This window comes from Erpetoichthys calabaricus, chromosome 14 (genome assembly GCF_900747795.2).
Source record: "Erpetoichthys calabaricus chromosome 14, fErpCal1.3, whole genome shotgun sequence".
NCBI lineage: Eukaryota > Metazoa > Chordata > Cladistia > Polypteriformes > Polypteridae > Erpetoichthys > Erpetoichthys calabaricus.
Genome location: NC_041407.2, coordinates 60,626,646 through 60,770,824, shown reverse-complemented (window position 1 = coordinate 60,770,824; position 144,179 = coordinate 60,626,646). Strand labels below are relative to the sequence as shown.

At 38.7% G+C, this 144,179-nt stretch overlaps 1 protein-coding gene across 2 annotated transcripts; it reads left to right on the top strand.

The window, feature by feature from the left end:
• The first annotated feature begins 49,828 nt into the window (after positions 1-49,828).
• Positions 49,829-127,749, top strand: ldlrap1b (low density lipoprotein receptor adaptor protein 1b). Of its 2 annotated transcripts, XM_051918749.1 has the most exons (10): positions 49,829-50,077; positions 89,095-89,237; positions 89,526-89,638; positions 92,765-92,879; positions 99,757-99,829; positions 101,457-101,552; positions 115,982-116,115; positions 119,647-119,681; positions 124,136-124,167; positions 125,239-127,749. In XM_051918749.1, the coding sequence occupies exons 1-10, from the start codon at positions 49,993-49,995 to the stop codon at positions 125,283-125,285; spliced, it is 873 nt and encodes a 290-aa protein (XP_051774709.1). In that variant the 5' UTR covers positions 49,829-49,992; the 3' UTR covers positions 125,286-127,749. The 2 variants fall into 2 exon arrangements, with proteins under 2 accessions (XP_051774709.1, XP_051774708.1); XM_051918748.1 differs by lacking the exon at positions 124,136-124,167 and having other exon boundaries at positions 49,831-50,077.
• Positions 127,750-144,179: the final 16,430 nt, after the last annotated feature.

The window sequence follows — 144,179 nt, the reverse complement described above, 5'->3', positions numbered from 1 at the left end:
CCCACGCACCCTCCAGGACCCTGCTAAGGGTATAGAGCTGGTCCACTGTTCCACGACCAGGACGAAAACCACACTGTTCCTCCTGAATCCGAGGCTCGACTATCCGACGGACCCTCCTCTCCAGGACCCCTGAATAGACTTTTCCAGGGAGGCTGAGGAGTGTGATCCCTCTGTAGTTGGAACACACCCTCCGATCCCCCTTCTTAAAGAGGGGGACCACCACCCCGGTCTGCCAATCCAGAGGCACTGTCCCTGATGTCCATGCAATGTTGCAGAGGCGTGTCAACCAAGACAGTCCTACAACATCCAGAGCCTTGAGGATCTCCGGGCGTATCTCATCCACCCCCGGGGCCCTGTCACCAAGGAGTTTTTTGACCACCTCGGTGACCTCAGTCCCAGAGATGGGGGAGCCCACCTCCGAGTCCCCAGGCTCTGCTTCCTCATTGGAAGGCATGTTAATGGGATTGAGTAGGTCTTCGAAGTACTCCCCCCACCGACCCACAACGTCCCGAGTCGAGGTCAGCAGCGCACCATCCCCACCATATACAGTGTTGACACTGCACTGCTTCCACTTCCTGAAACGCCGGATGGTGGACCAGAATCTCCTCGGAGCCATCTGAAAGTCGTTCTCCATGGCCTCCCCGAACTCCTCCCACGCCTGAGTTTTTGCCTCAGCAATCACCAAAGCCGCATTCCGCTTGGCCTGCCGGTACCTATCAGCTGCCTCCAGGGTCCCACAGGACAAAAGGGACCGGTAGGACTCCTTCTTCAGCTTGACGGCATCCTTCACCGCCGGTGTCCACCAACGGGTTTGGGGATTGCCGCCACGACAGGCACCGACCACCTTACGGCCACAGCTCCGGTCAGCTGCCTCAACAATAGAGGCACGGAACATGGCCCATTCGGACTCAATGTCCCCCACCTCCCTCGGGATGTGGTCGAAGTTCTGCCGGAGGTGAGAGTTGAAGCTACTTCTGACAGGGGGCTCTGCCAGACGTTCCCAGCAGACCCTCACAACACGTTTGGGCCTACCACGCCTGACCGGCATCCTCCCCCACCATCGAAGCCAACTCACCACCAGGTAATATTACCATAGAATACCTAATTAAACAAATAATAAATTAACAGAAAATATCAAAAAACAATGGAAAATAATGAATGATAATGATAAAAGAACAAAAAAGATAAAAAGAAGCATTGTTAATCTGAGAAAGGGGAGGAACTCTGACTTGGCCTTGACCTCTGCCCTCTCCCATTTACTGCAGAAGAGCAGACAGGCACATCATTTCTAGGTCCATTTTCTCACATGTCTTCTACCAGAGAGTCTCTTGTGTTAGCAACAAATTTTCTGTCATTTTTATGTTTGATTTTTATTATGGCATTAGCTAATCTTACTGTATTTCATTAGGTAATATAAAAATAAAAAGAGCTGTTATCTTTATTCACACAATATGTGTTCACATTCTGCTTATCAGTACCTTCAGTTTTCTCTTTGGATTTTGTTTGCTAGGACACCGTGCCTTACTAAAGGGCGGGGCTACAAATACTGTATATGAACATGTGATGTCATGGAGTGTGGTCATGTGGTTTTGAAGGCCATCTAATCAATACACCAACTTTGTTCACAAAGAAAAGACATTTTGTTTCCTTGAGGAAACTAGATTTCTCTGGAAATGTCTTTTTGTGGCTTTAACAATGTCACACAAAAATAAAAAGAGCAGCTGTCTTTATTCACATAACATCTGTTTACTACCTGTTTCTGTTTCTTATTGTCGTTGCAGGATTTATTTACTTTATTAGTTTCTCTGCTAAATTTATGTTATGATTAGTTAGGTTTTATTATTTTTTGGGGTGATTCCTGCATGGATACATTTCATCTATACATTCATTTGGAATTTTTTTGACCCAAGGAAATTATTTCCATCCATCCATCCATTTTCCAACCCGCTGAATCCGAACACAGGGTCACGGGAGTCTGCTGGAGCCAATCCCAGCCAACACAGGGCACAAGGCAGGAACCAATCCTGGACAGAGTGCCAACCCACCGCAGAAGGAAATTATTTTCACAATTAATTTTTGAATTGAAAGTAAGCTGACAAAGTTATAATTTTTGAGTATGTCACCACATCTCCATCTTTGTTTTCATTTGGGCACCACCATTTTTGGACCTCTAACATTGTTTGTTCCCATGCAACCCACCCAGAATCCCTCAGAGGTGTTTTCTAGGTTATCTGATTTTGTGGATAAAACCAGAAAACCTTTGAGACTTACCAAAAGTTCTTTCGCTATTAACAAATTTTTGCTCCTGTCTCTGATTATTGATTTGGATTAGTGTTTCTCATACTAATGAAATATTGGATTGCTTTTTGGTTCTGGCCTCCTCTTCTTGTTTTTTTTTTTTTAAAAGTAGGGGGCTCTGCCCCCTGCTCGCTTCGCTCACCAACCCCTAGGCAGGCGCTACTCACTAGCCTCTTCAGTATTCTGCTGCTCACATATGGAGAAGCGGATGTACATTTTTAACAGATTGTTATTTTCATGGGAATTATTACATATGCATAACAGACCTATTTTACATTACAGTGAGTAATTAACCATAGTAAAAAAATAGTAAAACATAATAAATTGAAAGAAAATTATGTTTCATGTTGCGTTAGAGGTTTTTGTTGCGTTATACATTTTCGCTCTGTTTGGCTTAAAAATGAACACTCCAATACAATTTTAAACTTACTTTATTACTGTAAAACTTCAGTAAAAACAATATTTGGAATTAACTTTTCATCAATATCGCTATGAATTTTGATTCTGTGTTTGGAGTTACATCATGACAATGCAACATATAACTGCCCATGAGTGAATATCATTTCTTTCTCTCTAATAAATAAACCGACTTTTTTGAATGTTTGTCCCTGTGATTTGTTAATTGTCATAGCAAAAGCTAATCTAATGGGAAACTGTAAATGTTTTAATATGAATGGCATATCAAGATCTCATTTGGTGTTTAATGTTTTCCGTGGAAGATGTACTACATTACCTTTCTTGTTTCCTGTTAAAATTTTACATGTCAGAATTGTTCGACCAATTTTGAATACAACTAATCCTGTCCTATTGCATAGCCCATCAATCATACATAGTGCAATAATATTACAATACATCCTTCTTTCAACAGTAATTCGGCCGGTGGAAGACTGGACGGCGTTAACGGTTGTAGATATTCTATGGGATATTTTAAGTTGATGTTTTCATCTTCCACACAATCACCACCAATAGTCTTATCTCATCTCAAGATTTTCTTTTATAATAGATAGATGTGTATCTCCCAGTCATAATCATCCATTTTACTGTCTTCTTCAAGTCAGTATAGATTTCATCCCAAGGATCTGCAGTGATATTCAGCATTATATTAATCATTTTTCCTACATAAACCACTACTACCACTTCAACTGGTATGGCCAGGTGAAGAATCCACCTCTGATAACAAAGTAAGGAGAGGAGTGAAGAGGCTACACGTAGTCTTCAAGCTCATAAGGCCTATGCTGGCCAACTTTGTGGTGTCCTCTGTCACCTGTTCAGCTTGTCACTAAGGCTCCAGAAAGTGCCACTACTGTTTAGTCCAAAGAAGGGAAATCCCCTTCACATAATCACTACAGACCAGTGGTACCTACATCTTATATCATGTAGACCTATGAGTTCCTGGTTCTGGACTATATCAGTCTGCTTTTGAAAGACCACCTGGATCCACTGCAGTTTGCCTATCAGGCAATGATTAAAGTTGAAATTAAAATTATTTATCTGCCCTACAAGGCTCTTTCCCATTTGCATAAAGCTAGCTGCACTGCAAGAATGATGTTCTTTGATATCTCCAGCGCCTTATGTACCATCCAGCCATCCCTGTTAAGAGGTAAACTCAGAGATATGCAGGTGGATGAACCCATGATGTCCTAGAAAATGGAATATCTGTCAGGCAGACTGCAGTTTGTGAGGTATAAGGGTTGTGTTTCTGTTGTAGCTGTGGGTAACACTGGAACACCACGAAGAACAGTCTTGTCTCCTTTTCCTTTCACCATGTATACCTTGGACTATAAATATAACACTAGGTCATGTCACTTGCAGATGATTCTGCACTTATGGGGTGTATTGATAAGAGGGATGAGACAGAGTATAGCAGTCAGGTGGATAACTTTGTTTCTTTGGTGTAGAAAGAATTGTCTACACCTTAACATCAGGAAAACCAAAGAACTGGTTAATGACCTTCGCCGCACCAAAGAGCCTTTATATCTAGTGGTCCCCAATTCGGTGATTGGATGTAGAGGTAGTGCATTCCTGCAAGTACTTGGGGGTCCATATCAATAACATGTTGGACTTGTTTTCATAACACAAACTATATAAGAGAGGGCAGAGAAGACTTATAATTCTTAGAAGACTGTGTTCCTTTAATGTGTGCAGTGTAATGACATCCTTCACATCTTCTACAACTCTGTGATGGCCAGTGCGATCTTCTGTGCTATGATGTGCTGGGCTGGTAACATCACTTCAATAGAGGCCCACCGAATCAACAAGCTAATTAAAAGGGCAGACTTAGTTATGGGATGCACTCTGAGTGCCATTACGAGCAATGCAAACACTGAGGACTTTCAGCTAGCAAATCATTCAGCAAAAGTTTGTCAAAAAACGCGACTGGGGAATCATACCTTTATACCAACAGTGTTAACTCAATTCAGGCCATATCTTCAGCTAAAATTTGAACCCAGGATTCTGGAGCTGTGAAGTAGGAGTGCTAACCATCAAGCCTCTGTGCTGCTCATAATAAAAAACATTTTTTAGTTTACTTCTGCTTTAATACATCCTGTTGTGGTTGGAATAAATGCCCAATAGTAAGGGTATAGAGAGTCCCTTGGTTTGAATCCCCAAAAGAGTATTATGGAGTTCTGTATATTGTTTATCATAGCATCAGCCTTTTAGAGAACATCCTTACTGGTTTTCTTTTTCTTCCTGAACTTATTTATTGATTTATTTAATGGCCTCCTGTAAAAGGCAAAATTTCCCACTTAAACTGCTCTCCATGCGCGTGTGCGTGACATGACCCCCCCTTCAGCCCAGACCCATCGGGTCGGGCGGCCCGAACCAAGAGGTTGTGAACCTGGGAGAGTGCATCAGCGTTGGCCTGAAGGTTACCTCGACGATAAGTGATGGTGAACTTATACGGCTGCAGGTCCAAAAACCACCTGGTAACCTGAGTGTTCGAGTCCTTGTGAAGGGCCATTCACTGGAGGGTGGCATGGTCCGTCACCAGGGTGAACTCTCACCCAGCAGGTAGTACCGCAGGTGAGTTACCGCCCACTTGATGGCCAAGGCTTCCCATTCCACCGCTGCATACCTTGTCTCCCGGTCCAACAGCTTCCAGCTCAGGTAAATGATGGGGTGTTCGACACCATCGACGCTTTGGCTCAGCACGGCACCAAGACCTGTGTCCGAAGAGTCAGTCTGGAGGAGAAAAGGAAGTGAAAAATGAGGTGTTCTCAAAACTGGTGCTGTTGTGAGGGCCATTTTTAAGTCACTGAATGCCCGGTCCGCTACGTCGTTCTATACCACATATAAAGGGGCCCTTTTCTTTGTCAAATCTGTCAAAGGGGCAGCCCTCTCAGAAAACCGAGGTACAAGTAACTTGCTAATCCTAAGAAGGCTTGCACCTGTTTTTTGACTATCGGACGGGGCCATTCTAAGATGTTTTTTACTTTGGAGCACTGTGGTTTCACCAACCCACCAACTACCAGGTAGCATAATTTATTTGGCTTCGTTCAACCCGAAGAAACACATCTGGGGGTTGATGTGCAACCTGGCTTTCACTAGCATCAGGAGGACCGCGTAAACCTGCAATACATGCTCCTCCCAGGTGCCAGAAAAGATGACCATGTCATCAAGGTAGGCGGCACAATAGGACTGGTAGGGCCGTAGCACTCTATCTACAAGACGTTGGAATGTTGCTGGTGCCCCGTGCAACCCAAATGGAAGTACCTTGTACTGCCAGTGTCCACTAGGGGTGCTGAATGCAATTTTCTCACTGGCGGATGCTGTTAAGGGAATTTGCCAGTAATCCTTCGTCATGTCAAGGGTAGTCAAGTAACGAGCTGTCTCCAGCCTCTCGAGGAGTTCGTCTACTCGAGGCATGGAACAAGCATCAAACTTGGAGACCTGATTAAGACATCTGAAGTCATTACAGAATCTCCATGAGTCATCTGGCTTGGACACGAGGATGATAGGACTGGACCAGGGGCTATGACTCTCTTCAATAATGCCCATGTCGAACATCCGTTGCACCTCTAGCTCCACCTCAGCACATTTCGCCTCCAGGAGGCGATAGGGTTGTTCCCTGATGACCACCCCCGGGTCTGTCACGATCTCGTGCTGAATCAGTGAGGTCCGGCCTGGTGCTTCACTGACCACCTCCAGGACAGACAGGATCGCACTTTCGAGCTCCCTTCGCTGGTGTGAAGTTAAAATTGTGGCCGAAGTTAAGTGTGTACTTTTCGGAGAAAAGGGAGAGGGCGGGGCCGGAAAGCGGGTGCTCTTCCCTAGCTTTCCGCGGCTTTAATAAGCTAATGTGATACACCCTCTCGCTTGGTCAATGGTTTGGCTGACTTACAAAATAATCGACCTGGTCTCCCCATGCACACAAGTTACGCTCATTCATTGAGCGAGCCACTGTCATGGTAGTACATAACGGCGAGCAACAATGGTGATGTTACTCCCGGAGTCAAACAATGCCTCAACTGAGTGCCCATTTAACAACACCACTCCCGTATTTGTGACCACCAGAGGGTTCGACAGTGCACAGTACCTCTCTCCCCTTGCGTAGCTGCAGTCCATCGCCTCCACGTTGAGGGGACAGGTGGGAAGGATATGCCCCACCTTGCTGCACTTGAAACAGCGCGGCAGGGCGGGCACACGGTCTCTTGTTTTCACCTGAGCCTCCGGAATGCGACACGTGGGTGCAGGGGTGGCAACACGTTCCTGTTGGATCCCACGGGCTGGTTTCTCAGACCCCCCCGAGTTGGTTCACCTCCAGTTGTTGCTACAAGACCTCCAGAAGACCATTCATATCTTTGAATGGGTGTCTCCGGACCTGCTGGGCGAGATAGTCCGGAATTGCATGGACCATTCCCTCGCAGGGCACCTGGTGGGCCTGGTGGATATTTGGCCGTAGCCAGCCCCTGAGTTTTCCCCAGTACTAGAATGCCTGGGCTCGAGCGGGGAGAGCAGGGTCAAATCTCCACTGCTGCCATACCCTCGCCTGCTGGCCGAAGGTTACGCCGTAGTGCTTGTAAAGCTCAGTCCTCAGGAGGTCGTATTGGGCGGTTTCCTCCTCAGGGAGGTCATGATGGGCCTTTGAGGTATAGAGCCAAGATGGACGCCCACTCCGCCAGTGGCCATTGATTGCAAGTTGCCGTCCTCTCGAAGATGGAGAGGTACGACTCGAGATCGTCTGCCTCCGTGAGAGGGAGGATCAGAGGTGGTGGAGGCCGTGTGGGCTCCAGCTTTACCGCTTCCGCTGCCGCCAGCCGTCTCTTTGTTTCGGCGAGCTCTATTTTGGTGGCTGCCTGGTCGATCTTGACCGCCTGGAGCTCATTTGAGTATTGAGGACTGTGTTTAGGTCCTGCCCTTCAGACATTTTCAGGCAGTATCCTGCCGGCTATGCCAACTGTAATAAAACAAATACAATTGCATAAAGGTTTGGGGTTGTTATCCCCGTATACTGTAACAAAATCACAGGTCAGTAGTTTCAAATAACTCAAAGACATAGAAGGAGGGGTAGACGGACAATTTATGTGGAAGGACCGGAAATTAAATGGTGGGATGCTGGGAAAATCGTGGTGCTGGATGGGTAACTGACGTCATCACAGGGGGACCAGAGGGAAGAAGGGAACCTGGAAGTGCTGCGGGTCTTTGATTCGTCCGAGCAGTAATAATAATAATAATAATAAATTTTATTTATATTGCACTTTATATTTTAGCAATCCCAAAGTATTACGGCAACGGAGCCTCGTTCTTTCTGGGGAAATAAGAAGAGAGAGGTTAGTACGCTGCCGTTGTCCCCTGGCACGACTTGTCGTGGTGCGTGTTGGGTATTTAAACTACTCCCCATGCTCCCCAGATATCTACAGTATATGTCTGTCTGTATGTCTGTCTGTCAGAGATTTAAACTGAGATACTTAGGGTAGAACAGAAAGTGTGTTGTACTTGTTAAACAAGTCATCTGTATCTATTTATGTTTAACTTGTAGTTTTTAAAATAAATTACAATCATTTATTTGCAAAAACATCTTATAAATTCAATTTAATTGTGTTGTGTTTATGCATATCTCAAAATTGTCTTTAGTATTTATGCAAATGTATGGTGGGATACATTTTTTAATTAAATAATTAAGCAGGAATCACCAATCAACTTAACACACACATCTTTGGAGATATAGGAGAAAAGCTTAACAGAAACAGGGAAATGTTCAGACTCCACATAGATGGTGACCAGGTGTGGGATTTGAACCAAGGATGTTGGATTTGTGAGACAGCATTGCTAGACACCTATTTTAAAAGTCCATTAAGTTAGGGAGTCACTAAACCTTTTAGTGCCATAAAAGAGGACTTTATCATTACATCAGGAAGGGCATCCGGTTTAAAAGTTTGCCAGGTCAATATACGGACAACAATACAAACTTCCATACCCGATCAGTTGAGGCCCGGGTTAACAACGGCCGCCACCAGTGCTGTTAGCCAACAGGGTGCTGGTGGAAATTGGGCTACTGTTTTCCGAAGAAGGAGAAGAAGGGGGGGGAGACGTGTCCGGAGGCAGAGGGACAGGATGAAGGTAAAGAGAGTGGAACTGGGCATGTGCAGAGGAGAGATTCTAGGTATATTGCGAGAAGGATACTAAGGATAGAGCTGCCAGGCAAGAGGAAAAGAGGAAGGCCTAAGAGAAGGTTTATGGATGTGGTGAGAGAGGGCATGCAGGTGATGGGTATAACAGAACAAGATGCAGAGGACAGAAAGATATGGAAGAAGATGATCCGCTGTGGCAACCTCTAACTGGAGCAGCCAAAGGAGAAGAAGAAGATAAGAGGACTTTGTCATCAGATCTTTGACTGCATGAAAGTCAGCAAAGAAATCACCATTTTAGTTTTGGTAATAAACTCAGCTACAGTAGCTTTCATTGCTAAAGAAGAGAAACTCTGCAGCTTGGCCTCCCAGAGATAAGAACTTTGCAGCAGCTGTGCCTGCTGGAGACTCATATATGTGTGAATTTCTTTGAACTACTGGTTTCAGCTGTGACATTTTTCTAAGAAGGAGAGCACACAATCTTGAAATGCTTGCTGTAAGCTGTAAATGACAGTTCTGCAACAGAGACTGCTGCTGATGTGTGGTGAGAAAGTCCAGAGCCTGTGGCTGTCAGTAGTGTGGCTTCTTCAACCCGCTAGACTTTCCAGGGTGGTTGTTCATGTTGCATTTGCATCAGATGCCAGGAGCATCTCCACTGAGGAGGTGATGTGTGAATGGTGTTGCTTAGGAGTTACCCTGGGGTCAAACTGCTCCTCCCTGCCACTCTACAATCACACACTTCTGGATTGAATTATACAGTATAAGATAAACCTCAGTCATTTTGCCTTTTTCATTGCATAGACACTTATTGCATAAATAGGAACAGGACATGTATGGCTTTAAAAGAACAGCATCACAAAGAACAATTCAATGTAGTAGATCCCTTTAGGACACAAGGACCCAAAGCCTGCTACTTGATGGCTTTTCCTGCTTGGCGTCACTTTAAATGAAGAGATGTTAAAAGTGAGTGTTTTCAGAAGCGGCACATGTCATATGTTTTTTTCTTGAGCTGAAATAAACCTGCTCTTCCAGACTAGTGCTGCTTGATTGCACTGGTTCAGTGTTTATTTTTAATAATTCACACCTCACTGAGGCAGTGATGTGAAACTCGTGGGACCTTTGCGCCTTTTTTCTTTTTGAAGGTTAAAGCAGTCAACTGCTGGAAACATGTTATCCTTTGCTGTTTCTGTGAATGGTTAACTCCAAATGGCCCACTGAAATCTCCTGTACCTGGGGGCACATTTTAAAGCAAAAGGAAAGTTGTGTTTTGGATACAAATTACTATATGCAGATCTGAAATATCTCTGTTGTTTTTCTCGCTTTTTCCACAATTTTCTTTTTAAAGGTGTAAAAACATGCACCTAGTGATCCCATTTGAATTCTAACACTTGCCATTTGCTTGTACCATTTGGTGGGAATTGTTCAGCACCGTAACAGGGCAGGATTCTTCCAACATTACGTGCATCATTGCATTTTTAACAGTTTAGTGCCTGAATGATCACCTTCACATCTCCTCATGTCTTTAGCAGTCTTTTAAATTCAAAATCACTCTTTATTAAAAGCATGTTGTATACTATCAGATCTTCTCTGATTACAATTTCACTAATATTTAATGAGTTTGGATTGCGGTCTAAATGAATTCTTATAATTAATTTGATTAATTTTTTGCAACAACTTTTTCAACTAGAGAGGCTTCAAGTATTGGCTGCTTATGCTGGATGGGGTGCCATTCTATCAGAGGGCCCACTCGGGCACAGCCATTCAGATCAGGCAAACCTGGAAACCATTGTGGAAACACATGAGAAAGTAGAACAAACAAAAAAATCTACAAGAACACAAGAAGACACTGCATCGGCCAAGCCTAGGGACTTCACATAGACGAGAACAGGCCATTCAGCCCAACAAAGCTTGCCAGCCCTATCCACTTATTTCTCCCAAAAAAACATCAAGTCAAGTTTTGAAAGTCCCCAACATCTTACTGTCTACCAAACTATTTGGTAGCGTATTCCAAGTGTCTATCGTTCTTTGTGTAAAGAAAAACTTCCTAATGTTTGTGCGAAATTTACCCTTAACAAGTTTCCAACTGTGTCCCTGTGTTCTTGATGAACTCATTTTAAAATAACAGTCTCGATCCACTGTACTGATTCCCTTCATAATTTTAAACACTTCAATCATGTCACCTCTTAATCTTCTTTTGCTTAAACTGTATAGGCTCAGCTCTTTTAACCTTTCCTCATAATTCATCTCCTGTAGCCCTGGAATCAGCCTAGTCGCTCTTCTCTGGACCTTTTCTAGCGCTGCTATGTCCTTTTTGTATCCTGGAGACCAAAACTGCACACAATACTCAAGATGAGGCCTCACCAGTGCATTATAAAGGTTGAGCAGGATCTCCTTGGACTTGTACTCCACACATCGTGCTATATAACCTAACATTCTGTTAGCCTTCTTAATGGCTTCTGAACACTGTCGGGAAGTCGATAGCTTAGAGTCCACTATGACTCCTAAATCCTTCTCATAAGGTGTACTCTCGATTTTCCGACCGCCCATTGTGGGTTTACTGACTGATGAATGCCTAAACAATCAATTATTTGGTGTTTTATATTTATTAATTTGGACCACATTAAAGTGACCTATTTACTTTTTACATTAAACAATTTTTTTCTGTTGATTAAATTAAACTCAACATGATTCAATGTTATGTAACAATAAAATGTGAAAACATCCAAGAGGGTGAATACTTTTTTTAGGCACTTTACTCTGGTTGTTTCCCACATCTAAGATGCACGTAGCTGCACTGTTCAGTTACTCAGTACTGGCTGGTGGAGATGAGTGGCCCGAGAAGGCGACTGAGAGCTTGCTGAGGGTTGGTTCTTATCCTGTTCTAAAAACTACTGTGATAAGTTCAGGACCCCCCATAGTCATCTTTTATTAGAATAAACCAATTTAAAAAGTTACAAGAACAAAAAACGTTTGAGAGCTGTTGCTTTCTCCTTATCTTTTTATCTTTCTGACAACTACTGTACAACGTTGCTTCCTGTGTCTCTGCAGAGAGCGAGCTCAACAGTGCATGACATGGTCATGAACTCCATACACGTCTGTCTTGGGTGTCTGTTTGTTTTATCTGTATTGATTTTTCTTTGTTTGTCTGGGGAGTCAAAGTACACCTTAGTTTCCAGTCTGTAAGCTGTTTATAAGAACCAAATTTTTCACTTTCTCTTGTGGTAGGTTGTCCAGCAGACCTACGCATATCAGGGTTAGTATGGACACTAAAGGGTCAGTAAACAAGGGAAGCTTCACTGCTGGAACAATAATCAACCAGATGCTTGGAGGGGAGAGTAGCAGTTCAAAATCGTGGGGACATGTGACAATTTATATTATGTGTTTGCTTGGCTTTCAAAGAGAAAGCCTGAATAAGAGAAAGCATGTTGGATTGACATTACTGTGGGAAAAGCAAAATTCATCTCAGTTTGGAACTAACGTATGTTTAGGAGGGCCAATTCCTGTACATTTAATTATGTTGCACTCTTTATTTTACTGCCACTCTGAATTTTTAAATAATGTAATTTTTTTATGGAACAAAGCTCTGAGCCCTTTCTTATATGCAATGGTGATGGACAGTTTGACAGATGAGATTAGACAGGAGTCCCCATGGACTATGATGTTTGCTGATGACATTGTGATCTGAAGCGATAGTAGGGAGCAGGTTGAAGAGATCCTGAAGAGGTGGAGCTATGCTCTAGAAAGGAGAGGAATGAAGGTCAGTAGAAACAAGACAGAATACATGTGTGTAAATGAGAGGGAGGTCATTGGAATGGTGAGAATGCAGGGAGTAGAGTTGGCGAAGGTGGATGAGTTTAAGTACTTGGGATAAATGATACAGTAATGGGGACTGTGGAAGAGAGGTGAGAAAGTGAGTGCAGGCAGGGTGGAATGGGTGGAGAAGAGTGTCAGGAGTTGTGACAGACGGGTATCAGCAAGAGTGAAAGGGAAGGTCTACAGGACGGTAGTGAGACCAGCTATGTTTTATAGGTTGGAGACGGTGGCACTGACCAGAAAGCAGGAGACAGAGCTGGAGGTGGCAGAGTTAAAGATGCTAAGATTTGCACTGGGTGTGACGAGGATGGACAGGATTAGAAATGAGTACATTAAAGGGTCAGCTCAAGTTGGACGGTTGGGAGACAAAGTCAGAGAGGCGAGATTGCATTGGTTTGGACATGTGCAGAAGAGAGATGCTGGGTATATTGGGAGATGGATGCTAAGGATAGAGCTGCCAGGCAAGAGGAAAAAGGAAGGCCTAAGATGAGATTTATGGATATGGTGAGAGAGGACATGCAGGTGATGGATGTAGCAGAACAAGATACAGAGGACAGAAAGATATGGAAGAAGATGATCCACTGTGGCAAACCCTAACGGGAGCAGCTGAAAGAAGAAGAAGAAGAAAGAACATGTTTAAAATATGAATTGTTATAATAAGATGAAATTGTCAATCATTGTAATAGTTCTGTGAAAAGTGGTTGTCCTGTTCCCATTTTCCTCTGTTTTGTATATTGTACATGAATGACCTTTCATCGAAATGCAGTATTAGAGAGGGGGAACCTTAGTGAACACACAAGGCCAGGTCAGGTCAGGTTAGGGAGAATGCACTGACACAGCGTGTTACTGCACCCACCACATTTTGAAACAGCTCAGGATCCTGGTTGGCAACCCCTCTGGCAGACATGCAGTCCAGTCCCACCCTCTATCTGCCACACACAGGTGTTATGTGGGTGTCCACTTGGCCTGGTCCAGCCACTCGGGTCCTCAACAATGAGGAAGTTTAGTCCAGCACTGCTTTAAGTCAGATGTATTGGTACAGTGATTTTCAAGTATGAGCGACTCTTTACAGGTCCTGCCAAAGCTTCTCTATGGGGTTCAAGTCAGAACTTTGATTAGAACACTCCAAAACATTAATTTTGTTTCTTGTCAGCTATTCAGGTGTAGACTTGCTGTTGTGCTTTGCCTCATTGCACTGCTCCATGATCCAAATACACTTCAGCTTCAGGTCACACGCAGATGACTGGATACTATCCATTAAGAAACTTCTGGTAAAGTGCAGAATTCTTTGTTTCTTTAATAATGGAAGTCACAGCATCACACTGCCACCCCAATATTTTATTTTAAGTATGATGTTGGTACTGTTTGAACACTGTATTAGCCTTACTCCGTGCATTCTTGGACCTGTATCATCCAAAGAGCACTATTTTGGACTCATCTGTTCATATAACATTATTCCAAAAGGCTTGGCAATGATCCAGATGTTTTGCTGCAAATACAAGATGAGTACTGACGTTACTCTTGGATAGCAGAGTTTTTAGCCTTGCTAGATAGAACTTTATTTGTCCCTAGGGGGAAATTTGGCTTTTTACAGAAGCTTGTTAAATAAATAAAGACATGCAATATGGTCCCAGCACACACCAGAATGACTAAAAAGAAAGAAAATTTAAAAAGAAAGAAAAACCTTGAATAGCAGTCACAGATTAAGTGAGACATTATGCAGGCGTGTTGCTGTTGGTATAAAGGAGGCTGAAGTCATGTTTCTTGACACACTTTTACTGAATGATTTGTTGGCTCTAAGTGCTCAGTGTTAGTGAGTCAGAGAGGATGTGCAGCATTGTTCATAATGACACTCAGTTTTGTTTTAATTCTCTTGTTTGCTATGACCTCAGGGGGATCAGAGTGTGTCCCATAACTGAGCTTGCCCTTTTAATTAGACTGCTGATTCAGTAGGCCTCTCTTGAACTGATGTTACCAGCCCAGCACACCACTGTGTAAAAAATCTCACTGGTGCCATCACAGAGTTGTAGAGAATGTGAAGGATGTCACTACCCACGTTAAAGGAACGCAGTCTCCTAAGAAAAAAGAGACTGCTGTGCCCTGCTTTGCTCTTATCCATGAATCCCATTTTTACTCTTTCTTATCATGCAGTCATGAGTTTTGTAGAGAGGCCTCTAGTTATTTGGATGTTCTTCTGGGATCCTGCATAACTTTTAAAATTAGCTGTTGCTGTAATTTGTGTCACGCCAGTCTTTCCTGTGAAGATTCACCACCATCCTGCATTTGAAGATGATGGCTTTTACTCTGGTGTGGTGGAGTCCCAGAGCCTTAGAACTGTCTTTGAAATGGTTTCTTCATTGGTAAGTTTCAAAAGCTTTTTTCCTTATGTCTATTCTGGGATTATTTTTAATTGAGGCATAGTGTTCTTCAAGAAACCTATTGTTGACTGCTTCACACTATATGGGAAGGGTTATGATATAATCCAACAGGGATGGCTATAATCTAGTCTGGCTGTGTTCAGTGAGCTAAGTTTAATGCATTATTCATCTGCTTGAGTGAGTAACTAAGAGATACATTAAATTTTCAGTTGTGATAATTTTATTACTTAAATATATTATGTAGCAATTTAGAAATGGTGGTATAGGTTTTCTCTGGTTGCCTTTACTTAATATAATATTTCTTCTAAAGATCTGAAGCCATTTATTGTGACAAATATACAAAAACAGAAGATATCAAGTAGGGGACAAAAAACCCTGTTGATTGATATAGTTTGGGAATACCCAATCATCATATGCATTTTTCTGATGGGCCTAAAAGTAAATAAATAATTTTCATAGAGCCATTGGTCCGACTGAAGCTCAAATGACCATGATTATCAATCATCCCTTCCATGGGTCTTTGTGTTTTTATTTTGATAGATTACAGATCTTCTGGTTTCTGTCGAAACCCACGTCTAACCTGAAGATATTTCTTAAACTGTCTGCTTCACAGATGGTGTAATGTCAGTTTTCTGGCTCTGCCTTTGGTTTCACTCAATGCCATCCTACCTTTCCAAAGAATCCCTATGAATAGTTCTGCCTCTTTGACTCTCATTTTCTTTTTACTGCATTGTTCATAACTTTCCAAAAAATTCTAGCACATGGGTCAATAAAATCAAATCAGATCAGTAGCTTATGTTCTAAATGTGACTGCATTGACTTTAAAACTACATACATTCTTTTATTATTTGGCAATTTCTCAATCCAGAGACCTCAGCCTATGGGTGTCAATATTTTAAATTCTTCATATTGCTACATTGATAAATCCTGCAAACCACAAATGTTTGTGCTTTCTGTATGAGGAGGTCCACTGATGTTTGTGCTGAGCTGCAGGGGGATAGGAGCTTTAAAGTAGGCCAGAGGCTACTGTAGTACATGCTGTACTTTATACTGTTTTTGTAACTGTGCTTATTGCTGTGGAAAGCGACTGGGGAAGAGTTTCCCACGATAGGACGCAATAAAAGCCTGTGTTGTGCTGGACTTGTGTCTGTGTCTGTCTTCTGTATGGGATGTTGGGGAGCTGGAGTGCCCCCTACATGCCACACTCTATAAAGGTCCATCCATGGATGGGCACTGTATGAGGTATATAGTTTTTCCTATTTTCAGCTAACCCTTTTTATGTGTGCGTTGAATTCCTCGAATCAATAAAAAATTTATCAGAAACAAATTAGTTTTTTGGACATTTTTTTTTTTCTGTCACAGAGTTATGTGAGGCTGCATAATGCAGGCAAGCAGTACACTGTGGAGGTGACCCAAAAAAGTATCTGGCATCCTAAGAAAAGTCAATGAAATGCAGGAAGAAAACACACACATTTCTCAGAGATGAGCTCCAGAGCCATGCAAGTTCAAAACTTACTTTCCTTGCTACATAAAATCATGAAACTTTATCTGATTGACTGAATGTTTCACAAAACATGCCAACCAGCCACAGTGATCGAAGCAACACCCAGTACCATAAGGAACATTGCACAGTTTAGGAAGACAAGGCTGTGGAGTTCAGGTAAGCTTGACATTCTCTCAGAAGCTTTACACTGGAAGCCATGGTAAGCAGATTATTTATCTCAAAAGTTGGCATCTGTTCATTTCAGTTTCTCTCAAATGAGGTATTTTTTCAGATTATGTCATATATTTTTCTGTTTTTTTTTCTGTAGGAACACAAATATTTTTATCTTTTAATCAGTAGGCTGGGCTCAAATCAGTAGCTAGAATTTCTCAGGATGAGTCACAGACTTCATTCAAGACAGGATGCATTATCTGCGTTCACACCATGATTCATATCATTTTGATTTCAAGGGTGGTGGGTGTTTGTGAGTTGGGGGGGGGGGGGGGGGGGGGTAGTACTGTAAGCCACTCCCGATTCTGAGCTTTGTGCGGTGAGGATAAGTGAGCTATTTCCTTCATAACTCATTGCTTACATACAACATTTCAGAAATTCACTATGCTGGATTGTATCTCTTAAGCAATATTTAATAAATCACCCTAACAAACAGACCTACTGCATTTCTCTTGGGGCATTTGAACTTTTCGAGGAATTCCCAGGATAGGACAGTTATGCAAACATATATTTGATAAGAAAAGTGGATTGTACCTGCTGACTTTTTATTAAGGGGTGTGGAACATGACCTGAACACAGATAGGCAGACACGTTCAAATCACCCCACACACGTTTATTATACACAGCCATATTTACAATTAAGTGCTCACAGCCCCCAAGTCCCCAAAGTCCTGGCCACAACACAAAATGCTTTCTCTTCTTCAGGCCGCCTCTTTCCTCTCCCAGACCTCATCCGTCTTCCACCCGACTCAAGTCCATCTTTGAAGGAAGGCGGCCCCTTTAAATAAGCACCCGGATGTACTCCAGATGTGTTCCCGGCAATTTCCCACCGGCACTCCCCAGTGTGGCGGAAGTGCCAGCTGCATACCCGGAAGCACTCGTGTGTCCCCAATCCTCTTCCCCCCAGCACTTCCGGGTGTGGCGGAAGTGCTGAAGTCCAGGGCTCCCAAGGCATTCGGGCGCCCCCTGGCAGTGACCACGGGCTCCTACAGGGTTAGGATTAGGGTTGGTCCCCATAGCCGCCAGGGCGGTCACTACACATGGTCTGGGGAAGGCGTAAGCTCTCTTACTTTTATTGTTATTTTTCTTTTCTTCATTATGTAAAGCACTTTGAGCTACTTTTTGTATGAAAATGTACTATATAAATAAATGTTGTTGTTGTTACAGTCCTCCGGGGCGTTCTGGTCGGGTCACCACCCCCAGCCACCTGCGACAGGGGATAGTTACGCTACATTGAAATCATGCTATTATATCTATCACTTAGCTTTCTCTGGGCAGCATGGTGGCGCAGTTGTAGCGCTGCTACCTCGCAGTAAAGAGACCCGGGTTTGCTTCCCAGGTCTTCCCTGTGTGGAGTTGGCATGTTCTCCCCGTGTCTGTGTGGGTATCCTCCGGGTGCTCCGGTTTCCTCCCACAGTTCAAAGACATGCAGGTTAGGTGCATTGGTGTTCCTAAATTGTCCCTAGTGTGACCTTGGTGTGTGGGTGTGCATGTGTGTGTGTGTGCCCTGTGGTGGGCCGGCGCCCTGCCCAGGGTTTGCTCCTGCCTTCCGCCCTGTGCTGGCTGGGATTGGCTTCAGCAGACCCCGTGATCCTGTGTTAGGATATAGCGGGTTGGAGAATGACTGACTTAGCTCTCTCACCTCCCCTACTCCTCTTTGTCCACTTGTCTATAAATCCTGTTATATCTGCTGATCCTGCTGTTAAACAGTGGAAAAGAACTCAGTAGCTCAGGGATTAAATCAGAACAAGTACACTTTTAAAAGGCACACTAGAAAATAAGTGCTGGCCTATTTGTTACGTTTAATACGTTTTGGTTAATTGGGATTTGTTCTGCCTTGAGTGTGTCAATAACCAATATTAAATGGGGTGCCATTTTCTTGCAAGGCACAGCTACTCAGAGGGCAATTTGGAAATACCAAATACAATTACAAAACCTAGAGAAAAGCCACAGAGACACAGGAAGGCCATACGTACGTGACACAGGCAGTAATCAAGCTGGGCTTTGAACTATGTTTTCTAAAGCCGGTTGCACATTACAAAACTTCTAATTGGGGCGGATATAATACTTGATGAGCACTTGCTGATCTTGTCACTTGAGGATGTCAGATTATTTGTGTGACCAGTACAGGGCATTGCAGCAGCCCAAATCCCAAGCTCAACCCCACTACACAAGTCCTGGGTTCAAATAAAACAGGTTTACCTTCACAACAAGGTTCTTATCATTGATTATTCACAAATATTCTGTTCTCCTCACTCTTTCTCTCTATCTTATGTATCCACTCCTTCCAGGTGAGTGTTGTCCAGCTCCTCTCCCAACTCCGACTCACCTGGATGGGGCTGAGTGGCTTCCTTTATCTAAGACTCAGGAGTACTTCCAGTACTAGGAAAGAACCTGGTGGGATTGCTTCCAGGACGAGCACAAGTCCCCAAAAGTAGAGATCATAAACTCTCATACCATCCTCTGACAGCACCTCTGAAACCCAAAAAGGCTGTCCGATGGGACTACAGTTCCCAGCATGCCTTGTAGTTGTCCATTTAAGGCCCAGGGATGCTGCCACCTAATGCACTAGGGGAGCATGTAGCCCTGACCAATTGCTTCACCAGGTTCATCTATCAAACTGGCCTCTCAGCTTGGTATTGTTCCTTGATCTGACCCTGCCAGGACACCACCAAACCCAGTTCAAAACTGGCATCTTCTGCCATCTTCCTGTCTAGGGCAGGGGACGCCCTGTCTTTCCTCTTGAGCTCCCTCCAGTTAAGGAACCTTGTCCCATCCCAACCTAGATACATCATCCTTTACACTAGTTTAGATATTGCAGAGTATTACAGATTACACAACTCCATCATGACTTTCCAACATAGTTTTACATTTTCAATGTATCACATGCTCACCCCAGCCAAAACTCGTGCTGCCTGACAGAGCCGGTGCTGTACAAATGCTTTACAGGTACGACAAGTTCAGCTGCAATATCAACCCTTTGTTTTTCTTTTTTTCCATAGTGTCTTGGAACATTGAACACGAGATATTAGACAGACAAGCCTCTCCTTTTTTCGATATTCAACCAATAAAATGTAAAACACTGCTCGCTGTTTTTCTTTACTTTACTGAGTAGTGAGAAAAGCGCCATATAAATGTAAATTATTATTATTATTATTATTTACTGCAAATAGAGAATGAAGCTGCCATGTTTACTCTTAGAAAACAACAAGAGAATCTGAATGATCAAGGTTAAAAGTTTACCACTTTGACTGCTGCACAACTAAATCAAACAAAATGATCCCAAAACTGCAGATAAATATTGACTCGCCCTTGTACATGTGCAAGTGTTCCACGGTGTTATATTTTCTGTTTCTCTTTTAATAGTTCCTGCTGGAATAGGTTTTACTCGTCCGAAAAATGGAGTGATGGGTTGGATGTAAGTGTGCTCTGTAGAGGTGGTTCTTGTCTTACAACCAGTCCTGCAAGAATAATAATTCATTACATTTATATAGCGCTTTTCTCAGTACTCAAAGCGCTATCCACACAGGGAGGAACCGGGAAGCGAACCCACAACCTTCCACAGTCTTCTTACTACAAAGCAGAAGCACTACCACTGCGCCACCTGTGAGGATGGGCTCAGGCAAGTAATTTAGATTTGGATTAAGCGAATTTCAGAGTTAAAACTGGTTGAATACCTGATGAGAACTCTCAGATGTAAAATAGAGAAACTGGAATGATGTCAGTACCTCTTGAAAGAGAATGGAGTGTTTATTCCTGTTAACTGACGATCATTTCCATAAAATAATTGTTATTTTTGGTGGTGTCTGCTGGCTAAAGTAGTGGACTTTAATTCATAAATCATTTTGTGATGGAGGGCGGCACGGTGGCACAGTGGTAGCGCTGCTGCCTTGCAGTAAGGAGACATGGGTTCGCTTCCCGGGTTCTCCCTGCGTGGAGTTGCATGTTCTCCCCGTGTCTGCGTGGGTTTCCTCTAGGTGCTCCTGTTTCCTCCCACAGTCCAAAGACATGCAGGTTAGGTGCATTGGCGATCCTAAATTGTCCTTGGTTGTGTTTGTCTGTGCCCTGCGGTGGGCTGCACCCTGCCCTGGATTTGTTCCTGCCTTGCGCCCTGTGCTGGCTGGGATTGGCTTCAACAGACCCCCGTGACCCTGTAGTTAGGATATAGCGGGTTGGATATTGAATGACTGACTGACTGACTTTGTGAAGGAGTCATGTGTTCAATTTGTAACAAATATATGCAATAAATTGCACTTATACTGCAGGTTTGTGAATGGCCGCTTGAGAGGCGCTGTATACAATGAACGTTACTAAAGGTTCAGCTTTAAGAAGCCCATGTGGTTTAGCGGCTAAGACTGTTAACCCGGCTCTTTCTCTGTTTTATTGAGTGAGCTGGATTGAGGCACCTGACTTGTCTGGGTTTCAGTTATAACATTTCACTTACTCCAACTTCCATTTTTGAACCTGCTTAATCCAGGGCTACAGAAGCCTGGACTGACCCTGGTCAGGAGCCCAGCCCATCACACTGGGGTATCTATGCTTGTTAACAATTGTACTTGTAAAGCTCCTTAGTATATCAGTTATTCAAGAAAGGCGCTATATAAAATTAAAGTTTTTCATGTGCATTGTGTGTGAGTTGTTGCAGTGTTTGTGGCTGGAAGTTTGTTCACCGCTCAGAACCTTACAGCATTATAAAGAGTGTGATATTAGAATAAATTGTTGTTGATGGTATATACTAAATTGTAATGTTTAAGAATGAACGCTTAATGATATTGTATACTCTAGTTTTTCTGTTTTGAGCTAATTAGATAACCTAAAACACAGAAAAGCCTTTAGGGTAGCTAAATGTTATTATTGCTCTTATGATTTTAGCCTAAGTTTGTATTTTTAGTTAAAAAAATGAAAGTTCTCTGCTACCTCCCTTGTGTCCACATTTCTGTATGTTCTTGTAATGTCTGGCCCTCCTTCCTGGATTAGGCTTTGGAGAGCTGAAAGAAGTTTACCAGATGTTACACGGAGAAAAACACAAACCAGGGAAAGATTTTAGTTTTATACACAAGGTGATGATCTGCCATTTGACTTCCCACTGCTTCGGTTTTCCTTGCTATTGCCATACCCTCGGGCCTTTTAAAGAGCTTACTCGTTTTTGTTCCAGCAATTAAACACCCTGCAGTGTCGGCCTTCTAATCTGTTATCTGAAATGTTGATTGAGTTGCATTTGTGTTAATCAAGTGTATCCATCCATCGCAAAAGCAGCTTTGTAAGTCTGGTACAAAAGCTGCTTTGAATCGCCTCCAATCTACCTCGGGTCACTGAGGCTACTACTGTTGATGCTTTACTACAATGGGGCACACCCTTGATCGTCTATTTCCCGTTGTATTTTCCTTCTGGAATTGGGGCAGTTCAGCAGGAAAAAACAAAGCATCTGGCATTAATGAGTCTAAATGCTCACTCTGGGGCGGAAATCTTCATTACTGAATATTCTTGAAGTCTTTTGGGAGTAAAATTCCAAAGTGAAAAGACAGTGGTTGTGCAATTTCTCATTAATTTGTGAATACAGTGGGAGTACAGCTAAACAGTGTGGGCAGCGCACATTTTCAAAAAGTCAACATGTACAGTAAGTTTATGGTGAACATTTATGCAAAAAATATGGGCTCTGTTATTACATGTGGCAAGATGTGACTTGTACAGTAGAGTCAAGTGTGTTTGCAGTGCAGTAATCCTGCTGCCATGGCCGGTGGTACCAGAAAGCAGTGTTCACTTACTCAGAGCCAGGACACCTCCTTGTTTTATTACCATTTCATTCTGACAAAGAAGGAGCCAGTTAAATGTCTTCACGTGTTATCACTGTTTTATTTTCACTTTATAATGTTGGATTGACACCGCAGCCAGGACTGGTCCTTCCATTGCACCTGATGCTGCTAGAACATAACTCAGTCCTCCCATGAGCCTGAATTGAATAAGCAGGTTGAGAAAATGGATTAATGCATGAATATTATTGTTAAAAATTAATTATTATAACTCCACCTTCTCCCGATTCTGACTATAGATGAGGTGGAGCAGCTGCTTTTCAACATGAATCCTGGAGTGCTGTATTTCTGATGCCACAAAATTGCCACCTGGAAGCATTATTGGGTCTGGTAGAACCTCCCTGTAATAGGGAAGCCTCCTCCCAGAAGCTCCCCCTAGAAGCATCCAAGAACCCCAACAGGGCAGCCCAACAAAACTATAGCTCCCATAGGTGTCCAAACGGGAGCCATACCGGAGGGACAGTGCCAAACAGTGTACTGGGGGAACATGAAAGCCTTGAGAGGCAGTTGCCCTCTGTCATGAATACCCGTCCATTCATGTCCTTACTTTTTCATGACTTCCTGGCCTGGTAAGGAACTGTCCACCATGGCCAGGGTGTCTTCTATGTCAGCAATTCCTTCTCTCTCTCTCTCTCTCTCTCTCTCTCTCTATCTCTGTGTCTCTTTCATTCCGACTCCACCCCTCCTCCAGCTCCTCCAGCAAGCTTTGTCCCTCTTCCTCCCAACTCTGGCTCCTGGAGCAGTGACAGCGAGCTCCTTTTATTTATTCCTTGGAATATTTCCGATGGCCCATCAGTGTGATCTGGAAGCACTTCCGGGTGAGGTGGAAGCCCAACAAAGTAGGGTTCTGCAGTCCCTGCAGTAACCCCTGGCACCACCCATGGAACCCAACAGGGCTGTGCTGAAATCCAACTCCCATGGAACCCTGTGGGAATTTGAGGCTCTGTTGCAACGTAGGGGGGCTGCCATTTAGTGCAACTGAAGTTTTTATACTAACATACTAGCTTTGTTTTTTTTTCAATTAGTTTATTATGTAATATGTAATGTCCTTTTACACAAACAAAAATGTCATGTGATTTAGCATTTGCAGTAAAACAGTAAAAACTGTCAAGTTATTATATTTCTTTTCACCTTACCTTAGTTTTGGAGAAAAGGTGAATTAGCAATAGATAACTTAAAATTTGGAAATAATATGTTTTGGCTTTCAAGGGGAGACATAAAAAAAAAAAAAAACAAAGCAACTTGATAGTTTGTTTTTCTGAGGACATGAGAAAGTTGAGCTGAATACTGCAGGCTTTGTGTGAGTCTAGCTCATGGATGCATACTGACTTGAAGTGTAATGGTGGAGCTCTGTAGTGACTCAACTACAAACTACTATTCTAAAAATGTAACAAAATGTTCATGATAGATGACATACAGTAATAGAATATCTTTATTTTTAACTAGCTTCTCCGATTCAGTTTTTTCTTTTCTTTTGAAACTGGCAGTGGAAGGCTTTGTCCCTTTCATGATGAACAGTTCTTCATTTCTGCAATGCCTTATATGTGACTTAGTGATTGATTTGAGCTCATCCTGCCACCCTGATCAGAACAGTGCAGAAAGAAGACACACACACACTTCAGAGAAAGAGCAGAACAACTTGTACTGATTTTTTCTCGTTTTGTCATCATAACCAAACAACAAAAATAATGTACTTGTGTTCTGTAGTTTTTGTTTAACAGCATGTGTTTGCACTGGCCACAAAATATACACATTGTATTGTAATCAGTTCTTACTGTCCAACAGGCGAATGCCCTATCCAGGTGGAAGATGGGGTGGAGGGAGATTGTGTACCACCAGGAACATGCTACCCTAGGCCTATATCACCTATACCAGAAACTGCCTCAAATTCTTACTATTGTGAAGGGCTACCCAGTGGGAAAGAGGATGTCATGAATGAGGGAACCGTTAAGATGGCACAGGACAGACCTAATCCCAAACAAGACCTCAAAGAAAATGAGAGAAAGCCACACAGGGAAACAAAAAAGGCCTTGCAGTTGCTTTTGTGGGGGTGCAGGGGCAATGCAAGAACAAGATAGAACAATGTGCCATGTTTCCATAGAACTATGTAGAACAATTCTGAGAAAAATAGACCATTCAGCCTAACAACCTCATCATCCTATGCACCTAGAATGTGAAAAATAACATCAAGTAAAGATGTGAAGTTCCTTCAAGTCCTACTCTCCACCAGGCTAGTTGGTAATAGTTTTCATATGTGTCTGTGGTCCTTTGTGTGAAGAAAAACTTTATACCATTTGTGTGAAAGGTACCTTTAACAGGTTTAACAGGTTTTTAAACTATTTAAAAAAATACTGGGACCCACTGTATTAGTACCTTTCATAATTTTAAACATCATTAATATCACTTTTTAATCTCTGTTTGCATAAACTAAAAAATGTTTAACTCCTTCAATTTCTCCTCGTAGCTCATACATCCTAGTCCTTCTCTGAACCTTAACTAACACTGCTGTGCATTGCAATATGGAGACCAAAACTACACACAGTACTCCAGATGACACACAATAGTGTGTTATACTGTAAAACTTAAGTATAACCTCTCTTCACATGTCCTTCTATCTTCCTAGCATTCTTGATCACTTCCGTACACTGACTGGATGTACAGTACATAACAATCAGTTCGCTTTGACTCAGAGGTCCTTCTCATAAGGGGTAGTTTCAAACTTCCCATTGTGCATTCAAATCTAAAATGAACAATAACCGAAAAAGGTCCTTGGCTGAAGCAATATTCAAAAAGCAACTGATAGAGATTAGTTTTAGAATTCATTCAAAACTACCAGTTCTGTTTGTTTGGGAATAGGACCTTCTCCCAATGTCTCAGCTTTCTTCTTTGGAAATCTATTTTTACTAGTATTTTATACTCATCTAAGAAACCTAATCTTCAAAACATTCAATTTAGGATTGTTAACTGTAGTTATTTTAAACCACTACAACATTTTTTCTCTGACTCTGTCCAGTCATCCATTGTGTTACTTCTGCCATGTGAGAATCCCAGGTACGTTTTTGCATGTTTTAGAAGTGACCCCTAGGCTCGGCTTTCTGGATTGCTAAATTTCTGTCAACTGTCTTTCACATTAAGATACATTTCCTTTCTCAAATTGTTCTCTTACTGGATCTCTTCTCTCTGTCACTCATTTCTAACCAATTAAAACTGATTTGTCTAGGTACAATAACTGTAAAAACATCCTTAGCTTCCTGCTGGAAATCTGATGCCCCTATCTTTTTTGCATCTTCTTAACTTTCGTTTTGGTACCACTTTAGATTAGGTACCCCTAATTACGTTGTACTTACCATATAATTACTGGTATAATTACAGAGTAACTAAGTGTTTATTACCTTTTACTTACTGTGCAATACAGTGTAGCACTATAATTAAGTATTCAATTGTAATTGTTATTCCACAATATATACTCATGTATAAGTTGGGTCTTGAAACCCAAAAAAATCGATCAAAAAAATCAGACCCCGACTTATACATCTGTTCAAAAATGCGACCCTTACATTTTTTTTCTTTACATCTTCTTGCTTCCTCCAATCTCGTACCAGTTTCTCGGATACTTCGAATTTTGTTGCAGAAGTGCATTTACCAATTTCTTTCGCCACTACAATGACTTTTAATTTAAAACCAGCTTCATATTTTCTTCTGATCGAACACTCCATCGTAGATAAGGGAAGCTCTTGCGATAAAGGTGTGAGATACAAAAAACACAAAACAGTGCAAACATCGCTTCAGAATAGTTCAGGTATTATAGTGTGGTCACGTAGGCACAATATATAGAAAAAAAGGCAGTGCGCTCCGTGGTTACTCTCTCAGGTGGGCGTTAGCATATCATAATCTCTTGGACCAATAGCATGAGCTTTCCACATTCGACTTATATGACCGACATTATAAAAATATCAGAAATCAAAAATCAAGCCTCCTCACGGGAGAACTTAAATATATACTGAGTATATACAGTATATATAAACTGTGGAATAACAATTACAATTGAGTGCTTAATTATAGCATTACACTGTATTACACAGTAAGTAATAGGTAATAACACCTAGTTACTCTCTATTTATACAAGTAATTACATGGTAAGTATAGCGTATTTGGGACACCAAATCTAAAGTGATACCATATTACTCTCAGCAGCAGTGATCAATGGATCATCTGCTTCATATATTAGAAAATGGCATGCTCTGGTGCAAATTCTGTGGAGCCAGATGGCCTGTGGTTGCTGTCATTCTCTTCTTCTTTTCTACCTAAATTCAATGTCAGTGAGGCCTGACATCCGGGCTGCACTTCCCTCCTGGGTTTTGGTCATGTGGTGCTCTTTTTTACCTTTTTAAACTGGTTACATCTTGTGGGCTGATGGGGTGGTATGGTGTTTCCTACAGTTAAAACTCTCATTATGATTGTATTCTTTTCACTATTTACAGTATTTTATGAGCTACTTATAGATTAAGTTTTCAACTGTTTATTCATGTTTATTCATGTTATTTAAACACCAATATATATTTGATCACAAAAATAAATAGAATTCATCCACAAGCTTGGAAAACACCACAATAAAGAGTGATCATGTGATGATGTCACTCATTATGACACAGACAAACATGCTTCATAAGTGGAGCCTTTGTTAAATACAACTTGGCTATGGAAATTAAAAACAAGTGGAAAAAGGTGGTACCTTTGATGAAAACAACAAAAATAGTGAAACAACGTCACTGTCTTTATGAGAAGAATAACAGAAAATGAAATATTTGGGTTCAATATTGGTGAAAAATAATAGACAAATGGAAGAAATTAGAAATCGTAACGCTTGTCATAAGTACGGGCGGCATGGTGATGCACTGGTAGCGCTGCTGCCTCGCAGTTAGGAGACCCGGGTTCGCTTCCCGGGTCCTCCCTCCGTGGAGTTTGCATGTTCTCCCCGTGTCTGCGTGGGTTTCCTCCGGGTGCTTCGGTTTCCTCCCACAGTCCAAAGATATGCAGGTTAGGTGCATTGGCGATTCTAAATTGTCCCTAGTGTGTGCTTGGTGTGTGTGTGTGTGTGTGTGTATGTGCCCTGTGGTGGGCTGGCACCCTGCCCAGGGTTTGTTTCCTGCCTTGCACCTTGTGTTGGCTGGGATTGGCTCCAGCAGACCCCCGTGACCCTGTAGTTAGGATATAGCGGGTTGGATAATGGATGGATGGATGACACAAGAACGACACAAAGACATTGCGAAGGTTTGGGGCAGCCACCTGTATAATATTTTCTGGCTGCAAAAATGCTTATCACGAACAGACATGTTCACACAACTCAGTCCAAAACAGAACTGATATACTGAAGGCAAGATGGCGGTTTTATAGGCCAGTAAGGGAAGTGATGTCATCAGGTCTGGAACCGGAAGGGACGTTGCTGGCTGCCCCAGAAACAGGCGGGATTTCCCGAGAATGGTCTGCAAGGGATTAAGAGAGAGAATTAGTACACTTCGCCACCCCCTGGCCCGGCGTGGAATTACATTCATTCCAACCCTTTAGTTGTCTCCTAAACATGCGTGTGTGACACACTGAAGAGTTAAAATACTGCAAAGGAGGTTGAGCCAGGAATGAGACTACCCAAAAATTGAATGGAATACTCGGAAAATGAAGTGTAATTCTCTTTGTACTTCTGCTCCCTCTATAATTGTTCAATGAGACCAACCTCAGTTTTATTCTGTGGACTTGTAAATTCCTGTGCCATGTTTTCAAAAGAGGTCTTGCTGAATGTTTAATTTAAACGAATTTTGATGCTATAAGGATTTAAGGCATCAATCACTTGAAATCATTGGTTTCTCTCAAACTACGTCATGGACTGACCATTTCACAGGTTTCCCTTTGCCAAACAGTTGAGCCAAGTAGGTGGTGAGATATAAGACAGTTCTTTTGCTGGTGCATTTACAGAGAAACTGAGGGTATTTTTGCCTCTTTCATTCTTGAAAACCAAGCAGAAGCTAAAGATTCTAAAATAAAAGTTAAGATTTCATTAACACTTTGTGCCATGAAGGAATGTAATACATGAGTGGGCACATCTTCACCCACTTTCACAAAGAGCAGGAGAACACAATGTTTTCTTTTATTAAGTCTTCTACTTGAACTGACAGAGCTTTGTGAATTCAGTGCATAAAGGAGGAACAAAGAAATAATGAAGAGTTTTAAGATCTGACGTTTTACAGAAGCCATAGAGTTAAGCTAGGCTTGCTTTTGATAATATTGAAACAAATAGCCCATCTGTCCAAAATTTTTGTTTTGTGATCACACTTGTATTAAACTTAAAATGAAATTACAAAGCACATTGGAATACATCAAATAAATCAAAGGAATATTTATATTTAAAAAAGTATTATATGAAAACCCCAGCACTGTGCCCACACCCCATAGCTTTGCCCAGCTTGGGCAAAAAGAAAGGGAATGGAAAGAAAGGTTCAAGGGAAACTCCAAGGGGTGCTGTCTTACAAATATTCCCCTGCAGAGACAAGAGGAAGGGAAAGAAAATAGGGCTACTGAATGGTGGCTGACCACCGGTTAATAATGGTACCAGACATATTGTTAGTCAGGGATACATGCAATTCAAGAAGAATTAAATTGTGAAACAAGGATTTTTAGAGATTAAAGGAAAGTGAATCAGATGCCTTCTGTCAGTCTGAGATTATTAAAAGGCCAAAAGTAGAATGTGGGTAGCAAATGACATTGACAAGGTTACACATACTTAGTGCAAGGACACTACACACTCATGAAAACAATATAACAAAATGAGAACTAGTGGGCAAAAACCATCCATTAGTCTGCAACCACACTCATCAGGACAATTCTCCCACACAGATGAAAAGCTGCAAAAAATGAAATAAGCTTGTTTTTTTCTAGCTTTTTGAAAGGCTAAGAATATTAAGGAGGTAGTGGCAAGTGGTAAAGAACAAAATGGCAAAAAATTGTTACTTGAATGTACAGAATTAGACAAGAGGTGGCACATAGAAATACCAGGGTATGGAAAAAAAGGACAAGTGTAAAATGAATGCAAGCATCAACAATACATTCATGTCCCATGGGTTGTATGCGAACCTATCTACAAGTGGCAACCATGGAAAATAAATATTAATGCAAGAAAACCAGACAGAAATATTCAGAACTTAGAAAATAAGTAAAAAGCACTGAGGGAAAATTCCAGTTCTGGATTTTTGTTGTACAAGGTTCATATAATAAGAATTTGATTAGTTTTAGCACTGTATGCAGAATTCTGGGAGTTAGAGAATTTGTGATGAATTTGTAGACATTGGTTTACAATATTGTGACCCAGTCAGTATCAAACTGCAGACAAATATCATACCTACACCATTATGAATTACGCCTTAAAATACAAGAAGAGCCTAAACTCTAAAGGCATTTAGCTAAAGGACTGGTGTGCTCAAATGGATCTAATAATCATAACAAATGGCAATATTTTCATTTTAATGAATCTTAAAGGTATCAACCAAGTGCTAAGTAGAAAAGGTTTGTAATGCCTACATCGTTGGCCAATGTTCTAAGTGCTAAGGAGCCTGTCTTATTTTTAACCTTTTTATATTTTGATACATCATTAACTTGTCTCAAGATCATAAAGCACTGCAGAAGATAGTAAATGTGGCATAGAATATTACCAGCAACAGCTGTAATGTGTTTAGCACGTGTACAACACTTTCTGCCTTAGAAAAGCAAGGATTATTATAAAATGCATCAGCCATCCTGCACAGCCGCTTTTCTCACTTTTTCTTTCTGGCAAATCATGCAGGATCATTGGATCTTGAACCAGTAGATCCAGAGACATGCAGGTCATAAGGGTATTGAACGGATATCAAATTAACAAATATTGCAGCATTTCAAATGCTCTATTTATATTTATCTATATACTGTACATATATACCTGTTACATGCATTGTATACTTTTATTAGTGTGTCTGTGTCTTTGTTGGTATTGTGTCATTATCACTTTTCTGAGGAGATATGCAGTAAGAATTGCAATGTACTGCAATAGTGTAGTGCAGTGTGTACTATGCACACATAACAGTAAATTAGACCTAATTTGTTTGTTTGTGGTTAACTAACCACATAACTCTAGTTGCCTCTTTTTCATTTTAATAAATTATGTTTTGGTTCAAATAAGCACCAGGTATGTTTCAAAGACACATAAGTTTAATTCTCCACTAACTTCAGGGTGCAGTATTGGTCACTGCTGATAAATTAGCATGTACTGTATAGACCAGCTCCATCATAACAGACATCTCCAGGTCTTTCTGAAGTTTAACAGGGAGCCTGAGCTAAAACTGAATATGGGCTAATGCTACTATCACGGTTATTATTTAATGCATATCCTAGATCACAGGTGTCAAACTCCAGGCCTGGAGGGCCGCAGTGGCTGCAGGTTTTCATTCTAACCTTTTTCATAATAAGTGACCAGTTTTCACTGCTAATTAACTTCTTTCCTTTAGCCCTGTTTTAAGGATTCAGTCCCCTGAATTGATTCTTTACTTCATTAAATGACAGCCAAACAGAAATTAGACGTGAAATGAGCCAACAGATTATCAATTAAACTGGGGATTCAAACTCCAACCAGTTTCTTAATGAGATGCTGATTCTTGTTAATTGAACCCGTCATTTAATTCCATGGCTTGTTGCTGCTCTCGTTCTGCCACAGCAGACATTTCCAAAACTGTTGATTGTCTGTTTTACTAAGACCTTCACCCTTCTTTATTTTCAGCTATTGTGTGATGGGCACATGGGAGCTGGTCATGTGGCTGCTTGTTTTGTGTCTCATTATGGTTTGGCTGCTAATTAAGGACAAAGAAACAAGGGGTCCGAGTCACGTCCATTAAACCAAAGGCAAAAGAAGTTAATTAGCAGCAAAAAATGATCATTAATTAAGGAGATGGTTAGAATGAAAGCCTGCACCCACTGCGACCCTCCAGGACCGGAGTTCAACACCCCTGTCCTAGATCATGAGAACCTTAATTGATGAAATAGCTGCTTAATTTGTTTATTGACTCTGTACATAAGCAAAATCATTTAAAATAAGTTAAAAAGAAAAATCATAATTCAGAAAAAGTGCAAGCAATACAAAAATCCATGAAACAAAATAAATATACAAAGAAAAAAAGGTTAAAAAACAGAAAAGGCTCATTTACAAAAAACAAAAGGCCAAGATACAAAAATATTCTAATAAGGAAATTGCCAAACTATACAAAAGGGCCATGAAATTTTTAAACACCACATAATAGGAAAAAGCCAAGAAATACTGAAGGTTTGTACCCAGCAGCAGGCGTTAGCTCCCTTGTTGGAATGAGTTCTTTTGTCATTGCGGCATGTTACATAACCTGAATTTATATAGATATAATATTAAAAGGTGATACCCTTCCCTTAGTGATACAGCGGTAAGAAATCACGTAGGAGAAATAACTTAGTTTTCTTTAATGATGGCTTACGCTGCATAACAGATGAAGGAAGCCAATAGCAAGACCTTCGGAAGTGGGGGCCCGATGTGTGGAGTCTGCCATTTTCACCGTTGCAGTGGATGGATTTTCAGGATCGGATGACGTTATCTCCCATCTATCCGTCTGCTTCATTGGTGTGCCAGGCAATGTTTCAAGGCTTTATACTCTTTCTTCATGTGCAGGCCCCCACTTAGGTGAATCATGCTGAATTTGACACACAGAAATAGTATACTATGGTCATCAGTCTGACTTCCCATTTCGCGGTTGTCCCTAACTTGTTTTGCCTTAAAATGTCTTGCCTAGCAGTTCTAAATGATGAGCCCCTGTGCTAAATCTGTGTCCACTGTGCATATGAGTAGAAAGAAAAGTAGATTTATAAAATATTTTTGCAGAGGACAGTGACATATTAAACTTATGTTACAAGGCCATAATACAATATCATACTAAATCAAGCTATCCTTCAACTGATAGCATCCAAACTGTGAAAAGAGAGAAAAAATGAGCTACAGATGAAGAGTAATGACTTAATAGCCCAGCTTGGAGTCTAAAAATAACTTCAAATAAGTGATCAGGTGGAAGCCCCATTATCTGCATACCTGCTTAATTGGGAGGTCCTGCCCCTTGGGCTCAAGATTAAGAGGCAAGCGAACAGAATTAAACAACAGAATGAGGACACAAAAGGAAAATTACAGAATAAATTATAACAAGAGGTATAAGACATTAAACAAATGATAAAAGACAATAATAACATTAACTGAAAGAACAAACATATTTATAACAAAGAAAACAAAAAAAAAAAAATAAAACCAGGGATGGAGCCCCAGCAAAAAGAGGATGCCCACAAAGACTTATTTAGTACTTTGAAATAAAATTTGACACTGGAAAAATATTATGATGACATGACAAAAAGGATGGGAGGCTTCAAAAAAGAATCAAGACTGGGCCCTTTCCTAGCCTACCAAGAACAGACCTCACCCCTGGCAACATGACCCCAAAATCTATTGGCTGACTTTGGCCAGCAGTGACCTAAAAGGGGCTTTAGCTTTAAAATTTCAAAAATATCTTTAATTTGATCCTACTCCATTGGGCTCTTGAGAAAGACCCTTAACCTGAAAGGTGCTCCAGTGACATTGTACAATAGCCTCCAAAGGTCATGCAAAAAGACAATTTCCCACCAGGGATTAATACAATGTGCCAAATACCTGATTTAATTACATTAGAATGTTTAATACAAAAAATCAAAAAGAGTGAAAAAAGAACTCCCTAAAAGGTCATCCAATTTAACAAGTCCCAAACTAAGACACGGCTCAAAGCCAAACTCTAATAATCAGAGCAAAAAAAGACAAACTACCAGTAAAACAATACACTATTGCTCAGATCTTCAGGCTCTTAAATAGCCAGGAGGAGTTCTCAGAAGTGATGACATTAGGGTGGCCCCACATCATTGGGTACACAGAACACAAGGAATAGACTCATGTTTAAAGACATAGTAAACACTTAATGAAGCAAAACCAGCAATTATACCATGAATACATGAAAAATAAAAATTCATACTGAACAAATTCCTCAAATATAAAATTAACATAAGACAGGGAATGAACCCTGGCTGAAACATAACAGAAACTGCTATAGATTACAGTTATCAGAAGTAAGATCCAAAATTAGCAGTAGGTACTTTTCAATAGACTTCATTCTACCAGAGCTGTTTCCAGGAGAAAATATTTAAAATACACTGTATATGGAAAAGATTTTGAAAGCTCTAGCAGTTGGAGAGAGTAATGGTCAAGAACCAAGCTGGTATACGGAATACGGAAAATAGATGGAATCACAGAGACAGGCAGCTCTTTACAGAAAAGTCACCATAACAGATCAGACAGACAGGTGTGAGCCAACAGCCTTATGGACGGTTCAACGGTGGTTATCTGCAACACTCCAAATAACTCATATTCAAGAAAGAATTAGTAAACCAACAGAATTCACATTCCTTGTTTTTCCTGCATCCAATAGGTATTAATGGAGACCTGCTATATGATCAAAATGTAATCGAGTGAAGGAACTACATGTAGCCATGAGAAACTGTTGGGGCACCAAACTGGTTGTCCCCGTTTATTCTTTCAAAAAATATTTTCTTTACAAGAAACAAATACAGTATTATGGCCTCTATGCATGCCAAGAGAAAAAACTCCACAAAATATTACCATCAGGCTAGATAAAGATACAGTTCTCAGCAGGTACCTCTGTCCTGTCACTGGTTCGGTGCAAGACTGAATGCCTTCTCCTGTCAGCAGAGGAATTAATAGCTGGTAGACCCAAAAGGGCGGAGTCAATTTCCCTTATCAGGCATCTTCTCTGTGTTGTGGTTGGAATAAGATAGGAAAATGTTAGAGCCAGCGCCCCCCTCAACCCAAAGTGGTATTAAATACCTGTGATGGTCCACAGACGTGTATGCGTTTCAAGAGGCAATTAGCTACTGACAATTAAGAAATTCAAGGCACTGCCACAGCAACTGCGAGATTGGAAATGACAGACACCATTTTACTATGAGGATAATGGCAGTTTTACAAGGTTTTTTGCGTTATTCCTTTGAAAAAGAAAAACTGAAAAAAGGAACAATCATTTACTTAATGTTTCATTGAAATTGTTGAGATAATGTGAAAAGTGTAATTGTGCCAAATCACTCCACATTCAATAAAAGATAACAGAGTTATGAGCGCAGTATATTGCTGGGACATGTATAGATGCTGGAAATTGAAGACCTGTTTCTGTTCATTTGTGTGCTTCTGAGGAATTCTTTGAAAATAATAAACCTCCTATTTCTTTATTCAGTTCCCATCACCAAGGAGGAGTAATTCTGATTTTTACTAGCTCCTAGACAGTGTCTTAGCTCTTATTTCTCACAATATCATACAGAGTTTTTGGGAAGTATACTACTACAGCCTGCATGTTGTTTGTTGACTTACATCAGGCAATGATTATGTTGTTCGTTGTGTCCCATGGGAGTTTATGTGGCAGCTCTGGGTCAGCTACTGTGTGCTATTTGGTCTACTTATGCAGTAAGAGTTGAATCTAACGTCTTGGCACTCAGTCAGGTTTGTTTAAGACGGATGTTGGACTTAATCAGCAGAATGTCTTGTTTTAACTCTTGCTTGTAATTTTCAGAGACTGGATAGCAAGCTGTAGCAATCAGCACTTCTAAATCTGAGGCCATTTTCCTCTTTCACAAGAAAGTGAACTGCTCCCTTCAGGTAAAGGAGGAATAGCACATTTGTATCTTTTTCATAATTGAGGATAGTGTGGAATTTGGCATTAACAATGGGTAGATGAAAGGTTAGATGCTTAACAGGTGCTGTATAAATCAGTAGTGATAAAGCTGAATTTTGAGGCCTGGTTCTCAGTTTGCAGGACAGTGTTTGCTCCATACAAATTGTAGTTTCAAGTTAGTAAAATAAGATAATACTTACAAGTTAAATAAATATGGCCTTTACAAACTATCTGTTTATAACAGGGTCAAGAGCAAGGTGTCAACTGACTGCATGCCTATGCCATTAATTGGCACCTTGTTTTCACCTTTTTCCCTGTAGTACCCTTTTTTTCCCTTAGGTTTTTCCTTTGGATGTTAATGGGCATGGACAAATTTAGCTAGCTAGAATAGATGTGAATAAGTTTAGAGGTGAATTTGACAAGACAAGTCAGACAGCAAGGAAAATGATAACATAGTGAGACTAAACAGTGGATTACTGAGACGCATGAAACAAAGAGTACAGGTGGAAAGGATGTCAAAGAATGGAGAAAAGATTAAAGGAAATGCCTGGCAAAGTACGGTAGGAGCAGAAAAGCAGGGAAATTCACAAAGTCTAGGTCTTATAGCAAAGGCAGTAATTAGCTGTCATCTATTTCTTAAAAGACTGCTTAAATAGAACCACAATTAGTGCTGAACAATTCTAAAGTGACTGCCAAGTAGTTGGAGCTGCTATGTTACAGTAATGAAAATGCATGATGGCTAAGTGCTTGTAAGCAGTTGTGGCCCTGGGTAGTGTTCAGTGCAAGAGAATTTTGAAGTAAGACTGGCAACAGGACAGTCTACACTGTGGGCATTCCTACCAATGTTGCAATGTATTTAAAAGCTCCTTCTATTATGCCGATGAAAAGACCAGCCAAAGGCTTTAAATCTACATAAAGAATGAACCAGGAAGTGAAGGCATTAACCAAAGGCTTGGCAAAAAGTAGTCAGGTAAAAAGTACAAGAATACAGATACCAAAATGGTGAGAAAAACTGATCGCCAAACCCAAAAAGCAAGAGGTCAAAAAGCAATAACGAGTCCCCGGATTTCACCCGTCCAAATTAACTGACATTGTGAGAAGGAGATTGTTAAGGTTTCATCCAAAGTTTGGACAGTGAGCGCTGCACATTGCCATCTTATATAAACATATATTATGTTGTGGTGTTGTGGCTATAACTGTCATGACCTAGAGCTTCTTTTTAATTTTTTCCAGTTTCTTCTTGGCCTCTTAAAATAATTCCCACTTTGTTTCTTTTGTTTTATAGGTCAAGGAATCTGATCATCTCATTGGTTTTTGAATCAGCTGCATTTTTAATAGTAAATAAATGTAAAGGTGTAAATGTTTCACCTGCAGGCCATGTTAAGATTTTCCAGGAGTGGAATTGTGGAGGTCCAGTCTATTTTGGTTAGTTGATCTCATTGGAACCTTGGTGAGGCAAAACAAAATAAAAACTGATGATTGACAGAAGCCTAGTTAATAAACAACCACTTCAACCCCACAATGTAAAAAGCTCTGGGCTCCTGGTCTTTTTGTTTCAATGACTACCACATTATATTCTTATTTTGATGTTAAGAAAATTTAAAAATTCCAAAAACAGCTATTATTCTTCCATTTGTGGTCATCCAAGTGAAGAAGGTTAGACAATTCTGGTATATTTTGGGATACCAACATGGCCCTCCCCATTTACTAGGAGTGTTCAACCAAAAACAACAGTTGATAGTGTAAGAAAACAACCGATAAGACAATCACTATGTAGTGACTTCTGATTAATTTGGCTCTGCCAGTGGGTTGTCAAACTTGGAGCTTCTTTGGTCAAGTCATCTCCGCAATAAGTGATGTTTCCTTCTGGGCGATCGTATTTTGAAGCTCCAGGATTGGAAGGGGCGTAGTCAGTTGCCCTCACTGGGTGATTTCTTGAGTCTGTGGAGGATTAAAATGACAAGACAGTTAGCGGCATTGCCCCCTCTTGATCTGGGGTGGTATCACATAATTGGGAACAGCCTGGATAGTGATCTTCAGATGCACATGTTTTACACATCCTACTGTGCAAGGGTAAGCATAACTTATATTTATGAGAGGCTTAGAAAGCTGCACACATTTTCATTATTTTTAGGAAACAGGAGACTGTTTATACGGCATAGCAGTTCTATCTCACACCTTTAGAACCCAAGTGTGGCTATTGGCTGAGTGCCATCTCTATGATGTTTTTATGTTTTTGCTGTATTCATCGATTTTCCTCCTACCACCTTTGACTGTCAGCTATACAATGGGCATCAAAATTGTGCTCTTTAATAGGCTGACACACTCTTCAAGGCAAGGTCATTTGGTGGTAGCACAGACTCTGTCTTCTGTAGCCACATTCCTAATAACCTGGGTTCAGAAAGTAGATGTTGTCTCTTTACTAATATTATTTATTTGAAGATTCAAATTAATAATAATTTTTTTCTGAACAGTTAGCTCAGTTGGGGTTTCCTTTAAAAATTGAAAATAACAAAAAGCACACACTGGTGCAAATGACAAGACCTCAGTTCAGAAGATAAGCAGGTCTGTGTTGTCATCTGCACCTGTTTGCTCTCCATCAGCACACTCATTTTCATACTTAATAATAAATAAAATCTTTACCAACAATTCAGAAAAAATAATGCTTAAAGAGTAATTATATTGCTATTCAAACACACTAAAAATAAAATTTAATATGGATAACTAGATTTATATAGATAAAAAGGAAAAAAAAGAATATTTAATTTAGGTTTGAAGTTAAGTTAAATGCAAGAATTCTGTAAATCTGACAAAAATAAAATACAGGAAAGTAATTACAGGTCCAAGAAAGACCCTTTCCCTTTACATGGTGGTCATATTTTTAAAAGCATCTAAGAGTTAGGGAGCCACTTCAAAGGGATCAAAACTTTGTTAGAAGATTAATTCCTTCTTGCAGTTTATGCATTTAATCAAAACAGAAGCAGCTCTTTTAGATTTATTTATAGAGCATGGGCCAGCATTTTACATAACTTAGTGTTAAAATGAAGAGGTCCACTAAATAGCGACGGTTTGCCTCCCTCTCCGTGTTCTGTGATAGATATTCTTGGCTTTTTGCACGTATTCTACAGTACACTGCCCTGAACTGCTGAAGCTGATAATGGAATATTCATGTTATCTGCTCAGAACTGTAAGACGTGCATGACAGAAAATCATCCGTATTTTAAATCAGTTCACTCAAAGACCTTTCCAAGATCACAAAAAGGAAGAAACCATTCTTCTGCCAAACTTTGTTCCCTGGCAGTGTTACAAATTTTATAAGTTTTGCAAGGAGCGGCTTGTTCAAGCAAGATTCAGAAATGTTTTTTGTCTCACTTTAGGCTCTGAGTTGCACTTTCGATAACGTGTACATTTTCCAGACAGAGCTGTCAATGAACCACTGCATTGCAGTTTTTAACTACTCAAAGTACATTACTGCTTAATCAACCAGTCTTCCACAGAGACATTTAAAAGGGGTTGAGGGAGTGTGATTTGGCAGTGTTTTGCACAATAAAACTTCATTGTGCAATGCAATCTTTAAAATGAACAGTGAATTCCACATGCTTAACTAATAAAAAGTATCCATTCATTTTCTGTAATAAACAGAACAGGGCAAGAGCCACCTCTGGATAGCAAGCCAATCCATTGCAGCGAATATTTACAGACATACGCACACTTCCATAGGGCTAATTTACAGTTGCTACTCAGGCTGCAGTAACAAGATATTTTTGGATTATGGAAGAAAGCCAGAGTCAGTGAAGGAGGAGGAGAATTACTTGAACACATGTAGAAAACACAGACTCCACAGAGAAACTCCCCCATCAGCAACCTAGTTATTGGCAAAGAAATATGACTAGGCTACCAACTAAAATATTCTAATGTCTTCTTCTTAAGAGAACTCATAGTCAAACACCAAATACATGAAATTGAAAGGCTATTGGATTACAACTGTTTTTATTTTTTAAATGATTTTGTGATGCTTTTATTGTGCCGTATAAACTGACAAATTAAAAATTATCTGGTGCAAGCATAATGATATACTTTATTAGTCCCCATGGATAGATATCCAAATTAAAAATTGCTTGTTTAGTTTCAGTTACACACTTCTGCTGTTTTACGTGTGAGGAAGATTCTCAAGCACTTGTGCTCCTCCTTCACTGACAGCAGCTTCTCCCCAGCTCATTTGTATGTCTTTCCCAGTTGATGACTAAGGAGATAGATATGAAAGCTTGGACTATCATTCCACCTGCATTACACACTACCATGAATTGTAAAAAGGTTACAGAAGAAAAATATCACTTTCAGACTCCCAATGCACACACTATCCTATCCATTGCTGTGAAAGTATTGTAAAAGATTGATCTCAAGATACCCACAGGGAACCACTATGATTTTGGTCCCAAAAAACAAGCATAACTCTCCCTAAATGAGTACTTTGTCAAAGTAACATGCCACAGCAGCTTAAGCACTACAAGCTTCAGGGGCATTGTAACAAGAGACATGATGTGACATGTGGCTGCACTCAGTCCAAGTCAACAAAATGGATTTGGGTTGGCTGAATGAATTTCCATAAATTCTTACATAACTGAACAAGAGCAATATGGCTCGTCCTAAATCTTAACCTACAGTTCTCTCCCAGAGACCTTTCTGTAAACTTTTCCAGGGCTGTAGAGTATGTAACCCTTTTAACTGAAGCGTTTTATTGATGTATGGACCTACAATATCTAAAATTGTTAAGCAATCTCATTAAAGTCAATTATATTGAATAATTCGAGTTGTTTTTTATCCCTTATGTAATATCTCTCTATTATATAAAAAAAATCCTGGGACAAGACGTGACTTCTTCAGAGAGATACTTTCAAATCCTGCAAGACGAGACTTTGTGCCAAGAGATTTAGCCACGCCCGGGGCCGGAAATAAAAGACAAAGAGTAGAAGACAAAGTAGAACGTCGTTAAGAGGTTCAAAAATGTTGGCGTGATACACATGCAGAGCAGGATAGAGATAATGAAGGTGCTAAAATTTGAAAGTCATAAAAAATGATAGTAAAGATCGCATTAGCACAAACAAATGGAAAGTATTACTCAGTGAAATAATGGAACAGCGAAAAGAGATTGAATATATTGTTCGGATTTAAACTTTAAGTCAGAGACTTGTAGATCGTCTAATTCGTGTTGCCATCAGGAAAAAGGAGTGTTTCTTTCCAATGAAGAAGTTTATCCGTAAGAATTAAAAGATTTGTTGTTTGTGAAAGTGAAATCCACATTCGCGAGCGGCAGGACGGGGAGTTGGCAAGCGAAGCAAGCAGGGGGCAAAGCCCCCTAGTATTTAAATAATTAGAAACCACTAGAGTCACCTCATTCACAATGGCAGACTGAGCCCATCTGAAGGTTTCAAGAAGGACATGTGCACAAAACTAAGGAACTAATTCTACTGTTTGTGGTGATGCTTTCTTTACTGGTAGCCATTCTAGAGAAAATCTGGCCTTCCCCTCCTAAGGCAAGGAATGGTTTTCAGGCACATCTTTAAGGTCATGCATTTAAGTCACTTGAACGTTTGATCCATGTAACCTTTGCATGAAGAATTTTTGAACACACTTCTCCTTAATTTTTTATTATGTAATTCACAATTTACAAGAAAGAATTCTACTGTTGATGCATTTGACAATTCCATTGTGTAAAAAAACTTTTCAAGACCCAAGGCTTTTAGTAAGTGCCTTCTTAGCAACCAACAGGCATAGACAAGGCCTTATGCTTCAATTTAAATGTTTCTCAGCAGATTCTTTGACTACCAAGCAGTATCTGTGTAATCAGAATATAAGTTTAATATGTCACTGTGCTCTGTGCAAATATTTGAAATCTGGTTTTCTTTTCTTCTCACATGTACAACTAACACAAAGCAGGTTTAGCACTCAGGGGCTCATCATTTAGAACTGCTAGGCAAGCATTAGAAGACAATATAAGGACAAGTGCAAAATGGACATTGTACTATTTCTGTGTGTCAGAGTCAGCATGACATTGGATCTTCTTTTCCTTGTTTGGAATGGCATGATTTACCTAAGTGGGGGCCTGCACATGGAGAAAGAGTATAAAGCCTTGGAACATTGTCCGGCACACCTTTGAAGCCGACAAACGATTGGGAGATAACGTCATCCGATCCTGAAAATCCTTCCAACGCAGCGATGAAAGTGGCAGATTCTACACCTCGGGCCCCCACTACCCGAAAGGTCTTGTCATGGCTTCCTTGTCTGTTATGCCACGTAAACCGTCATTAAAGAAAGCTAAGTTATTTCTCCTATGTGATATTTTTACCACCATATCACTAAGGGAGGGGTATTGCCTTTTTTTATTATATCTATATAGTTTTGGGTTATGTAACATGCCGCAATTACAAAAGAACTTATTCCAACCAGGGAGCTAGCACCCCCTGCTGTATACAACCTGCCCTCTAATGAACTCTTGGTGAGACTTGGGGTCTCCAAAAGCTTTTTGAATATAGGTAAAGTGCTTTTGGATGCAGTTAACTATCACAGTCGAGCTTCCTCTAGACATTTCCAAGAAACCTTTGTAAATGGTGTGTGTTACAATGTCTGCATGGCATGATGAATCCTATTTCAAGAGTAGTAGATGAATTATGAAATGAAATATACCATGTTAAAGTATGTGCACGGTGGCGCAGTGGGTAGGGCTGCTGCCTCGCAGTTGGGAGATCTGGGGACCTGGGTTCGCTTCCCGGGTCCTCCCTGCGTGGAGTTTGCATGTTCTCCCCGTGTCTGCGTGGGTTTCCTCCGGGCACTCCGGTTTCCTCCCACAGTCCAAAGACATGCAGGTTAGGTGGATTGGCGATTCTAAATTGGCCCTAGTGTGTGCTTGGTGTGTGGGTGTGTTTGTGTGTGTCCTGCGGTGGGTTGGCACCCTGCCCGGGATTGGTTCCCTGCCTTGTGCCCTGTGTTGGCTGGGATTGGCTCCAGCAGACCCCCGAGACCCTGTGTTCGGATTCAGCGGGTTGGAAAATGGATGGATGGATGGATGGATGTTAAAGTATGCTGATTATTAGAACATAAGACATTTTACAAATGATAACAGATCATTCAGTCCTTAAAGCTTGATTGTTTAAGTCACTTGGAAGGTTGATCCTGGCAACCTTTGCATTAGGAAGTTTTGAATGCACTTCTTAATTTCACCAGTGTTCTTAAGTATCTTTTTCTTATTATTATTTTGGCTGCTCCCGTTAGGGTTTGCCACAGTGGATCATCTTTTTCCATATCTTGCTGTCTTCTGTATCTTGCTCTGTTACACCCTTCACCTGCATGTCCTCTCTCACCACATACAGTATGTGATTAATTATTTAAATGAAACAATTCTACTGTTGATCCCTTCAAGAATTTTGAAGACTTGAATTAGATCAGGTGGTGTGGTCCCACGACACCAATATCTTGGGTTCAGACCCCAGTCCAGATACTACCTCTATGGAGTTAGTACATTCCTCCTGTATCTTCATTGTTTTTAATTCCTCATCCCTAAGAGATGGGAGTTAGATTAGTTAGTGCCTCTACACCAGTCCCATATAACTGAGTATGGGTATGTGCAAGTGTCATATGTGCCATAATGGACTAGCTCCTTCTCCAGAGTTCACACTCATCTTGTGCTTAGTACTGCCAGGATAGGTTATGCCTCCATGCGACTCTGAAATTGATGAGCAGATTGAGAAAGAGATGAATGGACGGATGGATAACAAATCCACGTAACCTTCTCTGTTCCGAACTAAAGAGTTTTAATTCATTTAGCCTGTCAGAATTTAACATGCCCCTGAGTTCAAGGTTTAGTCATCTGTGATTAGCGTCTATGACTTCTATCAATTTTGAGTCAACACCACACTCAATACTCTGGATGTGGTCTATCAAATGTATTAAAGTGTGTAAGGAAAATGCTGGTTGTTTTATTTAACATTTTGTACACTACACCCTAGCATTGCTTTTGCTTTTGTAACTGCTCCTAGGCATTGCACACGCTCATTATTTTATTAACTTGTGTATTTAATTTCTTTGGAAGCAGACTAAATAAATATGTTTTTAATAATAGGGAAATAACTATTGACCTTTAGGTAATCATTTTAAATAAAGAACTTCCAAAAGTATTTTCTTCCTAAAGATTAAAAATAGAACTAAAATAATCACTTGTAAAAAGTCCAACTTGACATCGTAAGACCGCATGGGCTGGCAGTATTCCCATCTCCACATTGCTGCTGTAGCATTTTATACATGTTTCATTTATGGCAGAGGTCACTTTGAAGGCCACTTGATTTAAGACTCCCAAGCCCAGCACCACTGAGCACTAACCCTGTTAACAAATCTGCAATTGTATGTTTGACTAAAATATAAATGTAACAAGTCTGAGAGCTTTTTAGATCTGAAAATTGCATCATTTCACAAAATTAAAAGGGCATCAAATTTTCAAAGAAGCATCATTGGTGTTTACATACAAGCTTCAGTCCCTAACTAACTAGCTTCTTAACTAAAATAACATTAAATTTGCTGTTTTGTTTTTTTGAGATTTCCTGTTCCTGTTTTTTTTTTCTAATATACAAATGATTATAATGAATTCATTTCCTTAAAGAAATAACAATTTTAAGAACTTGATATCAGTATTACTGAGAACAAGAGCCACTCAAAAGTTACATTTACCAAAAATGTTTTGTTATGGGATTCACACATTTTTGGCTGTGGTTCAACATCTCTTCTATCTGGCTGCACATGTACAGGGTGTATCAAGAAGACGTGGCTGGTCATTATGTAAGTCTGGAGATAGTTAAAGGAGATAAAACTGCAAAGGCACTCAGAAGCATTCCATTGCTGGCAAACTCTCAGCAAAGGATCTTCAGCTTCGAATCCCCACAGAAAGATGTCAGCAGAATTTTTACTGCTTCACCTTAGAACAAAATTATGTTCTTGCAAATACACTGTTTTTGAGTCTATGATTTTCCCCAAATATGCAATTAAATGTAATTTCATATCCTCTTAATTATAATTATTACACACATATTTTAGTTTTGATTATGATTATTTGCTTGTGGCTCATTTTCTCTGAATGTTCAATCTGAAATTCACACTGTCCTGAAAAATATATACTGTACATTTAATACTGTACATACAGGTATACAGTATATATACTATTTATATACACTATACATTGAGAGAGAGAGAGAGAGAGAGAGAGAGAGAAAGAGAATGTGGATGAATATGGTGTATGGATTATGCACATATTTATACGGTTCTGCCTGGAAATGTTCCAGCCAATATGAGAAGCGGGTTTGAAAATGTTATTTTATGTTGTCTATCTATCTATCTATCTATCTATCTATCTATCTATCTATCTATCTATCTATCTATCTATCTATCTATCTATCTATCTATCTAGTAACATACAGAAAGGGTGACATAACAAGAGATATGGTCCCAACTGGCAAAATAAAATCAAGTTCAAAAGAAAAAAGGAGAACAAAGGCTAACTGCCCCAATGATTAAGCTGTGCTAATTATGGCTTGCCAATGAGGGTGCAAATCGGTGCAGCAGCTGATTCAAAATGAACACTGACTTATGGTGGTGATGTTTCTTCAAAGATGTGAGACTGGATGAGGCAGGGCTTTGTGTGTATAGCAGTAGTAATATTGTTCTTCAGAGGTGTCTTCCTCCATTTTAAGGATAGAAACGGACAGAAGGCAAGTTAGAGATTGTGACTCACTCTTATTAATCTATTTGGCAATATATGTCATCCCGATACCTAATGGCAGTCAAGGTGCCGTTGTCTAGCCTGTAGAGGTCTGTGTGTCCCTCCATGGATATGCCTCCCCAGACCATCACTGACCCACCACCAAACTGGTCATGCTGAACGATGTTACAGACAGCATTATGTTCTCCATGGCTTCTCGAGACCCTTTCACGTCTGTCACATGTGCTCAGGGTGAACCTTCTCTCATCTGTGAACAGCACAGGGCACCAGTGGTGGAACTGCCAATTCTGGTATTCTATGGCAAATGCTAATTGATCTCCATGGTGCCGGGCAGTGAGCACAGGGCCCACTAGAGGACGTCGGGTCCTCAGGCCACCCTCATGAAGTCTGTTTCTGATTGTTTGGTCAGAGACATTCACACCAGTGGCCTGCTGGAGGTCATTTTGTAGAGCTCTGGCAGTGCTCATCCTGTTACTCTATACGTATATAATATTTTATTGTTATACAACCTTGAATCACAGTGGACATAATTTAGCTTTTTTGACACTGATAAACAGAAAATGACTCTGCACAGTGTCACCATCACTGCACTGGGGCATTTCGGATCCACATTTAGACCACAGGGTAAGCATGCCTTGCTGTACTCACCAATACCTCTTTCAGCAGCAACCCATGCTTTTTCCTTGATGCTCTCCCATCCAAGTACATTTTAGTGCTCCCTATGCAGAAGAGTTGATCTTGGTAGCTGTTTCACCCATACTCTCTTTTCTCTGTTTCTGGCCTTACTTTCATCACACCGGGTGAACTCTTTCCTTCACCCCACCCACCCCCAACTCCAAGTTGATCTCAATTCTATCTTTAAGAAATGCCCTCTTCTGTTCAGACCAGAGGTTTCCAATCTTTTTTAAAATCTAGAGAATGAGATGCAACTTACTGAGTGTGCCATCGTCCAACCATTTATCTTTTTTTGTTGATTTTAAAATGTGCTGTCAATACCATACTGGAAAGTTTAGTTGTGACAAAATTAAAGCAAGTTGTTTTTTGTTTTTGTAAGAATATCTTCATAGTTAGTATAATTAATCTTACTGAAGATATCATAAAGGACTCAGGACCAGTTACAGCAAATCACTTTTGGTACATTAATGAAACTCCACCATGTAGTTTTATGGGTACATTTGTAGTAATGATTTGAGTGGCCATAGATTTTGATTTTCATCCTGCGAGACTATGGACCCAAGCTGAAAAAGAATGGATGGATGTTGAACTATAGCTACTTCAATTACCTTCTTATTGCCAGTAAATGCTTTCCTTTGGAAATCCTTCCACCCAACCTATTGGTGACATCTGTTTTTATTTATGTATTTATTTATTTGTGTAGATTTGGTGACCCTGAGATAAAACTAGACATTGCAGTGGTCTAATTGCGATCCCTGGATTTATTTTTACTTCAACCATCATCTTCCTAACTGTGTGTGGGGACAAAATGCACTTATATCCTCTTCCTGTTACAGTTAACCATCGCTTAACTGGTGTTCAGCCATTTGAGTATAGGCCCTAATGGTTCTTTGTGGCATATGAAACTTTTTAAGCTACTGTATAATTTTGCATCCATTATTAATATTTGTGATAATAATCAAGCTCATTACTAGTGATGTTTATTAGTTTTATTAAATTCATTAGCACACCTTATTACTGTACAGTTTATTTGCCTGATTATTATTTTTGGGTGGCAGAATGGCGCTCTCAGTGCTGTTGCCTTACAGTTCCAACAGATGGTGTTAAAATTTTAGGTCATTCATTGTCTAGGTGGCGTTTGCACATTCCTCTAATTCTAATTAAATTTTCTCCAGTTTTCTTCTCATATCCTAAAGATGTGAAAATTATTTTGATTAACAATTCTGAATTAGCCCTGTACAAGTAATATTGGTGTGTCCATGGGTGTGTGATGGACTGGTTTCCCACAAAATATGGGTTCTTACTTTGCTGCAGGCACAATGTCTGTTATATTAATTAAGAAGGTAGGGTGCATGAACTGTTGGATGGATAAAAAACTTTTTGCATAAGCTATCCTGTTAAAGAAACAATAACGAAAATATAAATAGTGGGTTCTTTCTAGTCAGGAACAGGTAAAAATCCACAAGAGACAGATAAGTTTGGTTCCAGTAATCTCTTTCATAGCAGAGCTGTATCCCGGTATAAAGAATCATTGTGTACTTTGTAATTCACAGCATGAAACTCTGTAGCATCAGTTTTTCCAATATCCTGTCTATTCAACCTTTTATAGTGAAATGAGAAACAGAACTGCATAGAGATCTAGAGATGGAATTTGTCACTCATCATAAGGCTCATCATTATAAGAATCTGGATATTGATAGTACTATTCTTTTAACTGTTTGGGATTTTTAAAGATGTTTGGCTGCATCCAAGAACATTGACACAGCTAACAAGAAATAATTTGTTTACATAATATCATATATTTTATCAATAAGAAATATTTCCTTTAATTATTATATGTATTTGTCAAAATATGATTAATTTAAGATAGCATGGCAGTGTAATAGTTAATGCTACTGCTTCACAACTTCTGAATTTGACTCTTAATGAAGACAGTGCCTATGGGGAGTATACATGTTCTCCATGTGTCTTAGTGGGTTTTCTCTGGGTGCTCTGGCTTCCTTAAATATCTCAGACAAATGTGTAAACTTTAGCCTGAAAGGCAGGTTTAAATTATCCCAGTGTGAGTGTGTCCTTCGATAAATGGGCATCCCTTCAAGCAATGGCCCTTACATTTCATCATCAAAGAAGCTCATCTTTACTGTTCCTTCATCTTGTAAAATCAGGTAGCTCAGTAAAGAGTGATGCTGTCTCAAAGATCAAGATGATGGTTGTTTTTCACATTTTCTCTCTGTTACTGAATGTCTTTCCTCGAGTCCTACTTCTTGGGCAAATCCTATCATGTCTCTTCTCTGGTGTGAAGAGATGTCAAGGGTGCACCAGGCAAGCAAAGGGGAGCCCCAAAGTTCAGTTGTAGGCCCTCTCTACTTCTCTTTGTAAACACCTCCCTACTTGGCCCTATCATCCTGTCTCAAGGTTTCTTTTGTCAGTTCTATGTTGATGATAGACAGCTACACTTGTTATTCCCTCCAAAAGTCCACACGCTACCAGCCACAATCTCTACATATCTCACTTATATTGCAACCTGAATACAGGAACACCATTTTCAGCTCAACCCGGCAAAGAAGGTCCAACTTGTTATCCCAGCTCTTCCGTCTGTTCAGCACCCCATCTCTGTTCAGTTCAGCTCCTTTTTTTTGCTAACACCTGCCAATATGAAGTCTTGGGGTGGTGATCAATGACCAGCTGTCCATCACTGACCATATTGCAATGGTCTCTCGATCTTGCAGATTCACTCTATACAATACCTGCAAGATCAGATTGTATATGACAGAGTAGATAGATAGATAGATAGATAGATAGATAGATAGATAGATAGATAGATAGATAGATAGATAGATAGATAGATAGATAGATAGATAGATAGATAGATAGATAGATAGATAGATAGATAGATACTTTATTAATCCCAATGGGAAATTCAGGCAGCATAATTGCTGGCGCAGGTCTTGGTTGTGTCACTCCTCTTTTCAGATCATTATGTTGGCTCCCAATAACGGCACATATTAAGTTCAGATCCTTGATACTTGCCTACAGAGTATTGAAAGGGTCAGCACTTATGGATATGAAGACACTTGCAAGGTCTTGTGCTCTTTCTTGACCACTCAGGTCTGCTGATGAATGGCGTCTGGTGATGCTATCTCTGCATGGCATCAGATCTCATTCCAGACTCTTTTCATGTGTAGCTCCTAGATGGTTGCATGAGCTGCCCATCTCAATTCTGTCTCCCTCAATGTATTTAACAAGCGTTCAAAGACTCTCTTGTTTGGTGATTTTTTTATCTGGCTGATATTAGTTGTTAGGTTTTTGCAACCTAAGAATTGTAACTAGCTTTTACTTTGTTCTGAACTCTTCACTTGTGGTAATCAATTTTTAAATTGGTCCTGTAACCCTTTTTGGCCTCTTTTGTAAGTCACTTTGGATAAAAGCGTCTGGTAAGCAAGTACATGTAAATGTAAATGTCTTTTAAGAGTCAATTTATCTCTCACTTTCCAAAGATGTTCAGGTTACTTATTATTAGCTCATCATGAACGTTTGCTTACAAATAACATGGAATAGGTCGACGGGGATTCGGGATCAATGACTCTTAACATACTGTAGGTGCAGCAACTCCGGTTTTCGCGATCTTGAACTGGATTAAGCGGATTGGAAAATGGAAGATGAATCAAAGAAAAATTATACACATCTCAATCATTTGTGTAATTCGTAAATGTGCGCTGTTGTATTTACTGAGAAGCAAAAAAAGAGATGTGTTCTTTACTGCTGTTTGGGCAGTGAGAACAGAGTCAGAATTTGGGGATTATTTAAACGAAGAGTTCGGATTTAGATGCTTTTCGGAAAACGCTTTACGGATTATTTAAAATACATTTGTTCTTTTTAATTCCAAATCGATTTTTGTTTCCTATTTATATGCAAGCTTTCGCAGGCACATCGCCTAGTCTGATTTACAAAGCGACTGCTGCTTTAAAAGGAAGAGACTACGCCGGGCACGTTCCCCGTATATTTACATATATAACACCACCCCGCGGCGCCGGACGTGATAATCCGCCGACTCCGGGGCGGGAGGGAGTGTGGACGACGGACAAGAAAAGTTTGTGGGAGAGTAGTGGGAGCGCGGTGACTGGAGATTTCGCTGCTCTTGATTACTTTGCCTTTTAATCTCCCACTCTCTTTTTGGATCTGTTAGCATGGACGCGCTAAAATCTGCAGGGAGGGCTATCATTCGGAGTCCCAGCCTCGCCAAACAGTCATGGGGAGGAAGCAAGCACAGGAGTAAGTTAACAACCGCTGTGTATACACGAACTTCAGTAGCTTTAACCGTCTGATGTTTAGGGAGAAAGCCGACGCGAGCTACGGGGTGGGTGAAACGGAGCCAAAGCACAAGCTGTCTATTAGCGTCTGGGTGTCCGACGCCGTTGTCTCAGCGGGTTTTCCGGACGGGAAACGCGGTACACTTCGACGTGGTTGGGCCGAGGACCAGTGTAAGGTTTTCTTGAGACCCCGAAGTTCGCTTGCTTAGTGTATGAGCCGCCGTTTGGCTATTCTGCTTTACAGCTGGACATGGGGGCCAGTCTACTTGTTGCTGTTCACTGACGGGACTGCATGTGGTCTTCAGTCCCTTGACTAAACCCCAGACGCGTCACCCTCTTTATTTATTTATTTTTTGGGGTGATGTTGATCCGCCTTCATTAATGAAACGAATTGGTGAGATGTCGCCGCCGCCGCCGCCGCTGCTACAGCAGCAAACGTACGTTTAGGGGGTTGTTTCTCATCTCGGGCAGCATTCGTGTTAAGTACCGATTATGTGTTGTATACCCTGTCAGGACGCTGGCACATGCCAGTCTTTACTTTGTGACGGCCACTTCATATCGAATCCCTGTTCAGTCATGTTAACAACGTTTAGGCGGTTTTACCCAAGGTACAGTAAGTAAGTTTTTAAAGCGACAATGCCATTTCGGTGAAATACTTGATACCTTTTCCAAGTTGAGTATGCCCACTCATTTTATTGATTAAGTTGCCATTTCTTGCTTTACTTGTCTTCCATGTATTACTGTTTAGAGTTACACGTGGGCATCCCGTTAGTCCATGCTTGTCTCGTAATAAATAAACCTTTCAGATCTCATTTCAACAGGTTCTGTGCATACATCAGCCGCAAGTTTCAAATGTTAATGTAAACTGCTGCACGAGTTACAGCACATTTTGTGTGTTACCATGCTATACAAATCTCTTGCAGCACCTGCTTGCTGACAAATGCTTTTCATGATGAACATCCACTTATACGTTATGTTCTTGAAACACAAAGTGGTGTTTATATACTAAAGGTAATATAGTATCACTAATACTTCCCCTCTCCATTCAATGCTGAATGTGCCTCTACTTGAATATGCAATGTTCTGGTGACCTTTCCCTTTTCTAAGGACTGTTGACTACAAAGGTTAACATTTCCCAGGATTTGTTTAGTTATTTTATTCATATACTCCTGACTTTTACTTTATACCTCTTTTAGAGGGAGTGTGCTGAAGAGCTCTTTGAAAACTCTAAAGAAAATCTCCTACTGCCCCTCTACATTTCTAGTTTTCTGGGTTTGAATTCCTGCTTGTGGTGCTGTCTGTGTGTAGTTTTCATGTGTTATCCAGTTTTTGCTTTACTTGGGTTCTCCTTTCATATTCCATAGTCGTGAGTGTTGGGTTAACCAGCGACCCCAGCTTGTCCTCCTATCAATGGAGGTGCATGTGTGTCCTGTCCAGGTTGATTTTTGTCTTGGGTGTAGTGCCACAGGGTTACTGTCTGTATGTTCTTTCCATGTTCATTTGAGCTTTGTCTGGTTTCATTCTATGTCTGCATTCCTTTATATAAATTTTTTTTTTAAGGTAGACTACTGATTGTTTATATTGCAATAGAACAATTCAGGGCAACTTCAATAAATCCCTCGGCTTTTGTCTGGATATCCACAGTTCTGATATTTTCAGTTCTCGAGTAACTTCATTCTCTTCTAACTCTGTCTAGCTAGTCCTTACTTTGTGTGTAGTACTGGTCTTTTTGTGTTTTGCATTCATTGTCATTAATTATTGTATTTTGTTGCAAGTCATTGAAATGTTTTTTTGTGTTGGCTTTTTTGTTATTTTTGTAATGCCTTCTCTGAGGAACTGGAGTTCCTATAATTAGGTTTAGTCCCATTCTTGGTCCAGTGTTTCCAAAGTAAGTTACTTTCTGCATGACCGGTTCCGAATACAAACACATGAAGCAATTGATTACTCAATTGTTGTTTGATATGGTTTGAACCAGTAGGTCCAAATCTGTGTCATTTTATGGAGCATTTTATACTTTTGAGTTGCATATTCCTCTCAGCCCATTTATTGTGTAAATACTTGTCCTCTGAGCCTTCTAAGCATTCAGGCTGAGACTGTTAGGAAAAATTTTGAAGTAAGGAGTTTTGTGGAAAGTGTTGTTACCCAAGCCTCTTCCACCTTTAATGGTCAGGAACAAGTAAATAGGGCGAGCCTAGAGCCGCCCCTGCGAAGTCTACACTACTGTCTGGGTTGCTGAGACTGGCCACTGGGAAGAACTGACCATCACGAGTAGTAATAGCCCGCATATTTTCACGTTTTTTTTTTTTGCTCTAGTTTCATGTAATTTTATGCTAGTATTGTAACGAACAGTTAGTGCAGACTACAGCAGAAGATCTGAAGTGGATGCGAGAAGTTGGTGAGTTGTTAACATATTTTTGTGATTTTGAGTTTGTAAAATTATTGTAGGTCAGGTGGCTTTTTGCATATCGGCTTATTTTACAATGTAAACTTTGAAGTAAACTTATTAAAGTAAAATTTGAATTTTGGAGGATTTGTTTTCCAACTTGAATTACTGAGCAATGAATTCAGTGAGCATTTTTGTGATTTCAGTTCACACAAACAGGGCATTGCGCTGTTCTCTTACAACGTTGAGAATGCACCTGAGAATATCCAAATGGAATTGATTGAAGTGCAGTCAGATTCTATTCTGAAGGCAAAATACAACAAAGTTGGAGTGCCAGGCTTGTATGCTTACCTGCCACCCTCGTATGTGCAGATCCGTAAGTTGGCATCGAGAGTACTGTCAACGTTCGGAAGCACTTACCTTTGTGAGCAATTGTTTTCGTTAATGAAAGCTACCAAAACCCCACATTGCTCAAGACTTACCGTCAAGCACCTTTCATCCCTCATTAAAGTTGCAGCTGCACAAGAATTCAAGCCTGATATTGACGAACTGGTTACTAGCAAGAGATGCCAAGTGTCGGGACAAAAGAAATAAATCTCTCACTGTAAGGCTCCTATATAAGCAATGAATATAATTAATATAATAAGGACCTAGCTAAGACTCTAATTCTACACTGTTGTATGGAGACCGTATGGAAATAAAGTTGAAAGAAAAGCAATTTAAGTGTTTAAAGTTTTCAGTATTGGAAAGAAAGCTACAGTAACTTTGTACAATCATCAAGACACTATATAAAAGCGGTCGGGATTGTCCTTCCGTCCCGTGAGCGCAAAGCGTAGCGGTATTCCGCTTATCACAGACTTACTACTTGCGGCTTGCGGTACGAAGCGACGCGATGTGAGCAGAGTTCTGGTGCTCCCATTGTTCCCTTGCTTTTGTGCACGATGCGCTGGAAAAATAGACAAAATTATGTGTCTGGAAATAATTAATGTTGGAGTACAAATGCCTTACCACGTAGTAAATATCAGGGGAGATGGTGCTTGCTTATTCTCATCAATAGCTTATTTAGTGCATGAAACTCATCTTTAGCGGTACAGATTCAGGCTGACATTGTACAACATGTTTTAAGTAATTGGTCAAGGTTTCAGCCATTTACAATGAATCCGTCAGGAATCTCTTATACAAGTGAGCTTCAGTATCTCACTGAAATGTCAAAGTCTCAAACTTATGGTACCATTTCTGAGCTAATGGCAGCGGGAGAGTTGTTCCCCTATGAATTTCAAGTATATTATTATGGAGTCCTACACTCCCAAGTTTGGACAGGCACTCGAGGGGTTAAAAACTTAGGTTTTCGGGAGATGTTATGAATGGGCACTTTGATGTTCTCATTCCCTACACTTACATGCCTGATGTACACATGGAGCGCACACAAATTGGGGATAAGTCGGTCGCCTTAAAAGGCGGGTGAGCCTAGTAGTATAATAGTATTTGTTACAGTGTGGCCCGCTGACGCATGTATGGCAGTCGAAGTGGCCCACCAATGGTAGTGAGTTTGACATGCCTGTTCTACATGTTTTAGATTGAATAGTAATTCCACATTGATCTAGTATGAATTAGTGGGTATGTATCCTGCAGTGGTCTTGGTTCCTCTCTAGGAGTTGTTCCTGCTTTGTCCTGACCACATCCTTGTTATGGTGGGATAAATAAGTTTAGGAAATAGATTGTTAGATGAAATAGAAGTATGTGTTTCTTATTTTTGGGGTTTTGTTATAGGGTGAATTTTTTTTATATATATATAAATAGCAGCTTAAAGGTGCTTGTTTAACATCAGAGTGTATTTTTTGTTTTCTTTGTTGTTGCTTTTTAGGTTCTCCACTGTCAAGATGTGGTTATACATTTATTTCCTGTGGAACAAATTGAGTTACATCCCTCTCTGAATATCAAACTGCTAGTACTTTTTACACACTTACATTTTGTGTGCTGTTTTTTTTTTTTTTTCTTCTTTTAAACCGGATGATTAAGATTGACTTCTGTTTTACTAGTTGACGGCTACCTTTCTTGTTAAGTATGGTTGGGTATTTACTTCACACTTCCTGCTACTTATATACATGGCTTTAACATTGCAGCCTGTGTAGGGGAATGTTTTTGTTGGTTAAATTCTTTTTCCTATGTTACTCTCATTTGGTTTGATGCATGCTGTAGGTGACTTGGCAGTCACCTTGTGCTTCCCTGTACTATGTAGCACTATGGAGTACTATGGAGTGATTTCACATATTCGTTTTTTTTCTCACCAACTGGAAGATGGTATTGGAAATATTGATTACACAATTGAAGAATTAAAGCTGAGGATTAAAGGCAGGATTCTTAAGATATGGGGAAGACCAGCAAATATGGAGCGGAGACATGTGGGCAGCAAAGGGACCACAGGAGAAATTGGATGTGGCAGAAGTGAGAATGTTAATGGATGTGTGGAGTTACAAAAATGTGCAGAATAAGAAATGAAGAAAATGAGGTATAACAAAAGTGTGCAGGAAAGTAGGCTGAAATGTTATGGACCTGAGGAGAGAGAATGCATATGTGGAAGAAAGAGTGATGAAAATGGAAGTACAGGGAAGAGAAAGGGAGGGAGGCCAAAGCAAGGATGGATGTATCGAGTAAAATTGATTTGAAGGAAAAGTGTGAGTAGGGAGGAGCTGCATGACTGAGCTATATGGAGTGTCTAGCCAGGCACATAACATAGAAGTAGGAAGAGATAAAGAATATTAATCTATTAGGACATGCCCATCACATGCTTAGTCTTTTAAATATGCTCACATTTTCTTGTTTCTGGTTAATGACAATGTGTTAGAATAGTTTGGCCTCAGAACCCTTCCTAATCTAGAAAACCTAGTCTCTTATTTGAGACAGATCTGCTGCTGAGCCGAGTTAAAATTAGACTTTAGCTCAATATAGCCATCCACAAAGTAGAGTATAATTTGTGTAATGTTTTCTTCAATATCTGCTTTTGAAAAGATCTTGAAATATTAAATGCACAATGCATTTTATATTAATCAGCCAGCCTCCGATAGTGGTGATTAATGTGAATATCTAATTACAAGGAACAAGTGGTATCTACTTCACATTCTGGATGCAGTGTTAAGTTGGTAGCATGTAAAATCATTTTAAAGAGTTGCCTTTGTGCAGTTACTAAAGTATTTACTGTTCTTTGAAAGGTGCTTGAAACATTTCTTTTATGTAAAATTAAAGTTAATATTCAGTTTTGCCTGCCTATATAGAACAGATCCTCTGCCTGTGGAGTAGTGTATTCAAAGCAGCTTTTTTTTTTTTTTTTCTCTCAAGATTTTGAAAGGGTGTAAAAACCCTGGCCTAGTAATGATTGGCACTGTATGTGCCCACACCAGAGAGGGAAACCAAGCAAAAGACCTTACAGCCTTGTAGCATATAGGAAAAGACTGCTCTGCTTACTGTTGCCAAACATCCATTCTTTTAAATGTCTGTACATTGACAAATAAAATTGATTTGCGATGGCTGCACCATTCTAATCAAAGGAGGACTGGATTCCCTTACGCATATTTCCATGTTTTACAGAAATGTTACCGAGGTTAGATGGAACAGAGATTTACATTGCTACAACACGTTTTCCTCTGTGGCTTCAGTCCATCTACTTTCAGATTAAAAAGTAAATCTTTGAAGATCTTGTCTGACCTGTTGCACCATATCCACCCTTTTTATCTGGTTTGTTTAGGGAACAGTCAACATATATTTAGACCAAGACTGTTCGGTTTTAACAGTACTTTCGTGTAGGCTATGCATTGTCATAACCTTAGTCCTGTTCAGTAATTAGTTCATAAAGCTGTTTTTGATGTTATTGGTTTGAGGGCTATTGGTTATACTTTAGTTCATTTGGTAGCAAGCATATTGCTAGTGTGTGGGAAGAAAAGATTGATTGTCCTCATTAAATTCCAGTGTTTATCTGAAATGTCCCCCCCCCCCCCCCCCTTTTTGTTGAAGGCATAGTGTCGGCTAAACTCTTGGATTTCTTTGCATCAAAGTGTTTGTCTAATGATGGACACCATTCCAAAGACCTCCAGTCTGAATGAGCATAGTCTGTGGAGGGTTTCTGTTTACATCAAAGATAAGTCAGATGGTGACTTTGTTGTAGTGCTACTTTATGCAAGGTCCCAGAGCAACGGCTACTTGAGCAGTCTTTTTTGCAGCACTCTTCCTGCAGTGTAAACAGAAAGTTGTTTTATCGAAGAACGATAGATGATTGGAATATTAGCATTTTGTTTTTTTTTTGTTTTTTTTTTAAATGGAGTAATAATAAGTTAAGAAAAAGGAATTGGAGGTGATCCGAGTTTAAGGTAGCTTTTCTTGCCTTTTTATTTTGTCCTTTTAAATGAAAACGACATGGGGTTTGGACAGCAAGATGTTTAAGTGTAGCAGCCTTCACTTTTAATTGGAACAAGAAAAGATGAATTTGAAATTGCTGCCTAGTAAATAGGGTTGTCTTAATATAAAAGATGTTATTTTTGTTGCTGTGTCATACAGTGCAAATTTTGGTAAGAAACAAGTACTACATAATTAGAATGGTAATCCTTATTAAACGATTTTATTTAACTTGACTCCTCTGTCTGTTTGTCTGGGTCAAATCTTGCAACTGATTTTAAACCTATTTTTGGCAAAGCAAATTTCTTTAAATTTTGCATAAGTGTTCAGTATTGATGACAATACAATAATCTATCAAAACCGATGCAATTGCATAACAAATTTTGCCGTAATCAATGGTTATGCACACACAATAATGGAGAGGGAATATAGTGAAATATAGGAGCATACAAGTGACAGACTCATCTGATTGGCTCCACTTACCTCATCCGTTGATTGGAGTGGGTAAATATGCATGCCAACTTGTTTACTCTTGCGAAGGAGTAGCCTTGATCACAGTGAGGAAGTATTGATGTAGGCTTGACATTCTGTCAGCAATGGTTTTTTTTTTTTTTTTTTTTTTTTTTTTTTTGCAGCAACCAATTGCTAATCCCATAACAGCCTGAACAGACAAATAGAGACCAAAATATTATTTTTTAGTATTAAATAGTTCTGAAAGATATATTATGTAATACTTTTAAAGAAGCTTTATTGTTCATGAAAAATGATTAAAGAAAAATCACTTGCTAAATACACAAACTAGAAAGTAATTTATTTATTTTTTTAAGTAAAACTATTTACTTATAAATGCACTAAAAAGCAAAATATTTTTCTTTAACCACAATTTTTGTGGTTATGTGACCTAAATAAAATTGGGTGCACAGAAATTAATTCAGCCAATTAATGGAATAGCTGCTTTCATCATAAAATTAAAAAAAAAAAAAAAAAAAAAATTGTAATTCCCCACCATGCTATTCAGGTTTCAAAAATTTGAATTAATCAATTAATGTGCACCCCACAATTTTATTTAGTCACATATATAACCACGAAAATTGTGGTTATTTATTTTTTTTTGCTTTTAGTATGTTTATAACTAAAGTAAATAGTTTTTACTCCAATCATTTTATATATATTTATAATTACACCAAGAATTATGAATGTCTTTGAAGATACACTGAAGGAAAAAAACCTGTATAAATGTAGTAAATATTTTAACGGCAAACAGCTTTAGTGAAATTTAATAATTTTAAAATATGTATATTTACATTTAAGCAGTGTTTAATTGCCAGTATCAAGTGATTGTGTGAGGGGTTAGGAGCACGCACTGATACAACACATTGCCGCACCCACCACATGACAAACCATGACACCTCCGCACCACACTAGTTCAGATGGAGTGGAACAGTATGAACTTTATTTTTGGTGGCTAGAGTGCCAATTCTGCCACCAACCCCCAGGTTTTTCCCTGCAGGTTGGATGCAGATTAATGTACTACCCAGGACAGAGCAATTGAAGTTTAAGGGCCTTGCTGAAGAGCATTTTATTTTTTATGCTGTATGTTAGTCCTGGGCGGTATACTGGTTCATACCAAAAAACGTTTATTTTTGTTATGATATGGATTTTTCTTATACCGCAACACCGGTTTAAATAGCCTAAACAATGTTCGGAAAGTGGCGCAGCGGGAATCTGTTTGGTGGGGGGACCTTTTTCACTGCTGCACCACTAATCATGCATGTGTTAGTGGAGGTATTGAACGGTGAAAATGGACAGAGGACATTCTGAAACTGAAGCTGTAACATAAGGGAATCCATTCCCGGGAATTCGGGAATCCCGGGCGCCCGGGGATGACACAGTGAACGGTTTTAGAACAAGCGACACTTATTTTTAATAAAACTACTGCAATATGTTGACACAAATAAAACATTAACCTTATCTACAAGCAGTTCATGCTGTCATACAAGTACGTTTATCTTTAGTTGCGGTAATAAGAGCGTAGAAAGCACAATGTCCTCACAGGTGGCGCAGCAGTAGTGCTGCTGCTCTGCAGTAAGGAGACTGTGGCAGATTGTGGGTTCGCTTCCCGGTTCCTCACTGTGTGGATAGTGCTTAGAGTACTGAGAAAAGTGCTATATAAATGAATTATTATTAACGTACCCAGCGTGTGGTCGTCCATGCAAGAGCGCATCTTTGTGCAGAAGTACGCCAACCACTTAGAAAACACGCTCTGCCTCCACTGAAGTAGGCGGCACAATCATCAGATACTGATACACTTGTTCTAAACAACGCCCGCGCTTGCCGTTGCTCTGAAACCCGGCCATTTCAGCTTTTACTGATGCATCCAGTTTCTTGTCATCTATTCTGTGATGGCAAGTTTCTTGGCACAGATAATGCGGATGCAACAGACTAATGCATTGCTATTTCAAGTTGCTGTTCAAAGCTGTTTGAAGTGCAAGCTGCAGCAATGGCGCCACCTTAATTATTTTCAACTATAACTGTTATTTCTTGATCGATTTTTACACGCTATATATGCAAGCTTAGCCGTTCCCTTTTTCCCGGGAATTATAGCAGTTTAATTCCCGGGAATGAAAAATGTCCACGAATGGATTCCCTAAACATGACACAGAAGAACTTTTGCCGAAAAATGGAGCCGTGTCTGTTGTCTGGAGATACTTTGGTTTTAAAAGGTCAGATGTGGAACATTATGTTCAAATGTGTGAATACTGTTTCTATACTACTGGGTAATACTGCAAGCCAAGTTGTACTTGTTTTATTTTTTTCAATACTGTGTAATGTACCTGGGTACTGTGTAATAGTTTGACATGTTGAATTTATTCTCGTAATTTGTCATTAAAGTAGAACATCATAAATTAAACTTCATCTTAAAATATTTAATTTACTAGATTTTTTTCAAACTCTGTCATAAGTTATGTAGTACATTAAATGCTTTGTGTTTTAGTGTTCCCCGAGCCATTTTAAATGTATGCACTTCTTAAACGGACTTCCTCTTGCACTGAGCAGGCACAGACAGCAATGACCACACAGAATGCATTAATTTCATGATATTCCTGCTCCCTGAACATTTAGGATGCTAAGATAAATACTTGCTTTAATGCATTTCATCATGAAAATGAGATCATGTATTAATCATGTGGGGGCACGGTGGCGTGGAGGGTGCACTGCTACGTCGCAGCAGGCGGGTCCTGGGTGTTCCCTGCCTTGAATTTGCATGTTTTTCTGGTGGGTTTACTTGGCATGCTTGTTTCACCCCCCCAAAGTCTTGTAGGATGTGGGGTTTTGTTATGCTATATTGACCCTGCTAGTGTATATATTGCTTGTATTCACCTTCCAATGTGCTGTTCAGGATTTGTTCCTGCCTCGCACACAATGCTTGCTGGAATGGGCGCAACCCTGAATGGATGGCATAAACATGTATAACGAAGATTTTTTTTTTTTTTTAAAGTTCTGAACATTCCGTGGTCTAAGTTTATAACTGGTTTTAATTTCACAAATATGTTTATCGTGTGGTGATTGGTTATGTGGAGAAAGAAAAAGGAAGGATAGGAACTGGGGTTTGGTACGTCAGACCGACAGCACGCATGCAATAAAGAGAGCCCGTTCAGAAGAACATCCATTGAATTCTATGTTCGTGTCTCCGACCACCAGGTCACGAACCCAATATTTACAAATTTTTAAGTTAAACCTGTTTTTTGGAGCCTCGTCACACCTGCCATAAAGTTCTCTACACTGAACGTACACCTGGGGACCCCTTACTGTGAGGAAGCAGCACTACCGCCACACTGCCGTGCATGTTTAATACCTGCTTTAATGCATTTCATCATGAAAATGATATTAAGTATTTATCTTACCATTCTAAATTTTCGGAGAGCAGGAATATCATGAAGTGAACGTATTCTGTGCTACGATCGCTGCTTGCGCCTCCTCTTAGTGCAGAGAAGTCTGTGTTAGAAGTGCGTAGCGATTAACAACTGGGTCGGGGAACACAACACAAAGCATTTAATGTGCTGCATTAACTTATTACAGGGTTTGAGAAAATCTAGTAAATTAAACATTGATTTTTAGGATGAAGTTTAGTTTACGACATTCTACTTTAATGACAAAGTAAACTATGAGAATAAAGTGGAAATGTTGACTTTATTCTCGACTTTTTTTTTTTTTTCCCCTCTCTTCACCTTGGCCCTAATACGCTTCTGTAGGGCTATACCACAAATAACATTATAAATGCAAGTTACAGTTTTGTTATTTATGTATATAGCTTAGCTTGGAGCAAGGTCCATATTAATGCAGTTTGCCATAATGATGGTTCAGTTGAAGATGTCATCACCACCAAGTTGCACTTGTTTTATTTTAATTTGGTGAATACTGTGTAATGCACCTGGGCTTGAAGTCTTAGAAGTAAGTGTTATTACCGGAAGTTGCACTATTTTTGTTATTTATTAGTTTTAATGATAGTAAAGGTGTTTTAAAAAGTCACGTTAACGTGTCGGTGGACAGATTAACATTAACAAAGTGTAGTTGATTTACAAAAAATATTTACTATTCCTTTTCTAAGACATGTTCAGTGCAATACAACTTTTGACAAGCACCTCTGGGTATTTTACTAAGTCTAAATGCCTTGTTGGATGGTTGAAAATATGTTGTCAAAATTTTAAGTTGTTTGCAAACTTTGTTCAATTTAAAACTGTATATTTTGACTGCATGTGTCATGCAGTGTGATTCCTTCTCTTCATTAGTGCCACCCCCTTGAAAACTATCACTTGGGGAGGGGGGAGGGGGAAATACCATCTGATACTGTGAAACCAGTATAATTTTGAAAAATACAGTGATCTAGAATTTTGGTCATACCACCCAGCACTATATGTATAATGGGTAAATATTTTTGTTTGCATTTTATTAAGTATGCATTTTATCTAGATTTTTATGGTCACTGAACAATAAGACCTACAGAATGTTAATAAAAAAAAAACAAAAAAAAACAAAAAAAAACATTCACTCCTGTGGTCTGTAGTTTAATTATTAAACTACCAAAGTTAACAGTTCAATATAAGAAATAACCGTTCCATGTGTCTGGTTATACAGGAGCTTAATGTAAAGACAAAAAAATTTTAAAATGGGTCAATCAAGTAACTTGAAATCTATGATTTAATGTCTGCCTTAACACAACCTAATTGAAGTATCCTTACCTTCAGATTTAAGTTTGGTATTCTTCAAGACTTTTAATGCATCCATATAGTCCTAAATGGGAGACACGAGATTTAAGCTACACCCTTGTTTTTTGGAAACCCACAAGTCCTTGCAGCAGAGTTGTCTTAATTCCTTATGGAATTTGTCAGCACGCCAGAACTCCATACTCCTGTGGCATCTCCTGAAAGATACTATGGATTCCATTGTCCTAAGCCTTTGCTATGTTTTCAAAACGTGTAGATATGATTGGCGTTGTATTTGACTGAAACGTTACAATTTATTGAAGTGTATAAGCCCAATAAAACTTTTATTAAAGAAAAGAGAATGTGCATGTCCGTGTATGACACTGGCTAGAGGAAACAAAGACTAACCGTTTACAAAAGGATATCTAGGTTTGCGGAACCCAATCCTATTCCTTGTACTCATCCATATAAAAAGTTAATAGTTGGTTACACCTAACTATTAATAATAAAGCATGTAATTATTGCAGAAAAGTTCAAAGGCAGTTTTTTTTTTTTTTTTTTTTTTTTTTACTTCAGTTAGTTTATGATGCACACTATGTACAATATGTGCACATTTGACTGAAATGCAAAGTAGTAATTAGGCTGGCTTTGTGGCTTTTGAGTGCATAGGTTATACGAATCTTAGAGCCTCTTAAAATAGCTCAGCTTCAGAGGATTACAAGACAGTTCTACAGCAAAATGCAACCTCTATCTAAAATGTTAATCAGCATTTAATCTCTGGTCAACAGTGTCTAATAGTTTGTGTTTTACATTTGTACAGATTTAGCTGTAATAGTTTGGTATGTAGTAGTCATTGTTTTCATTTCAAAAAGGCCTTTGTTTGTGAAATGGGCTTACTTGTTGCCTTTGTTTGGCTTGTTGCTTACTGATGGTTTTTGAATTGCTTGGCACGTTTTGGATGCTAGCAAAGTGAGCAGCTGATGCTGAGTTGCAATTATCAGAGTGATTAATAGGAGGCGGCACTCCTGTCTGTTTGCTGAAACTGATATGCCTAGTTCAATTTTATAACGACCCGGCTTTCTTCTCAATACCACCTTTTTAACCAAAAAAAAAATTAATTCATTCTGAAACCAGAGAAAACTGTGCTTTAAATTTTTAGATCATAAGAAATATGGAATATTTATTTAAAGTGGCAAGAGTGTTCAGTGTTAATTTTGTACTTGGTTTGCGAGTTAGAAGTTGAGGATAAATTGTAAACATTTTGCCAGATGTGAAAAATGTATTTTAGTTGTAACCTGGTAGTGCTGGAAACAAACTACTCCAGGAAGGCAAAAAGGGGGAAATGTAAATCATTGTAGATTAACTGTAGAATTTTAAGACTAACATCTGGTCGGCCTAGGGTAATTGGGGCCAATCTACATTAACTTTATCCAGGTTGCAGCATAGCTTGTTTGGAGTAATAAATACTATGCCAAAATTGGAACTTAATCTTATGTTTTTATTCTAGCCAGGTTGAGAAGATTGGTGTGAGTGATGTGGATAATACTGTATAAAGGCAGGCATTGTGAAATACATGAAGGCATGAGATTTTTCTGTAATTGAAACCTAGTTAAAATACGTTTAAGCATCAGTTTGGAATGAATAAGTGCTGGATAAAATTGATGTGATACAGTGCAACCTTGGATTGCGATCATAATTCATTCTGGAAACGTGCTTGTAATCCAAAGCACTCGTATATCAAACGAATTTCCTCACAAATAATGACAACCCAAAACTATTCATATACTATTTGTGGTCACAATGCTATAGTAAACAGCATATGCTTGTATGGATGTTGATTTATATAAGTGAGGCACACCGACTGAGACAGAGAATGGGAGACGATTACCCACAATCCCGCAGAGAGAGAACCATCAGTTCAGTTGTGATCATGTGATGCCCAGCAGGCAAAGCCTATACATACTACTCGTATTGCAAGACCTCCCTCGTTTATCAAGTTAAAATTAACAATTTTAGCTCGTCTTGCAAAACACTTGCATTCCAAGTTACTCGCAATCCAAGGTTTTACTGTACTTGCTTTTTGGTTAGAACTGTTCCTGCTGTATTTTGAGCAAAGCTGTAGGTGCTTTGACAATCCTGTTAAAGAACATTAAAGTAGTCATGTTGGGTGAAAACACAAGCACAAGTCTACTTCTCAGCATCCTGCGGTGACAGAAAAATGTGTGTTTCTTAAATATCACCTTTGTAAACTGGGTAATGTAGGATTTGATATTTAGTCCGCTACGCCTGAATCCTTTCCCTGGCTTTGCCTGCAATGTGAAAGTATAGATGACAAAAATAACTTGATCTGTTTATTGCTTTTACCATTGATAATTATAGTAATTTTGAACAATTTAGTTCAAATGTGGAAAATCCAATCTTTTGGGACTGTGCTACATAACAATAATGTGCTACTATAAAATGTGCTAAAGTAGTTGTTTTATAGAATGCCCAGTTGGGGCGGAGTGAGCTTATGGCCTTGGAACCCCTGCAGATTTATTTGCTCTATCATGTCACCACTTGTTTGTTTTCCTGTTTTCCCTGGTCATGTTTAATTAGCCTTAAACAAGTAGTACAGGTGGCAGAACTCTCAAATAAGGATAAATTGCTGAAAAGATGTCTGCATTTTTTTTTTTAATCTATATAATGTAATTTTGCATTATTTTTTTTTTTTTTTTTTTTTTTTTTTTTCCCTCTGAATATGTTAAAGCCGTTTCAGTCACATGCTTTTGAAATAAATGTTATACTGCTGCTTCTTAATCTTCCCATTCAGGGCACAGTAACAAAAACTGACACAGGACAAGACTGGAAGAATGGGTTTTGGGTCTTGCAGAGTAGCTTCCAGACCCACAGAGAGCTTCTTTCTTTCATTGAAGAGATGAATTCCCTAGCTTTAATTGATGGTATAGCCTTTGGTGATTGAATGAAGGGCTCTTCCAATTACACACGTAGTTACCACGTACAGTGGACCCTTGACTTGCGAACTCAATTTGTTCATGAGGGCTGGTTGTAACTCAAGTTGGTTTTAAGTAAAGACTATTTTTCCCATAAGAAATAATGGAAATGCCCATAATGTGTTCCGAACCTCCCACAGCAACACTTAACTTTTTTTAATAAAAAAGGGTTGTATAAAGTGCATAATTTACCAAGAACACCAAAAAATTTTCTAATGTACTAACCTAAAAGTTATATTAAAAAAAAAAAAAAAAAAAGTGCCTAGCCTACCAGAAACAATTTCATACTGTACTCACCATTTAAGTTGACATCTTTGGCTTGCAGGAAGGGAGGAGGAGAATGAAATGGAAGGTGGTTATTGTTTGGAAGGAGCTATACAATTCCTTTCTTTGTAAAATTGTCGAGATGGTGGATTTCAAAATGCTGTACATATTAGCGAGATTGGTCACACGAACGCCACTCTCATATTTCCACACTTCTTCGTTTCGATTGTGATTGCTTTCTTTACCTTTGTTACCTTCTCTTCCTTCCTTAGCAGTTATTGAAATAAATTGTATAAATCACTGCACTGACCAAAATTACATCCACAAACACATGTATCTGGGCTCCGACTGACACTTACGAACTCTCTCGGCTGTTTGTTTACAATTGCACAAGTGGATACATGTGACCGTGTTCGGGTTGTAATGCAAGACGTTGGTCATAATTCAAAACAAAAATTTGGGTCGTAAACCAAGTTGTTCGCGTGTCAGGCCTGTCGTATATCAAGGGTCAACTGTATAGGCTTTTTTAAATATTGAAGTAGTCCATGATGGCAGTGAGTTAAAATGAACTGGAGTGTGATATGTCTTTAATGGGTCTTGAGTGTCACTAGATGCGTGGCAAAACAGGGTAATGGCAATTTTTTCCTACATGTCTTTTCTGCAGATTACTGTACTTTCCACTAGAGCCATTTAGAATTTCTGGCTTTCTTTAAGTTTAAATTACTGCTCATCCACCCCCTCATGCTAGGCAGATGTGTTTAGTCATGAAGTTAGGAGCATCTGGGTCATTTGGTATCATTCATTGGATCACTGTTTGACTTCTTGTTAAAAGTAAAAAAAAATTTGAATCTTAAAAAGAAAGCCCTGTTATATTTTAAGGCAAAGTATATTATGTAAGCAGCAGTTCCAATTGGTTACTAAAATGAGGAATAATTCCCAGACACCTCTGCTTCCTGCAGGGACCAGAGTTTTACACCCCTGCTCTATTGTATCTTTTAATGTATTTAATTTTCATCAGCCTAAAGCCTTAAGTGATTTAACAATAACTAAATCAATTTCAGTGCTATAATTGGTTCTAAAACTTGACCGATACATTTTCTAGACTAAATCTTTCATTCATATTTAACTATTTAAAGGGGCTTGTCTAGAATTCTTTTTCATGGTAGAGTTAATATTTTGCCTCCTAAATTCTATTTATATAATTTAGACATATTACTTATTCAGGAGTTTAAAAAGTATAAGTTTTTAAAAAAAAGTTTGCAGAGCATTTGGGGACAAATATCCAGTTCTTTTGAGTAGCTTATGTTTAGTGACTTTAAAAGTACCTTTTTTGGGATTTATGTTCAATGATCAGTGGTTTAATCTTATTTTTGTTCTGATGCTTTCTTTTCATAATTTTAGAAATTTTTTGTAAGCTCTTACTACGGTTACATTTTAACAACCTGAGACCTATGAAATTGACTCTTTTAGCCTAGCATTAAAATAGTTATCCATATGATTCATGAAAGCATACACTCAGAAGCAACATCAAAACATTTAATTTATCCCGTCATTTATAGTCTTGGACTATGTTGAATTAAAGAAGGCCCAATGATCCGAGATACTTATTGACAAGCTGTCACATCCAGAACAAGTCTGCTCGATACGACTAGATCTAACAGATGATTTCTGATGTGTGTAGGCTCCACAGCATGAAGGGTAAAATTGAAAGCAAAATGTTATTTGGTTTTGGATCGCAATTTTTTTTTTAATATGTAAAAAAAAATATATATATCTTCATCTATTCCATCATAGTTGCTAAAAAGGACGGGGGGGTGGTAAAACCCTGAAGATTCATAAATAAACCAGGCAATGTTTTTTGGCAAACAATAAAAGGCTAATAAAGAACAGGAGGGTTAACTGAATAGTGATGGCAAGATATTCAAAAGAAATACAAATACCAATAGTTAACCTATGTTTGAATATAATGAACTATAAAGTTGTTTTTTTATGAGTGTTCCTTTGTATAGCAGATATTAGTACTGGGAGTTATATATAACCCCTACCTCTAGTAATAATATAGTAATCCTGCATTGAAGGTTTCATAGTAAGACCTGTCTTTAACAAAGCTAGTTTGATCTTGCAAAATAAAAGTTAACACCAACTCTGTGGAAGTATGACCATAACATCAACATTTAGTAGTAAAATCTGCCTACTGGATATATATTCAAAAGGTTTTTGTTTTTGGATTGACAGAAGTTGACAATTGTGTTTTGAATAGGGACATTTTCCTGTCTGGCTTCAATGTATGTAATGTTTTTTGTCTTTTATAATTCTGATGATGGACAGGTTTTGTTTCTTGTTGTTGTTGCTGATATAACTGAAGATTAATTTCAGTAAAAATATTAACTTGCATTGAGACTAAAGGTAATCTTCATATGCTAAAAAGAAATTAATGATGAATTGAATATGGTGGCCTTGACCAGGATAATCATGACTTCCACAAGAGCTGGGGGCCTACTATATAGCTGAATACTGTACCACTATTATGGTTAGATTTGAGTTTCTTGCAAAAGTAATCAGTTTTATTGCATGAAAAGACTAATGGGCCTAGACTTGAATATCAGTGTGGGATTGTGTGGCATCACATCGGTATAAAACTCCCACATGGTTTAACTTAATAAAGTGGTAAAATCCATCTCATTGTCCAGACCATTTCAGACATGTTTTTTAGGGTTTTGTTTTCTGTTTCAGCTTCTTTCATTCTTTTTCTTTGCAATTTTCTGTTGGTCCTTTTTAGAGACACTTTTTCACCAGAATTGAATGCTGGCCTCTCATTCAAGGGGCTCTCTAACTTGTTTGGAAAACTGTACAGTTTTTGAGGGTACAGCAGTTGCTACATCACAGATTATAAACATTTGTGTTGACATGGAGTCCTTTATCTTTCCCATGTGACTTGCACATTTCCCCAGTCTGTCCTTTGGAAGCAGTCATTCAGTGCAATTTTAGCCTTGACTGCACTTCCTCACTGTTCTGTCATGGTAGACCATGATCTTGAGCAAGGTATTGACATTCAAGGTACTGCCCTTGCATGGTTCAGGTACTATCTGACAGGCAGATCTCTGTATGCTTTGGGGACTGCTCTTCCCTCTCTGCCTGTCTGGCTTGAAGGATCCCCCAAAGGTCCCCTTAGCATCTCTTTAAATAGAAGATATCTATTTCCACTGTTATGCTGATGACAAATGTTTTTACCATTGAAACATAAATCCCTTTAGCCCTTTTTAAATTGTGTAGAAGAGTTCAATTCTTGTGTTTTAAATATTCTTGATTTTAATGTAAAGAAAGCTGAGATTGTGATATTTGGATTCTCTGACCTCCGTAGTGCCTAAGACTGTAATCTTGGTCCACTAGCACTATACTTACAAATCCGATACCATCGTGCATCCCTATTTAAATCTGTATTGGCAGATAATGGGTTAAAATTTTATCGCCATTTGACCGATAATTCGAACAGATATTGATGACGCATTCATGGTGTTCCGGATGTGCCAGATGTTTAGGTGACGCTGGGCTACTGTGCAAAAATGTCTGCGGTGTGGAAGTTTTTCAAAGCAAGTGAGAGCGACATAAAATATGCCATTTGCAGCACTTGTTCGACTAATGTTTTACATGGAGGGGCCAAAGTGCAAAATTTCAATACCACCAACTTAATTACACTTGAAGACACGCCTTCCTGACAAATATACAGAATTCCTCAGAGCAAAAGAGGAGAATCCTGCGCCACTGCGCACAAAATCAAAAATTTGCAGTTGCTCAGCATGTTGATCAGTTACTTGAAAAATCAAAGAAATTCCATAAAGATAACCCTAAAGCTCAAACAATTACTGCAAAGGTGATGGAATTTATTGCTCTGGACAATCAGCTATTTTCTGTTATAGAAGATACGGAATTTCAAAGGCTGCTTGAGCATCTCGAGCCCCGTTACCAGATACAGTCACCGTTATTTTTCTGACATAGCGCTTCCAGAGTTACATAAGATTGTGGAAAGTCATGTGCACAAACTCCTTGCTGAAGATGTCACAGCCATAAGCTTTACCAATGATATGGACATCTGATACGAGTGCTATTAGTATGCTTAGTTTTAACTGCTCAGTGGATCGACTGCAAGTTTTGAATTGCAGAAAGCAATCTTGCATGCCCAAGAAGGCTCTGGATCATACACAGGTGCTGTGCTCTCTGTGGCATTTAAAAATGTTTGAAGCATGGAAAATACCCAAAGAGGATGTTCATGTAGTATTACGAGAACACACGCAACGTTGGAAAGGCTATGGAGGAATGTGGGATCCCAAGTTTGCCATGTATGGCTCATACTTTACAGCTTGCCGTGAACGATGGCGTACTATCCCAGCGCAGCGTCTCGGATACGATAGCAATTGGTAGAAAAAGTCGGTCATTTTAAGCATTCACAATTAGCCAACTCGCGTCTCAAAACTATACAAACTGAACTTGGTATGCAGCCGAAAATGCTTCAACTAGACATTTCGACTAGATGGAACTGCACATTCTATATGTTAAAAAGCTTGCTGGAGCAGAAAAGAGCCCTTGGGGCTTATGCCTCCAATTTTGAGTTACCTGCAACTCTAACGCCTAATCAGTGGGGTTTGATGGAGAACATAATCACACTCCTTGCTTCATTTGAACAACTAACGAGATTTGACAGTCTGAAGCCTTGGCTTCTAACGTTATTCCCTCAGTTAATGCTTTAAAATAACTAAATAAATGCTCATACTGACTTCGGAGTCAAAACCAGTAAAAGCACTCTCTTGGAGGCTGTAAAGAATCGTTTCATTGAGATTTACATAGAACCCATGTACTCTGTTGCCACTATTGTAGACTCGAGATACAAAGACAGCTATTTCGATGCAGATGTAAAATCACTGGCACTCAAAATGTGGCAAGCCCAGGTTGAACTTGCATCGAACGAATTGCAGATTGTCCACAACAGAAAAGGGCCAAGATAAATGATGAGGTGGCATGCACGCTCTTCGAAATGTACAATGAAATTCTTGAAGAGAAAACGGCAAAATGACAAAAAAAAAAAAGCTCTGTGGAGATCTTTACAACATTGTTTTAAGTAAATAACTAGGGCTGTCGGATCGAATATTACTATTCTAACATAATTCGAATGTATAAAAAATCTTGGCAAGAAATACGACAATTGAATGAATGCAAAAGAACGGTTGTTGGTTTTACCTCGCAGTAACTTTGGCTTCATGGTACTTAAGACATGCTGGACACTATTGTGGGATTTTACAGATCTGTTTTTGTACATAACTTTAGGATCAGCCTATACATGTTTCTGAATTGTTAACCCATATTGTTGTTAGTCATTAAATTATTTAAAATATTGTTGTTAGTCATTTTAAAGACCGCTGGTTTTCATCAAGCGACAGAGCCAACTATAGCCTATGCTTTTTTTTTTGTTTGTTTGTTTGGTGCGTGTTAACTAAATAGTTTAATAAATAAACACTTAAACTCATTTTACATTTTTTTTTGTTTTTTTTTTTTTTATTTTGAAAAATGTCTGCTAAATAATTGATTATAATACACAAAATACTTAAAACCACCACACAGTAATATTTAATACGCTTGTTTCATTCGTAAAACACGTAAAGGGTCACAAATACTTCAGTTTATTTACTGTAAAAATTACACAGGGATATAAAGTCCTCTAGGAAAAAAGGGGAAAAAAATGACTGCATTTACTTTGTCTGAGCAATCATTGACAATTTTGTTTTTCTTTTGAACATTGTTGTTAGAAAGTGCCAGTGCGGTGCGTGTCTTATTTCTCTTTGGCTCTCCCACAAAAAGCAACACAATCACATTCATGGAAGCCACTGTTTTCACCCGAGTCTCTTAAGCAATAATCAACTTGTAAGCAGATCATGATCTACAGGGAAAAGCAAAAATGTTTCAAAAAACAGCAAATACAGTACACATGCATTCAATTCAAATGCCATATACTGTACTTATTTTTATTGCAAGGATTCTAATCTTAATCTGACAGCCCTGGTAAAAGCCAAAATGCAGATCTATCTTTTAGATATGAAAGATGACACAGAATATAATGCTGTACGTGTATGCATGCTACTCGGCAGGTGCAGAGATTTCTTTCTGAAGCACCAATCACAAGGAATGAAAATCCACTGAAATACTGGAACAACTGGAGTCAGTTTCCTATCCTTGCCATAGCAGCACGCAAGTTCCTGTCAGCCCCATGTACTAGCGTGGACAGTGAGAGATTATTCAGTTTGGCTTCTAATGTGATCAACGAAAAGAGAAACAATTTCCTGTGACAAGGCAGAGATGCTCTTGTTCATTAAGAAAAACCTCCCCATCATGCTTAAAAAATAGAAAAGAATGATAAGCCTCCAGAAAGTTATTTCTTTACCATTGTACGCTTTTCTTTATTTTTTTTAATTTTAGATTGGTTAGATTTATTCCATCAAAAAGAAAGAAAAAAGTATTATGTAATACTGCAGACTGTAAAACAAAGGATCAGATCGCTAGCCAAATGTGGTTGAGCAGAAGATATTTTAATGATTGTAAATAATCTACAAAAGTTGTTGTTTAGTATTGCTTATTTCATTGTCATTGTACATTTTCCCATTTTTTAAAATTTTTTTGATTATTGTTGAATTTGTTGTATTTGTTCCATCAAAAAAGAAAGAGAAATGTTATTTAAAGCAACAACCTGCAAAACGGTTTCCCATATAACCAACAGGTAGCCAGCCAAATGTGGCAGATATCATTTGTTTTTAATGATTGATTGTGGTGTGCAAAATTGTTATACAAAAATGTTCACTTTGTAATTCTTGTCCAGACAGATCAAGTCTCATTTATCGGCATCGGCAGATAAGTACATAATCATCGGCCCAAAATTCCCATATTGGTGCATCCCTACTTTTAAACCCTCTGCTAGAAATGTAGGTAAGATGTGTAATAGTAACCAAGTTGGATAATTTTGTCAGTTTTTTTTCCAACTATGTGTGTTGGCTAAGATCAAGCCCTTTTTTGTCTTTCTAATCTTGGACAGGTAATTCATTCCTTATTTCTTTACCATTGGACTACTGTAATTCATACAGTGGAATTATTGTAGCATTCCCTTATGTGCAGGTGGTCCAAAATGCTGCGGCTAGACTTTTGACTGGCACATGTAAGCATGATCATATTTCTCCTGTGTTAACCTCCCTTCATTGGATTTTGTTCTGTTATAAGGTTGAGTTTAAGGTGCTTTTGTTTGTTTTGAAGTGCCTAAATGTGTTAGCATCTTTCCAGCCTTTTACACCTTTATATTCAATCTGTCCAACTTGGGTCCTTCTATCAGACACTCCTAGTAGTGCCAAGGACTCTACTAAAACTTGAAGGCATGTTAGCTTTTGCAGCAGCCACCCTTAGGTACAATATTCTGCAGTTGTCTCCATATCGTAATTTTGTCAGGTGTAGCATCCTGCTGTTCAATTTACAAAGTGCTGTTTCGATGACATTTAGACCATCTGTATGAAAGATCTTCTGTGGATTTTCTGTGCAGTTTGTCATGAGCTCAGAGATCCTAAATGAGGGGAAAAAAAACCAGTAGAACATGTGTATACGGTCAATCTCTGACAACACTGAGAATAAGCTAGGGTCAATTCGGATTGGTGTTAGTGATTCACACCCACACCCACAGCCTCAAGCTCCTTGACCGTTTGCTTGGTACAGTCGAGGTTAAAAGTAAGGTTTTTTTTTTTTTTTTTTTTTTTTTTTCCCTTGGCAAAACTTTAATGAATTATGCAAAAATGTAGCGTATTATACTTAGTGGTTCGTCTTGGATAATATAGAACCTTGGTAAATCGGGGCATGGATAAACTGGGTTCTACTATAGTTACTTTATTTTAACATATAGCACTTTGGTCAACATTGTTTTAAATGTGCTTTTTAAATTAAACTGGTAACTGGTTGCCAATAAGATGGATCAGACTATAGTCCTATCTGCCAAAAGGTGCCACAGGTTTATATTAAAATGCATGTTTAACATTTAAATAGAGCAGGTCCAGTCTGTTTACTTCAATAGAACATAGCACATACTTGAAGTTTTTGTTCGAGTTGCATGATTGAAGTTGCCACATATAATAACTGCAGGGTCAGAGTGATTCATCATTAGTGTTGGTAACACAGTAAATTTCTTTGGCCAAGTCCCCATTTACAGAGAAATATGTTGAATCGTCCTTATTAATGTACATCTCTATTAAAAAGAAGGTGAAAAGGCAGCTTCCCACAGAGATATTAAGAAAATAGTCCACAATAATTGAACTCATGTGACTGAGAACTTTCCTCTTGGAGGCAATTTGGAGCTCTTCTGGCCAAATTTTTCCTTTACATTTTTACTGATTCTCTGCCATCAGAGCACTTGTTGTCTGCAGCAGGGAACATTGTGTCCACTTGTCTCAAGTTAAAATTCCTGCACGTGTTGATTAGTGCTGGGCGGTATACCGGTTCATACCAAAAACTGTTTTTTATTTTTGTTATGATATGGATTTTTCTCATACCGCAACACCGGTTAAAATAGGCTAAGCAATGTTCGGAACCTGGCGCAGCGGGAAACTGTTTAAGGGGGGACCTTTTTCACTGCTACACCGCTAAACACGCATGCGTTAGTGGAGGTATTACGCAGTGAAAATGAACGGTGAACATTGTAAAACTCAAGCTGTAGCAGATGATAAAGTTAAATATGATGACACAGAAGAACTTTTGCCGAAGAAAGGAGCCGTGTCTGTTGTCTGGAGATACTTTGGCTTTAAAAAGACGGATGTGGACCAAACAACTATTTATTGTAAATGCTGTCAAGCTAAAGTTGTCGCCGGAGGCGGCAACACAAGCGATTTGCTGCACCACCTTAGCCGCAAACATGCGTTGGAGTACCATGAATGCATGGAACTAAGATTGGCACCCTCCACGTCCTCAGGTAAAACTGAAAAACATAGGGGACATTCAAGTCAGATGTCACTTGTAGACACGTTTGCTAGAAGTACTGCCTACGACAAAAAAAGCAAGCGGTGGATCGAGATAACCAACGCCATTACAGTCCATACAGCCAAAGATATGGTTCCGTTAAGTACTGTGGAGAAAGGCGGATTCAGGGCTATGATCAAGACACTGGATCCCAGATATGTGATCCCAAGTCGCAAGTACTTTAGCCAAACGGCGATCCCCGACTTATACCGAGAACACAGAGGGAAATTACAAGCAGAAGTGGCTACAGTCACCGACTATTCAACTACAGCAGATGTGTGGTCAAGTCGCACTGTGGAGCCATATCTGAGCCTGACGATTCATTTTATAAATGATGACTGGCTATTGAAAAGTTATTGCCTCCAAACAAGCTATTTTCCAAATGACCACACTGGCGAATTACTTGCTGCAGGCTTGCTGGAGGCACTCAATTCCTGGGGGCTTGCAGAGCAGAGGCAAGTGGCCATCACAACGGACAGTGGGGCCAACATCAAGAAGGCTATCAAAATTAACAATTGGACAAGACTCCAGTGCTTTGGACACAGGCTTCACACAGCCATAGGTATGTAATAGTTATTAAAATAAACTATTTTAAGTAATGGTAGAAAAAACATACTATAGTAATAATGTAGCAACCTCCGCGTCAGGTTCGAGAAGAAAAAAAAAACAGATGTAGTAAAGTCTCACAAAAGTTTATTTGAACAGTCAAGAAATAAGAACGCCGACTTTGTAACCCCACCACACAACCTTTCAGTTCCTTCTCCAACTCACCACTCTCCCCCACTTCTCCCGTCCCGGGTGTCGCCCCCCCTTACCGCGTCTATCATGCCCCTGCTGTCATTGCTCTGCGCTGTACTCCGCCTTCCCTCAGTCGGATTCAACAGTCACTTTATATATTAAAAAAAAAAAAAAAAGGCTTCAACCTGGCTGAGATGCTACAATAAGAAATGTATAATGAAAGTGTGTATAATCAGTTTTCTGTTCTCTCTTATCAGTCAATACAGGTAGTCAGTCCCCTACTTACGATGGTTCAACTTAGAATTTTTGAAGTTGATGTTGAAAGCGAGACGATAATTTATATAAAATTGTGTAAAATATACATTTTCAAATTGGCGCGGCAAACAAACTTTTCTGTGGGCCGATCGATGCATTACGATACGTTGTCGGAAACTCCCAAGTTGTGAGATGCCTCAGTCTAGCTAGCTATCGTTTGAGACTCCGATTTTGATGCAAGTGATCATATAGAATCAGGGGTTCTCAACGTCGGTCCTGGGGACCCACTGTCGCTGCAGATTTTTGTTCCAACCAGCTTCTGTTTTTAATTGAACTCCTGGGCTAATTAAGTGAACTGATATTTCCCAAGTTCTGTGTTTAGGGAACAATATATTAATTAGAAAACTAAGTTTGCTTAAAAAAAACAAATATTATAATGTACCAAGCAGTTATATAGGAATAATGTATTTTTTTTTCTTAACAGTATTTTCATCTTGATTTTCATTCTACTTTTCAAGGTGTTCTAATTGTTTAATTAATCCATTATTTACTAATTAGTGGGTGTGATGCAAAAGCAGTTGCAGCCTTTGATTATTCAGTGTGTTGTTTGCCAGCGTGTCTGATCTGCTCATTTTAAGTTGTCATTATTAAGATACAACGAAGGGGGAAAAAACTGCACAGAGAAAGGGCAAAGTATAATGAAATCAACAAAAGAAAGTTAAGCATTTAAATCTATAGTAAAAGCAGAAATTTTATAAATGTCTTATAAATGTAAAACATGCTTTTCTGAATGTCGAATAAAAGAAAAAAAAATACCAGCTAATTAAATGAGCTCAGTGTTATCAGGTGTTGGCACTGATTAGGAATCTGGTTGGAACAAAAACCTGTAGCCACAGTGGGTCCCCAGGACCGAGTTTGAGAAACACTGATAGATGGAGATCAAAAATGAAAGTGAGGTATCGGGATCAGCTGATCTGACCCCAGCTGATTCTGGTGCTGAACACGTTCCTGTAGCTTGTGCTGAACACGTACTGAAAGAGCTTTCAGTACTGGTAGGAACATTGTCATGTGCCACAGGGCAGTACTCAAACCAGATGCTGTTGACCATCTGGTTTTCCTTGCCCAGAATTTGTAATGGCTAAGATGTACATAAGTGCCTTGTTCATTATGTTCAAATGTGTGAATACACATTCACTTTTTTTTTTTCTCAATACTTGAATACTGTATAATGTATCTGGGCTTGAAGCTTTGAAGTAATAGTATTATTACTGGACTTTGCACTATTTATTTTATTGTTGTTATTACTGGACGTTGAACTATTTATTTTATTATTTATTAGTTTAAATATTATGCAGTTTAATGATGGGATGGTTGAAAATATGTTGTCAAAATAGTTGTTTGCAAAATTTGTTCAATAAAAAGGTTCTATATTTTGACTGCATCTGTCATGCAGTGTGATTCCTTCTCTTCATTAGTGCCACCCCCTTGAAAACCATCACTTTATGGGACCATTCAAACCTGTATTTAACACTTTTGTGCACATTAAAATGTTTTTTTTGTACAATGTGCAATGCTCATGACAGTGGAATAGGTTATTCTTAGCCAGTCTACTGCACTAATTACAGTGGAAAATATGGTTAACATCCACTCATTCATGGGAAAAAAATACCGTCAAATACCGTGAAACCGGGATAATTTTGAAAAATACCGTGATACAAAATTTTGGTCATACCGCCCACCCCTAGTGTTGATATTCTTGCATTTTTTTTGACGAACAGTTTTTTAGTTTGTCAACTTTTAGAGCAATTCAGTGTTCTGCAGCAATCATGAAGGAAGCCCTTTTTTCCCAATTGTATTTTAGGTCATTAACACTAGAATTACCAGAGCCACAAAAAAACTTGTAGACCCGGCCCACCTTAAATCCCATCGCACCTCTGTGTACTGATCAAGACAAGCAGCAAGCAGCCTGCTATTCCTTCCCCCACGCCGCAGAACGTGCACAAAGTTTTCCCAGCTCATGCCTTGATTATCTGGGAGTGAAGTGCTGGAGTTTTAGAGTAGAAATACAGTAATCCCTCCTCCATCGTGGGGGTTACGTTCCAGAGCCACCCACGAAATAAGAAAATCCGCGAAGTAGAAACCATATGTTTATATGGTTATTTTTATATTGTCATGCTTGGGTCACAGATTTGCGCAGAAACACAGGAGGTTGTAGAGAGACAGGAACGTTATTCAAACACTGCAAACAAACATTTGTCTCTTTTTCAAAAGTTTAAACTGTGCTCCATGACAAGACAGAGATGACAGTTCCGTCTCACAATTAAAAGAATGCAAACATATCTTCCTCTTCAAAGGAGTTCATAGGGCTGTTTGGCTTTTAAGTATGCGAAGCACCGCGGCACAAAAGCTGTTGAAGGCGGCAGCTCACACCCCCTCCGTCAGGAGCAGAGAAAGAGAGACAGAGTTTATTTTTCAAAAGAAAATCAATACGTGCCCTTCGAGCTTTTAAGTATGCGAAGCACTGTGCAGCATGTCGTTTCAGGAAGCAGCTGCACAAAAGATAGCAACGTGAAGAAAATCTTTCAGCATTTTTAGACGAGCGTCCGTATCGTCTAGGTGTGCGAACAGCCCCCCTGCTCAATCAGAGAGAGAGAGAGAGAGAGAGAGAAAAGAAAAAGAAAAAGCTGGGTAGCTTCTCAGCCATCTGCCAATAGCGTCCCTTGTATGAAATCAACTGGGAAAACCAACTGAGGAAGCATGTACCAGAAATTAAAAGACCCATTGTCCGCAGAAATCCGCGAACCAGCAAAAAATCTGCGATATATGTTTAAATATGCTTACATATAAAATCCGCGATGGAGTGAAGCCGCGAAGCACGATATAGCGAGGGATTACTGTAATAGATCGTTATTTGGAACAAATGCATTTCATGTGTGTTCCGTTTCTACAATAATCTGTGTAAACACATTGTTAAAACAAACGTTTTTCATATTTTAGTAGTAAATGACAAAATGTTGGCATAAACTCTGAGGCCTGAAGTCCAAAGATCAAATAAACACTTTCACAAAAGGTTCAGGGATAAGACAACGGCTTCTGTGGCGTAGTAGTAAGATTTGCCGACTTGTAATCAAGAGTCACCCCACATCGATACCGACTGCCTCCTATGTTTGCTGTTTTCAGTAGTGAGCTGCTCTTATTGTTAATATTATAAAGCACATACATTTGGTTTGCATCTGTAACAGACGGTGTACATTTATAGTACTTGTAAAAGTCAAATTCAAATGTTAACAGTTCTCACACACACACATACACGCAAGGACCATCCTTCCTACATTTACGACGTATACCTGTTGCAATGTACACACTTCTCTCAAAGCTGTGGTTACTATTACATTGAAAGGGCACCTGATGCTTACTTGGTTTACTTTCCTTGGGAAAGCGGCTCTCTTGGAACAGAAGCTTGTCGATGTTGCATCCTCTTTTGCTTTATCCATCGCCTTTTCTTGTAAGAAGTGACGACGAAGCTGCTCTGCACGGTGAGCCATGAACACTCTTTTCTCAGTGGTCCCCCATGCATGCCTTGCACAGTACATGTGCATTGATCGCTGCCAGGTCAAGCTTGTTATAGCGCACAACAACTGGCCACCTGCGTGTTCCTGCTTGCACGCAGTACTGAGTAAAAAGACAAATATATGGGATATTGGGTATAAATTTATTGTACTTGTTAGCTTTTTTCAGTTTTATTCTCTCAATCACGATCACGCTGTACCCCCTCACCCAACCCCGCCCCTCCTGATATGACTCTAAGTAACAGCACCAGTATAAATTCACACCCGATCTGACGCTGTTAGTTTTCAAATAATATTGCATTAGTGCAATGTTTTCTGATTGGTACTATTCAGGTCATGAAATGATTTATTGAAAATGTCATTTGTCTTTTTCAGGTGTGTAATAGGAACTAAAGCATAGAGGTGTGTACGTTGCAACAGGTACACATGTCGTAAATGTAGGAAGGACGGTCCTTGCGTGTGTGTGTGAACTGTTAACATTTGAATTTGATGATTGCATATAGCGCTGAACTGACCTCTCTGTACTATTCCTTCCTCTGCATGTCCTGGAGTACAAAAGAAACCGCAACATGGAGACTGGCAAGATCGGGGGGATGGACATGCGGTCACTGATTACAACCGCAAGATGTTATGCGAATGAATATGAATAATGTTGCATCTGTGCCACAGTGTTTTCCCGAAATGTACTATACAGGTCATAAAATGAATAATTCCAAATTATCATATATACATATGTCTGTTTTTCATAGACCATAAGGTGCATACTAATTCAGCGTGAGCAGGAACACTCAATAAAACTGAATAAAAAAAATCAAGTGACAGTGAGATACAGCAGACTCACCAGCGTTTGTGTGTCAGCTTTTATTCCTCCAGATCAGAGAATGTCCAGTTCCATTGCCTCAAAACACCACTCACATCTACAGTTATTCTCGGTTTCAAATAAAAACTAACAGCGTCCGATCCCTACGGTGGTAGTAGGTATCATGATCGTGACTGAGAGAATAAAGGTGGGGGGGTGGGGGGGTGGGAGGAAGTAACACATTTACAGTGGCTGTTGCAGATGCAAATCAAATGTATGTGTGTACTGTAATAACAATAAGAGCAGCTCACTACTGAAAACGGCAAATATAGGAGGCAGTCGGGATCGACGCGGGGGGACTCTTGATTACAAGTCGGCAAATCTTACCGCTACACCATGAAAGCTGTTGCCTTATCCTTGAACCTTTTGTCAAAGTATTTGATCTTTGGACTTCAGGCCTCACACATTATATAGATTATGCCAATATTTTGTCATTTACTACTAAAATATGAAAAACATTTGTTTTAGCAATGTGTTTACACAGATTATTGTAGAAACGGGACACACATGAAATGCATGTTTTCCAAATAATGATCTATTATTTCCACTCTAAAACTCCAGCAGTTCACTCCCAGATAATCCAGGTATGAGCTGGGAGAACTTTGTGCACGTTCTGCGGTGGTGGGGGGATGGAATAGCCGGCTGCTTGGCTTTATTGGCACATTTACAGGACAAAAGACTCTGACGGAGACATGCAATGAGATTTAAGGTGGGCCGGATCTACAAGTTTTTTCGTAGGCTCTGGTAATTCTAGTGTTAACACAAGCAATAAAATTCAGGATTCTTTATTTAAGCCTTTTTAAAAGTGTTGCAGCATGTAGTGTAAATGTAGTATAAATTTAAATACATGTGTGTATTCATGTATATATGTGCTAACCAATGTTTATGTTCTTATAAACCTAACCTATTAAGGTTTTCAAGGACTTTAAAAATTGTGGTATTGCAAAAACATGTAATCTAGATGTACAAAGTCTAGTTTTTATTTTCATTTAAGTAAATGTTTAGTGCAGCAACAAATCCCAATTATGAACATGTTAGTAGATTACCAATCTAATCGAAAGTGATGGTTCAAATTTAAATAAACATTGTTTTGCTCATTTTCAAATTTTCCAAGTGACCTTGGAGTAGAATAAAGTCACCTTCCTTAGATGCCATTGTATGAAATCTTGATTGGAAATTGAAAGTAGTTGTAACAATGCTTCAAGGAGCTATAGAAGACAAATACAAGCAGCTACCCAACTTGAAGGACCTAGATTTATCCTTCTTGAGGTTTTCTAATTGTGAAAAATGATTCACTTTTGAAATGGAATTGTCTAAATTGAAAATGGTATATAGTTATTTCATCTGTAAAGTGGTGAAGAGAAATGAAAGAAGCAACATGGACGTCTCAGCGCTAAACTGAAGACTTTAAATGTGTTTATTGCACATACAATGTACTGGGTTTCGAAAACCCATGAAAAGTACCTTGAATACTCCTTTCAATATGGTAAATGAAGAACCTTTTAAAAATTCAGTGACTATTTGACTCCCACAGATAACTTTGTCTTTACAGAAACTTAATGCTAAGTTCAGCAGCCACCTCAGTTAGCGTGCTCGGGGTGCAGGAGGCAGAACATGCAGTACTGCTCACTCACACTGGAGCTTTAAAAAGGTAGCAGCCTTTAGACTTACAAGAAGCACAGCTAGGAGCTAAAAGAGAATATGAAGAAGCAGAGCTAAAAGATGAGCTGGAATTAGAGGCAGCAATCGCAGAATCCAGTGCAAAATTGAGAGCACCTATTAAAGTCCTATTAAAGGACATCATCACATTTCAAGTAATCCAAATACTTGCAGTACTCCTGAAATACAATATTTCTGAGAAATCCAGATCCTTATGTTCCTGAAAAACCAGTTGAGAGGAATGAAGAGCAATATGGTACAAGTAGTAGTTCTTCGCACACTAATGGAAGTAAATTTAAACCTTGTCAAATAATGAACTTTGCTAAGATCAGTGTTCAGATAATGAGCAGCAAAATAAAGCACTCATTCCCTAAAGAAAGGTCCAAGTGTTTTTATGGTGACCCAGTGACGTAGCCTATTCAAGCTTTATTAGAGTATTTCGACATGCTATGGGAGTTGTGGTCTAGAACCCCTGAGATAAAGTAGATTTCTTAGTGCAATTTACCAAAGGTTCAACACGTGAAATTGTTAAAAGCTGTACATACCTGCTACCGGAAGAAGGTTACACAAAAGCCATTAAGCAGCTTGATGGCTATTATGGAAACCAGCTATAGATAGCTGCTGCATACCTACAGAAAGCAATGAAGTGGCCACATATAAAACCAGATGATGGAGCAGGTCTGAGATACCATGCTGCTTTTCTTACCAGCTGTATGAATGTTATGACTAACATGAAAAAAGATGAATTTGACAGCACTGCAAACATTCGTACTATACTCTTAAATCTCTTTAATCAAGGAAATCTTAGACTTTGGATATAACCAAGAACATAATTTGAAATTTAATTTTTTCAACAGACATATTGCATCGGAGTAAAGAAATGGGTAAAAAAAAATCAATAAATAAAGCCTCTCCCACTAAAAGAGGAAATCAGTACTGAAAAGAATATTTCTTGCTCTTTTGTCTCCTTGGAATCAGACATTCTGTTTACCGGCCTGGTAGCAGTGCATGTCCTAGTCAAGGTTAAGTGTAAGATGAGTGAGAAGTGTATAGAGATGTATGCTCTTATAGATTTTGGGAGTACAGCAACATTCTGAACAGAACCTTCAAGAGCAGTTAAATCTTCCTGGAACAAGAGCTTGGGTCCAGATCAGCACAGTGGAAAGGAATAAGGTCAATAGGACAGAACACTTTACTAGTTTGTTTATCAGAATTACAGGTTTGTGGAGTTGAAGAAAATACATTTTTTGAATTGCCAGAAGTTTACATAATGAACTTCCCAATGCAAGAGGATATTGCAAGATGGTCTTCCCTCACAGATGTGCATCTACCACAGATAAAAGCAGAAGTAGGTTTGTTAATAGGTACAAATGTCCCTAAAGCTATGGGGCCATAGCAAGTCATACGTAGCAGAGGAGAAGACTGCTCTTGGATATATTGTCAGTGGTCTGCTAAAGGGGTCGGATGATGAAAGACTGCAAAGATATACAGTCAGTTGTGTGTCACTAATGGAAATAGAACAAATTTTGTTTTGGCAATAAAATACAAACTTTCCAGAGTGCAGCTGTGAAGAGAGAGGAACTGTCAAAGGAAAACCAAGTTCATGCACACAGTCTGGGAAATTGGTGGATGGACACAATTGTATTAATCTGCTTTTAAAAGATGAGACACACAAAATGCCAAAGAGTCGTTATATTTTAGAATGGTGTACTCTGCCTCAGAGAGCTTAAACATTCCAGGTGCATTACAAATTTTCATGGAAGACTTTAGATAAGTAATATGATACTGACTGAACAGTTGTCTTTCAAAGATGACAGTGTGGTGCATTCCTCACCATGGAGTACATCATCTGAAGAAAAACAAAATTAGAGTGGGTTTGACTGTATAGTTGCTTATCAAGGGATTTCACTGAATGAACAATTTACTGGAGGGACCAGACCTAATACTCATTGGAGTTATTGCATGATTCAGAGAACAGCCAGTAGCATTTAATGGCAGATATTAAATCAATGCTTTACCAATTTAACTGTTCCAGATGAAGATGCTGATTTTAATTTCCTTTGTTGGCTGGAATGTAATCTGAATGACTGGCATGAAGAATACATAAGGACTATCTCTGTGGTGTTACTTTTTGAAAAAATTTGGGCTGCTTGTGCTTTACAAAGAACAGCTGAGGATGCAAGAAACACAGCTTCTGGAAGAAGCAATTAACGCTGTGCTTAACAATTTCTATGTTGATGACTGACTATAGTCTGATACAGAAGAACAAGCTTTAAAATTGGTAAGAGATCTTCAAGCCTTGTGTTTCAAAGGAGGATTTCACCTGACCAAACGAGTGAGTAAAAACCAAAGTCTTGATGTCCATACCTGAAAAGGACAGAGCTATTGAACAAAAGGACTTAGACTTAAGCCATGACTTGTTAATAATGGAGAGTGCCCTAGGAGATCAGTGGTGCACACAGTTTCAAGTTCCAGTAAGTTACAAGATAAGCCTCCTGCAAGATGTTGTATTCTGGCAGTTGCCAGTTCAGTATGTGATCCACTTGGAGTTTTAGCACCAGTTATATTGCCTATTAAACTTCTCTTAAGGAACCTCTGTAAGAAGCATGAGTGGGTAAAGTGGAAGTATGTCCAGCAATGGGAAAAATAGGTTGACAGCTTGCAGCTGTTTGTGGATTACAATGTAGGCAGGTGCATTAAACCAACATGATTTGCTCATTAAAGATGATCCACATTTCAGTTTACTACACAGCTTTTTATTTCTGGAAGAAAAAACTGAAACCATAATAACTTATAGACTATTTCTCACGGTGGCCAAGTTTGAAGAAAGCAGTGGCATGGTCTCTTATAATCAAATAATTGATATTGCCCTTGAAAGAGAGGCATTTCAGTTTATGATCAATCAGTCTGAGTACAACCCAGAAAGACACACACTAGACAATGAAATGCTTCAACCAGTAATGTGTGAAGCAGAATCTATTAACAGACCCCTTTACAAAGGTATCCGATGATCTGAATGACTTGGAGGCACTGACACCCAATCACTTGCTGTTACTGAAGACTCAACCCAGCATACTTCCCTTCATTTTTTTCTAAAAATAACCAGTGTACATTAAGACCCTGGAAACAAGTTCAGTTCAGTGGAACCTCGGATCACAAACTTCTCTGAACACGTACAAATCGGGTTACGACCAAAAAGTTCAGCGAACTTTTGCATCTGTTCACGACCGCACACTTGGGTGACGAACGAGCCAGTTTCCCTTCCGGTTTGTACGCACCGATTTTCCGCACATGTTCAGTCTCTCTCTGTGCATTCGCTGGGAACTTTGTGCGCTTTTTCGTTTCCCTTCCGATTCGTACGCACCTGTGATTTACGCACGTGTTCAGTCTCTCCCTGTACAGTATAGGGTGGTCCAGAACTAATTATGCAATTTTTTATTACAGTAATCCCTCACTATATCGCGCTTAAACTTTCGTGGCTTCTCTATCGCGGATTTTATATATAAGCATATTTAAATATATATCGCGGATTTTTCGCTGGTTCGTGGGTTTCAGTGGACAATGGGTCTTTTAATTTCTGGTACATGCTTCCTCAGTTGGTTTGCCCAGTTGATTTCATACAAGGTACGCTATTGGCAGATGGCTGAGAAGCTACTTAACCACAGCGTGTATTACGTATTAAATAAAACTCCTCAAATATATTGTGAGCACGGGGGCTGTTCGCACCCCTGGAGGATACGGCCGCTCCTCAAAAAACGCTGAAAGACTATCTTCACATTACTCCCTTCCTTGCTGGGCTTACTTGTGGCTGCTTTGTCAAGCGATATGCTTCCCGCATGGTGCTTCACATACTTAAAAGCTCAAACGGCACGTATTGATTTTTGATTGTTTGCTTCTGTGTCTCTGTCTTTGTGTGTGTGTGTGTGTGTGTGTGTGTGTGTGTGTGTGTGTGTGTGTGTGTGTGTGTGTGTGTGAGACATTCTCTGCTCCTGATGAAGGGGGTGTGAGCAGAGGGGCTGTTCGCACACTGGCCTAGAGGATATGGATACTCCTCTAAAAAATGCTGAAAGACTACCTTCACATTGCTCTCTTCTTTGCAGCTGCTTTGTCCGGTGGTTCTTCGCATACTTAAAAGCCCCAACAGCCCTATTGATTTTTGATTGTTTGCTTTTTCTCTCTCTCTCTCTCTGACTGACATACTCTGCTCCTGACACGCACTCCTTTGAAGAGGAAGATATGTTTGCATTCTTTTAATTGTGAGACGGAACTGTCATCTGTCTTGTCATGGAGCACGTTTAAACTTTTGAAAAAGAGACAAATGTTTGTTTCCAGTGTTTGAATAAAGTTCCTGTCTCTCTACAACCTCCTGTGTTTCTGTGCAAATCTGTGACCCAAGCATGACAATATAAAAATAACCATATAAACATATGGTTTCTACTTTGCGGATTTTCACCTTTCGCAGGAGGTTCTGGAATGCAACCCCTGCGATCAAGAAGGGATTACTGTACACTAACTTAAGTTTATTACATATCTCCCGTCGAGGCCAGTTTTAAATAAATCACCTTGCTACAGCTGCCATGTCCTCTTCATTAACAAAAGCACGAGGCGGCTAAAGGGAGGAAAAACCTTTTTCAAATGTTCGTTTTTTTTTTTTTCCCCCCCTGTGCTTATATAAAAAAAAATTGTTTACAGCGAGTGGTTCATAAGGCTATAGTGTGAACTCTTGCAATGTTAGTTTTCTCTGTTCAAGGTTTTCTCAGTGCTATTCAATGTTTTTACATTTAGTTTACTATTACACTGTGCATTCTATGGTATAATTAACTATTTTTGTGCTTAAAAATCTTTTTTTAAATACAATTAATCTGTTCCGGGCCGTTCAAACTGTATTTACATACATTCCTATGGGGGAAATTACTTTCGGGGTGTGACCAGAGTTTTTTGGAACTAATTACGGTCGTGACCTGAAGTTCCACTGTACATTGATTTGTTTTGGAAAAGATGGACTAGAGTATTTACCTATACTTCATGAATGTCAAAACTGGTTTTCGCCAAGAAGACATTTTGAACCATGTGACATTGTTCTCATTGTAAATGAAGCTATACCTCACAACTCTTGGGTAATTGGTCGAGTCATCAAGGCAATGCCAGATGCCAAAGGTGCAGTCGGAACAGTTAGTTTGACTAAAACAGTGCACTGGACAGACCTGTTAGCAAGCTTTGTCTGATCCCAGAAATGACTAATTGTATTGATGATTCTTACATTTTGTGCTTAATGAGTTTATGCTTTTACATTTAAGTTTGTATTCATTTAAGTGTTCATGTAAAGTGTTCAGTAAAGCTGTTGCCAACGTAGTATTGTAGTAATTTTAATTTGGTCTTGGCATAAACAATTATTGGCCGGATGTGTGAGAGCCATTTGTTAGTAAGGTTATGTTAAATTGATAGTATTTTCTTATGTTTAAAATGTTTGTCTAAATATATTACAGCATAGACTAAGAGGTTCTGTTATAATTCTCACAAGCTAAAATATAAATGGAGTATTCTAATTACTAGCCGACGCCCGCTGTAGCATACAGCGGTGTAAGAATAGGAACGGAAAACGGTGAGAAAGGAATTCAGAAATCAAGTAGAAATAAATACTACTTGGAAGACACAGTGTGCATGTAGAATTTCTGGCCAAGTAGGATTACATATGAAAGTGATAAATAAAATCAAGCTTTCCGAATTTACGTACTATGGCCATGGCATCCTGATAATTTTGTTGCATGCATCTTGGACTTCCTGGAAATGTGGATGGTTATATGATCATTTTGCCTACACATACGTTGTTGTTTTCAGCGTTTGCTTGCAGTGTGTCTGTATTCAAACATTGTATTGTTCCACGTGCAGATCTTGTTGATGTAATCTGAGATAGTTGAGACGCACGCCCTCGGTTTTAACATACGCATCTACGGCGTACTGTTGGAATAGTTTGCCGCTGGAGTGCAAAATACTAAATGTATTCCTCATTGGTAATTTGTACGTGTAAAATTGGCATTGAGTAAGCCTTATTCGCTTGGTGGTTTTTATCAGAACATGTTGTAAATCTTTGTGCCAGCCAATGTCTCTGTAAGGGAATAAAAGTGGGTAAACCATAGGATCACAATTCATATTGAGCGTGGAAATCTGTTTACAGGAGTTGCGAATGGGATAGATGCAAATGTCCCTTTCGGCAGGCGTTTCACCATCTTCTCCAATGAAAATTGCTGCAATGTCGGGGCATTGTATCGTCGTAAATCCTGCCCAGGGTTTTCCTTGAAAACCTTTCACACAGATGCTGTTGGATTGGACTGAGCGATTTCATGCATGTTTGTATGATTTAGCGAAGGGGTTGATGGTTCTGAGCATGGAATCTAGCTGGAGAAGTATATTTTCACTGCATGCAGAGTTTACTTTATTTTGTAAGCGTACTTCAGTAGCTTGCGCTGTGTCAAAAACATACAACTGTCCATATCCTAGAGAGGTAGAAGTGTTAGCGTATAGTGGAGAGATTTGGTGCTTAACTTTGCCAGTGTATTTTAAAACAGTGTGGTCCATGGCCAGGAGGTCGAGTTATTTGTGCACCCATGGAAGCAAATGCTAGACAAGAATTGTATTCTCGAATGTGTTTATGATGATTTTTACCTTCTGATGTTTGCTGTGTAAGAAGCTGTTGTAAAGACACAGGTGGCTCCCGTAAAGGTGGTAAAGCTACTTTACCATTTTGGCAGCACCTCGAGTACTTGTTGGATGTATTACGCTCAGCAGGCCAGTATAGTGCACATGACATGGAAGAAAATTAATAGGAATCGAGAAATGCCGTGTCGGCTGCATGTGGGTGAGACCGGTTTTGAAGTGGAAGCAAGACGAACCAGAAGAGAAATGAGATTTTTGTCTATTTGACTAGACTACTCCCATTTTATGATCTACCTTGCAGTTGATAAGGCATGGAGGACAAAAGGTTTCAAATCGTACTATACATACTTACAGAAAGCACTGAATGTATTAAATGAAGCCCTGGAGAAATAACACAACTTAAGTATATAAAGTACCTGAAGTTTAACAAGAACAAGCTAAGATTATAGAAGAAACCTTTTTCCTGTTTTTGCCTTTTATTCTATGTGTATAATAATGTTTTCCGAAGTTTTGTGATTGTTCCTTTTTGAAATTTTCACTAAACCTTTTTAAAACAACTTTATTGGACTGAGAAATGTTTCATACAATTCTGTATATGCCCCGTTCTGTAAATGGGAATTCTGTGTTCTAGTAAAGTTTTGGCTATATATGCAAGTTGTACCTAGCCTTCCTTCAGTTCCAATTTATTTTAATGTTGCCTCTGGATGCTTGCATTTCAAAAGGGTCACAGCTCATGTAATGTTTGAAGTACAACCTAAAATATTTGTAAATGTTAGCACTGCCAATTAAAACACACACATTGATGTACTAGTTTTTAGATCCATGTACACTGCACTCTCTTTGAGAATAATGAATAAAAACTGCATGATGGAAATTCCTTGAAATTAGAAAACCATAATTTTCACTTCTAAAGGCTAGTAATGTTTTATCTCCAATAAATTGCCAAATGTTTAATGCCTAAAATAAAATCGTCTGTTTTCAACAGAACTGCCGGAGAACTGGACTGATACCAGAGAAACTCTTCTGGAAGGCATGGTTTTCAATTTGAAATATTTAGGTATGACATTAGTGGAGCAGCCAAAAGGAGAGGAACTGTCTGCTGCTGCTGTTAAACGGATTGTGGCCACAGTGAGTTTTTTCTGTTTCTCCTTTTGAAATTTTCCTCCCAATTTAACAGTGGTAGGAAAGGAAAATAAAACCTATGTTTCATCAGTTTTTTATCCTGAATATCCAGTGTTGATCATCAGTGTCTAGTGTAAGAACCAAATCTTCAAGGCATGCCAGGCCATCTCCAAATACAAACTGTTTAAATAAGAGATGATGATAATGATGATATTTTCGTGGTGGAAGTAAATTAATGAATTCAAGTTTTTTCCTGTGTTTAGAAATGTTTCAAAAATATTTTTGCAATTCTAGGCAAAAGCCAGTGGGAAGAAACTTCAGAAGGTCACATTAAAAGCATCTCCAAGAGGCATCATTTTGTATGATAGTTCTACACATCAGCTAATAGAAAATGTATCAATATACAGGTAGGTGGTGCTTTGTGTCGTACATTAACAAACCATCTCAGTTCAATGTAAAAATTCTTAGATATTGTCCATAAATTCTTGTCTTTCTAAATACTCAGGTTCATTTAGTTCTACAATGATTTGTGATTTTTGTCCTTCAGAGTTTTAAAGCCTAAAATGCAGATGTGAGCAAGGATGTACAGTAAATTTTTGTTTTCAGACCTTACATTTTAAGAATCTTCAGTAGCAGTATGATTTCAGATTAATCAGTTTTTTCTGATGGTTAGAAAGCTTGTCTTGCTGTGGTGGTGGTGTGTTTTTTTTTTTTTTTTTTTTTTTTTGTTTGTTTTTTGTTTATCAGTGTTCATAATCGCTTTTCTGGTGTGAATAAATGGCTAAATGTTACACTGTACCTGCAACAATCTAACAGTAGGCAAAACAAAAGGTTCCAGTAACTACAAAGAATATGCCTTTTCACCTGTAGCAGTAAACCTGCTTGAAAGATGTTTACCAAAGTACTTGAGGATTGCCTGAATTGGCTTATACTGTACTTTGGTGGCATCACAATACTGTTAAGTTTTTTTTCTGGCTACAGAATCAACTGTTGCTTTCATTCAGATCCCTGTAAAGGATAAGTTCTCTTTTTCTATACAATTGTGGCATTTCATTTGCTCTGGAAACTTGTGTTTTGAAGTGAAAAATTCTTATAACTTTTAAAAAGGTAGGTCCGTAATATATGCAAATGTTTAGTGTGCCACTGTGATCTGTAAGGGTTATTAATACACATTTTTTTATTTATAATGAGAAACAAAATGCCAGGGTGAATTTGACCGGGAGATGAGAGGAGTCAAGTGTTATACAGCTCTGAAGTACTGATGTTTTCCATGTTTGGTCATTTTCAATATTTTGGCCAGGGACAGCTATTGTAAGGTTTCCCAAGCAAACAAACTCTGCAATAATCATGTTTTTTAGCAAATCAATCATACCCATATTTGGAGGTTGCTTATTCAAAGAGAAGGTATAACAATTGAGTAACTGCATGCAACTCCAAAACTTACCTATAAATGGATGAAAGACATTGTTCTTGTCCATGCCTAGGATCCCTGAATTAGGTACTTTAGTTATTTATCTGTTTACATTTTATAGCATAGCTTCCTTTTTTTATAATGTTTACACATGGGAAGCAACCTGTGGTCTAGGGAAGGAAGGTCACTGTCCCTCTTGCATAAGGTGACTAAAGGAGGCATGCTCCTGGAAGGGTATAGTGTCTTAATTTCTGTGCCCTTGCCCCCTTTTTGACAAACACAAAGCTTATGTGGAGTGTGTTGACTTGAAATGCTGGAGCCAGCACTAATAATTATGGAGTTTGGAGTATAGGCTTTACCTTAGGTATCAGGAATGTTGAGGGTGAGAGGATTCTGATACAATGGAATTGGTTTTGTGTAACACTTAAGTTGGGAATGGGTGACATATGAATTTTGTATGTATAGTAGAGGTGATTATATAGGGTGACTATATAGGAGTGAGTCATGGCTAATGAAGCAAAGGTGGCAAGAACAGATGATTTGGGTGGATGTATGAATTTTCAGAGTGAGAAAGATGAATTCCAGGTTCAGAGAAACCTGAGGTGTGGCAGTGATGAGTAGGTAGTATGGTAAAGAGAATAAAGTAGTTTAAGTGTGTGGTGCAATAGGCAGAGAATAATCGGGTGAAAAGATACCCCAATATGCTGATAGAGGGGAATATTAAAGATGTAGTTGGAGATGATCTCATAAGTGGTGAAAAGAATGTATCTCACTCTAAAGTTATGTCTAGGATTGTGGCGAGAAGAAAACTGATTTAGGGGCAACAAGCCAAACCTGGGGAAAGGTCATTAAACTGGTGGTGATGCTTACCCAGTGTTCACAAGTTGCCAAGAACAGAATTTTATACATGCATCCTTCCTTGGGGAAAGATGTTTATCTGTAATTATAATAAATTTTAACGATTTTATTTATATAGCACCTCTCCCTTGCTTAAGGCATTTCAGGACCTCAAAGAGCAGCAGGGTATGTATAATATTGGATGCAAATATCTGCATAGAACACTAAAAGCAATAAATACACTATGTACAAAGCATTAAATAGAATAAAAGACGATAAACCAGAGTAAAATACTAAATTCAGTACTAGAAGAAAAGCCTGAACCGTGTATCTCTGTTCAGATGCTCACAAATTAACTGAAGGGGCAGAATGTTGGGATTGTATATTAGAGGAAGAACTTGTGCTTCTATCTACCTGCTGGCAGTGCTTTAACAAAGTTTAACTTTACAAAGGCAATATAACTTGCTTGTTGATGCAAGGACACTTTTAATTTAAATTAGTAGCATATTTTCAACCTTCTTGAAGTCTTTTAAAAACAATGCTTTAGTACAAGTCTTGTGTATACCAAGTGTAATTGAATAAACTTTTAAGTAATCTAAACCATTAAGGTTCTTTTTATGCAGCTTTTTATATAACTATCATAAATTGGCTTTTGCTAAAAGTGTTCTTTAGATTTTGCCCTTAAACATTTTGCAGTAAGCTACATTTCACTCTTAAATGGCAAATTTTTGACTGCATCTCCTGCATTAATCATGAGAGTATGTAATATGTTGCTGCTAGGACATGTTAGCTACCTATGCAATATTTTTAAAAATTAATTTAAAAAAATAAAGTAACGTAGCTGAGAAGTCCAGTTTGTTACCACAGCACAGATGTGGTCTGTGGGAATTAGGTCTTGAATGTTAACAAGTTGGAAATTTTTGAATCCAGTCTTTTAAAGAAATGAATTAATGTAGACAAAATAGAAAGGCGAATAAACTTGGGTTTTCCATCATGGTAACTCGGTGTTATATTCTGAAAAATTTGCCTTTTGCTGCAAAGCCGAATTTTAAATGGCTAATCTTAATTTAAACCTGATTAAAAGAGGGTATTTTTTATAAAGTATCTGAGGTGAAATTTCCATCTTCATGGAAACATTTTCATAATTGTTACCATGCAAACTTTATATTTTTCTCTCTCTCTACCCAGACCTTTAAAACTCTGAAATGAGTTTTCCATGAATTATAACCTTTAGTTTTAAAGCACTGTTTCTGACTTAAGCAGTGATTTATGCTTCCCCCACCAGGATATCATACTGTACTGCTGACAAGATGCATGATAAAGTGTTTGCATATATAGCACAAAGCCAACACAATGAAACTCTGGAATGTCATGCTTTCCTTTGCACCAAAAGAAAAGTGGTAAGTACTTTATTACTGATGGCCAAGGTAAGGGGTTTCTCTGTTTTGGAAAACTTGAACACTTACTGTAAACTATGTGCATGCAGGGCTAAAATAACACTTCTGATTGTCTAAAGCAGTGTTTCTTGAACTGTGGACACATTTGTGGTTAGTTGTCATATAATTGTGTAGTATCTCATTCTGTTCGAACAGCCCGTCCTACTGCAACAAATGCTGTCCAACAGCTGCCAACCCTCACTACCTGCAATTCACTTCAGATGCATTGGACCATTTCAGAACTGCATAAGAACACCAGAAAATAGTGTTGAGGCAGTCTGTAGTGCAGAGCCCTTGACAATAAAGCATGGTGTCAAATCAGTAGGATGAAACATTTCATGCTAGACTGTTCACTGGATTATTTTACAAGATTTATCCTGTTGTCCATATTTAAAAAATAATAAATAAATAAATGTATTTCAAAGGATGTAAAAAGAAAAAAAAAATATTTTAGATAGACTGCATTGATTTTAAATTTTTTTTAACCATTTTTTTTCCTTACCTGTTAACATGAGTCAAAGCTGAACCAGTCACAAAGACATTTTCTTGGCTTTACTAAAGCTCACACTAACCATTCACACTTGCATATATCTCTGGAATCTCTTTCCTGCTTTGAGTGATTGTTAATGAAACAAATTTCCACTTTTCTCTCGGTAATATTCATGTGTTTTAAGAACCCCTCTAGCCTAAAGCACTAGTTAGGATGAAAATTTGTACAAGCTCTAGTAAATCTCTACTAGTACTTTTATATACATCACAAATTAAAATAAACATATTCTTTGTAGTAAGCTTTGCAGATAATGTCAGAGCTTAAGCTTAAAGAAATCCAGCATCTATAAAGTTGACAACAAATTGGGCAGATGGGGCATTTAAGTATTGACCTGTTCATGTTTTATCTGAGCCAGTTATTTTAATATCTGCAATTTGATGTCTAATTAGATTTTTGTTTAATCAAAATGTATTTTCTATGAAGCCTTCAGAGACATGTAATTAGAATTTTCAAATTTTAAAATGCTGTTTTAAATAAAATGTTAAACTTAATTATCTGAAATTGTTTTGACTGCTGCTTTTCTAGTAATACTAGAGTGGTAATAAGGTTGACTGTCTGTCTGGTTTCTTTAATTGGTTAATCTCCAAGGAGCCAGCCTTCACCCCTCTTTTTAAAAACAAAAATTCCGTAAGAGTTCTGTCCTGTGCGGAGTTTGTACGTGAGTGTGCCCTACACTGCTTTTGCACCCTGTCCAAGATTAACTCTTGCTTTGTGCCCAGTGCTGTCAAGGTAGGTTGCAGCCCCCATGACACAGAGTAGGATTAAGAGATTGTTAGTATATGTTTTCACAAATTGGCCAAGTGTTAACGATGTATCAAGTTGGTATGACAACCGCAAAAAATAAAAGTAGGCAAGTTTAAAGTGGTAATGGGAATGATAGTTCAGTGGAATTAGGGCAGGGATTTCGGCATGTGCAGGTGGATTTGAATACAGATTTTAAACCCATGCTTAACTCTGCTCATGTAGCATTTGTCCTTTTTGAAATTAAAACTATTTACGTGTGCCAGCACCTTTTTAACACTACAAAAGACCCACAAGAAAAATGCTTATTCAGTGTACAGTAACTGTTTTGCAAAGCTTCCATTATGTTTCAATATTTTTTGTATAATTTTTATCCTACCCCTAGTATTGTAAAATGTACCACCAGCTGTGTCTGGCATTATTTATGTAACTTGCAGAATTTGTGTATGATCATAAGCAGTTAAGTATAAGACTAGTCATGCCTGCAAATTAAACAGATGTGAAACGGTGTCCAGTGTTTAATACCAGTTCAGTGTGGGTGATTTTGTCCTCGGGCCTTTTTTTTTTTTTTTTTTTTTTATGTACAATTAGGATCTGTATTAGGCTTTACGTTTCAACCATTCCTACAGGAGGGCAGTGATCTTTTGGCAGAATGTGTTTTAAAATGATTAGATTTCCCCTATATTTAAATCCATCTTTGTTTTCTTCGGAAATTTAATAAATGCATTGTTGTGTATACTTCCTTGCTATTTGTACATTGGTACAGTACATTTAATCAACAATTGCATCTGATCTATCCAGAATGAATAAAGATCTGACTTATCAAATGTACTTAAATGAGAAATTCAAGCTGTCTGTGTGCTTGATGGCAGGATAGCTTGCTTCTGCCATGTATGAAATGTGAGAGAAATGTTATTTCAAGTGAAAAGTGCAGAGCTAAGACAGATGGTCCAGAACATTTTATAAAAACTTTTACAGAAACCGAGCTAAAGTATTTTTAACTTAACTATAATTGATGCTGCCATTGATTTTACTGGTTGGGTTTGATATTTAAATGTCTTGTGACGTGTTTTGTTTGAAGTGTTGTCAGCAGTTTACTAACCTTATGTATGTAATTTGAGTGGCTGTGTAGGGCTTTTTGTATACAGGAAATCATCTTGTGCTAATTTCAAAATATTGACAATATTTTATTATGAAAGGACAGAAAATTAACTATCACCAGAAAATGTAAGCATTAGTTTTTAAATGTGTAAGTTAGAGCAAATGCAATATACATTTTTTTTTTAATAAACTTAAATGCCATTAGTTAAGTGTGTCATGGCTACTAAATTTATTTTCTCTGCTGTTAACGATGTTCTTAACCAATATTTGCCATGGTAACAATACAGTCACGTGCTGACGTAGGCTCTATTTAGGACTTCTCTATTTGGCCATGTCTGTCATAGAGTACAGTAAAGTTTGGTGAGTCACTATTTTTTGCAAACCTTTACTGCGAGTATGGAGAAACACCAACTAATATTCAAAACTTAGCAGCCTTTATTCCGGGTGCAGTGCAACACTTTTGATATGCCACTGAGCTGTTATGCTGCTCGTTCCCCTTCCCCAGCAGCAATTTGGAAGAACCATGCAGCTGTGCTCCTGAAACTTCACAGGGGGTGAAATGCTTGTTCATGTGTCTGTTTAGTAGTGATCAATTAATATTTCGTGGTGATCATACCCCAGACTGCTCATTGGTGTTCATTACATCATGAGGAAAGCTAGTCATTTTTGTTTTTGCATAGTGAGCATCTATTGATACTTCACTGTGTAGTGTAGTGCAAATTGAAGAAAAAAAGTGCCAGAAAAAAAATTGAGTGGTCTCCCTTAAACTCTTGTATACTCGGGTAGGGGGATGGATATTTCAAGAGTAAGCTGCAAGGCAATTTATTATATTTTTATATTATGTACATTAAAGAACCATAAAAGACTAATCAAATTAATATATTGAACAATTATGTTTCTTGATTTGTTTTAGTAGTTTGTCGAACTTTCTCGGTATTTTAATAATAATAATAATAATAATAATAATTCATTACATTTATATAGCGCTTTTCTCAATACTCAAAGCGCTATCCACACAGGGAGGAACCGGGAAGCGAACCCACAATCTTCCACAGTCTCCTTACTGCAAAGCAGAAGCACTACCACTGCGCATTTTGTGTTTGTATATAAATAGCTGTTGGTTTTGCGTGGTCTTAGTGTTAGTTTTTGGAGATTGTATAAACTGTATATTGTTGTGATTAAATCAAGTGAAGTTTATGAAGTATTTCTTGTATGTATTTTTTATTTGTATGTAGTTTTTAGTAAACAGTAATAAGTATTAGAGTGAAAAAGAGGGTACACCGTCAACCAGTAGGATAGTCAATTAAGGTGTGAAGAAGTGCAAATATTGAAAATATGAGGAGTTATTTGGACTATAGTTTTACATTGACAGAAGTCATTGGTGAAGAGAGGCTGCAGTATGTACTGTGTATGAAAGTTTTGGCACCAGAGTGCATGCTACCAAGTAAGTTGAAACGCCATTTAGAAACCAATCATCCCACCATGGTTAATAAATCTCATGACTTTGAGTTAAATCAACAAAAAGGTAGTTTTTATAAGAAGGCATCTATACCAAGCAATACATTGCTAGCATCTTACAAGGTGGCACATAGCATCGCAAAATGTAAGAAGTCTCCTACCATCACAGAACTCCTTCTACTGGCTGCTGTAGATCTGGTGAACATTACGATTGGTGAGTTTGCTGGGAAGCTACTTTCAAAAGTGCCTTTGTCCAATAAAACCATCAGTCGCAGAATATAGCACATAGCAGAGGACCACAATGATCAATTAATTCAAAAGATAAAAAGGAAGGAATTTGCAGCTGGATGAGGTCACAGATGATGGTGATGATGCTCACTTGATTTGCTCTGTACTGTTTTTATAATTGTTAGTAACATTGTAGAAGACCTTCTGTTTTGTAAAAGTATCACTGCTGGTGCTAAAGCTCAAGACTTCAAGACTTGTTTGAGATCCTTGATACTTTTCTATCCAAAAATTTGGAGTGGACTAAGTGCATTGGAGTCTGTACTAATGGTGCTTGTTCCATGTCCGACTGTTATGGAGGATTACAGGCACTTATTCGAAGCAAAGCCCCTGATGCACTTCATCCCTCAGATCCCTAGGGTGGACTCGTTCATGATCGTACCCACTTTCCCATTCAGTGGGCATGATCCATCCAATAAGCGCAGATCCTTCACTTGTTCCGGGACTCTTCACAGCTCGGACTTCTCTCATTCATTCTGGCTGGCTCATCCTCTTTGTTTTGCCCCAATGCCACACTCTCGCTCTCCAAGCCTTTTTGCTTCCCCCCCCCCCTCTTTCTGTGCTGGCCCATTCTTTTATGGCTCCATGGGTGCAGTATCTCAATCGTGCACCACACGAAGCCGATTTAAGCAATTGAGAACGATCACCCCCTCACGTACAGGTGTGACTCGCCCCAATTATTCCATCAACTCCCCGCAGCTGCACGATCGCGTCTGCAGAGACTGACATGGCGAATGGATTATTTTTAAGCCACCAATCCTTCACAGCCGCGGACCCACTACGCCACAATCCCACTAATTATTTGGATTAGTTGAATTACAATTTTTTTTTTTGTGACCTTAAATACGTGTTTTATTTTTACTTAGCCAATAATTTTTTTAAAGGGTTAATTCGCAAATTAGAATTTGACTTTGTACCTTGGGAAAACCTAGATTCAGCAAGGGTGTCGAGAATCAAAAGTTTGGGAACCACTGATTTATAAATAATTTCTAATATCTACTCAATACACCATTTTTTAAATTGTAGTTTTTGCTTTTCAGTATTTTACAAGAAGCGAGTGTAGTATTACTGGTTTTATTTAAGAAAAATGGATCTAGATTTTGAGAGTAGGGTGCTAGAACAATGGACAGCATGTCTGAGTTTTTGCTGTACAGGTGCATCTCAATAAATTTAGAATATCATCAAAGTTAATTTTATTTCGGTAATTCAATTCAAAAAGTGAAACTCATAGATTCATTACTCAGTGATACATTTCAAGCGTTTATTTTTTTTTTTTCATTTTGCTGATTATGGCTTATAGCTAATGAAAACCCAAAATTCAGTATATCAGAAAATTAGAATATTGTGAAAAGTTCAATATTGTAGACTCGTGGTGTCACACTCTGCTCATATAATTAACCCAAAACACCTTGAAAGTTGTGCCTTTAAATGGTCTCTGTCTGGTTCAGTATGCCACACAATCATGGGGAAGACTACTGACTTGACAGTTGTCCAGAAAATAGTCATTGACACCCTCCACAAGTAGGGTAAGCCACAAAACATCATTGCTGAAAAAGCTGCCTGTTCAGAGTGCTGTATCCAAGCATATTAATGGAAAGTTAAGTGGATGGAAAAGATGGGGCAGAAAAAGGTGCACAAGCAACAGGTATAACAGCCTTGAGAGGATTGTTAAGCACAGCCCACTGAAGAATTTGGGGGAGATTCACAAGGAGTGGATCACGGCTGGAGTCGGTGCTTCAAGAGCACCACACACGGACGTATCCAGGACATGGGCTACAACTGGTTTACCTGGGCTAATGAGAAAACTGACTGTTGCTCAGTGGTCCAAAGTCCTCTTTTTCCAGATGAAAGTAAATTTTGCATTTCATTTGGAAATCAAGATCAGAGTCTGGAGGAAGAGTGGAGAGACGCAGAATCCAATTTGCTTGAGGTTCAGTATGAAGTTTCCATAGTCTAATGATTTAGGGAGCCATGTCATCTGCTGGTGTTGGTCCACTGTTTTATCAAGTCCAAAGACTGCACAGCAGTCTACTAGGAAATTTTAGGGCACTTCATGCTTCCCTTTGCTGACAAGCTTTATGGAGATACTGATTTCATTTTCCAGCAGTACTTGGCACCTGCCTGCACTGCCAAAAGTATCAATACCTGGTTTAATGAGCATGGTATTACTGTGCTTGATTGGCCAGTAAACTCTCCTGACCTAAACCCATAGAGAATCTATAGGGTATTGTCAAGAGGAAGATGAGAGACCAGACCCAAAAATGCAGACGAGCCAAAGGCTGCTATCAAAGCATCCTGGGCTTCCATAACACCTCGGCAGTACCACAGGCAGATCTCCTCCATGCCACACCACATTGATGCAGTAATTCATGCAAAAGTAGCCCCGACCAAGTATTGAGTGCACAGTATTTGTTTATTTATTTTTTTGTATTGGTCTTATGTAATATTCTAATTTTCTGAGATACTGAATTTTGAGTTTTCATTACCTATAAGCCATAATCAGCAAAATGAAAAGAAATAAACTCTTGAAATTTCACTCCATATGTAACGAATCTATATATTAGTTTCACTTTTTAAATTGAATTACTGAAATTAACTTTTCGATTTTCTAATTTGAGATGTACCTGTACAAGTTTAGTTGGTAAATGCCTGAATAAGCTTTTATGCTGAAAAGGCAGAATTTAACTTTGTTCCTTCTGTTTTCAGGCTCAGGCAGTAACACTCACTGTGGCACAGGCATTCAGAGTGGCATTCGAGTTTTGGCAAGCAGCCAAAGAAGGTATGTTGCCTTCATTCTTATATTGCTAAGATTTGAAGGACCTCATTTTTCCCACCACACCTTTTTGAGGAAAATTATGCTTTTAAAAAATGGACTGGCAAGGATGGGCCTTGGTATGTGTGAAAATTCTAAAGGTTGTTCTCGAAATATGCTGCAAAATGTAGCTACAGAGATCTGCATGTATATCAAGACCCTTTAGTAACTTACTAGTGGTGCTTGAATATTTTGACATGGTTGTTTATCTGCTTGCTTTATGTAAAGGTTGACGCTGAAATGACCTAAATGTTAAGCGTACTATATGCTATGCAATATAATTGAGCCATCTTTTGTCAAGTTCTCTCCTGTCTTGGGCAAGCAGCAGAAGCTGTTCAGGTTGCAACATAGGATGTTTTGTTAGTGACCAACTGAAAACCTATCCCACGAAGGATGTGTGCTAAATCTGTATCAGTGTAGCAGGAGACACTGGACATAACTTTTATACTGTATTTATGTTGATGATTTTGTGTTTGCATGTTTGTCATTTTTTTTTGGTTTAATTAAAAAAAACAAACAAAAAAAAAAAAAAAATCTTTTGGGTTATTTCTACTGGAATAACCATGGCACTAAGGAAGCTTCATGCAGCTAGCAAGCCAGAGAAACTTGGGCTATGGTGACCAGGACATTACCTGAGACACTAAGTGTGTGGAGGCACTGCAAGTTCTAAAACTTCTAGGTTATGATGCGGTTTTCCCTTTTACTGTATTAAATATTTTTACAGTCTGTGTGGTGGTTTTTGTCAGAATCATGTTCAGACTCTTTCTTGAATTGCCTTTTAACCTGCCTGGATAAGTCACATTTGGTGAGAAAATCAAAATGATTTTGTTTTACATGCAGGATTTCATATAGGTATGTTAGTTATTAATTTGTTCTGCACCAGTCACGCAGAGCTTTGAACCAGCTTACCTGAGCACTGCATCACATGGTGCATTTCTCCAAGTTGTTATTAAGGTCTCATAGGCCAAACTCTTGTGTTATATTGAAGAAAGAAAAAAAAAAAAAAGATCTATTTTTGTTAGTATTCTATAATGGTCATGTTGTACTTTCCACACGTACACAGATGAAATTGTCATATTCATGTTAATCAGAACAAATGCACACTCAGTCATAGATGTTTATCTTCAGATCTGCAGATCATGTGCCGTCTGTGTGGTCATGTCTTCATGGACCTCAATTCTTTTAGAGATACTTGAATATTCAGAGTTTGGGATCTGAAAGGGGTTCAACCTTTTGATTTTGGAAATCAATAGGTTTTTGTTCTGATATTGGAGGGACATGCCAAAGAGTAATTGGTAGCTTCAGAATCTCTGTCCTGACCCTAGAAAAAAGTAGAAAGTTAACATGATTTGCTTTAATGCACACATGGCAAAGCAGGACATTAATTTATAATCCCTAATTACCTAACCATGACAAATCAGCATTAAGGTGTTAATGCTCTCTTCTTCAGAAGGCATTTGGGTAAGTAGTCCCAGGACAGCATGTTGAGCAGAGCTGTATATGATTAAAATCTAAGAAAATACTGTTTACATAAACCTTATGGAACTTGTTTATCACTCGCCTCTGCTTGACAAATATTTTTTATTTTTTTAAGAGAAAGAAAAAAGACTGAAGTCTGGATCTGATGGTGAAGTGGCCAGCAGTTCCCAGTCAGAAAGCTCAGCTAGCCTAGCAAGTCTGAGGGGAGGAGGTATGGCCCTTTTTTGTTTCTATTACATAGGTGTATATGGTCTTAAAATTGAACTCGCTATGGTTTGGAATAGTTACGCCATATTCATTTGAGATGGAGTTTTTTCCCTTTCACTGGTACTTTCATCTTTTGTAGTTTTATATTTTTAATATACTTTTATTAGCCTTTTCAGGTGACTTAAATTGTTACATTGAATTGTTGTGGGAATTGTAGTTTGACTGGAAGTAATGCCAGCCATTCTGTAAACTGTGTGTGAGAGAGACTTTTTTTTTTTTTTTTTTTTTAAGGTGACTTAGTGGTTTTTAAACCTGATGCTCTTATGCTGAATAAAATTGTTCATGCTGTATGGATCTCCAGTAAACAATTTTTTCAGTATGCTAAAAATGAACTTTTGAACATAGAATGGAACCTCGGGTCACGAACGTCTCGGACCATGTACAAATCGGGTTACGACCAAAAAGTTCGCCAAACTTTTGCATCACTCAGGCGACGAACAAGCCAGTTTCCCTTCCAGTTGGTACGCTGACGATTTCCGCACGTGTTCAGTCTCTCCCTGTGCAGAGCGAGCGAGTGCTGGCTGCGTAAGGCTGAGAAGGCAGTTAAAGAATGCACCGGGCTTGTTTTTAAAGAGACTGATTCGAGCATTGTTTTAACCTCATTGTATTTAATGAAGACTTTTTTCTATTGGATTTTAACTTCCACTTCTGTTTATAGCAATCGGTTCGTAGGATGCATTGTTGCAATGTTACTTTTCTCTGTTCAAGGTTTTCTCAGTGTTGTTAAATGTTCTTACATTTAATTTACTATTACACTGTGCATTCTATGGTATAATTAACTATTTTTGTGCTTAAAAAATCTTTTTAAAAAAAAAAAAAAAAAAAATTACATACAGTAAGTACGGTCTGGAACGGATTAATTGTATTTACATACAATCCTATGGGGGAAATTACTTCGGGTTACGACCAGAGTTTTGGAATGAATTACGGTCGTGACCTGAGGTTCCACTGTATTTAAACATTAAATATATGATCTCTCACAAAGCATACAAGTCTCAACATGAAATAAGAAGCAGGAAATGAGATTTTCGGGTTGTGTATTTGTTTTAAAGGTAATGTCTTTGACTATAGACTTGTGTGTGAACTGTATGTAATAAGTGAACTTACACATTTAAGAATATTACCCAGTGTGAGATATGGTTCAGTCTGCTTGGAAGAATGAACAGAAAAGGCCTATCTTGAGCTGTTTTTGCTTAGTGGTACCATGACTGAGTGACTAAGATGGAAGCAGTACTTATTGTCAGATTAAGAGATGTAAATACCTGGTATTGAATCCATCTGAGTTGCAGAACATAAAGCATTTTGGGTGCAAAGGGTGGCACCTGCATACACAGTTAATCGTTTTTACATTTTTTTTTATTTGTTTTTTTGTTGAATGAATTTCAATATGAAACTGGGTCATACAATAGTTTTTAATTTAAAATTTAACATTTTTGTATTATGGCCTAGGCTTGTGCCGATCAGGGATATCAACAATAGGTGCTGATGGGTATTTATCAATTTGAACCACTTGATTAAATACACACCCACCTTGTTTACACTAAGCACTTGTATCCCAGTTGTATTCAGATACATTGTACATGCATTGCATTTACTTTGGGCACTTTAAATGCTGCTTAGCAGATAGATGTCAGATTGCCATTGGATTTGCAAGTTCTTTTGTTGTGGAGTTCACCACGGTAGGCATGTCAATTTGCAGGTGGTACAAAGTCTAACAATACTCAGTTTACAGACCTTATTGCAGGAAAAGTGTGTGATTTGATTGAAATATTTACAAATCAAAATTGGTGACAAGCAAAGGAAAACCTTGAAACCTTCACATTGGTTCTACCTTATCTTGTGATCAACAGGATAAAATAGTTTTGGTAGTGTTTGAAAACTGAAACCACTCCACTGTTTATACGGAGCAAAAAGCCTGCCTGTCAAATCAACCTTATACACTTGAAAATGAGGGGTGGGTATGCCTGACTTTGATCATATGGTGTTTTTTTGTTTTATATAAATACACCTTAGTTGTGTTTTTTTTCTATCTACCTTTGACGTTGGACTAACTTGCATGCCAATGTTTTAACAAACTATTGATCTTTAAACATAGAGATATGTAATATGTTTGCAGTGACATTTGCTATGTAGCATATGTTCAGTTCTTGGGCAACAGCAAAGATTTTTTTTGTACTGGAAAAACTGATCCTGAAAGTTCAAACCTAAAGGCTCTATAAGAATAAGAGTTCCAGAAACATAGATACTTTATTGATTCCAAGGGGAAATTCACATACTAGCATACTGATACAAAAAACAATATTAAAGATTGATGATAATGCAGGTAAAAACAGACAATAACTTTGTATAATGTTAACGTTTACCCCCCCCCCCCCCCCCCCCCCGGGTGGAATTGAAGAGTCGCATAGTTTGGGGGAGGAACAATCTTCTCAGTCTGTCAATGCACCCAGAAATAAAAATCATAAAGTTGGATGACCGCTTATAAAGTAAAACTTGAGTTGAAGTATTGAGTAACAAGCATATATATTCAAGAGAATATGCAGCTTCAAGGCTTTTGTAGCAAAGTGTAAATGAAGGTGAAACAGAAAAAGTGGCCCATGGCTTAGAAATGAGTTCTGTTTCTACTGATGTTTGTAACCCTATTTTATATGCAGTTTGGAACTTGGATTGATAATGCCTGTTAATGGCAATATCTGCAAAATTGGTTGTAAAACTTAATAAAATGACTGTGGTGAAGTATCACTGTACTTTAATCACAAAACACAATTTTATATTATACCTAGAAAGAGACACAGATAGAAAAAAAAAAAAATTATCCTTTAAAAATCTGTCATTCCTGATGCATTCTGATCTAAGGCACTAGATGTAGGCCTAAAAAAGGAACATTCATAAAATTAAGTGCAACTTAAGGGGTTGACTTTAGCTTCAAACACCATTTCCAGTAATATTCCAGTAAAAAAAGAAATAAGAATAATCAGAAATAACTAAGTTCTTCTAGAAATGAAGTGGAAGAAATGACAACTTCCGTCCTATATTTAGAAAATAAATAAATGGATTGTCTCTTGAACTAACAACAAGCTCCAAGTTTAGATATTACAATTTAGTTATACTTCAGGCTCTTGATGCATTGAAGACACAAAAAACATACCGAATGCATTTTATTGGTTATGTTGAAATACATTATAAACCTTTACTAATCATGTTTTAATTATCACATCATGTTGAACCGCCCGATGACTGGAACTTTATCCACAAGGAGGATAAAGTGAATCTCAATAATTGGATCGGTAAGTGTAAGATCTGTCTTGTGCAAAATAGTGAACTATTTACAACTTGGAGCTTTTATAGTATTGTGGGGACTTCTTGTTGGAGACAAGCTGTTAAACAGGTTCTGACAGATGTAACACTTGAATTTTACCAGTCTGTAGCCTATCAAATTGAAAATGAAATGAGGGCACCTAAAAAGTGTGGATGGAGAATACTTCTGAGTCAGTCTTCAGAATTTGTTTGGATCCATCGGAGTATAAGGGCTGCTATAGAAGCAGAAACCCACCTAAATATAATAGTTGCCATAGAACCAGCAGTATATAGGACACTGATTTTAAAAGTGAGATGATAAAATATTGGATAAATAACGAAAGTTGGCATGTTTTGAAGCACTCTGTGGCATGTATGGTACGTGGTATTTAGGGAATGTGGTAGCTAGCGATCTTATTAGTCGGTGGCTACTATTAAATTGAGTCGAGTATAATAACTGATCTGATGACTCTTGAAACCTTTTAACATGTCACATTTAGTAATGATTCCAGATAAGGGATTGTTTGTAATTAATGTTAGCTATGAATAAAGTAGTTGTGTTTTAACTTATGACAGTGACTTTGAAGTCTCCCCCCACCCACCCCAATCACATGCCTATGATAATGGGTGGTTAACTGTCTCACTATGGTGAGCTGTTTTTATGTGCATGTGGCATTTGGTGGTTTTTTTGTGTGGGTGTTTTTTTTATAGCAGTGGTCAGCCAGTAGTGAGTAAAATCTTAATTTAAAAAAAAGGTATGATGAATATATGTGCAGCAAGCACTTAACTCTAAACACCGCATAGGCATCACTGATGCTACCTGGATAGACCAATCTAGGTCATCAAAGTTGTGCTTACACTCTAAGCTTTCTAATGCACCATAGATTTCATTGTCTAATGTAATGATCAGACCGTTTCTAGTGTTGTGCCAAAAAAAAAACTGCCTTGGAAGACCATAACCCTTTATTACACCTGAATTAAGGTCTCTAAAATATAAGTGACAGTGAAGATATTTCAAATTCAGCAAAAATGAATACAAAGCAGCCACATCTGCTCAGACTGTTCACGTTCCTTCAAAAATAATGTCTTGCTGCCTCTACCAAAAGAAGTTGCTCAGTCTTGAGCGGGGCCCACTGTTAAGAGCATGAATAAGCAATGAATATGTGAAACATTTTACAGAGGACCACTTTCTTTGTAGAAAGGGAAGCAAAAGGACTTCCAGAATTGTTCAATATCTGTTCAGTGTACAGATGGGAATGTCACTCCATAACGATACTTATTAAAGTGTAAAAAAAGGTGTATATGCAAGTCTTCCTGACACAGAACCTCCATACCTCACCCTAGATTGGTATGTAACAAAACATGAGATTCTAACACATGAAAATGAATCATAATTAGCCAATGTGTGGTTTTTTTTGTTTTTTGTGTGTGTGAAATATGTATATATCTTTTGTTTAAAAAAAAAAAAAAAAATTAGTTTTCAGATGTTTTAAGGGCTGCTAGTGGTAAGTTATTTGCACTGTTTGTTTAGTCGACTGCAACATTCTTATCAGCCTTGTTGGCGGTAGTGTGTAACTGCTACTGGCAAGGTTGTGTGTTTTTTTTTTTTTTTTTGCTTATAAAGATAAATGGTCTAATAAAACACACATAGCTTCATGTCTTATTTATCTTGTTTAATTAAATTTGCCTCTACTTATTCTGCATACAGAAATACATTATAGTATGATTTATAAGATTTTTAGATATATGCATTTGAAGAGCTTCAGGTATACAGTAACTTAGCTAAACTGTATTTAGCCCTTGACTGTATATGTTCACTCAAAGTATGTGTAATGTGGAAAAAGTGCTCTGAACGTCTTACATGAAGTTCACTTTGTTGGAAAAAGCGATAACAACCCAAATCACCCTGTCCTTATTACTTTATCTGTTTATGCATCTGTTTTTACAGTACGGTAGACCCCCGCAAAGTCACGGTTCAGAGTTTGCGGCCTCAGTCATTCGCAGATTTTTCCTTGGAACCGAACTAATAATGGTTAGCAGAAACCGCAAATATCCTCCGCAATTTTTATGGCTTTTATAGTGGCAATACTGTACTGTAGAGAGAACTTGGGATGGTGAAAGTAGCCAATAGAATTTGAAACTGCAACTCCCTGCAGTGGACCTCATTGGTCTTCTGCTGAGGTGCTGGGGCTGTTGAGGTCAAAGCATGTCAGCGCGGCTTTTAAAAAGGGGGGCCGGTGACCAAAAGCAAAAAAAAAAAAAAAAGTTTTTTTTAATGTGTTTCAAGTTCCTGTCTGCCTTCTGTTGGGTTACCTGTACTTATTAATTTTTGTCTTGGATCGTTTCGTGCGTCTGGATTGTCTGCCGTCTGCCTGTGTACATGAGGACTGTAACTGGATTCATGGCCATCCTGCAAAGAAAGGAGTGCTCCTGAACCCGTCCACCTGTCTTTACCGTTTAAGGAACTACTGGTAGGAATATCGTTACATTCCCATTCAACGTACGGATCTCTGGACTATCTATTTTCATCATTACATTTCATCCGTTGCTGTTTTTCATTAACTTCATGATTTACTGTGTTTTTTGTTTGTGCTTTGTTGTATTTAATGTGTAATAGCAGTAAGGGGAACGGGGTGATATCGTTTTTTTTTTAATTTCATTTGTTTTCTTTACATTCTTTATTTGCTGTTTGATTACCGGTTTGCTTTGGTTTTGTCTGTTTGTGAGTGCACGTAGGTCAGGTCAAAGCTGGGTGCGTCCCTGGAATCTCCACCATAAAAATAAATCTGTCTTCTCGACGGTGAGAATTTTGGCATCACCGAACCGTTACAGCGTTATTCAGTTCTCCCTGCTGCTGATTGACTGTGATACATCTCTAGCTGATTGTTCTTGTGTTTTCCATTTACTTAAAAGCCTGAACAGCACCTGCCCTTTTTGGCTGATTGCTTTGTTTCTCTCTCCTCCCCCAGACATTCTCTGCTCCTGTTGGGGGTTGTGCTCCCCAATGATGATTGTCTATTCTTTAATCGATAACTAACTGCATACTGAGCTCGTTTTACTTCTGAAAGAGACATGTTTGTTCGAAGTGTTTGAATAAAGTTCCTGTCTCTACAGTCTCCGGTGTTTCTGCGACCCAAGCGTGACACCCTGCAGTACTGCAGCCTCACTGTCTCTGCGATTCAGCCGCTGCACTCGACTAGCCTGCTAGCGTCGGCGCTTACCTCTGTTTGCTTGCGTGCAGCCAGTTCAAGTGCAGTTGGCTGTGATTTACCGAGTTTCATCCATGGCGTTAGTTGCACTTTGTACATATTGTTCCAGTAGTTTTTTTTTTTAAATCGTTTTTAGTTCATTAGCAGTGTGTAAAATGATCAGTGCAGTAATTGTGATGCTCTTTGCGTGAAAGTGTTCCATTTAAAATTTCACTTTCTTTAATTGTGACGTTTTACTTAAAGTGCAGCAAAAAAGTATTTGGCATCCAGAGATGCATTAACCAAGTATGTGGAAGTTTAAGGGTTAAAGCCCCAAGATGCTGCCGAAACGAGCTACACAGTCTAAGGCTTCTGGCAATGAAAACACGCTTGCATAAAATACAGTACATATAGCGGTAACATCTGTATTTTATATTCTAGCAGTACAGTATACAGGTTTACCTTTACATTCTTTATTTTTAGGTAATGTATTAAGCTGAGTTTGAAATTAAATTTAGTGTTTTGGGGGCATATTTAGGGTTTAAACTATGAAAATAGGCATTTTTTTTAACCACATCCAAAATTCACGGTTTTTCACAATTCGTGGGTGCTCTAGGAACATAACCCCCGTGAATTTTGGGGGTGTACTGTATATACATTCACAAAGAATTATTTCAGTCCTTTATTTGAATGTATCATTTTTTTTTTAATGGGCCTTCTTCCCAAACTCTTAGTCTATTCTTATTTAACATTTTAATTCACTAACTGTAGCCTTGTAACTCAAGCTAACCATTTCTTCTGCTCTTGGTCTGTCTGTAGTGACTTTGAATAGGTTAGGATAAAGCGTTTTATGAATCCATTAAATGTTTGAGTATGAAAAGTTGTTCTGTTGGCATAATGCTGTCAGTTTTGTGGATTTTTTTTTTTGGCAAGGCCCCTGTCCCACCTCCGACACCTACCCCTTCAAATTATAAACCTGCCACTTTAGATGGTCAGCAGAAAAGCATGAATTCAAGATGCAGGTAGGAAGCTAAAGTTGTGTTTAATGTAACTCCACACACTTTTTTTTTTTTTTTTTGTATTTCTAGACAAAAGCTTTTTTTTTTTTTTCTTCTGCATACTGTAAAGTATGGACTAACTTTGCTGCTTGCAGGATGCAAAAGTAGGCATAAAGACTGCTAAATGTGCATAGGAAGTCTCATAGCTCTTTAGTCCATCTTGTGGATCCAAAAGAAATTGCAGTACATGCTAGGTGATGTAGCCACAGTATGAGATTTCTATCTATAGACCTTATCCCATGAGATCTCTTATTTTCATATAATGTACTAAGACATCCAGCATTGTTTCATGAGTGTAAGACTCTGCCAAACCAATCTGCATTTTATTTAACTAACCATTGAAGTGGTTAAAAAAAATAAAAATTAAAAAAAATTTAAAGTTAAAGAATGAATCTTTTTCAAGCATTGGTGGAATTTAAGCACATTTTAAGACTTGAGCCATATAGCAGGACCACCTCTTTACACAGTTGGGAGCCTTAAACTTTTTGTATAAAAAGAAGAAAAAAAATCAGTGTAGAATGTTGGGATAGTTTCACTATTTAGGTAAACATGTAACAGCGCTAAGTGAATGCAGAACTTCAATTGCCAGAGGTTCTGGCAGTGGCCCTGATTGGACATTTGCTGGGTCTGCTGGGGACAAGATGAGCTAGCGGGAGCTTTAAAGGGAAGGCGACTAGACTGTAAGGGAGGTCTGTTTGAGTCTGAGTTCACTCGTCTGTCTTGTCAACAATACCACCCCCTTGTCGTCTTTGTCCTGGATCACTGCACCTGTATGGACCGTCTTGTGCCTGCTTGTAATGTGAGTAGTGAGTCGGATTTAGCATCGCTCTTCATGAGAGGGAGCGCTCACAAATCTCGCCGCCCCTTGCCACATCAGAAATATCAGTAGGATTGTTTATATATTACTTGCAGCAAGCTGTTCACTGGCTTGTCATTTTTCTCCATTCCACATCTATTGCCGCTACATTTGGATTGTTTAAGGACTTTGTCATTTAGTGTTTATTCAATTTGATTATTGGTTAAGCCATTTTGTTTGTGTCTGAGTGACTGTGTATGAGTTGGGCTAAGGCAGGTTGCCTTCCTGGGGTCCCTACTGAAAAAAAGAAATCTGTCCCTTTTGAAGATGTGAATCTTATCGGCACTGCACTTGCTACAAACAAAAAAACTTGATACATTGAAATGACTCTTATCAAGTTCCAAAAAGTGCTGTCCTAATCTAGACAGTTGGTTAATAAAGAATAAGAAATATCCCTACCACCAACTCCCCAACCAACTATAATGCAGTTTACGGATGTAGGAAATAGCTATTCTGGGCACATCATCACCTAGTCGCCAATTTATCTATATTTTTCAAACTAGGTGCCTCTAGGCTGCACTTTGTTGGGGGAGTTTTGCGAGGTGGTTCTTCCAAAATAAGGTCTTTTACATTGCTTCATGATTTGTTTTAAATAAACGTGACCAAAAAATGTTCTGCAATTGTTGCATGAAAATAGTTTTGCATAATCGTAATTACAGACTAGTGCTGTAGTTTTCACCCAGCGTAGTATGTAAGCATCTGTCTGGTGTTGCGTGAGGAAACACAAAACAGGAAGGAGGCATTTAAAAAAACAGACAGCAGCTGAACCTAATTCTTAGTGTTAGGCTGCATGTCAATCTACTTCTCTAGCTCATTGTGATCCTGCAACAAGTCTCCACTTCTGTCTGTTTCCTGACTTTGTTCAATAATTCCATGTCTAACACCCTGGCCAGTTTATGCCTATAGGATCCGAGTTAATATCTACTCCTCTTTTCCCACCTCTATAAGATGAGCCATGCCAGGATCGACAGATTTTTGTAAAGGATAGTTCCAGGTGAAAAGCATCCTTCTTTCAGTGTTACAGTATTTTTATTTTGATCTTTTTTTGCAATGTCTTTTTCAGGACAGTGTTTGAAAATGGCAGACTTCCAAACAGAAGCAAATTTGGGTAGAATGAACTAAGAATGTTTAGTGTAACGAATTTTTAAATATTCCGTAAGAGTAAAATTTTTCTTTGTAAACAGTTGTGACTAATTGAGCAAAATTTTCCTATTAGTTAATTCCCCATTGCTGCTTATCATGATTTTTGCGTTTTGACTTGGGGAATAAAGTTTTGTGACTAAACCTATAATGAGTTAGTGTGTGGTTTATGGAACTTTGTAGACATGTGTTAATTGTTCCTGTACCTTAGAATGGATTTCCCTTTCCTGAGGCTGTACCTTATTTTCTTTAAAGTATTATAAAAAAAAAAAAAAAAAAAAAAGTCCATAGTAAAATATAAACTGTTGTCAAGTTTATTTGCATCAATGCCAAAATCTTTTATTTATATCCTAAGTACTGTATGTGTGGAGTCATCAATATGTTCTTGGATTCACACGAGTTTCCTGCTACATCATAGGAGCACACATGATAGAGTTGGTAGGTGGTCCTAAAGTAGCCTGTGATGAGTAAGAGGGTGTGCTCTGTAACAGATCAGTTCCCTATCCAGGTGTGGTTTTTTTTTTGTGGTGTTGGTTGCTGTAGTATTGGCTGAAACAGATGGATATAAAGAAAGCAGAACCAAACTGAACTATTTTTATTCCCTTTTGCAGGTGACCCTTTATATAACGCAAATAAAACTTTCCAGATATTTAATCCCTGAAGAAATTATCCATCTAAATTTCATCCTGTAATCTTGCTAAGCAGCATTGTATATGCAGCTAGCACATAATTTGCACATTGTGTAAATTTTTTTTTTTTTTTTTTTTTTTAAACTGTTGTAATGACATTTATTGGTAATGCAATAAGATGTATAGGAGTTTGTCGGAACCATCAGTGTTTTTAGTTTCCTGAAGATAACAGTGCTACTGTTAACTAAAAGCAGCTTTCATGTATGTATAAGAATGCTCTAGTAAGATGGTCTTTTGCTTGAGTGTATGAGGGACAGCACAGTTCAAAGTTTAAGCCTTCATTGTCATGCGTGCTACTTTAGTTTGTTATGAAGACTTGATTTTTGTATCATTGCCTAATAGCAACCATGATAATCAGTATTCACATCCTTAAATATGAGCTGTCCTGTCAAAGAAACCACCTCATTGATCACATTGTCTGAATTCAACTTTACTGAGCTAACTTGTCTGCCATGGACAACACAGTTAAAGATTCTGAAGGCTAAGAAACTTGTTAAATATAAAGTGCCAACATATCAGTTGGCAGTCCATGGCTCTGTTAATCACTAGGAATGAGGTTAATAGGGAAGCTTAATTTTCATCAATTGGGAGGATGCAGGACTTTTTAGGACCGATTTTCATGTCTTGGTGAAGGTGTTTTCCACTGTAATGCAACAACAAAAAGTATAGGAAATATTAAATTCCTTTAACTTGCAAAGTTCAATTCTTACAATGGCTTTGCCCCCCTGCTCGCTTTGCTCGCCAACCCCCGTTTTTGTTTTTCCGGATACACATTTAATTTTTATTTTTGAATTGTTGCTATTTCATTAGTTTCACTTTTATTTCTGAACTTCTGTAAAAACCAATATTTAGAATCTTTCGAGTCCCAACATGCTGAATCTTTTAAATAAGGTCTGTGAGACATGTGTTTAATGACTTTGTACCATAATTCAGGATAGGTTTCTCTATTTGGAACAGACAAAACAATCCACATCAGCAGTTAATAATTTTTTTTGCAAAGTAACCAATAAATGCATGTGAGGTAAAACATGTTTTTGAAATTCTCTTGACTTAAACTTCAAAGCCTTACAATATTTACATACTTCTGACATGTCACCTACATCCATATATTCGATCTCTATTCGCCTTTTCATCATTTGTCCGAGTAATAATTTGTCTTTGCACTAATGCGATGTTTACTTTGTTTTTGACATATTTTTCATATTCTGTTTTGCGCCTATGGGTGTGTTTTTGAGGCTTTTGAATTCCTGTTTTCATTATCTCTATCTCTAACCTGCTCTGCATGTGTTTGCCCCCCTTGTTTTTTTAACATTTAAACACGTTTTACTTTGTTTTCTACTGTCTTTTATTTCTGACCTTGCTTTATCCTGCTTTTGTTTCAATGATGCCTGGTCCATGGTGATGATTTTCCCTTTTTCGAGTAATAATGTTCAGTTTGTTTACACTACTGCGATCTTTTTTTATACTTTCTAATTTTCCTACTTTCATATTCTTTAACTTTTTCCACACTTGTATCGTGACAACTTTTTTTTTTTTTTTTTTTTTTTTTTTGAGCCTTTCGAATTCCATTGCTTTCATAATCTCTAACCTGCTCTGCATGTGTATAGCGCCAACGTCTGAATTGGACGTGCTTTTTTTTCAGTTCCACTTGTTCCGGGCTGATAATTACTTTCCTTATTTTCTGAATTTGCACCTAGATTATTCTGTTTCTTTTTTGTCTCCAACGCTTTTGAGTCTCTTTTCTCCGCGCTGCTTGCTTCTTCGCTTAGTCTACGTTTCATCTATAAAGTATTGTCCTTATACGCTTTATATGCACTGAGAGCCCTGGATCTGTGTGTGGTCAATGCCAAAACACGACTGAGTGTGTTGCTGCCCGTGTTGTTATTTGGTTGTCAATAGGGCGTGTCTTGCAAGAATGTCATGTTCTACATCATCGCGAGACGGTCCTGGGTCAAAGTCTCATGTTTTGCCACGGAGCGTCACGCAGGGACCTTAATCTCTTTAGTCTCACAGGTCTTTTAAGTCTCTTCTGTGATCTTAATGTGAAGATCACGTCTCAACGCTCTGCTGTTTCTCTACAGGATTTTTTTTATAATAGAGATATATGACCTTGCCTTGTGTCACTGGTAACCTATTTTATAGCCATGAGGCACAGCTCTTATTTTATTAACAGTTGAATGTTCATGCCTGGCCAGCTGTCAGGATTGTGCCCTTGGTCTGCCTTCCATATTCTGGTTTCTACTTTGAAATAGTGTTACACTATGAACAGTTAGTAGTTGGTTAGAGCACTGTCCAATTTAAATGTATCAAAATCATTTCATACTTTATTGGCTGTTCCGCACTGCTTTGTATCTTAACTTGAAATTCTGCTTGTCTTTTTTTACAAATTAATGATCAAGCCACAGTTGAATAGACCTGAAACAAGCACACCTCTCCTTGTAAAAATTGATTGCATACAGTTAAACAAGCAAAGATAATGACTACAGTGCTGTTTATCCTGTTTGCATATGTTGTCTATGGTTTGTTTTCCCCAACCTTATTTTGAGTAAGACAATTCTATAGTCCACACTTGGGGGGTACCTGAATTCCTTTTTCAGTCCTTTAGTTTTCCCCAAGAGTCTCCACATAAATCTGTATTTACAGGTTTAACATTTTCATACCAAATATTTTCGTTTCCTCGTCTTTAATATTCTTAAATTTGAAATCCTTCAATTCTGACCAGAAGCTTATGTTCAAATGCAGGAAACAACAAGGTTTGTAGTAAAAGGCCTCTGCTCCAGTAACCACCAAAACACGGATAGCCAACTATCTTAGGAGTTTGGTTTTTCTGGTGGTAATGGTGCAAGTAACAGAAGAATGCCATTTTGATAGTCAGATGTTTAAATCTTCAGAAAATTTCAATATCTCCTTTAGGTCATTTGTTACCTGTAAGAGGTTCCTCCATGTGTTTTGAAATCTTACTGACTTTTTGAATACAAGTTTACCCTCCAGTTCTCCTAGTGATATGTCACTTATTTTTAAAAGCAGTTTTTTGTTCTCCACCCACCACATTGACAGCCAGTGATTCCCAAATTTAAACTGCAACATAAAAATCCCCTAATTTTTTGGGAATTTTGTCACTGACTTAATTGTTTATCTTCTGCAGTGTTATCTGTGCAGTCCTTTCCAAAAACGTACCTTTTGCCAAAAAATGTTGCTGTCCTGCCTATTGTTCTTACTGAAATTTCAAAAGAACTAAAGATTATCAATTTAATGCCAGTCAAGTGTCGATGTCATGTAACCAAATAACATTGTAATAGGTTATTTAATAATAATATTTATAGAGCTTACTAGTTGATTGCATATTTTGATGTGGCTACATTTACCACTCGCACATTTCAAAATACTATAGCTTTTAACTTTATTCCCTTTTTTTAAAAATCTGTAATAAAACGCTAATGTCTGTGTCCAGTCCCTTCAACCAGTCTGATTGGTCGGTTAGGATCTGAACTGATTGATCGGTTTCATTGCAATTGCTCAGTCAAACATTATCCATACAGGAAGCACCAGGCAAGGGAAGTTGACACACACTTAGGATATCCTTGAAAGGTGTAGGAGGAAAACTAAGTCTCCTTCAAATATGGGAATATTCACACAAATATGAATGTTTTCACAGTGGGTAATGCATACCCATCTTCCACTAGTGATAATCAAACTGGACAGATGGGAAGCAACACATTCCAAAATAAAATGAAGAGCAGGCTTTGTAACCGCAATCAAAAGTGCAGGCCAAGACCGGTTGTGATCCATGAGGATGCTGAAAAAAGGCATAGGATGAATGCAGAGGAAACATTTTAATGCTAGTCATCAGATATTTTTAAATGTATTAAATTACATGTCTTCCAACAGGTAACATAGCTAGTATTTAATAAAGCATTTCATTTCTGAAAACTTTTAAAATTAACGCAAACATTCATGGAGCCTCTGTAGTAAGAAATTCTATGCACCATGAAAGTAATTGGTGGTTGTTCTCGAATTGGCATGTTTCAATAATTGCTTTGTTTTATCTAGCTAGAAATGTGTGAGCTCTTAACTTTTATAACAAACCTACTAGACTGTTAATGTGATTTCTTCCCAGTGGTTTAACTTGTATTTGTTTTGAACAGAAGTGGCCACTGGAAACCTGTTGGACTTGGAGGATGGAATGATACCAACTTTAAATGCAGATATTGGCGCCTGTCATTCAGATGAGAGCTTCACTCTGCACCAAAACACTTGTGTTAATAACAACATTGTATGGGTATGTAAGAGTTGTTTATTCCACGACGACTGGAAATTAAATAAATGTTTGAGTATTTTTGTACATTTCAGCTGATTATAGTGCTTACCGACCTAGATTTGAGTATGTGCTGTCAGACTATTTGTAAAGTTTTTTTAAAGCAAAATGCAAAAATACATTTTATTAAATTGATTGGAATGTGCTTCTTTAGTATGCTGTTAAATGTTGCATTTCCTAGTTATTTTTTATATAAGTATATAAATCGGGTGTTTATCAGAATGTTTTTTTTTTTTTTGTTTTCAAGGAAGGGATATTGGAAGCATTCTAGCAGACTGTAACCCAGGATAGTATTGGTTGCTTATGAACATATTCAGAATTTTGAAATAAACTAAGTAATGGGTTTTTTAGACTGCTGTCATTCAATGACAGTGTGCTTATAAATTGTCAAAGGGGTTAATACAATGTTAAGTGTATTTGGAGGGTTAATTGATTAAGCCTATTAAAAGATTTTTAATCAAGTAGTAAATGTTTACTTTTCAATTAAGATTAGAATCCCTGAAGCGCTTGCATACTGAAGTCTATAGCTGTAGGTGGACTGGGCACATACATCGTCCAGATCTAAACTCTGGCGTGGAGAGTCACTCATGTACTGTAGTCTCTATAGCTGCAGGTGGAAGCTGCTGTCACACTTTTCATGGCATTACACATGTACTTTGTCAGCATGCCCATGTCAATCAAACACGGGAAGCTCTGAAGTCTACTTGTGACTTTACGCTGTAGGAAGATAAATAAATTTAAGGTAAATAACAATTGATTCACTGGCAGGATGAAGCCCAACCTCTTGCTGCATCCAAACGGTGGCATCTTTCTCCTTTATGCCGGGTGCAGCTGTGTTGTGTGAGTTGATGTTTCTTGCGAGGAGGGCTTCTATTCTTTTTCTGATGTAGAACCCTCATCCTCATCTGAGGGGAGCATGAACATGACTGAGGGAATAAAACTGAATTAAAAAAAAAAAAAAAAAAAAGCTAGCCATAAATTTACACTAGCTATTACAGACTCAAATCAAATGTATGTTTTTATTCTATAATAGTAACAAGAAGAGCAGCTCACTACTCAAAAGGGTTTTGCTCTGAATCGAACCGGCGACCTCTTGATTACAAGTCGGAAGTTCTTACAGCTGCACCACCCAAGCTGTCATGTCATGTTGTGTAGTGTCCGTATCATACCCTAACCGGATTTCTTTATCTACGGTTATATTCTTGAATAAAAGCACACTTGTTTTGTTATACTTGTACCTTTTGCAAAAGTGTTTATTGGATAATTGGACTTCAGTCTTCAAACATCATGTCTACTTTTTGTCAATTACTAAAATATGAATTTTTTTTTTTTTTTTTTTAGTTCAACAATTCCTGCCTTGCATTTCATCTTACATTTACACAGATCGCTGTAGACATGGAACACGCATGTAATGTGTGTATTCCAAATGCCATTTTTTTTACCCTATTTAACACCAGGCACCTCATATGCAGATAAGGAGACTTGGCTTGAGCTGGGAGAGCTTTTTGCCCGAGGTGAGCTCCGTCAAGGGGGAGATGGGAGAGTAGGCTGCTTGTGCTGATACACATATACAAAATGAGACAGTGATGGAGAGGTGTGAAGGCATTTAAGGTGGGCCAGGATTACGAGTGTTTTTTGTAGGCTTCAGGGATTCTAGTGTTAAATCAGAACCTGGCAATTTGTAATTAATCTATATATTGTTGCATTTCACATCCCCTTTAAGTAATGTACAGCAGACATCCAAATCGGCCAGTCAAGTATTTAAGGAAACAAAACTACCTTTATCTAAATATGGATAATAGCATTTTAATGGCGGTTTGGAAAGAGTTTGGGGACTTCATCTTCACACTAGAATCACCAGAGCCTATGAAAAAACTCGTAGATTCGTCCCACCTTAAATCGATTTGCACCTCTCCATCAGCGTCTTTTGTCCTGTAAATGTGTCAATAAGCAGCAAGCAGCCTGCTATCACATCCCCCAACACAGCACAGTTTTCTCAGCTCAAGTTTGTTTACCTGCGTGTCAGTTGCTTGGAGTTGTATAGAGTGAGAAGTCAAGCAAAATGACACCTTTTATAAATACTATATTATTTGGAACACATAATGGAAGCTTGCATATTGTAATCTTTTTAGTTAGCCAATAAAAGGTCATTTTGCTTGACTTTTCACTGTTATTACATAACAGCCAGATCGAATGATATTTACCTTAATTTATTTACTTACTTCCTACAGCGTAAAGTCACAAGTAGACTGCAGAGCTTCATGTGTTTGATTAACATGGGCATGCTCAAAAAATGTAATGCCACGAAAAGTCCGTGCTGACACTTTAGTATGCAAGCAATGGTACGAGAATGCAGTTAAACTTTTTTTTTTTTTTTTTGGGCACATACACCGTCCAGATCTAAACACTACAGTGGAGTCTATAGCTGCAGGTGGAAGCTGCTGTCGCTGTACGTTGTATATTAGAGCCAAATCAAATGTTGTTTACTATTTATCTTTATTTACTTACTTCCTACAGCGTAAAGTCACAAGTAGACTGTAGAGCTTCCCGTGTACATATACAAAGTACAGCGATGGCAAAAGTGCGACGTGCATTCTTGCTCCAATGTAGAACTGTCATCATGATTGGAGTTCACCTCTGTTATAGCGCGTCTTTATGTGAAAACAGAAGTGTCAGATGCGTGGGGGGTGGGTGAATGAACGCGACTGAAAGAATAAAACTGAATTTAAAAAAAAAAAAACACAAAGCTAACCTTTACAAGTATCATACATTTACAACGGCTGTTACAGACTGAAATCAAATGTATATTTTTATTCTAAAATAGTAAGAATAAGAGCAGCTCACTTCTCAAAACACTCGTCCAGGATTGAACCCGTGAAGTTTTGATTGCCAGTCAACAGTTGATGCTGTTACACCACTGAAGCGGTCATAACAAATGCGTGTCAATGTCGCACCCTAACGTAGGTTCTTTCTCTTCAGTTATAGTCCTGAATAGAAGTGCACTTGTTCTATTTGTACCTTTTGTGAAAGTGTTTATTTGATATTTGGAATTCAGGCTTCACACATTATACACTTCATGTCTACATTTTGTCAATTATTACTAAAACATGAAAAACATTTCTGTTTTAACGATGTGTTTACATACATCGTTGTAGACACGGAACACACATGAAATGCATGTTTCAAATAACGATATAGTATTTATAAAAGGTGTCATTTTGCTTGACTTCTCACTCTATACAGCACTAAGCAACTGACACGCAGGTAAACGGACTTGAGCTGAGAAAACTGTGCAGTGGTGGGGGATGTGATAGCAGGCTGCTTGCTGATTATCAACACATTTACAGGACAAAAGACGCTGATGGAGAGGTGCGAAGCGATTTAAGGTGGAACGGATCTACGAGTTTTTTCGTAGGTTCTGGCAATTCTAGTGTTAAAGCCAATAATTCAATGGTTAGTCTAATCAAGAAAAATAAGATGTCTCTTTTTTTTCAGGAAATTGACGATGGTCTAGATGAAGCCTTCTCAAGGTAAATAATCCATGTATCGATGATTCAGAGTTTAAAGACTTTTGTGAATATTTTGAATGTAGATTGTTTTTTCTAATTAAGAGTAGTTTTCCTGTGAAACTATTTTTAGAGAAGACAAATGTACATTAACGTAATTTGGGTTTTTTCGACTTAATCATTTTAAATCCCCTATTTTCCTTCCACCCTTTATACCACTTTGACTATAAATATAGTATCTATCACTACTACTTATGAGTTTTAATTCTTAATCAACTTTAAGATAACCGGCTATTCATAGATTACTACTTGTTTTGGTTAACGAACACCCAAACACTCCCGAGGTCTGATATGAGGTTGAGACATCTATTAGGCGATTTATATATAAATAATAGCAAAAGAGAACTTATAGATTCTTACAAGAGTTAAATATACCTATATATTTCAGTCCAAGAACCAGCTGGTATTTAAAATCCTTTACAAAATCTTCACCTTAACTCAAATATAGATTCCATGGCCTCATACTTTATGGCTTACCTGCTTGTTCTTTCCCTTGAGTATATACTTCCAATTGTTCCTAGTCTTTCTTCCAAATGAAAGTAATCCTCCGTAGGAAAGTCCAATAACATGCAAATATAATGTATCCGTATTGGCTTTGAACTACAAGTTTTTCAGCTCTGTTAATCTTTTTGTCCACCCCAAACCAACAGAATTATATGTACTTTCTATTCTTACGCAGATTTTTTTTTTTCCTCCTACCTCTGGAAGCACAGGTACAGCTACAGAATCCTCCAAGGGAGTTTTTTTTGAAGTGGACTGTCCTTTTATCTATTTCACATTCTATTCTTTAAACAGTGTTATAGAGGAAAGCAAATGTCAACACACATACATAAATGTAGCTATGTTACACATTAAAAACTGTATGAGAGTTCTTCAGAATAACTTGACCCCTCGCCTCAAAAATAAATAAATACAAACGGATTATCTGTCATTTCAACAGCCAAGTGAAATGGAGGCAGCTATACAGAGAAGGGGGTTAAAGGGTTATTTTTATAATAGGAAAAACAAAATCAAACCGTACTATTTTCTCTGGATGCTAGTTAACATGCTGTTAACCAGTTACAAGGGCTAACCAAGTCTAAGAATTTTTAGATGAAAATATATTTGAAATAAATCTTAGTAGTACACAAACTGTCCTGAGGAGAATGCTAAAGGACTATGCAAACTTTTTTCTAGGTTCTTCAAGGGAGCATAGATAAGCATGTAGTAGATCCTCTGAAGAGTGTCGGTGCATGGAGTTGTGCAAGGTGGTGTGCATTTAATGCAGTTTAATATAATGGAAGGCTGCATTGTCGTCTGTGCCTAAGCAGGTTGAGCATTATGGAAAAAATTGTATTGTTTGGTTAGTTCACATTTTGGAGTGTAGCCCCAAAGCCCCGTCTCCTTCAGGTAAATTACAGTAACAACCGGCAAAAATGTAGACTTCTAATCTTCAACTTGTACACTATTAAAATCAAAATGGTCTACATTTTCACTTTAAGGGATTTCCCCTGAATCAGTGTGTATTTTCCTTTCTCTAAATTGTTTGTTTCTTGTTTCAATATATTAATACAAAACTATGTATTGTGGCTTACGTGGCATATTGCTTTAATTTTTAATAGCAGCCTTCAAGGGAAAAGTCAAGCTTCAGAGCATGAATCCTGCTGTTTATGAATAGTTCATTCTGTACTATGTACATGGAAACAAGCCGATTCCCTGCAGTTGTGTACATGCAAATGATTCAGACCCTAGTATAGTACCGAATAATTAAGATAAATTTAACAGTAACAAGGGTATATACATCTCCATCGATTTTAATTTGCACTAGTTATAAGTCACTTCTAGTTCAGAGCAGGGGATACACTTATGTGTCTTCCTTATCCAAAGACCAAAAAGCAGCCTTACTCAGGTAAGCCAGGTAGAAGTCCTTTCTTTGGTTTCTTCAGTGCAAGTGCATTTATTTACACTTTACATATTTATACATGTAGCTGTGTGCTAGTGAATTGAGCAGCTTCAGGTAAACACTTTTGCACACTATTTAGTAACACTACATAGTAAAGGACATTCTTTGCTGACCATTTTGGTGAAAACATCTGATCATTGACTCAAGTAGCAATAGGTTTTGTTGTAGTCTTTGCTACCAATAAACCATCCCTGCTACACACACACACACACACACACACACACACTAGTTTAGAATGGAGGCAGAGTTTTTAAAAACAAACCCATTTGCAAGACAAATTTGGTAACATGTTGCTTTTTTCTGTGGTGTCTGTGTAGGGATTTGCAGTTCAGGGGTGATGGCTTTCATATAATTCAGTTATAGGCTATGGAAAAGCAGACCTGAGAAACCAGGTCCTGTTGTAGAAGGGAAAGCCCTTCTAGAGGCAACCTTCAGCACAGCTGCCACCAACCATGATAATGCTGTGTTTAACAGTGGCTCTCCCTGTGGATTTTCTTCTATCTATTTAAGTAATTTTATAATGTCTTGACCACCTTCCTTTCTCTAAAACAAGTTTGAGAAACGGGCATTGACAAATCTGAATTATAGCCTACTGATTGTCTAGAATTAGTGATCATGAAGTAGCACTACAATTGTTTTAAGAACCAGTATAAATTACATATAAATATTAATGGTTTCTTGAAGTGTTCATGTTTACAATTAACTCTAAAAGATATTGTAATCAGTTGTGATTTATCTTAAGTTTATGCAAAGAGTTAAAGAACAGTTGGTGATAGTATTCTTCATATAGAAGATGTTACTGTTTTTGCTGCATTTAAATTGAGTCTTAAGGCTGGTTTATACTTCACGCTCAGAATGGGTATGTGCACGCATCATGGCTGCCACACATACCTAGCATTCATATCCTCAGGAATTTTACAGGACACGTGTGTGAGTTGCAGTACCAGCAAAAAATCAGGGCGCAGTGTGCAAGTTGTAACGTGACGTCAGAATCTGTTTACTATTAACATGTGTCAGCAAGATGCTTCGCAGGTCCTACAGGATCAGTGTCCATGCTTTGATATTTGATGAATGGTTCAATGTGGTGAAGCAAAAGCTCAAACTTGAATGCTGACATACAAATGTATTTGGGGTGAATTTCTTAACCTGTTTCTCTCATAGCCAATAAAAGCATTGCATATTCCCCTAAATGATGCATTATATTTTAAAAGGTCTCGCATGCCGTCTTCTGTGCTTTTACAACATCATCGGACTGTATGGAAGAGTATTTGAGCCACAGAGGGGGGAAAAAAAAATAGGGACACCGTGAAGAAAATAAGCTCTCTTTTGTGATTTTTAAAGTGAAAATTTCAACTTTAATCTTGAAATTTCAATTTAATAACAAAATAAACTATGATATTAAAGTAGGCAGTCATAAACGTCATTTTAAAACCGAGCCAATTGTTAATTGCTACGTTCCTTAAAATCCTTAGATTTATACTGTATCACTTTCATGATGTTAAAGCATGTATGTTACATACTACAGTTAAATCATTAACTTTGTTTAAATAGTGAATGCTGTTAATTACACGTGGGGGGGCGTCATGGTAGTAATGATAGCGCTGCTACCATGTCCCTGGATATTACATGTTTTCCTGGTGTGTTTCCGCAGTTTGCTCCAGTTTCCTTCCAAGGACATGCAGGTTTGAGGATCTGGTGATGCTAAAATGACACTAGTGTATGTCGATGCTTGTATTCACCTTGCGATGATCTGATGCCCTGTCCAGGGATTGTTTTTGCCTCGTGCCCTAAATCATTGAATGTCCATCCTTTTGAGATTGTGGCTAGGGGTCCTGAATTTAATGGATGTTTTGGGCAATTCACAACACAGCGAAGCTGAACGTTGTTTTCTCACTGGACAATTTGCACTGCCACCCAATGAAATCCTCCAGGTTTACATAAAATACGTGTGCAAGTGTAAAAGGTGCACTGCTTTTGTAACAGTAGCATCCGCAGGAGCACGTGTTAACGTGAATTATAAACTAGGCTTTATTCTTTAAACATGCATCTGCCCCAATGCAAAGCCCTGGTCAAACTCTTGATTCGATGTTCACATTAGGTCTTAATCGGTTTATGTAGTTTTCCATGGAGTCCTGTTTGTATTAAAAATCTGTCCTGCTCTTATCATTGCCATTCTGATTTGGTTCTAGCTTTCTTATTAAAGGAGAGAGAGGCTCTTGCCTACCATGGCTCTAAATTGGTTTTGTGTAGGTGTGAAAATGAATGAATTTTGGTGAAAAATGCTGTTTCTCTGCAACGTTTTTGTCATGGGGTGATTATTTAAACTTATTCAAAGTTGCAGCGTATTTGTGAAGTGTCAAATTTTTACATCCTTTACCCAATTTATATATTTTTTCCCGCCCATTTAAATAAGACTTAAGTAAAGAAATTTAGTATTGACTTGTTTCTTTTCTGTTCTCTACATACCTTTTTATAGCCGCAGTCTGGATAGCTTTGAATCGGCTACAGGTAAAACCGTGCAGTTTGACTAGTGCCTTTCTTCTACAGTTCACTCTACCCTTGTCTTTCATGTTCATCCCCATTCTCACTGTTATGAAAGAGTGTCAGTCACTTCTAGTCCATTGAGAGCATTTGCCAGATGTACTCATCATTCCTCACTTTGAAGCTTATAGTCCTTGAATGTTTGCCAAGTTGCTTTAATTAACAAGTAGTAGTTTTAGAGCTAGAAATATGCCCCAAGGTTTAGGTTTCAGAGGAATAAATATGCCTTGGTCTCTTTCTAATCTAGTTCAAAACGATTTGTGTGCTGAACAATGTGGAAAAAAGCAATTTGCTGCAATTTACATTTAGTAATGTAAAGCTGTCATTGGCATTGACGTTAACTCAAGTCTGTTTAAAGACAGCTTTGCATTTGATTGTGTCTTGATGTTTCCATCTTAAGTCAAAAAATACTTGGTAGTTGATATGCTGGAGGAATATTTTGCTGATATATGGGATATAGCTGTAATCTTATACATTTGCAGTACTGAATATATAATTTTAAAAAAATATTTTTTTAATTGTATTTTTATGCTTTATTTCATACTTCCACCAGCTAAATTGTTGATCTTTAGACTTTGGAAATTGGTAGATTAAGCTTATTTAACATTGTGTAATGAGGGGATTTACAAATTTTGGAGAATTTGAAAGCAGTTGGTTAGATATTTTGCATTAATTATGCCACGACTAAGCACAGATAGTGGCAAAGTAGGAAGGTTTGTTTGCCTGGTTATTTTAATGTAATTGTGTATACGATAGTTGCAAATGTCAATTATTTAAAATGGTATATGTATATTTTAGGAGTATTTTATCATTATTAGTGTGTGATAATAGTAATAGTGATATAGTATGTAGTCTTCGGTCATATAAGTGTTTAGTGAAGACACAAAGTGAACCAGATTTATTAGTTTCTTAGGATCAGTATTGTCACATTTACTATTTCTTATTGCTTTAGAGGGTTGGTAATTTAACTTATTATACATTAAGTAATCAAGCTATTTTCTGTCTGAATATTAATTTTTTTTTTTTTTTTAAATGCAGACTCGCTGAGTCTAGAACTAACCCCCAGGTCTTGGACATTGGAGTGAACCCACAGGACTTTCAGACAGAGTGCCTTTCTCCCACAGACTGGGATAAAGCAGATATGGGCACGAGTGACCGAGACGACATCTTTAGCTTCTAAGAATTACTTCTAACAAGTGGAGATCCAGCGCCGCTCAAGGTTGTCTGTCTTGGAGAGACTGCTGCTATAGCCACGAAGAAGCTTGAGCTGAATTAAAGTGTGGACATGGGATACCATATATATTTATATTGTCCTCTCAGCTTCCAGATGCTTCAGACCAAAGCAATAAAACCTTTACATCACTATTTGTTTTTTTTTTTTTTTTTTTTTTTTTCTTCAGACACAGGAGTTTTGTCATGTGGAAAAATTTTTATCTCGGCTCTTTGAACTTTTGCCTTTTTGGCATCATTGTTTAATGTGTGTGTGTGTATATATATATATTCACCTGAGACTTTTTATAGCTTTGCCATCTTGATATTTATAAACACTTTTGTATTGCTTTAAAAGCATCACAGCACATTTTTTTCAGTAGTGATTAGTTTACACTATTTATTCAGCAGTAGATGTTTTACAAGATTAGTTGACCTGCTGATGTGCTTTTGCATCTCTCACACCAAATGATCAGTGGATGTTTTTTAATTAAAGATGATTGGTAAGTTTAATTGTTACTGGAAGCAAAATAATGAAAAGGTGCACTTTAATATACAGTTCTAAACAGAATCAGTATAACAAACTAAGATTGTTTTTTAGTGCTTGATATGTTGCAGTTTAACTTGTTTTCCTTGAAGTGTGTGAAGACTCTGGAACCAACATGAGGATTTGTCTGGAAATTTGTTTTAGATTGGACTGATGAAGTTTAAATCCGACATCTCAATTGAGCTTTCACTTGCAGAAAGAGCTAAATGGACAACTTGTCTTAGGTAATCTGCAAATATCAAAGGCAAAGTGCTTTTAATTTGCCAAAGGTACAACTGTCAAAGATCCAAAGTCTTGTATATAGCTCAAACAAATCTCCTTGGATTCTAAAGGAACAGTTTTTTTCGTTGTCAATAGTTCCTTATGTAGCCTGTTGAAATATTTTTATACCTTCTCACCTTTTTTAAAATCACTGTATTGTTGTAATTTTTGGCTGTCCTTCCCCCACCATATTTTAATAACATCCAGTGCCAGTTACCTATGTACCAAATCAATCACCAAATAAAATGTATGTGAAAAGGTTTCCTTTCTTACTCACTATTGCCTTGTGTACTGTGGGAATTGAAAAGCTAGTTTAGTTTTCAAACTAGAGTATGCCATCTTACTACAATGTGCACACTCCAAAATACTTTATTGTCCATATCCAGCTATCAAGTAGTTTATGAGCTAACTTGGCAATGTCTGAAATGTACAGCATTATATTCTATTCCTATTTTCCCTTCCCTACTTAAGCACTTCACTGTTAATGCTTTTGTTAGATTAAGAGTGTGGATGACACTTGAACTTAATTGTTGATTTGATCAAGCAAACTAGAACTGCATAAAGCCATGCTTTTTGCCTACATCTAGCATATAATGGATGTGTGGCATTACATTATACAAAAGAATTTTGCTGTTAATCTAGATTGTTAAATGAAAAATAGTCTCTGCTGTTCTGCTTCTTTCATTATATTACCTGTGCTTATTTATCCATCCATCCATCCATCCATCCATTTTCCAACCCGCTGAATCCGAACACAGTGTCACGGGGGTCTGCTGGAGCCAATCCCAGCCAATACAGGGCACAAGGCAGGAACCAATCCCGGGCAGGGTGCCAACCCACCGCAGGGCACACACAAACACACCCACACACCAAGAGCACACTAGGGGCAATTTAGAATCGCCAGTCCACCTAACCTGCATGTCTTTGGACTGTGGGAGGAAACCCACGCAGACTTGGGGAGAACATGCAAACTCCACGCAGGGAGGACCCGGGAAGCGAACCCAGGTCTCCCAACTGTGAGGCAGCAGCGCTACCCACTGCGCCACTGTGCCGTCCTTGCTTATTTATCTTCTGTTTTATTGATTTATGGGAATATCAGTCTTAGACTTTAAGCGAGGTTCTTTTCACTGCTTTAACTCTTCAAAACCCTAAGCTATTTTTCAGTCACCTTTACCTATTTTGAAGCTTTTTCTTTAAGTGACATGTTGACTCTGTCAGTGTAGCCCTGAACTCAATTCAGTGCTATTAAATTAGAGAAACTATTTATTGATCTAGCCACCTGCATTCTGTTTACCAACTTCCAGTGCTGTTGAGCCATTTATGATAAATCTTTTCTGCTGAACCTAATATCAGAAAACTTGCATTTTAGAATTCAAGATTAGTGTGTTTCAAAACAATCCACCCCCTAAAGAAACCCTTGGCAGGTCCCTGTTGAGAGCTTTAGAGTGTGGCTCAGATATAACCTTACATGGTCAGCCAAAGGGCAACTGCTTTAAAAAGTGTTGTACTAATTAAGCTTGAAATAAAACAAAGTAGTGCAACTGCTCATATTCCTTTCCAACTGCAGTATTAATTTAATCTTTGGATCAAGCTTTCATTGGGGCCATAGTATGCATGAAATGTGGGACTTTAGGGTGCCGAGTTTAAATGACAGCCAGACTGGTGTAGGCATTACAAGCAAGAGTTCAAGTGTTACTTTGTATTACTGAACTGTTTGTTGTTTTTTTTTTTTCCATATTTAATCCCTCAGGTTGCATGTGTTATTTAAAATAAAAGCTTTGATCATTTACCAGAAACTTTGAAGGTGGTGTTGCAAAATTTATTTCTTGATTTGCATGTTAGAAATGTCAAAAGCAGAAATCTGGTTTTTATTGTAATGCAGGTTCTGGGAGCAGTAATTGCTGAACGTCTGAGAAGGTACAGTATATGCAAAGGCTAACCTCGTGTTCACAGTAATTGCTTTTGTGGACTGTCTGCCTCTGAATCGCTAATGTAGAAAAGAATTAAATTGTTAATGCAAATGTATTTAAGCCTCATTTGGCACGTTTTACACTGTAATGTTTGCATTGTTTTGTAGTATTTGAGTTCCAGTTTTTAGCTTTTTGTAGTTGCCAAACTCTTCTCTTAAAAACCAAGAGTGGATCACTTATTATTCTGTGGAATACACTTAATTTATGATAAAGACTCATTCATTCTTTATCTACTAACATGGCTGTAGTTTACAACAGTTGGTGCAGTCACATGTGCTCTTATTTAATGCATCATGGCAGACTGAAGCAATCTAATTAGGATGGCTTCCTTTATCAGGTACTGTAGGTTCATTTACATTTGCACCAATCCGCACATAAATGTGTTCTAGTGACATCCCTTATGTCATTAAGCATTATGTAAAGTCCCAAATTAGTTAAACCTATTAAGTCTTAAGTAAATATCTGATTCCTAAAAATAACACTTCTGTTACTAGAGAACTATAAAGTTAGATGTTATTAATGGTCCTCATCTTCAAATTTTAAATGTGTTGGTGCAAATGTCAGAATGTCTTAATTAAACAAGCAGGCAGTTTCAAGTGCATTTTCTTTTACAGTAGTACTCCATTTTTAAAATGTTTGGAGAATAATTTGAAATGTTTTAAACTGTTGACAGTATACATTTTTTCAGTTTCACATAATTACTTTAGCATTGTTTTCTCTGCCTAATCCTGGAGAGATTGTTGCTTAAAGGAATACTCCACCCAAAAATGATATTCGGTGGACTGACTTTTTGAATTGATGTCTTCCCCCCATCCTGTCTTCAATTCAAAAACTCACTCCCATGTGAAGTACAGTGTGTTTCTAGTTTATGTGCCTTTTAGCCAAAGATACATGCGTTTTGCATGTTGTGAACATACACTTGGATGGACAGACCTATAGATTACGCAACACAAATAACGCAAGTTTCCCCCAACTATGGGCATTTTGCTATTGTACAGCATTGGTCAACATTAGCTTGTATGATTTTTCTTTGGCTATTCCGCATTAAAACAAAAACATTCAATTTTTCTTGGACATCACAACAACCTACGTGGGGTAGGTAACCTATTTAAGAAAAAAAAAAACAAATTTTGGGGTGAGTATTCCTTTATCTTCACTAGTTCTACCAACTTGGGGTAAAATATAAATTTACCTTTTTATATAACATACTGACTGGCCATTTTAAAGATGAAACTATGACAAAGACCTTTTCTATTTTTATTTAAAATATGCAGATCTTCATTCTCCCTAGGTCTGCAAATGAGTTACTGTTGAGGTTCTTGTTAACTCCCATCATGCTAATCTAACTTCACGGTCAATTTACACCTCGTGCATGAACCTGTTCTGTTCTGGCCAAGTCCAAACTGTGTTGAATGGTTGTCAAGCTTGATGACCACACTTACTAAAACTGTTTGGTGGGCCCACCTATACGGGCTGCTTTTAAAAATGAAAGATCTAACATGCAGTGGTTACTTATCTGTCCCTTGTGTGTTTTCTATACTTGTGTAGTCATTCTAATTTTTGCACCACTTTCCTTGTGAATATTGAGGTAGCAGCAGCGTGCCAGGCTGGACCTTAGTAGCTTTTTTCCAGCTTCTGCTGGAGAATTTTGACATGCTTAATGGCCAGTTCAGTCTGACTCCTGCCAACATGTCTTATGTCTGCCCTGTGTGGGAGAGCTTCCTATCTACATGCATACTGGCATCCGCGGCCTAGAGAAGTGACAGTACTCCAGCTACGCACAGGTTCTCATTTTGATCTTTTTATGTTTGATCTTCATTTTATTGCAAATAAAAAAAAAAAAACCTCTGATATGAAGGTGTAAATACTGATACAATTGTGTTGTTTGTGTTGTAGATTAATTTGAGACCAACGGAACACAAAATGCCATGTCCAACTAGGTCAAATTTAAGTTCATGATATGATACGATGAGATCTTTGTGCAAACAGCATCTATAAAATGTAACCTACTATAACTGGCATGCCATCAGTACAGTTTATAGATGCTGTTTAAAGCCATGCAATGTCCACATTTTAAAGAAAATTATTTCATAAGCAGTGTATGTATTGTTTCAGATGGTGGTACATATTCACATGTGGATTTTGGTCCCTAAACCTCCAGTCCATGAAGAACTAGTTGAGTGTACTACCAAACTCCCGACCCCTTATCTCTGTATAACCATAAAATCCCCTTGTATCAGAGACATCTTAGTCTCCACGTTCCTCTCCCTTAATCTAAGCATTCACTATCAGGTGGGGACTCCTTTCCAGAACTCCATTGCAGGTGTGACCATTCAGTAATTAATGCACACTCTGTTCTCCATTTTTAAAGACCAGAAGCATCACTTCATTCTGCCAGTCCTAAAGCATTGGAGGAGCATGTTGATGTATATCCCAACCCACAACTTTCAACTGGAAATCCAGCTCCTCTGGACCTTAGGAGCTCATCAAAGTGCTCATTTCATTCTCGTAACAATTTTTGGCTTGTAATGGGAAGAGGAGAAGCTTGCATTTTGTTCATTTGTCCTGCCCCCCTAAATTAATGTCTGCATTACAATTGAAGGGGAAACGGTTATGTAATTTAGTAACTTGAAAAATTTGTATTGTGGTTTACCTGAGAACTTGTCCCAGCATCTACGCCAGCACTCGGTGAAGAGCACTTTATAAAATAAACTGAATTTAATTGAAAACTTGCTCCACATTCTCACTCTAAGTTTGGCTGCCATCCACTGGCCCAGATTGAGGATGGCAGTTAAAGTTGAAGCCTACAAACACAGGTTACATTGTAATAGTGGGATACTTTAAAAAGCCACGTTATGGACTGGACATTTCAATAACTTGATTTTGTTGAATTGACGCAGTGCCCACCTATTGCTTGACAGGCTAGGCTCCAGCTGCCCCCTGCCCTGGATAAGCGAGTCTAGAGGGACAATGGATGGATCGATGAATATACTGTGTAATCTGTCCTGCCCAAAGCAACTCTCACTTGTATGTCCTTCAAATGCTCTCTTCAATTTCAGTTACAGGTTAGTTCACTGTTTTGGATTGATCTTGAGAGAGATTTCAACTTGTTCATTTTCAACACTGTTTTATACTTTAACATGGTCCAAAGACTAAGCCATGTTTGTTATGTAAATCCCAATCTATGTATCAAAAATGGCTTAAGCACATTTTGCGTACAATCCAGTCCAATACATGAAGCCTGTAATGTTTAGCAGTGTATTTATTATTCTCCGAATCGGGGGAGAGAGGCATGTCTGGAGGAAAGAGAGGAGGAAGATAGAGCGTGGAACTGAGGGTAGGAACATTGAATGTTGGCAGTATTACTGGTAAGGGAGAGAGCCGATTATGACGGGAGAAAAGGAAGGTCGATATATTGTGCGTGCAAGAGACTAAATGGAAGGGGAGTAAGGCCAGGTAGATAGGAGATGGAAACAAATTGTTCTATCATGGTGTGGATAGGAGGAGAAATGGAGTAGTTATTCTGAAGGGACATTGTCAATTGTGTTTTGGAAATGAGAAGAGTGTCGGACAGAATGATTATGAAGCTGGAAATTGGAGGTGTGATAATGAATGTTAGTGCATATTCCCTGCAAGTTGGGTGTGTCATTGAGGAAGATTTTTGGAGTGAGTTGGATGAAGTGCTTAACAGTGTACCCAAGGGACAAAGTGGTGATTGGAGTGGATTTCAGTGGACCTGTTGGTAAAGGGAACAGAGGGGGTGATGGGTAGGTTTGGTGTCAAGGAGAGGAATGAAGACTGTCAGATAGTGGATTTTGCGAAAAGGATAGGCATGGCTTTGGTGAATACATATTTTAAGAGGGAGGAACATAGTGATGTAAAAGAGTGAAGGAAGACGCACACAGGTAGGTTATATCCTATGCAGAAGACAATCTGAAGGAGGTTAAAGACTGCAAAGTGGTGGCAGGGGAAAGCGTAAGACAGCATACGATGGTGGTCTGTAGGATGATGCTGGAGATCAAGAAGAGGAAGAGAATGAGGGCAAAGCCAAGGATCAAATGGTAGAAGTTGAAAAAGGAAGACTGCAAGGTTGAGTTTAGGGAGAAGATGAGACAGGCACTGGGTGGCAGTGAAGTTACCAGATAGCTGGGCAACCAATTCAGAAGTAGTAATGGTGATGGCAAGAAGGGCGCTTTGCGTGACATCTGGACAGAGGAAGGAGGAAAAGGAAACATGGTGGTGGAATGGAGAAGTACAGGAGAGTATATGGAGGAAGAGGATAGCGAAGAAGTGGGATAGTCGAGGAGATGCAGAAAGTAGACTAGTACAAGGAAATAAGGTGCAAGGTGAAGAGGTGTGCCGAAGGCTAAAGAAAAGGCATATGATGAGTTGTATGAGAAGCTGGACACTAAAGAGGGGGAAAAGGACCTGTACCGATTCTCTAGGTAGAGGGAGCAAGCTGGGAAAGCTGTGCAGCAGGTTAGGGTGATAAAGGATAAAGATGGAAATGTACTCGCAAGCTAGGAGAGTGTGTTGAGCAGATGGAAAGAGTATTTTGAGAGGCTGATGAATAAAGAGAGAAGGTTGGATGATATGGAGACAGTGAATCAGGAAGTGCAAAATTAGCAAGGAGAAAGTAAGGACAGCTATGAAGAGGAGGAAGATTGGAAAAGCATTTGGTCCAGATGACATACCTGTGGAAGCATGGAGGTGTTTAGGAGAGATGGCATTGGAGTTTTTAACCAGATTGTTTAATAGAATCTTGGAAAGTCAGAGGAATCCTGAGGAGTGGAAAAGTGTACTGGTGCCGATATTTAAGAATAAGGGGGATGTGCAGGACTGTAATAACTACAGGGGGATAAAATTGAGCCACAACATGAAATATGGAAAAGTAGTGGAAGCTAGGTTAAAAAGTGAGGTGATGATTAGTGAGCAGCAGTATGGTTTCATGCCAAGAAAGAGCACCACAGATGCAATATACGAGGGGAGTGTGACAGTGGTGAGGTCTGCTGTAGGAGTGACTGATGCATTAAACGTGGAGGTGGGATTACATCAGGGATCGGCTGTGAGTCCTTTATTTGCAATGGTGATGGACAGATTGACATACGAGATTAGACAGGAATCCCCATGGACTATGTTTGCTGATGACATTGTGATTTGTAGCAAGAGGAGGGAGAAGGTTGAGGAGACCCTGGAGAGGTGGAGATATGCTCTAGAGAGGAGAAGAATGAAGTTCAGTAGGAACAAGACAGAATACGTGTGTAAATGAGTAAGGTCGGTGGAATGGTGAGGATGCAGAGAGTAAAGTTGACGAAGGTGGATGAGTTTAAATACTTGGGATCAACAGTACAGAGTAATGGGTATTGTGCAAGAGAAGTGAAACAGTGCAGGCAGGGTGGAATGGGTGGAGAAGAGTGTCAGGAGAAATTTATGACAGGCAGGTTTACAGGACGGTAGTGAGACCAGCTATGTTATATGGGTTGGTGCTGACAAGAAAGCAGGAGGTGGCAGAGTTAAAGATGCTAAAATTTGCACTGGGTGTGATGAGGATGGATAGGATTAGAAATGAGTACTTCAGAGGTGAGATTGCATTGGTTTGGTCATGTGCAGAGGAGAGATGCTGGGTATATTGGGAGAAGGATGCTAAGGATAGAGCTGCCAGGCAAGAGGAAAAGAGGAAGGCCTAAGAGAAGGTTTATGGATGTGGTGAGAGAGGACATGCAGGTGATGGGTATAACACAACAAAATACAGGGGACAAAGATATGGAAGATAATGATCCGCTGTGGCGTCTGTTAAATTTCATATTTTAGCCTTTAATAAAGCAAGCTTCAACAATTTAACTGCACTGTCATTGTTAAGAGGTAATACAAGTGCCCTGTGTGGCTGTTTTTTCTCCAGCTTTGTACATGAAGGACTGCCTGACTTACTAGACTTAACCAAAACAGAAGAAACTGCAAAAACCATTGAAACTGTCAGGGAAACATGGGGGCTGAACCAACAGAAGTGGAAAGAAGAACATCTGAAGATGCAGGCCTTGTCCTACTACCTCCTGATTGAAAAGGTAATGGTCCTGTTCGTGTTTTTTTTTTTCCCCCTGTATAACCCAGGCAATAAACTCAAGTAACAATGAAGTTGATAAGGTTTTTAGGGTATTGTATCCTTGTTTTGTTATTTGTAAGCTCAATTGCCTTCAGAGGATTTTTATCAATTATAGAAGAGCTGGAAAACTACTTGGTTAACTGCTGACCAGATTTGGTACCCAGTCCTTGTAGGAGCTTGGAGATGTGAGATTTCTTCTTGTCCTCTTGGCTTCATTTCTAAGGTTTCCACAGCACTGCAATTCTCTACCCTTTCTGAATTTGACGTTGGGTAAGGGTACAAAGGTGAAAAGAAGGAAAAATGTCTTGCATTAACCAAGTTTTGCTTTAGCAGAAAGTATAGAGCCTTCAGTCCAAAGATCAAACTCTGCAATTTAGCAAAATTATTAGTTCGGAACTGATCATAAAAAGCACCCTTAACTAACAGTTATGTACCGATAAGACCAAGTACCATTAGATGTCCAAGTATTATAAATGCTCCTGCATTTCAGCAATGTCCTAAATCAGCTTAAAACCTGCTTATGATAACACTACTGGACTGCCATTGGTTAAAAATAAAGGAACCTTTGAATCATCCCGACCTTCAGCTGATTATTTAATAAGAGAAAATCCCTGACGGCACACCCCACTGTTGTCATCTTTCCACGGCCCAGACACAGCCTGTACACTTTGTGTGTCAAAGGGGACGCTTGATGGTTTAAGCTTAATGCTTTTGTTTAATGTTCATAGCTGAATCCACTTTGAGAACTTTGACCCAAAGCACCTCTTAATAAATACTGTGCTGGTTGTCTGTGCTCTCTCACTATCATTACCTCTGATCTCATTTCGCTTTTCTCCCTGGTAGCAGAAGCTGTTTCAGATGTTTTCTGCTACTAGCTAAACCAGACTCTTCATTATTGGTCTGAGAAATCTTCCTTATTCTCTGACCCTTTTCCAATAAAAGGATGAAGTGCTGTCATGACAGAGACTTTCTGGCAAACAGAGTAGACAAAGTACTTTAATCGTTAGAATGGGGCTTTTATTGTGGCATCCATCTGAATTTCAAACACTACACAATTGGCCAGATCCGATTCTTAACCACACCGGACATGTTGAAATTCATGCTTGTGACTCCGCCCACTGAGTTTAGCTCGATTTTCTTTCTAATGAAATTTCATGTGTTGGGCACAACTTTTATAAAGAACTGTATCGCAGTACAAAATGGGTTCTGTCACCCACATCTCCAGGATTGGTCTGAAGATATGCTTGCAATGGCTGCTTGTTAGGCTAAAGTGAAATTCTAAATCCAAGAAGTTAACACCAAGGGAGATGAGTTGCTGAGGTGTTGGTGGTAATCTGTTTGCAAAACAACTGAAATGGATGCACCATTTTCCCCCGAAAAACCTGCTCTGTACTTCCTGAAGTACAACTACTATCTGCACATTAGTCAAAATAACCCCTACTGTGATAGTGATCCTAGTAATCCTGGAATTCGTCCAAACGTGAACTTAAGTTTCACTGAAATTAAGTTCTAGCCCATTCAATTAGAACTTGCAGTTTTTACTTTATAAAAGTGTAAAATGCTACATTTCACTGCACATCTTTTTGGATGTTGGTGCCAACGAAAATACAGAGCAACTCTACAAGAAAGAGCAGATTCGTGTTTTTCTTAGGAGGCTTTATTCCTGTAGTGCGGGTAGTTCCATTGTGCCAGCCAGTGAGGTTTTTCTACATTGTGGTGTGCTGGGCTGGTAACATCACTTCGAGTGCGACCCACCAAGAAGGCAGGATTGGGTGAGTGAGGTATGCTGAACCTGATTGAGGAATTGTGGGGTGAAAACAAAATGAGTGTTGTCATGAAGAATGCTGCACACCTTGCCTCTGATATACTGAGGACTTTCAGCCAATGAATTATTCAACAGAAGTGTGTCAAACGAGACTGGGGCTCCTTAATACCAACAGTAATACGCCTTAATGGTGCTTCACTCTGACTGCTCTCATCTTTAGTAAAGTCAGAAGTGTTCATTGGAGTGGTGCAGTGGTTACAATAAGAGCTAAATTTCCCACTCTGGATAGCACTCGGTTTTATCAGTCTGTCTTAACTGAGATTCCCAAACTGCATGTTTAAAATAGTTTGTCGTGCATTTAATTTTGCAGTTTTGTTTTCTGTGATGCGTGTCAGGAATGTGTAAGCGGTTCATTTTATTTATTTTTTTTTTTATCTCCGTATGTAATTTTTTTTTTTTTTTTTTTTGTTCCCATTGGTTATTTTCTTTTATCATTATTTCAGTTACATCAAACACACTAATATTTAATTTGTGGTGCATTCTGACAGTTGCATAACAAAGCATGCAAACTTTGCTCAAAAGACAGACTTTGGTGGAGACTTGCACTCCAACATCAAGAAAGAGAATCGAGTTTTGGATTCATGTTTGTGTGATTTTTATTTTATTTTGGCTCAGTCCTAATAACATGAGCAAAGATATCAAACAATTTCAGGCTCAGACTGTTCTGAAATGGAAAAAAATTCTCTCAACGTTCTGCTGCTCACAAGACGTGGTTGTTCTCTGGGACTTGCAGCCCACCCCGTTAAACACTTCAGTGGTTTTCCTCTCCTGTTTGATGCCATATTTAAGGTGTTGCTTGATGGAGGTTCCTTTCTGTATTTTTGCTTTGTTTGATCTCCACCTGTTTTTGTTGCTTATACTCTGCAACTTCTGCAGGTTTCATCTTGTTACTGTATGTGCTCTTTTATTTGAAGGCTCATCTGACTTCTAATCTCAATAGACCTCTATGGTTCCTGCCCTACATCAGCTCTGGACTCGACACCCTTGACTAACCTGTTATGTTCTTGTCCCAAAATCCACTTGCCATGCAACTTCTTGCATTCATTTATGTGGTCTATCTGAGCTGTTATCTCCATCTTCTTAATCTTTACTTGCAGTTCCAATGTGATGGTTGTCCATTGTTGGAGTTTCGTTAAGGCAAAGCCTTGTATGAAATACTGTACATCCATAAGGTATGAGCAAATACATAAAGGCAATGCACAATGATTTTAAGAGATTTTATTAAATTTTAATTTAATTATAGAAATCCGCTAAAAGAAGTGAGACCATGGCACTGGGCTTCATATATGCTTTAAATTGTGTTGTTTTCCTAAGTCTGCTTTACAATAATGTGCCTCTGCATCAGTTGCTCATTATTTTTGATAAAGACTTCAGTACAAATTACAAGGCAGCAGGTAATCCACCCTCGCATCTTCTCCAGCCGTTGACGTACACATCCTGGTTTGCTGGATAATTGGCTCCTAAGGCCTGTAATACCACTAATGTCAATGACCGTGCACTTCTCATACTACACAATATTGTTAGTGTGACACCCCATCATCTCCACATACCTGGCAATGGTTCAACTTGGGGCATCAAGTAGTCATAGCGAGGATAAACCAAAGGGAGTGAGTGAACAAGTGAGCCACAGACGAGATGTTACAAAACCAGACTGTTCTTTATTTTTGAAACCAAGCAATTTAAAAATATCAAGTGTGTCCAACTTGTTTATTAAGTGAGAGGGACCCACATCTACAAGTCCAATCATTCATGTGTCCAGTGCAAAAAAAAAAACAAAACCTGCTTCTAGTCCTGCTCCCTTCTTCCTTTTCAAATAGTGCAGAAGGGACTGCCCAGGACAAAAACGAAACGTGCCAGAAGTCTCAAATTTCTTTCCCTTTCACCTTTTATCAAGCTACTCCCTCAAGGACTTCCTCCACACAGGTACAATGCAAAATTAAACAAACCTTCAATGCATTCTTTATTTATCCCCACTCTTTCAATGGCTGTAGGGGATAAAACCAAGAGTATGTGTGTACTCCTCACCTCGCTCAGGAGTATCGGCGGTACATCCCTCCACCTGGCAGACCTTTCAACCTCCATCACAAAGGCAAGCTCTCCATCCCGGTGAACGTCCAATCTCTTTTTATACACCCCATTGGATTCCATCCACCAATCGGATTAATCCTCTCTCCAAGCACCTTCCAATCACCTAGCATACTGTTACATAACTTTTCCTACATGGCGCGAAGAGAAGAAAGCCTTCAAAGCCTATGCTCACGTTCATGTATACCAAATCGACTCCTCTCCGGTAAGTAGTCTCTAGTAAGGGTATACTCACTCTACTTATGTATCGTACCCAAGTGTGATTTGTCCCCACCCCCCCATACTTCCCTGCTGGCCTGCACTCACACTGTGCTCAATGTTCTGGGCCTGTGCATGCTTTCGTCATGACCATGTGACTTCATGTAAAGCCAAAACAAGATCCAAGCACAGTCATGCTGTCACAATGATTTTACTTATTTAGTTGTGTTTTTTTTGAGTTGTGTAGGGCAGGATAACGCTCTATCCTTAACAGATGAGTGTGCAGCGTGGTGTTTTTCTGTTAATCATGCTGCATGTACAAGATTTTTACACGGACAAATGTTAAGGAAGGAATTTGCAGCTTTTCTTCCCAACTAGAATTCACATCCACCTGTAAAGTAAGAATACAAACCTGTTGTGGTTAATTTTTCATTGAATGAAATGAAAATCCGATTGGTCGCATCATTTACATCATGTCTTTTCCGTGCTCAGGCATGTTTACCAAACAGTTCCCAAATCCTACTGAATTGCACCCGGGCACACCTCTTCCAAGCGGGCCAGGGTACAGTATGGTTGACCCGGCACTGAGCGAATTACGCTAGTCAAACAAACTAGACTTTGGAGAGTTACATGTGGAGAAACATTGCTCAGGCACAGAACAAATTGCTAATATGAATACAAGAACCTAATTCTTGGTTCCTCCTAGCTCACGCTGAAATGGTTTGGTTTTGTGCATTTCCTTCCCATTCCTTCACAGCATGGCATCTGTTGTCTGGATACCTTCGCACAACCTGGCTGGGGTCGAGTAGACTAGTGCTCCTCTGCTCATTCCCCACTGCACCGGAGACTGCTAGGCACTACCTTTAATCACTCTTTACACCCACCTGTATCTTTATAAACTGCACATTGACTAATCTCTCTCTCACACACACACACACACTAACTCTGTCACAGTAGTGTGTCTTACCACAGTTAGTATTTATGTAACTTACTGTCAGCAGAGTAGAATGTCACTCCTTACAGTTTTTAAATACTGCCACTAACTTTAGGCTGTGTGGTCCATTGGCCAAGGTAGTGGACATTTTAATTCACCAGTTCACTGACACCGAGTGAGTCGCTTAACCATGTAAATGTCAAAATTGTACAGGGTGTCCATAAAGTCCGTGTTCAATTTAAAATAGTAACTTTTTTAAGTATATGTGATAGAATTCATATTCAAATTTTTTTTTTTTTTTTTTTGTCTTTAGAAGTTTTATTTTTGTCATATTTGGAGAACTGAAAATGCACATGAGTCTGTTGAACATGAAAGAGGTTCTCCCAAAGTTAATGTGTGGTGTGCTTTGGGGGAAAAAAATCGAGTCATAGGGCCATTCTTTTTTGAAGGGCGTGCTGTTAATGGCGATAGCTATTTAGAAATGCTGCAAATTCCCTAACAGATGGATTGGAAGAGGTGGACCATTTTCTTGGCCTCCATGTTTACCAGATTTGACTCCACTGGATTTCTTTTTATGAACATGTGAAAACTAATGTTTATTCAACCAAACCTTGATCTTTAGAAGTCTTGCAAGCTAGGATAACTGATATGATATGATTGCTGGTATTACTGAAAATCAGCTTGAAAATGTTTGAGAACTACAGAATCATATTACCCTTTGTATTAGTAATGGTGGTGGACATGTTGAAAATTAACAAGAACAATAATCCTTTTTAGATTCTTTTTCACATATACTTTCAAAGTTACAACTATTTTAAATTTCACACAGACTTTATGGACACCCTGTATTTGGATCTTCAAGCTGCTATGCTTAAAAGGCAGATTAGGTCAAGAATATTCTAGACTGAACACAATTGTACTCATTATTACAACTTTATAGCTGCTGTCACAATACGGAGCATGAAAAGGCTCTCTGCAAAGGAAATGTCTCGGCTTCTTTCCTCTTTGTACTGCAACTTTTGTCTAACTGGATAAAAACTTGAGATTCTCCCATGATGATTTCTGTTGGTTTATCTAATAAGCAGATGCAGGATTTGAGCCACTGCTATGAAATGTTTATAAATGTAGGGAGAGAACCAGTGTCTTCAAAGTGAAGATTAATGGAGCTTTTGACAGCACATCGATTTTTTTTTTTTTTTTTTTTTTTTTTTTTTACAGCATTTACAGTAACTGAAGGCATCAACAGAAGTAAGGACGGGTCTGATTTCTGTAAGCAAACTACTGGATCAAGGACCACCTGAGCAACGGACAGCAGTTTGAGGCGGAGGATGGTGGTGTGTAATATGGGGTGGCGCAGTGGTAGTGCTGCTGCTTTGCAGTAAGGAGACTGTGGAAGATTGTGGGTTCGCTTCCCGGTTCCTTCCTGTGTGGATAGCGCTTTGAGTACTGAGAAAAGCGCTATATAAATGTAATGAATTATTATTATTAATATTGGAGCACTTCAGGGAACTGTCCTGTCCTCCTTGTTTACCCCGATTACCCCAACCCACCAAATGCACTTTAATTTCATTGCAAACTCTGCTTAATACATTACCAAAAAAAACAATGTAAAGGTAAACCCAAACAGTACAGTACTGTACTGGTATGTCTCCTGTGGTGCTAGAATGTAAAATACAGATGTTACCGCTATATGTACTTTAATTCATGCAAGCGCATTTTCTCTGTTATAAGTAGAGTAAATACGTAATAATTGAATTTAATTAAAATACATTAAAATGTACAGGTACTCATCAATGATGAATGATATTGATGATGAAGTAGATGTGCAGTACGATGCAGAGGATTTACAACTCCTCGGGTGGCGCCTCTTCTTTAGTCATCTTCTGGTGGGGTTTCGTACTGGCTTTTCTTTATAGGTTTGAGGAACATTTTGATGGGAAGTTGCTGTCGTTGTTTCTTCATGGTGGCGAGGACCATTTTTATATGTCTGAATGGCAGCATCGATGCCATTATTAACTTTGAGAGCCCGAACCATAAAGGGATCCCATGCTTCAATCATCCCTTGTAACTCCTTCAATGTCCGAATAATCTGGGACAGACGTTCCAATGTCAGGCCCTGCTCCTCCTCCTGTTGTATTGGATCTGTTGTCTTCCTCCTCCTCCTCTTTGCTGGCAGACTTTAACTTAAACAAATCCTCGTCTGTCAGGGGTTCAAAGTGGGCATCGATAAGGTTGTTGACCTCATCTTGAGTGATGTTGTCAAAATCTTCACCACCCAGTATCTTTGCCAGTCTCGCGTCCTTGTCGACAGCCTTGTGCTGAATTTTTTCGGGTGATAAGCCATTGCTGTCATGGACATACTCTGGCCACAGCTTCTTTCAGCAGGCGTTGAGGGTCTCCTTTTTCTGCTCCTTAAGAGCAGCTTGGATGACTGACAGGCACGTTGCGATTGTAGGAGCAGCTTGGATGACTGACAGGCACGTTGTGATTGTAAAGTTATGCCAGTAACCCTTTAATGTAAAATTCTCGTCTACGTCCATTGCATCCACAAGGTATTGGAGAGAAATCTGGGTATAAAAGAGCCTTGAAGGCACGGATCACACCTTGATCCATAGGTTGGATGAGGGAGGTGGTGTTGGCAGGGAGGTCAGTCTGAACTCCCTCGTAATACAAATCCAAAAGGTGGCCGCCAGCATTATCCATAATTAAGCAACACCTTTAAACCCTGGATCTTTGGCTTTGTCCTTCCAGATTTAAGTTCTGGATGGCATCTTTTTCCAGAACAAGCCAGTCTCATCCATGTTGGGATACTTGCCCGAACAAGTTTTTTTCTCCTCTGATGTGCCTAAATGTCTCTGGGTACTTCTTCGGGGCTGCTTTGTTGGCAGATGCTGCCTCTCCATGTAGAGAGATGCTTTTAATATTAAATCATTTCTGAAAACGATCAAACCATCCCTTACTGGCTTGAAAATCTTCAGGCTCCGGTGCTGTTGATGGTCCTGGTTGCAGTTCTTCGGTACCTTCTACATTGTCTCCTGTAGTGAACTGCTAGTACAATTTCCTGTTATTTCTCACGGATGATGTAACTGTCTAAGGGGATGTTCTTCCTGCAGTCAGTGATCCACAATGCCAAGGCAGATTCCATCCTGACGATATTTTTATTCCTTACGGTCATTACCTTTTTGGCACTATCACAGACAGTTACAGATACGGTACTCCTGATCGCTGCGTCATTCTTCTTCCGCTAACAATTGATTAGATTCTAAGGAAAAATCCGCAAACAACTGAGTCCGCAAACTCTGAACCACAACTTCGTGGGGGTCTACTGTATTGCCTATGGCTGGGCAATGGGGACCTGAGCTAGAATATGAAGGTTGACTTCATTCATTGGTGAGCATCTCTTCCTTCAAAATCTGAACAGGATAAGGGGAGGAGGACTCGGGTTTAAAAGGGTAGTAGTTGGGGCTCAAAGTTTTGTGGATCATCTCTGGCTTAACCTCCGATTTAAATAAATATCCTTAAATCGGATTTTAACCTTATTTGTTGACTGTTTTTAATAAACGTACTTTGGTACCTTTATTCACCTACCCCTTGTCTGGCTGTGTGTGTCCCCATCTGTTAAGCTCATCCCTTGGTTATGTTGCAGACAGTGGCATGTTCAAGAGGCTCCCTCAAGTAGCTGGGAGTGTGGAGCTGACCCATACTGTCACAAGGCACAACTGCAGTTCTTCACCATCTATTTTGTTTATACTTTCAACTATTGCGTATAATTGTATTTTGTTGGGATGTTGTCATGTATTTTATATTGTGCTGTTAATTATCTTTTTTTCTTTTGTGTGTGAATGCAACACCAAGAGAAATTCTTAGCCACTACATTGCCTGGCAAAGTTCAATTGAAGCATTTCAGCTTGGACTCTTAAAGATTTCCTTTTATTCCTTTTATGCTTTTTATAATTTATGATAGTCTTAAAATTTCTTTTTGTCATCTAAGCTGGTGTACTCCTTGGGCTAAAAGCTTTGGCTGTGCTCAATGAATCCCACATTTGTGCATTTTGTACAGAAACTACAGAATATAAAGCAGTGGTCCCAGGTAGTTAAAGGAATCTGGAAGTTAAAAAGGAAATCCGCATACAATCCCCTGTAACACAGCCATGAAATACACTCGAACGTTCACACTGCTCATTGTAGGCCATAGGCCTAATTCACAATATTCAGTAACTGATATCTTCTCAAACTGAAGTATTTTGTCTGTCTTTTCTTACTCAATCTCTGTTGTGTTCACAAATTGTTACCAACATGATTTATACTTTTTTTTTTTTTTTTTTTTTACAGTATATAGGCCATCTGCTAGAAAAACTGAAAGCAAGAAGGATTTAGTTTAATGTACTTTGTTTTACATACTAGAATACTTAACAATTATAATTACAATGGTTGTGCCCAGAAGCAGTGGCCAGGAGATCCCGTGTACAGAACAAGTGGCACATGAGTGATGATTTCGAAACCAGAGCAAAGGAACAATTTAATTGTGTGGTACAGGGCTGATCATGGTGCCATCATAAAAGATAAAAAATTCCATAGTTGGCAATGCAAGTGCTTAAGTCTGGGGTCTTAAAGCAGTAAGTAGATGCATTTCTGACAAGGCATTGCCCAGCTGCCCATTGAGGAATACAGTGCTCCTCAAATCCATTATGGAAACATCCAAGGTGTTCAGGGGCCATCTTATGGGTAAAGGCCACAAGTCAACCCTGCTACAAAAGTCTGTATACACACATGTAATGGTCATGCACTTGTACCGTTCCAAGTTTGAGATTCCTTACACCATGATATTCACTGGTTTGAAGGGTGAGCCA

Excerpts from the sequence above, each read along its gene's own strand:
- ldlrap1b (XM_051918748.1), top strand. The coding sequence starts at position 49,993 with ATGGACGCGCTAAAATCTGCAGGGAGGGCTATCATTCGGAGTCCCAGC. Across the intron at positions 89,238-89,525 it reads TTAAACGGATTGTGGCCACA|GCAAAAGCCAGTGGGAAGAA; the intron begins GTGAGTTTTTTC and ends TTGCAATTCTAG. Across the intron at positions 119,682-125,238 it reads CTAGATGAAGCCTTCTCAAG|ACTCGCTGAGTCTAGAACTA; the intron begins GTAAATAATCCA and ends TTTTAAATGCAG.